Source organism: Xiphophorus hellerii, chromosome 12, assembly GCF_003331165.1.
Source record: "Xiphophorus hellerii strain 12219 chromosome 12, Xiphophorus_hellerii-4.1, whole genome shotgun sequence".
Taxonomy (NCBI): domain Eukaryota; kingdom Metazoa; phylum Chordata; class Actinopteri; order Cyprinodontiformes; family Poeciliidae; genus Xiphophorus; species Xiphophorus hellerii.
The window spans coordinates 29,217,650-29,337,234 of record NC_045683.1 but is presented as its reverse complement, the minus strand read 5'-3'; the positions used below and the strand labels follow the sequence as shown (position 1 = coordinate 29,337,234).

The window sequence follows — 119,585 nt, the reverse complement described above, 5'->3', positions numbered from 1 at the left end:
AACTCTATTCTGTGTAGGTATCAGAGTGTGTGTGTGTGTGTGTGTGTGTGTGTTTTAGGCAGCTCTGGAGAAAGCCCCTTCCTGTGTGGCGCTGGAGGCTCCTTATAGGGCTGGGTGGCCGGCGGCCCTGCAGACTTTCTGTCTCTCTCCAGTTCCACCAGTGGGCCTTACCATTGTTCTCCTCCCCGCTCCCTTTTGTCCTGTCCGGCCTGCCAACCCCTGTGTCTGTTCTCCAACACCTCCACCCTCTTCTCATGTCTCTTGCTGTGCAGGTGCAGCTGATCTGGGGCCAGCAGAAAGAGGAAGTGCAGCTCCAGAAACAATGGCGTCCCCCAGCTCCTATTTATATGTTAAATCTTTGGCTGTTATGCATTTGACTGTCCGTTTTAGTGCTTTGACATTAGTTTTGTAGGATTGTTTAAGTGTGATGGAAAGGAGGAGCGACCCAAGTGGTTGAAAAAATAAGCTCAGATTAAAATTAGTTGAAGCTTGTATAATTTCACCTGATGCCCCCCCAGACCACACAGCAATGCTGCTTAAATAAGGTCAGAACTAAATTGGGAGAAACCATTACAGAGAATACACAACTGCAAAAATGATGAGGAAGACAAGAAGATTTACATGAAATTAGCAGCTAACGGAACAATGCACTTACAAATCAGCACAAGATATACTGTATATATATATATATAATTTTTTTAAGTAATTAAAGTTTTAACCATCATTTGATTAAGCCAAAAATCTAAATTATAATTTCCCTTTTTTTTTTTTTTACAGAAAATGCTAAAATGAAGCCCGTTAAAGACGACACACACACAAGCAGAACTCCTGAATTCAAAACAACCAAAATAAACCGAATTGTAAACCCAGATGATTTGTTTATCTGTGCTGTCTTCCTGAAATCATTAAATATAAATCTAACAATGACTCATTGCTATAATCATCCACTTTTTTTTTGTGGATTTGTTGAGGTTTGCGTGACAAAAGAAGAAAAGTCAGAAGGAAAAAAAAGACTTTTTCTCTGCACTGGATCTTTAGGTTAGCTACAGAAGAATCACTGTAATCATTCGTAAGAACCAGCACAAACTGGAGGAAATGCAGGGAACACCGACCACAGGCAGCTGTTCACAGGACGTCCAACACATCTGCACTATGATCTAATGAAGTGGCAACGTTGCACTCATGTCATCTCCCCCGGTGAAATCCAACGAGCCGATGATATCAGCCGTGTGAAAGTCCTGGGAGTGTTAGCGAGATAGCGTGGGTTAGCCGTAGCAGCAGAATGCAGATGGAAGTGCATGGTCAATATGGCAGACAGATAACATGCAGCAGGGCATTGAGTTCATTGCCTGCATGCTGGCTGCACAGCAGAAAACTGAGCAGAAACTACAAGTCACACCAGTACAGTCAAAACCCCACACAGCAGACTATCACATTCATTTTAGATTTTTTAAATTTTATTTTGTCCTGATATATATATTTTTTGTTTTATTTAATAAATTCTGTATCTATGGCTTTAGTGTTGTGAAAGGCTTACCTCCTAAATGAATTAAAAATGCAGCTGAAGTAAACATGAGCTCATGCAAACAGTAGAAGACAAGCGGATGCAACGTGAACGCATCGCGCCAGGGTTTTTTAAAGTGTGCAAAACAAATCATTATCAGGATCGATACAGTCTTCCTCTCATCGGTTTCATGCCCGAGTGGTTGGACCAGAGAGAGTTTGAAACACAATCAGAGGTCACAAGGTCTCTTCTCCAGTTATCTAACACCAGACGGTGAACTGAGCAACATGGCGGCCTGCTGGGGAACGCGGCACATGATCCAAACAGCCAGCCGATGCCGAAGCACATTATGTTCTGCAGGGTGGCACGGTGCCTTGCAAAGTTATTGATACATCTTGAACATTTTCCAACGCAACCTCATACTTCAATGTTTTTTTAAAATTTTTTTTTCATTTGTTCTTGGGAGGAGAGACGAGGGAGAGCAAGATAGGATTTAATAAGATAGATCAACACAAAGTTGTTCAAAGTTGCAACGTTGAAGCAAGAGGATCCATAATTTTCAACATTTTTAGTGCGGTGCGCCTGTGAAGGCCTCGGAGATTTGTCAGAGCACTGTTTTACAAGGTGGAGGCCACCGGGGTGCGCTAGAGGGACTTCAGAGGGTTGTAGGGAAGAGGAGAAAAAAAAAAATAACAATGGAAAAATGTAATCTAGCATATTTTTAAATCATAAAATTCTATCTGTTTTTCCAATCATAATTATAAAATATATGTGAAAATATAGTTGAAATGTTATTTTTGATGCTCACTTTTCTTATTTGGAAATTTATCAAGGCGCTAGCTTAGCGAACGCAAAAAAAAAAGGTTTCTGTCAAGAAAAAGACCAAAGGAGCCGTCCAGCAGCCCTGCTCAGAAAAAGACCCTGAAATCAGAAGGTATTAGCTTTATGCTTGTGATGGAGACCAGGGACTCCATCCCTATTGAGTATTGATGTTTATTTACAGAACAAGTACTTTTAGTTTCATTTCTTTATTTCAGTTTGTTTGCGTTGGGCTAATTGGGTTTTACCTTTCTGGTGTGTCTCCTTAGGAGGGTGGAGCATACCATGTGAACTAAGAAGGGCAATGCTCTGAAAGTTATGTCAAGTTTGATTTAACTTCTTGATTGACTTTAGGATTAGTTTGTTTCTAATTTGCATGCATGTAAATATTTATTCGTACCATTTATTTTGTGTTGGGTTTGTAAATTATTCATGGTTGTTTGTCACCCCTTCACCTGGTGTGGGTGGAAGTGGCCCAGGGATAAAGTCGGCTGCTGCAGTCAAAATGGGTGTCGGTTTACTGGTGACCTGCAGCACCAATAAAGCTCTTTCCACCATATCTTGTTGCCTTGCCTCCCCTCCTTTCAACGCAGTGCCGCCGTTGGGAAGTGACAATGCTAAACAAATGTAACAATTATTGAACAGTGAAGAAAAGTTAGACAAAACTTGCTAAAAGTCAATGTTTTCCACTAATCTCGTTGAAGAAGGAGCTCTGAGCCGATCAGGCCAAACTGAATGTTCTGGCTTGAAGTAAAAACTGGAGTTAGAGTATAACCACCACCATCATCATCCCACCGTAAAACATGGTGGTGGCAGCATCATGCTGTTGAGACTGCCTCTTGTGTGTTTTATTTTGTGATGTTTGCGACGTTTAGAGCAGTCAGCTCTTTACGAGTCGATGAAAACTTGAGCTGTCGGCTTGGAGGAATCCTTGCTCTTCTGCTACAGCTGCTTTTATTGTCATGCGGGAAGATTCATTTCCCAAAAGAAAGCAGAACACAAAACTTCAACGGAATGGATCTAAAGGGAGTCAGAGCATTTTTCCAAGAAATTCGTGTGAATTATCGTGCATCCTTTTCTTTGCTGGGAACTCCTCCCTGACATTTGTTCAGATTCACAGTTACCGTGGGTTGAGCCCAACAACACCCCGATTTCCAAAGCGCAGACTGGCCCGGCAGCTCAGACAGGATCTTGATGAAGCCCAAGGGAAACAGATAAGGCTGAATTGCTCTGTAGCTGATCTGTATCTGAGCAGCGCGAACGTCAAGCGTTGCGCTCCGAACAGAGCGGAAACGCCGTCTGCCAGCCGCTGTCACGCTCCGGCCCTGCTGGGTGTTTTACGACTCTGGTCTCTATTAGATATTGTGTTGAGCAGCTGCTGAAGTGAGTTAATTACAGACAGAAACAATGCCCTTTGTTCACAGGTTAAACACTGTGCATCACCTACCACCTCAATGTTATCTTACATTTACATCTAATATACGACTTCTATGGTAGACCTTTGTTGGATAACTTTACACACACACACACGCCAACACACACAACGGCTCTCTCTCTGGGGAAACGGCTCTTTCGTTTTAAACTCTGTGACACTCATTAAAACTACCAACGTCTGATTGTGGGAGACATTTGAGCAAAAGCCCCTCTCTCTGCTGAAATTGCACATTTAATGAAAAAAACTAAAAAAAAAATCTTTGCAAACAAACAAGGGAATGACGGAAATCATTTCAAGATTTCCACACCACATTTCCCACTGTGGTGTGTAATGAAGAGTTCAGTCTGTTTAGCTGTCAACAAGACGATGAGTCTGTAGTCGTGTTGGTGACGCCTGGAGGTGGTAATTATTGTCAGAGGAAACTTCCAGGATTGCATCAAGATCAACGACGATATCCACTTACATGTTTGCAAACTCTGTAGTTTTACTGTCATCTTAGAATACGGACTCTGGGGTCAGGTTTATGTGACCGTCCTCCACTGACCCATGATGTGGGAGTCCAGGAAGCTCTGCTTGTGCCTTCACTTTCTTCATGCTGGTTTATTGAAGCTGTTAGGATGCGGGGTGGAGGGGGATGCTGCTGCTGCTGCTGCTGCTGCAGCACCGGTGTCCACTCTCTCACCTCCCTCCTGTAAAACGAAGGAGACGAAGCAGCTGAGAAGCACAGCAGGTCATTAGCCCGCTGGACGTCACCTGGGCTCCGACCGGGCCGTCCGAGCACGGATCATTTACGCGCAGAGCAAACATCGACCCAGCAGCTCGGGACACAAGGAGCAGCAAAATCGAGTCAGAGCCAGTTTCTGCAGATTCACGTGAACACTGGCAGTAATCCCATCCATCTGACCTCAGCGCTCATCCCTTCCCGGTAGTGAAAAGGCCTCAGTTAATACGAAGGAGCTGAACTGCCTGCACCAGTCGCCTCCCATCTGTCCGGCACTGGACAGATGGGAGGCTCACTCTCTCCCTCCTCGGGTCACACCTCGGTTAACGCCACAGAGCGTCAGAGCGCTCTGCGGATCAGCAGGCCTCATTAAATCAGTATAACTGCACAGCAAAAACGCTAAAACTCATACAAAAATAAGCATGGAGGTTCCTAAAGTGCCTCAATCTAACAAGTAACTCAGTATGCATAGAAATGCTTTGGTTTATTATTAAAAATGCTAAATTATTAACAAATAAATTGAATTAATTAAAAACAGCAAAAAAGATCATTTCAGTATTTATTTAATATTTCCTGTGCTACAGCCTGTCAGGAAATAGTTCAAAAAGCATACATATTTACGTTAGCGTGAATTTGCCTAAAATTTCTGAAACTGTCAAAGAAAAAAATAAAAAATCGGTGCATGTATGTGGACACAAGAATTCATGTTACAACAGACAATCCACTGGTTACTTTTGTTCTGTGTCTGAGCCAAATGGCTCATCGTGCAAAAGTCTTAGTGCACTTGAAAAAAGTCAAAACTATTTCGCAAGTAACTTTTCTTAAAGATATAGGAGCTTGTTTTAAAAACCAGTTCTACTGGCAAATTATTTCACTTATAACATTTTGCTCAAGTTATAAGTGAAATATTGTACCAAATATTTGTTCATCAATATTAAGGAACTATTGACTGAACACAAGCTCTTACAGCACTAGAAACTAGACCAAAAACACATGGCGAGATTTATTGTTTTTTTTCACTGCGACTGTTTAGTCATAAATCCAGTAAATAAATGACTGCTGTTGGTGGAAATAATGTTTAGTGTTTCCAACTTCTCCTGGCGTCGGTGCAATTTTAACATGCATAACTCGGATTACGAATATCGGTTTTAAACCTCAAAATCTCTCGTGGAGGGTCTTTCTCTTTTGTTTCTCTCATTCTGAGCTCGTTGCCTTTGGATTCATCGTTTTCCTTTTCTCCCCCCGGGGTCGGGTTCGGCAGTATTAGCAGATCCTTAGCAGAAACCAGAACCCAGCCGGAGCTTGCTGACGTCCTGCACGTCTTGTTGTGCGTCTCCGCCGGTGAGTTGACAGCTGATCTGCTAATAGGCTTTGCTGTAGGTGCCAGGCTGCCTGGATAAAGCAGCGGCTCTCTCTCTCTCTCTGACTCTCTCCCAGCCTGTGTTGAGGTGACCTGCAGGGTTAATCTGAACAGGTTTGAGACCGGTTTCTGAGCAGCCTTCTCTCAGCACATGCAGACGGACGCCGATCTGCACATCTTAATCACTGATGTCGTCGTCGTTGTTGTTGTTGTCGAGAAATCAGCCGAATAACCTCCCGCGTGACCTCTGCTTGACCTACAACTGTCACTCTTCAGAGGAAACCCTCCCCTCTCAAGATGACCACAGCAGTTTTGTTGTCATCCTTCAACAAAAAAAAAGCTCCTTTTAAGAGTTAAACCCTTTTAACCACTTTTAAAAGGGTTTAACACACCAGGACATTAATCTTAACTTAGATAAATCTAAATAACTCTAAGAATCAGTTTACCAACCTTTACAGCTGCAGCAGGTCGAAATGATGAATCCATCCCTGCTAGCATCTCAGCTCCCATCAATAAGCGCGTTTAATCTCAAATATCCTACTTCCTGTACAGACCGGAGCTGTTCGCTTTCAGGGTGTCCTGAGTGTGAAGTTCTCGCTGCTGTATATAAAGCAATAAAATGTCTAACAACAAAACATTTGTTTGCTTGTCGAGCACTTATTCAGATCTGAGCATGGATTCAACAACATGTAAAAGTTCATATAACTCAATGGCTGTAAAGACAAATGCAATGGATGCATTAAGCTAAATTATTCTAAAGTAGCCGCAAGCAAAATTTTGAACACCTAGTATTACCAAAAGTGGAACATTTTGTTGTATTTTCACTATATTAAAGGGTAGTTTAGATAAAATTGACTTTTTGAGTCATACTTTTATTCCTTCATGAAAAACATACCTGAAGTGTTGCCTGGATGTTTGAGAGATCTTTTAATCTCCCGTGGCAACCATTCAGTACGAAAACAACGATGTAATCAAGCGCTGCCCTTTCCACGAAGCTCCTCCTCAGAGCTGCAGTCCCCAAGCCGAGCGTCCGCCTCACAGAGAAGTCCTCCACTACCACTTCCCCACTCAGCTCCTTCAGACTAGCCAGCAGCAATTAGCAAACACCTGGTGGAACTGGACATCAGCTGAGCTCATTATAGGAGCTACTGCTCAGTGAAATGCTGGTAAAAATGTTGCTGAGCTCTTGGTGGAGGAATATTGTGACAACTTTCTGAAGGCGGATGTTGGAAAGAACAGGAGCTTCTTAAAGAGACAGAGGCCCAATTTCAAGGTGTTAAATTGCACCTCAAACTTTGTTTGAGTCATATTTGACTTATGTAGCTTTTTAAAAAAAATAACAACTGAAAGTAACATAGTTACTTCATTGTGTTATAAATTGTACTACGCCTTGAACATAACGCTGCCCCTTTAATGAAATGAAGAAGGAAAAACATGTTGTGAACGCCGTGTAACAAGGCAAAGTGGCTATTTTATTTAAACCCCTTTTTTACACCTTCAGATTTTACTGCTGTAAATTTGAGCTTTTGAGGAAGATTCAAATTTCCCCAGTACATTAAAACAAATTTCATTCATTCGGTCCATGTTGCTCATCTGCATTTGCTGTAATGAGGAGCGGGGAGCTCACTGGAAATGTCAGGTGATTTTTTTGCTGTTATGTCCTTGTTTTTTTCTCGGGTCTAATTGACCTCATAGTGACGTGGTAAATGACGTGCATCAGGTGCTTGGGGAGAGTTTTACCTGCTGGGACTAATCAGCGAATAAACAGGGGAAGAAAAGGCTAAACGCCAATATGAATGAAATGCAGACAGTGCCATCTGGTGGCAAAGGTTTACCCAAGATGATTTGAATTTTCTAAACATACAAGAATACAGTCTCAATATAATGGATTCCATATGAGAAATGAAAAATAAAACTCCTTTTGGTAAGCCACTGATAATGAATAATGACATTTATCATTAGATACTGATAATTGCCAGTAGTTAGATAGACTCATTTGGTCATGATCATAATGAACTCGTGCAAAACTAATCAATATAATTTGATATTATTAAAAGATGAAGCATCCCACGATCAACACTGAAGACAGTACATTTTTACTTTGCAGATTCTCTTAGTGGGGAAATGTTGTTTTGGAACACTTTTGTTGCTGCATTCATATTCTGAAGGCCACGCTGACTGTTCAAGCAAATGAATGTATCCGTAGGCACAGGCCTACTGTTGTGTTTCACCGGTTTCCATAATGTATAAGAGCAAATTGTCCTTTTTGTTGCCTTTGTTTTACGGGAGATGCGAGTAGTTCTTGTGAATCAGCGCTCCACCTAGTGGACAAAATGTGATAGCACAATTTTCTGCTTCTACAATCTTTGAATTGACATTTTCTAGTAAATTCCCTGGTGAGGGCAGTCAGTGACCATAAACAGGCATTTTTGCAGCATGCCTCCTTAGCCAGTTACATGTGGAACAATATCCATCCATCCATCCATCCATCCATCCATCCATCCATCCATCCATCCATCCATCCATCCATCCATCCATCCATCCATCAAAGAAAAAAAAAAAGTTGATTATAGTGTCACTTCCCTCTGTGTGTTTGCATCCAGCAGCTGGATCTATTTTCTGTCCTTTTTCTGGTTGATTCTTTACATTGTGTTTTGTTCACAGCCCACTGGTTGTTGTTTTTTGGCTGTTAATTCCTCCGTTTGTCATATGATAAACAGACTGGCGCATGAGGAAACAGAAGCCCAGAACAAACCAGAGGCTTATGAATCACAGTGTGTGAAGCCCATCAGAGAGATAGAAAAAAAAAAAGACGCTTTAATGACTTTGCCTAAGTGAGACTCACATCGGGCCTTTTTTCTGTTCTTCTCTGTTACATCCAAGCAGACGGTCTATCTACGGTAGAGAAATCAAGTGTAGAGCTGGAGACGTCTACCTGGACACAACCAATCCCATTATTTCACACCGACCACACAGATAACATGCGGTTACCCTCTGCAGACTGAGGGATCGTATACCAGATGGTTAGGCGCTAACGTCTCAAAGTCATTTTCCATTAATGAGATGCTGAAGAGGTTCCTGACAATAAAACCCACCAGGCCTCATTTAGTCAAACTCTACACACCAACCATTTGTCTAACTTCCTGTGCCGTATTTGATGTTGAACAAGAGGCCTTTAGCTAGAACCACCTAGACACTATTTAGGTCTTTTTCTCTCTCTCCACATTTAAAAAAGAACAAATTGCTCTGTTCCCGTTGAGATCAGGCCTCTTGGATGTTAGAACAAACAACGTGATAATGATTCCTAATTTACACAAGAATCTGTTAAAAGTTGCTTCACTACAACATTAATTTCCCATCAAAGCTGATAACCTCGACCTAAGCTGCGTATGACCTGCTGGAGCAAAACCCAATCCAACATGCGGAGAGCAGGCAGAACTTTAAAAAATTTTTACTCGCTTTTTGGTGCACTAACGCCGCACACCCAAAATCCTGTAGAGAAATGTTTTCATTCCATTCACTCAGTAATAAATATGGATAGTTCATGTAACAACTAATAGAAATCGTGAATGGAAAGAAGCAAAAATAAATAAAATCTTATAATATCTGTTCCCTCATTCACATAAAGAGAAAATTAGCTATTTATCTCAGGAAATACACAACAATACATTATTCAATGCCATATTGCTTGATCATCATGATCACCACATTACCAACATTGTTTTTAATATTGTTCTGCAGGTTGTGGTGGAACAGACAGATGGCTAAGTATCTTTAATGAAACACATGAATAAATGTATTTTTGCTCTTGTCATTTTGAAGCAGTTCACATTTTTCTGATTCATTTCACTGTTGGTGTGTTTTCAGGACGCTGAGAAACACAAATCAGTGCCTGTGTTGAGATAAGATTCATTTTGGGTCACATCCCTGTTAAACACAGCTGCAACCTCTATCTAATGTTTTTGTTTTTCCTTTACAGATATGTTATTTGAATCGGAAGCTCTTCCACTGTTTACTGATTGTAAATGTTAAACCTGTCTCTGGTAATCCTCCCCATTAGGACAGCAAAGGCGTCTGCCTGCGCCAACATTTGTATCCCTGTTAGCTCCACACCCACATCCTTCCCTGATCCTGCGTTTTTCTTTTTTCCCCCCCAAGTGCAGGTTCAGCAGAGATTTGGAACACGTTCTCATAAATAATACACGTCGCTTTGGCTATTCTTAGCCAACTGATTCATGCATCTTGTGCGGCAGATAGCCTTCCCAGCTGCGTTTAATGGATTATTGTTTGTCCCGAGGCTTAAGACGGAGAACAGACACCGAGGGAGAAAGCTTTGATATTCTTAGAAAATGACTGACAACGCTCTTACAAGTAGAGGTCATCCCAAACTTAAAGGCTCATGAGGAAATTATTATCAGTGAGAATACTTCCATTAACCTGAAGACCTTTCTACCTGTTGGATTATTCTGTGATTTAAAGGGCCAATATGATGTAAAATCTGTTTTTTTTAGGTTTACATCATGCTTTAATGTTACTCCCTCACTAAAAACATACATAGAGTGTTGCTTTGATTCTTTCATGCATGTTTGAACATTTTTTTTATCTCCATGGCAACCATTCAGCTGTGCAAAATGCCTGGATGGACCTAGCCCCGCCTTCAAGGGCGAAGCTCCTCCTGCCCTGCGCCTCCCCAACTCAGATCCTTCAGACTAGCCAGCAGCAATCAGCAAACACCTGGTGGAACTGAGCATCTGCTGAGCTCAGTTTGCACTGGTGAAAACGTCGTTAAAGGGTTAATAGAGGTGCCATGTTGAGATGACTTCCTGAAGGAGAGTAAGAAAGAGCAGGAGACAAAGGCCCAATTACAAAGTAACATTTATTTTAAGTTATACTTGATATATATAGTATTTCTTAACAACTAAGGTCAACATACTTACTTGATTGTGCTATAAAATGGCATCATGTGCCTGGAAAACGCATAATTCTGCCCCGTTTTACCAAACTCCCACTGAAACTGGGATGATCATGTAGGTTCAGCTCATCGAAGCCACTCAGTCTTTGCATCCTGATTAACAGGCATCAACCGTACGACTGAAGCCTCAGCAGCAGGAACATTCCTGCTGTGTTTCCCCAGTGAAAAGTCTGTCAGAGAGGATAAAAATACACCATGATCCATGTCAGACACTTTTCAAAGCTCCCCATCCACACAGAGTTACTACAGCCAACAAATCGTCCTGAGGCTCAGCCCTCCCTGCTCACAGGTACTCTGGCTGTCTGGACTCTGTGGCTATAAATAAATGTTCTTTAATTTCTAATTTATCAGCCAGTCCAAGTTTAACTTGTCCTCTGAAGAACTGCACAAATAACACGCATCAGACGTCTGAGCAGTAATAAACGAAGAGCGTTGGTGCTTCAGGCTAAGCTACTCATCAAGCAGAAACTGAAACCAGCAGCAGTGAAGCTGATTAAATATATTCATCCAAGAAAACACATTTTACCCAGATGCTCATCTGCAGACGCATCGTTAATTTCCTAATTAGGAGTCCATATCAGGTGAATGTGTCCGTCTCAGATAAAGAGACTAACGGAGAAGGCAGATCTGTTTTTCCCTTCAGACTCATCGCTTCTCTGTCTTTGCCCATATTTGGAGATTTGTTTTATCCTTTAGGAAGGTTTGATTTGAAGGAGATTTCTTCTCCCCAGGTATGCTGAAGAAGAACCAGGCTTTTATTGTTTCCTTTCAAACACATTAAACATGCTGTAGTGATTTAAAAATGTCATGTCCTTGGTGCTTTGGTATTTTAACTACCTGTTGTATTTGTTAATTTTAGGGAGAATTAAAGAATACAGCGTTGGTGGAGTATACATTTCCAACAAGGTTTCAAATAATTAAGCAAATTTTAATAAGAGACGAGGATTAAACCTGCATAAATACTAAATGCTATTTTAAATGATTATTTGATTATTTAGAAAAATCACAATTTTACACGTCACATATGATATTATTTATGTGATATTATTTATCGTTATCAATCAAGTGTTTCAGAGACTCGCTTTGAAAGATGCAAACGCACATTTCTGTAGAGTTTAGACTATTTAAAACAACATTAAAGTGGCAATGTTATGTATTTTTCAGGCAGATAAAACCATTTTACAGCACAATCAAGTAACTATGTTTCCTTCAATTGTCATAAAATGTTGTAACATGACTCAAAAGACATTTGACTTTGCGATTTGAAATTGGGCCTCTGTGTCTTTAAGAAGCTCTTTCTGACAACCTTCAGTACATCATCACAACAACGTTTCTCCATTAAAGCGTAAAAAAAAAAAAAAAAAAAAATCCTCATTGGGACTTTGGAAAAGATCTTTAAAAAGCTTTTTTAGGTACTTTGATCAAAGGTTCCAGCTGAAATGCAACATTTATTCAGCAATAAAACTGATAATCCACAAATTAGAACTTTACACATGAATACAATTACTGTAATATCTGGACATATTTAATAATGATTAAACCTTTCATGCCACAAATGAGTGCAAAGTCTGAACCGGCTACCGTCGCTCCAGCTGACTGGACTCAGGGAGGGAAAGTCATCGTTCATGCTTCATCATGCATTTATGCATTATGTTAAGGTTATAGGCATTTTTCATTGAAGGGTTCATCTTAGTCCCTCTGTCAATCACTGGTGTGAGTCAGCACCGTCTCGCTCAGCGCCGTCCTTGTGCTCTACCCTTGGCCTCATGCATCATGCATTAAGCACAATCAAATTTGACATTTCAACTTGAATGCATTGTATGGCGCTTTTCTTCCACCCCATCCGAAGGTGACTATATCAAGCATTCATGAAGTTCAAAGGTAGGGAGTATCCAGAGCGATGTCTTATGGGAGGCTTAAAGGGCCCAGTTCAGACAGAAGAAGTTCCGTCTGACAACCTTTGCATAGACCTTTAGGTTTACGCATTTACCGAGTCGGTCCAGCTCCCTGCAGCGCTGCTGAAGCTCACCACTTCACGCTGCAGGGTCGTCAAAAAGGTGCAATGAGCGAGTCCTTCCGCCGTTCTGTCCAAAACAACTCCAGCAGTGTCTGACAGGCCAGCGGTGTTCTTGTTTCTGACTGCAATCGCAATTTAAGGGGCAAACTGGCGAATCCTCTCTGTGCCGACCTGATGGTAATGTGAGGGTGGAAGAGTCAAAGTGAATGTTTGTTATGGTCTTTAACTTTGTCCAACACGTCAGGTCATCGCATGAGGATGTGGTCACATGTTATTAGATACTGGCATGCCTAATAGGAACCTGTGTGTGTGTGTGTGTGTGTGTGTGTGTGTACCTCTTCTTTTGCAAATCTTTCTAATGACAGTCATTCTTAATTTCAAAGGTCACCCCCCGGATAAGCGGAAGAAAATGGATGGATGAAATGGATGGACAGTTGTAATTACAACTCCCTTACACTTTACGCAAGTTTTTTTTACTGTTCATTAACATATCTATCCATATCCATATCCCTGTCTCCATGTTTGTTCTTTGGGAATATTGGAAGAATCATTACCTGGGACAGTGGTCTCTTCTGGGGTACTGTCTCCTAATGCTAACTAGGAGCGTGACAGATGTAACATGCTATCAGTCAAAATAAGGTACAACAAGAATTTTTAGCGTGACGTCTGCGGGAACGTTTGCTCATTTCAGAGCGACATCTTTGCTCTTCATTGCAAATGTTGCAGCCGGGTAAGATTGGTGATCTTTGGACCTTGGGAGATTCGCGACGTTTGGTGAAATCGTCCCCTCTGACAGATCTGTCTTGATGGGTCCGGTCTTCTAATGCCGCTTTCGTCAGAGCAGAAGTTGAGTTTTTAGACTCAACTGTCTTCTTTTCAGAGCAAACGTTGGGAGCTGGGGACGTTTGCTCTTTTGGAAGATTGGTGAAATCGTCCCCTAGGACAAATCTGTCTTGATGGGTCCGGTCTTCTAATTTCGCTTTTGTCAGAGGAGAAGTTGAGTTTTTAGACTCAACTGTCTAAAATGAAGCTTACTGAAAATTTCAAAATAAAAGCCTCAATATGCCTCAGGTTAGTGCACCGACAGGCGGTGCAATAATATTAGCCTGTATTATCTTTTCCTCTCAGGTTAGTGCACTGCCTTGCAAAGCAAGGCAATGTATTAGCATTAGCACAAATATTAGCATTTCACTGCCCCCCACTAGGAGCCTTTTCCCTGACATAAGCATTTTAGCTGTTTCTTATACATTAACTACAGTATAACTGCAGTATTAACTACAGTATACTCAATGGAGGAAGTGAATGTAAGACAACATGCTAGTGATGCCCCACAAGCTACTCACAGCATTCATGCTAACATTAGCATTTTTGACTAATTTTAGCTTATGCATTAATTTAAACATACTGAATGTTGCAGGTCCATGTTAGTCAACATTCTGGTGTTTCTCCACATGCTACTTTGTAATCTTTTAGCTAAGCTTAGCATTGATGCTAATTTTTAGCACCAGAACGCTGTGTCCAAACCGACCGGCACACTTTGGCAGGCCCCGGTTAAATTTCTAGTTCAGGAATTTTCTAGTTATTATTATTCTCCGGTAAATTGTCCAGAAGATGCTGGAAAAATTCAGATACTGTAGTCTGGTAGAAAACTCTTATCAGTTCAGATATAAAAAGAAAAAATCAGATTCTGCAAAAGTCATGGGGAGATAAAGCAATGAAAATGCGTTTTGGCTAATAACTCCCAAACCATAAGCTCCATCCTGAAAAACCTTGTCAGCTTAATTCTTGCATAATTCTGGGCCATGTGACACAAGCCACCCACATTTCCACTTCACTAGATTTTTTTCGGCTCACTTCTCCTGCATTGTAAACTGGATCGACACGAAACTTGGTATACGACATCTATTGACTGAGCTGACCATATGCCAAAAAAGTTGGAACAGTTTTGAAAATGTTGCAAGCAACGCAACGCCAAACATTTCAGCACAGGCTAGTCCAAAAGCTGAGAAGCTAAGTTGAGTAAAGCAAATGATCTGATTATCGGTCAGTCGATCAACGGGTAATGAGCATGTTTTTAATTACTGGTTGATTGACTGTACTTTATGCGGGTCAGTAGTGCAGCATCCAGCATGTCTGTGGGCAAAGTTACAGTAAGAGTCAAATCTTTATCAAAAGAAGCAGATAAAACGCCGCACCATTAGCATAGCTGCAGTGAACCATGTTCAGAAATGATCTGAATGATTACAGAAGTCGTTTTGGTAACACTTTATCTGACAAGGTGTTCAATAATGACATTTTTAATGCTAAATTGCTCTAAAAGTTGCCATGAAAGTCCATCAAAAGTGACAACGTTGCATTAAAGTGTCATTATTTACAAAACAATGAATGTTGGCACTTTTAATGGCACTTAATGCAACTTTTAAAGCAACTTTACATGAAAAGTGTAATTATTTACTGCATGACACTTCATGACAAGTCATAGACATTCATAAAGACTCAGTGATGTTCATGACAGGTGTTATGTCGGTCCTACACACACCCCGTCAAAGAAAGTGTTACCGTCGTTTTTGCTTTTCTTTTTGTCCTAACATCAACCCAGAGTGGAAATGTTCTCCAGCTCAGCTCAGTCTGACAGCACAGCTACAATGTCAGAGCGAAGCTTTCATTCAGCCACAAAGAGCTTTCAAAAGGGCTGATAGATGATGTGACAGGAGATGACAATGTGCCGACAGACTTTTGTGGTGCGTGGCGATTACAGATAATGTGACTCTCCTGCCTTTCAAGAGTGATTACGTCCACCATGTGAACTGCAGAGAACACATAGTGGGAACGACACCAAGCCCTCCACCTTGTCCTGGTCCGGGAACGCGTTGCGTCCCGCAGATAGTTGGTGGCAACTGTTTGCCTGCTGAGAGGCCTGTCCTTATTCTGAGAATAAATGAAGACGCTTTCAAACGCCTCGAGAGCAACTTTACTTTACTGTTTCTTAGATGCAATCCACACTTCCTGTTTGATTCCATGTTCCTGCTGCTGAGCTTGGAACATATTGTGGAAATAAAAGTGCAAAGAGTAGAACATAGAAAATGTTCTTCATAAAATAAAGCATCCTCTTCATCAAAGTGTTATACAACAACAGAGTGTCTCAAGTCAGAGGCTTCAGATCTGCTCTAATACAGACTTCCTGCCAACAGCATCGACAACACCTCTTAAAAATCTTCAGAGAGATAAAGGAAACAAATTAACATCACCAACCAGCTCAAAACTGTAGCATAGTTGATTGGCATCAATTTTTAGTCAATCAATCAAGTTTATTTCTATAGTACACTTCAGCAACAAGGCAGTTCAAAATGCTTTACATCATAAACACATCATACAGTCACCAACTGTGAAACCAGAGTAACCGGTACTGTATTTTGTCAAATCATTAAAATCATCAATACACATCAAATATTTTTTCCAATGTTCCAGTTATTATGACTCAAAGGCAGCTCTGAACAGCTGGGGTTTTAGCCTCGATGTAAGGGAACTCAGTGTTACGACTGTTTTTCAGTTTTCTGGAAGTTTGTTTCCAGATTTGTGGTGCATAGAAGCGGAATCCTGCTTCTCCTCGTTTGGTTCTGGTTCTGGGGATGCAGAGCAAACCAGAAGACGTGAGAGGTTCTGGAAGATTGATACAACAACAACAACAGAAGGTCTTTAATGTACTTTGTTGCTCATGTTTGCCAAATTAAACTAAAATATGAGGCTACAGATGGTAAAACATTTAGAGCTGTCTGGGAGCCAAAAGTGCCGGCTGGATTTTGGGAAGCTGTACCAACAGCGCTGACTCTGAAAAGAGCCAAATGTCCCATCACTGTAAGACATAAGTACGCTTTTGTTTTTTGTCTCAATAGCAACATCTTTAAATCCAGCTAGCAGCTTACTTCCTTCTGTCCAGATGTCAAAGATGAAAGTCTACTGGAAAATATCTGGATGCAGTGGTATATGTCAGAGTGTATTACCATGGAGACTGAACAAAGGCTGATCATAAGTCATTTTGCTTCTTCTTGGAAGTGCAAAATTCTCTGTTTTGTTAATATTCTCCCGAAAAAACAGATACGCGTGCTTTTGTTTCATGGAATAATTTCATACACACTGCTGCTGGCGGATCATAGACATATCTTAAGTAGAACTTCAAAATGCCTAAAGAAGAAACATGAGCAAGAGACAGAAAAAGTAAGAACATTTTCTGAAAGCAACACTTAAAACAAAAGTTTAAATCTATATCCATAAAAAGGCTAAATATGGACTAAACCCTGGATTTCATGTTATTTTCTGTCAGGCTTTCACACTGGCTATGTTTCCACTACAAATGTGTACAAAACTTTGTTATTATCCTGATAATGTCCAAAAAACACAAATTCGCAATTGTGGGGTTTCCTTTAAGTAAAATAAATAAATAAATAAATAAAATCACACTTGATTAAATTTGTTCATGTGATAAGTCATTAAAAACACGCCGTGGTATCATCCTCCAACTACTTCCTGTTGTCTTCTTCGTGGTTTGTGTCAGTGGCAACATCCGGTTGCTGATCATGTGACTCGTATGATGCAATAAAGTGTTTGGTAAAATTGGTTTCAATTTTGATATGACTGGAAAAATACCACCTCCTCAAAGCGCTTTAATGAAAAAGAGGATTTTTCTGAAATTGCTGTGTTTCCATTAAGCAATTTTTTTTTTTTCAAAATGTCAAATTGTACAATTTTAGAATCAATGAAAACTAAGCTGTCATGGTCCACTGGTGGCAAAGCAAAAAAAGACTCTGTGGTTTTGCGCTGTTCTAGCCAATGGGATCCAGTGTTTGTGTTTGAACATCAGGAGCATCAAACTAACCTCCTGTAATTTAACGACGTTCATGTTACAGTAAGGAAAACGCTGCTTTAGTGAGGAGAGAAGAGCATGCAGACGGCCTTAGGGGAGTTTAATGAGGCTGTGCTTCACCGTGAGGAAATTCTGAATAAAAAAAAAAAAGTATTTTATTAATGTAGCATTAAAAATTGATAAATGTTCATCAGCTTCTCTGATAACTTTTATCCACTTTGTATGCAGCGAGCGGATTTCATTTCCTCCAAGAAGATGAATTAACGGTTTGATGCAACGAGGGCTTAATTTGCATTCGCAGATGGCTGAATTAGGGCCAGCATTAAGAATCTGCAGATCGGGACAAAGGGATAATCAGAACCGGCCACGGAGGGCTCGGTGAGGCGTTCCAAAAGATCTGTGCTCCGTTTTCACAATTTACATATAGGGGAGTGAGCAATAAACGGCTCCACATTTATTCAGCTTCTTCAAACGATAGACTTCACCGATCAAAAAGCTTTGATCACAAAGACCAGCTTTCACCGCGTCATAACTGGAAATTATGCCTGAAAATTGCATTGCAGCAGTTTATAATTCCCTGCGGCTTTAGCTGCCGTTCCTGAAAATTGGACATTTTTAATGCTGGTTTTCAAAGAAAACCCTCTCAGGTTCTAATATTGGGCTTTTTGCGTGACTTTATTTCGTGTCTCTTATACAGATAATGGGGGTCAGTGGGGAGGCTACCCTGGCCCTGAACGTGACCCTTTGGCGACCCGCCTCCTCAGACTGTGAAACATGGATCAGAAACACAGTGGAGCGCTCTGTTCTAGTCCGAGGGTGAAAGTGATGCACATGTTTCAATTGATCAAATATTCATACTTTGTTTTGTTTTTTTTATCAGTCTAACAATATGAAATATGCATGTGCTACTCTGAAGGGTTCCCCTAGTTGTTGTTTGGAGTAAACCTCAACATGTAGCCACAGTTAGAGTGTGACCTTAAAAAAAAAAGTATACATAAATGAAAATGTTTACGTAAGTATTTTTGCTTACTTATATAAAAGCAGCATTATTATAATAATGACACTGATTCCTTACTTAAGATATATTAAAGATGACCTATTATGCTTCCTTGAACAGGTCAGGAATGGTCTTCCGACTTCACAAACCATGTAGTTTTTGTGCAAAGTCATTGTTGGATAATGAGATTTCAGTCGGGTCATTTCTGTCTATTTTCAGCTCCTGTCAGAATGAGCTGTTTTATGGCTTCCTGTCTCTTTAAATCCAAAAGAGCTGCTGCTGGCCACGCCCCCCTCCCCCCAACTCACAATGTTTACACTCACCTGAGAAAACAGCTGCAACCAAATGTGCAATTATACAACTGTATGTCTTTGAAAAGCACAAGTGGAGCCTCCTGCCAACAAGAATGCAGCAAGTGAATCATTTTGTAACAGGTCCCCGTTCTTGGTTACGTATAAACAGAATTAGTGTATAAATTAGTTGTGATTATAACAGTGATTTTGAAGCGAATATAAACTTTGTAATGTGTGATTGTTACCGATGTAAATGAAGTATAACTGTTGCAATAGCATTAAATTCTAAAAAAAACTTTTTGCTTTTCTTGATATTCTGAAAAAAAATCCCAATTTTTTTTTTCGTTGCCATATGCTTCATCAAAAAACAGCAGCTTCACAAAATAACTGCAAATTACTCAGAATGAATGTTGTTGCAGGTGTTTTTTATTCTTTTCTCAGACAAAAACAAAACACAAACTCGGCGCACAAAGGGAGGCGGGGCTTATGATTCCTGGGCGACCTGTGAAAAACACAACATGGCTGATCAACAGAGTTATCATTGCTAGATGAGCAAAGCAGATCATTCACCCCCCTCTACCTCGCAAGAACAAATTACACGTGCAAATCTTGATGGTCGTATTAAAATCAGTCCTAAAGTCGCCGCCGTTTGGATCTCTTGCAGCGGCTGTGACATCAGCCAGCAGTTCCTCAGCCGTTCGCTCCGAGTCCCGCGCTCCACAAAAACAGTCCAGCTCTGTGTTCAAGTGATTCCAGACGTCAGAACTCAGAGGTCTGTTCAGAAAAAGCACTTTGTATGACAACAGTCGAAGCTACGCTTTGATCAGCACTGAAACTGACAGTGAATAAAATGACTTCTACTGTAAACAGATAGCAATAATATCCTAAATTGACCCAAGACATCAGTGTATTTACCATTTATAGTTCTCTTAAAACCCTCATTATTCAAATACTGGCTTTAATATGTCTATTAAAGATGTCATGAGACATCTTTCTCAGATGTCTCATGACATCTGAGAAAGAAAAGTGCTACATAAGCTTAGGATTTTATATATATATATGTATATATTTGTGTGTGCGTGTTTTATGACTGAATTTTCCATACAGGAATCCACAACAATATTATTTTACACAGCCATGACAGTTATGGTTCAGTCCTTGCCATATACACATTCTGAAAAGCTTTAAAGGGGAGAGGTTTCAGTACAAATGACTTTTTCCCCGTCTCTCTCTCTGTCTGCAGCGTTTATGAGCCTAAAGCAAACGGGTGCCCCTCCCTGAGACGAACACTATTCAGACGTCCAAATGGGACTTTCCCAAACCTGCAGCCCTGACAGCGTTTCACCAGCATTATGCAATTTGCTTTAAAAAGCAAAACAAATCCCCCCAGAGCAGAACACGTGGTAGACATCATATGAAATACTTTGCGAGAATTAAAAGGACTTAAAGCGACCAAGTTCATCATTTATCTTGGTTTAGATACACCAGTCTGATATTGATCATGACCAGGCTTTGGGTGTGAGCCGAAAGGAAAATTAAACCGAAAAGCCAACAGCAGAGTCCGTTACTGCCACCAAGGTTTCAAAACACCAGATGCTCATAACATAACATTTCATCGGACAGATAATTGTTCTGTGGTTTTAAGTCTATATAACAAGATAATACAGGAAACGCTCAGCTGAGGCACTTCCTGTTTTTCTCAGACAGATTTAATGCAAGGCGTCAAATATTGGATTGTTACATCTTTACTGTAACAAAAATCTCAGTGTCACCAGAGGCTTTAAAGGGGCAGTGTTATGTAATAGCAACTTTTGTGAGCTTTACATCATGTTAATGTTATTTTCTCGCAAAAACACACCTGGAGTGTTGCCTTTATTCTTTCATGCATGTTTGAGAAATCCTTTAATCTCCCGTGGCAACCATTCAGCTGTGCAAAACGCCTGGGTGGACCTAGCTCCGCCTTAGAGATGAAGCTCCTCCTCCCAGCTTCCAAGGGATGTCGGTTGGGATTTGGGCAAAACTTTGGGTAAATATTGAGCGCATCAAATGAGGCGTCCCCAAATGGTTGCCACGGGAGATTGGAAGATTTCTCAAACATGCATGAACGAGTCAAAGCAACACTCCAGGTATGTTTTTGATGAAAGAATGACATTAAAACATGTTATAAAGCTAAAAAAGTGTAAATATTTCATAATCCCCCACATTTAAATGAATATTTCAATCCATTTCTTACTCCATTTGTTTTGGTCTATTGATCATTTTTCTCCTTTTTTGCATTTCAAAGCTCTGCTTGCAACCAGCAAAAATGGAGACGCTCGCTTCTCTTCCCCAGTGTTAGGATTCTGATCAAGTGGTTAATTTTCTCACGTTGTTCACCTTGGTGTGAAGGTTGTTGTAAATCTAGAATTGTCCCTCAAAGCTCCAACATTTGTGGATCCTTCGTTTAGCAGATTGATCCACCAACAAACAAAAGCAGCAAAAAACAAAAGAACAGACGCCGGGATTTAGAATCATACTAATCGTCTTGCAAAGAAAAGCTATTTTCGCTTAGCATAGTAAACAGACAGATACACTTTACAAAATAGGAAGAGTTCGAGCAGTGTTATTATTGCTATCAACCTATCTCAAGCTGCAAAAGGGTTTAGGGCTACGACAAGAAAGCACTGTATCCAGTAAAAGCTTTTCTGTGTGGGGAGTAAAAAAAAAAAAAAGACAGTGGAGAAGCCATATTTAATATCGAATGTATAATTAAAAATGTTTCATTTCTTTCAAGTAGTAGCAAACAAACCCTCATTTCCTCAGTTCAAAGCTCAGCATAAAGTTTCCGATGTTCTACTGAAAAAAAGTAGAGCTTTGTCCATGCATTTTTGGAGAAGCTGTTGAGCATAAGATCCACCCGGATGCTTTCTGTCAGACTGAGAGATGGAAAAGTAAACAAACGAACAGAGTTTCCAACGGAGCGTCAGAGCTCAGCGGTCAGAGCAGCCTGGTGATGCGGACGGAGGGCGAAGCGCTTCCTCTTGTTTTGATAGTGGAGATGGTCATGCGAAAGTTGTTCCAAATAACAATAATAATAATAATAATTAAAAAAAAAACACTCCTTTATAACTCCTCTTGGTCTGGGCAGCCGAAATACTCAGAGCAAGAAGAAAGAGAAAGAGAGAGAAAAGTAAAATAAAATAAAAAAACAACCTGAAATGATGATAAGGCGGCTGAATGAGCAGGACAGAGGCAGAGAAAGCAGGGCAAGCTGACCACAGCTTGTCTGACATCAATCCAGGAGTTGGTGTTTTCGTCAGCGTCCCACGCTCACTGGACACATATCTGATTCTTCAGACTGTCGGAGAAAAGCAGACAGAGACGAAGCCTCATTATCATCACAGCGGCCGCACAGAAACAGTTTGATACGTTTGCACTTTGCAGAAGATATGAACAGGAAAGCTTCAGTTCAACTGATTGTTGCAATATCTTAATGAGCAACAGATGCAAAGCATTCTGGGAGACATGTCCTCTGTCCACCTGGATCGTCTTTGCAGCTGCTGTATTTCACAGTAAAGCTCTGTGTATGTTTGAATCTGAGTCGCTCAGATCTGATGACATTAGGTTTGCAGTAAATCTGCAATTTCTGTTGTTTTTTTTCCTTCCCTTGCAGAAAAAGTAAAGCTTCTTTGCTGTTGTTATTTGTCTGATCATTAGTCTGAATTTTGCCAGTCTTTCCCACTTCTACCCAAAATATCTATGTGACCCTAAATTAATCAGAACAGTAAGTATTAGTAAAAAAAAAAAAAAAAAAAAAGGGAAAAATAATAACTGATTTTAAATGAATGTGGATCGGACTGATTTCGATCCACATTCGAAATTGGTCCGTTTTTGAATCGGAGCTTGGTTCTGGTTGTCATGGAATTTGCTAAACTGAAATAAAATAACCAACAAAAAAAGCTTCCTTATTTCTGCTTTGTAGCAACACAAATTCGAGATGTAAGATAATAACTGGAGATGCACCAATATGATATTAATACCTGCATCGGTCCTGATATTGAAAAAAAAAAAAATCTAGATCAGGTATCAGTGACAATGTGCTGAATCGATAAGGGCAGATCTATAGAGCTTTATTATATATTTTACATCATATTTAGAATTCCTAATTGCACTTTGTGAACCATCTGAAAGGTTTGTAGCAATTTATTTTGGACATGTTACACCAAAGCAGTCAACCTATTGGTTTTGTCAGTTTCAGTTGATTTTTTTTCACATTGGCTGATCTTCTCCTAATTGCACTGAGGGAACAAAATCAAATTGTTTTCACATGATTGACCAAGCCTGTGAAGCCGTTGGTGTATTTCAGTGTGCTGTGCTGGTGCGGAGTTATCAGATAAATGTGTCATTCAGAACAAAAGCAGAAACATTTTAAGTCAATGCAGCTGGTCTTCTGTTCGGGTCGGTACCGGCCGATGCCAAACCTCAGACATCGGTACCGTACTCCGAAGTGAAAAAGGTGCATCAGTGCTCTCCTAACAATAACCAGAGCTTGATAAGAGAAACAAATATTCCCACATATTATTCATAAGCATTAATAAAACACTCAATAACATTAAATAATAATGCAACACATCAAAGCCTGAATTGACATGAGCAACTTCACATGTATGGAGAGGTTCTTCCAGGTTTTATGGGTTAAAGAATTCGTTACACTTGCAAAAGCTTTTTTTTTTTTTTTTTTTTAAATGTTGGGAGTCTAAAAATCCTTGCTGCTGTTTGTTTTCTGCTCCATTAAACTGTCAGCTCTCAAATGTGCGTCCTCCCCACGCCCACAGCAGGGCAGGCTTTTAAAGGCGCACGGGGACGACACACACCTCACATCCAGCGTCGAAGCACTTCAGGACTACACAGATAAAAAAAAAAAAAAGCACATTTTATAAACTAATGTATCAAAAAAAAAGAAGCTCCAATTTGTTGTACGAAAACGAGAAAATGTCTCTAAACTTATTCTCATGGTGTAGATTACACAGCAGTTCAACTACCACTGGCCCAGAGCGACGATGCAACTTGACTGCCTCCGTCCCCCCCGGCCTGCTTCCCCCTTAACTCTGCGACTTATGCATTCTTGTGGTGTGTGACAAATTGTGTCAGCATATTATTCTGGCGAGGCGTTTTCATGCATAATTCATCCTGGAGCCTTCATTCTACACGGACGTCTTCAAATCCCTTTGAAGTTAATTCCCTCTTCTTGATAAATGGCCGCGCCCGCTCCAGCTGCGCTCCAGCTGATTGTCGGTGTTGGAAAAGTCACCTGTCCTAAACAATTTCGCCGTACAGTGTGGGAGTGGAGGAAAGATTCACATTAAAAGATCCACTGTGCAAAAGTATTAAACCAAGGAGAAGAAAACAAGCGGTCCCGCCCAGCTTTATGGCTGCTCATAAACAACTTAGGAAACGTTTAGGCACTACAGAACATTTTTTATTTTAAAAGATGATTTTGGTGGTGGAGGAGCAGCATTATGTGTTTTCCAGGCAGATAGAACCATTTTATAGCACAATCAAGTAACTATGTTACCTTCAGTTGATATAACAATCAAATATGACTTAAAAGAAATTTGCCTTTGTAACGTAACATCTTGCAATTGGATCTCTGTCTCTTTAAAAAGCGCTGCCCTTTCTGAAACTCCGCCTTCAGGAAGTTATCACAGCATGGCTCCTCTATTAACCCTTTAAAAGTGTTTTTTTTTACAGCGTTTCACTGAGCAGTAGCTCTTATAACGAGCCTGGGCCTTGAATTTATCACGTGGCTTAAGGAATATATCCTGAAAATCTGAGCTTCATAGGACGAACCTTTGTACTTTGATAGTTTTGTTTTTTCAAAATGTTGGTTTTATTCATAAGCCCCACCTACTTCCATCCAAAATTACCAGATTCAATTTTATTTTCTACACCACCTCTGACCAGGTTTATCTCTTTAAACTGTACAGCCGTTAACTGCTCATGGTGTGTGTGTGTGTGTGTGTGTATAATGCTGATAATCACCACAGCTTGGGAAGGACAGAGAACACTGGAGGTAGTATGCAGACAGGTTGTCATGATTTTTATTATTCTGCCTCACTTCCCTCAGTCATCAAGCCTCTAATTAATTCACCTGTGCTCAGAAAGATAAGTCAGAAACACAGCTGACCATGGAGCTGACCATGGAGCAACCCACTGTCAACATCCAAGTGGGGCAAGTCCCTGTAAGTTCACCTCCTTTGCATCTTTTTTTCCCGCCTCTCATTCTTCTGCTGAACGTCTCCCTGAGGCCTGCTGCTAGATGAGAGAGCAGCTCTCATTCATTTCATTCTCTCTATTCTTCCCTGGAGGGCAATCGAATATTCACTTTGTTCTCGCTCCCTTCCGGCTGGATATCATCTATCACCTGTGGACGGGGTCAGAACCCCCTCACAGGCCTGTCACAATAACAGTTGTACTGGATGATCAATTGTCCCAGACGTTATGGTGATAAACGATAATATTGTTATTTTGAGACCATTTTCAAGTAATATCATTGCAGTGGCATAATAAGGCGAGAACACATTCGCAAAGATAAATTAATTTTAATTTCCAATAACTATTTAACACTGGAAGTGAAAGACATTTTAAATATCTAAAACAAAAAAACTAAACAACAGAAACAACAAAGAAGATGAATTATGAAGTCTCTGTAAACAAAATTATCATTCAATAAAAAGGACACCAAAGAACCAGACTGAAGACTTTTGTCATCCAGGCTTTGGTAGGAACAGAAAGGGACAAGAGAAAAATGATAACTCATGCAAATGGAAATTATTGAGCTTGTTTTAATTAATTATACGATTAACTGAATTGTTGCTTGAATTGTTGCACCAGGCCCCCTTCCACCTTATAAGGGCATAGACAGGATGGATGGGTATTACTCAGTAGTTTTTGGTTAATCTTTGTAACTGATTTTTTAACATTTTTTTTATTGAGGTCTCTGGATCTAAGATTTCTGATCTGGTTTTTCTTTGCAATATTTTGGCACTTTTGGAAAGTCTTGTTAAATACTTCCTGTGGAGTTTGCCAGCACAAATTACAGTTGTTTTCATAGACAAAAGGTAATACAATCCTTCAATGCATTTCACTGCAAAAACACAAAATCTTACCAAGTATCTTAGTACACCTGAAATAAGACAAAGCTTGTCTTAAGTCAATATATTTTTTAATATTGATAAAAAAGTACTGGCAGATTATTTCATTTATAACAAGCCGTTTTGCCGATGAAATTATTTGCCAGTGGAACTAGCACCTTTTCATCAATTTTATGGAATCATTGACTTAAAACAAGCTCCTAAATCTGACTGAAAAGTTTCTTGTAAGTTAGTTTTGTCTTATTTCAGATGTACTAAGATATTTGCATTAGAAACTAACCAAAAATACTAGAGAAGATTTTTGTGTCTTTACATTGTTTCTAATAGTTACGTTGTTAAGGAACATTATTGCACTTTGTCCCTAATATCACAAAGTCCTCTTTTTAAAACAATGTGGCGCATTATGCAATATGCGATCACTAACCAGCTCCTGGGTTCATCCTAATCAATATGCTTCTAATAAACGCTGTAGGTCTTACATATAGACATTTTTGAAACTTTGGTCAATAAACGTCAGATATTTTGGTCATTTATTTGCCTATTCATCTTCACTGTCCTGATCCCCGCTACATAGATCATTCCACTTTATAGCCAACTCCCAGAAGATATCTAAGAGTTTACTTTACTGAAATATGAATATAGCTACAGGCTAGCACCTCTGACAGGACATCTGTCTGTGGTAAGGAACATTTACAGTGCAGGAGACATATCTCTCACTATGAAAAAGAGACAAAAAATATTAATTCCGACCACGGGATGGGCGACTGTGGCTCTTAGGGAAGAGAAAAAACGTCTTGTGATCGGAAGGTTGTGGGCTCAACTCCAGCTTCATGTCAATGTTGCCCTTGGCTCCTCAAAACCCAAGTTGTCTACTGAACTACTTAAGCTGTATTAATGTACAGGTTTGTAAGTGTGGTTAGGTGAATGTGGTGCTAGTGTAATGTGCTTTGAATAGTCCATATGACTGAAAAAGCTCTATATAAGTTCAATCCATTTACCATGAACTGTGTGGATAGGAATGGAAGCAGAAAGTCTTTAACGGCAAACCTAACTCAGTTCAGTCTGAAGGAATGGGCCAGAACGCCAACAAACTTTTGTGAGAGACCTGAAGAGAGGAAACCCAAAACGTCTGAATTTTTATTTTGTTTTTTTAAGTGGGCCTAATTCTCCTCCACAGAGACGAGCTGCTTATCGGTCTGCTAAGCCACGATCACTGCTCCAGAACTTGATGTGTGTGTGTTCCCGGCTCTGCTCCTGCAGACTGAGCAGCTCTCTGACAGCAGACAACATGTTCGCTGGTCCACTGCTAAACTACATGAGAAAGGTTGTTTGGAGTTTTCCATGATGCAAATTACGGGGCAGTCAGTGAATGCGGTCAGCTGTCAATCACACAACACTAGCGCGGATAGTGCTACTACAAACGCTGTGGCGGCTCTGAACCAGGTAGAGGCGCTGTAGTGGAGAGGCATTCGGATTTTCTCCCTTTCTCAGTAAAAATGTCTTATATGGAGCTTTTGCACAAAAGCAGCATAAATGCTATTTTTCATTTTGGGCCAGAGTGTTGGGCTGACTAACCAACCCTTCCATCTGTTTTACCTCCGCATGGCTAAATATACCCCATAAGACAGCGTGTCTGAGTTCCATTGCCTTTTTAATTCAATATGATGGTGTGACTCAGTAGATGACATGCCTCCATGCAGGTTGCTGTGCTCTGACTCACGCTGTCCTCCGCTCCGCCAGGAGAACATGGTATCAATGTGAAATAGACGCAGGCAGGTTAAATCTGTCCCGTTACGCGGCCTGACAGCCGCAGCAGCATTCTCACTGCTTCCCCATGTCATGTGCTGCGGTTACCCAACCAGAGATACTACGGCGCTATGCACTTTCTGCCCACTACGTGTTGTTTCTGTTTACCTCTGAACATGTCCAGCCAGCGCCTGTTACAGTCAGCCAGCTCAGAGGAATCAGCATTTCAAAGCAACTCTATCTGCATCATGAACGTTTGGTTTCTTTTTTAAAGATCATTGAGCCTTTTTCGAGATTATTTTTGGAATTTTGCCTAAATATCAAGACGAACATAATTTTGCTAAATAAACGCACAGATTTTAACAAGTGTCAGGGTAGAAACAGATATTTGCAAGGCCGCAGTTTGAACTACATTTTTGCCTACATTTGTTCTGCTAACAATGGAGCTTGGTTTGGTTGACCGTTTTAATCAAGTCTTATTGGCCATTTTCAATTATTTCTTCTCTAGACAGTGTAATTAATTAAGTGATCACTGCTAAAATAAGTGCTCCTCTTCTGATAATAAACCCCCGATGAGGTAATTTGAAAATAATTGTCTCCAGATAAACAACAAGACTGTAAACCAATTCTTATTCTTAATTAAGTCTTGAGCTAATCTAATTAGCTTAGAGCTAATTTGGCCCCAAACCAAATTCTTCAACACAAACCTTGGTTTTAAACAAACATATTCACATTGAGCTGTTATATTGCATCTAAATAATTACTTATGTTTTGTCTGGTGTTACGCAATTATAATTAGTTGACAGTTATTTTGGCCTCATTCTAATTTCCTCAAAATGAAACATTCACAGTTCATGCTGACCTGACATCATTGCATCATTTTATTGGTAACTGGATTTATTCTTATTTATTCCTTAAGGTATTTTGTTTTTGGTTTTCATTGCTCTGTCATTTTTACTCTTCAGTTTAGTTGAGTGTAACTAGCTTAGGTAGTTAATTGAAATGTTTTAGCTGTAAGGTTGAACATATTTTTGTTAAATTGTTACATTTGAGGTTAGTTGTCTGTGGTTATCTCTGTGCAGAGACGTGTAGGTTTGGTTATCAACAGAAAAAGTGAAGATTTTGTCAGCAAAGGTGAATTATTTTTTCCTCTTTGTTCTTAAAGGGACAGTATCATGTGTTTTCCAGGCACATAGCGCCAGCTTATAACACAATCAAGTAAATATGATATGTTCAGTTGTTATAAAATGCTATATAGATCAAACATGACGAAGAAATGTGACCTTTTAAATTAACATCTTGAAATTGGGCCTCAGTCTCTTTAAAAACTCCTGATCTTTCTAAAACTCCGCCTTCAGGAAATCATCACAACATGGCTTCTCCATGGTTGCCATGGGAGATCAAAGGATTTCTCAAACATGCATGAAAGAGTCAAGGCAACACTCCATGAGGGAATCACATTATAACATGATGTAACGCTCAAAAAGTTGATTTTACATAATGCTGCCCCTTTAAAGATAAATGTCACAAATTCAATCATTAGCTCTTCACCATGAAAAAAAATATTTTCCACAGCTACTTTTTTATTTTTATTTCAGTTGCTAAGAGAAATATACATTTGAATGTACATTTTAACGGCCTCAGCAGATGAGCAATTAAATTGTGGAAAATGTTTATGAAATCCAACCAGTCAGGATTCATGTGGCAGCACGATGTAGAGCAGAGGTATTCAATCAAAAACTCTGAGCACTAACAATGTGGTGTGTGAGGGCATGAAAGTTAACCACAGTGACCCTGGATAGAGATCCAATGACTCTTACAAAGTGCAGCAGACACCCGTGGCTAAACCATGGAGCCTGTTAAGTGACTGTCACATCTCCCGATGCCGGCATTTCATTGGAGGGTAGCAGCCAGAAAACAGCCGGGAGAATTAAATCCTGGACATTCACACCTGCTGCCCTGGACCAACTCAACGTCCCCCTGCAAAGTTCTCCTACTGAAGCTGCTTAAGGCCAAGTGGCCGCTGCAGAGGATAATTAAGACTAAAAACCAGGCTAATGTTTTCTGTGTGAATTCTACGGTGGTCGACAGCAAATTACAAAACCTGCTGCAAAAACACAAGAATGATGCAAACTCCAAAACACACACACACACACACAAAAAAAAACAAATGCAATGGAGAAATGCTGCAACCACAGGAAATAATAGAAGCAAAACGAAAAAATAACAAAACAACAGCAATTTGGTTGATGGCCAAATCATAGGGCCAGATTCACACAGGATATCATGATTTAACTGGATGAACACGACAAACAATAAAGAAATGGTGAATAATATGTTGTTGTTTTTTTCTCAAATGCGCAGCTTTTTACAATAATTTCAAACAGAATATTTACATCGATAATGTTACCTACTTCAGACTCCCCCTAGCCTGGCCATTCCCTTCCTTCAGCTCAATCTCACTCAATTCTCATCACCCTTCAGACCTCACTCTAAAATTTCTCCCATTTACGTAGATTCTCTCCAGCAGAATTTCTACAGAATGTTCTCTTATGCAGGAGAACAGAAGAAGTTGCACTGTTTGTTGTTGTGAGTTGTAGACGACCTGTAGTTTTAGCAAGGAAGTGAACGGAGCCATTCAGTGTTGGTCACTCTTCCACATATTGATCTAACATCAACAGCCGACTCATTCGACTCTGCGCTTCTCTCTTTGCAGTGGAGGATGGTTGTTTACGGAGGGTAACTTCCGGTAAGCTTCATACCGTCAAACTGGCACATTAACAATTGGGTAAAATGTAAAACTTTGACAGAGTGCATGTCTGCAGGAAGCTATCATTTCTCCATAACAGTGGGCTGGTTTTTACCAGGATAGACGCCCCCTAGCGGTCTGGAGCACTTCTGTTTTGTGAAGCATTTGATACTTGCTGTTATGAAGCTCAGGTTATTTTTTTTGTTTTTAGTAGAATATACCAGGGTTTCCTTCAGTCTGTTCACAAGAAAACTACGAGATTGCTTAACACTGTATTATTTATTGGACGGACAAGCTGGGATGCAGATCTTTGCCAGGCTTTTTTATTTATATATATATATATATATTAGCATATGTCTTGACAGCAGTCTAGCAGAAACCGAGATCCAGTGAAGAGCTCGCTTGCTGTGACCGGACTCTCGGCCGGAGCTCGTCTCCTGCGGGTGCCACGGCCACCAGTTAGTTCCAGCACGAGAAAGAAAAACGCGCTCAATTAAAGCAAAACGAGTCCATCTGAAATTCCTGTGGCAGCTGTGCAGCTCGTTACAATATTCTCATCATGTATGCATGCGCCGTTTGAAACGCCAGATGAAAGCAAAGACAACACATGCTGGTGTGGACGGAGCGCGGAGGCTTTTAGCTCTTCACGGCGTGGCGGCCGTGCGGCTGCGTGACGCACTCACTTGTTTTGGTGCTTGGAGCCCTGCAGGTGCGAGTGGTACTGCGCCACCGAGTTGAGCGTGACGCCGCAAACTTCGCAGGTGTAGCTCCGCTTCAGGCCTGCAAGCAAGCACAAACACACGGAACGAATCAATTCAGGAAACACACACCGGCTGCTTCTCAGCCTTCATTACGCCGGACTGACGCGTCTTAAATCATGATGTGGGAATGTGACTTTCACTCTATTGCGCAGTCGGTACATGGACAAGCCATCCAAACCAGAGAAGCAATTTTGCAAGGGGAAAAAAAAAAATTGAAACGGATGATTGATTTATGCAAAAGGATTTTCATCTCGCAGGTGGACTTGCAGTGTCTTTTTCATGATCGCAGGCGGCTGGTGATGGAGTGGAAAAAAATCTATTAGACTTGCACCTACAGCAAGGATGGAAGACTCCCGGAAATTGCATTTCACAGTTTCATCTCAGAGCATTTGGTTTTGTTTCTCAGCACAGAAATATTTGGATGTGGACTTTTAGGTTGCCACGTTTAAACCACTTTAATTGAACTCTGGCTTGTTTGCCGACGAAGTCCGACTCGTTTGCGGAGGTGTGCCTTTTTGTTCAAACTCTGACCAGAAAAGCAAACTCTGTTCCTGCTTCCTGTCGTCTTCGTTGTCGTTTTGACAAGAAGTAACATCCGGCTGTTGATCACATGACTCATGACGTGAAAAGAGTGTTTCCTTTGCAGGTTTGCGATATACATCTATTTTAGTACGGCTGAAAAAAAAAAAACCCACCTAATCCTAGTGCAGAAGCTTTTATCGAAAGTTTTTTTTTTTGCTGTGTTTTCATTCAGTAAATTATCTTTGTAATTTCCATTTGTGAAATTTTATGGGAAACGTATTTACAAAATTTATAGGCATTATGCTGGGTAAAGGGCAAAATGCCCTACGACAAAAAAAACCTACGTTAAAATGGAGGCAGTTTTTTTTTCTAAAGTCAAACCTCTGCTAGTTTCCCCACTTTTTAACTCCTCCAACAAATGAAAATTGCACTCAGAGTTTCTGCTGTGCCTCAAATGTTTTCTCTGTAGGTTCTTTTCTCAGCATGTGTTTCATACAGGAAGATGTTTGGTGGCACACAACCCCCTTCCTCTATTTCCTGCATAGCTAGCCACTCGACAAAAGCAAGACAACAGCTAAACGGTTAATAAAATATTAAACTTTGACCTCCAGCTGAAGCTGTTTTAAAATGGTAAAAGTCCTCTGGGGACATTGACTCCTCACAAGCTTGGACAAGAACGTAACAATGAAAAACCTTGGTTGACTTTACCTTTACTAAATTTGGTTTATTTGCGCAAAACAAACAAAAAAATAATAATCTGTGATTGAGCTTTATCTGAGCAGCAACAAGAACTCCATGTCTGAACACAATTCAAACGAACCCGGATCTGTCAGCATTATTTGGCGTCCAGAAATGCTAATAAGTTGCTAATTTCCTTTTAATTTAATCACACACCAGCAGCCTTTTCACTGAGATTACAGATGCGTCGAGTGTTGCTGCGAATTGTGAGCAGCCCGCGTAATCGCTGTCGTGTCGCACTAATCTTATTGCGGCATGAATAATGGTCCACTTGATTGCCTTGCTCTCAAAATTAAGTTAGCTTCCCCATTCGCGGGGCTCGCAGCGAAAGGCCCGAGAGAAAATAAATGTCACTGTGCTCTCATTGAGTCACATTTCCATATCCTCCTGCATCTGATAAAACGTTTACAGAATCATGTGTCACCGTAGATTGAGCTGCTGAAATTTAGAAAGGAGAGGTTTTATTTCCCCCCTCTTCTTTCTTCTTTCAACGTGTTGACAGGAGGGGATGGAAATCTGCAATTTCGTAGCGGTTTTCTTCTGAGACGGCGGTGTCAGCTGTTTTCCCTCTAACATTTTGACAGAGAGCAATATTTCCCCCGGAGAGAGCAGCAGCAAATCCCCCCCTTCTGCCCCCCGCCGATAAGCTTTCACCGTCGGCGCCACACGCAGTCGGCAGATGACACAAACGTTTTGCAGCAGGTAGCTCTTCGAGCCGCTTTTCAGACTCTTTTCCAAAGGCTGAGATGTGACGCAGCGGCTCCAGGAATCAGTCAGTGCCGTCCACCTGTAGCCGCTGCCTTGTGACGACGAGCTGCATGAGCAGTGGAGCGCCGGCGGCCCCGGGGCCTCGGCAGGCTCTCCCCTCCATCACCTTTACTTCCTGCCCTCGGGGACGCCGCCGATGAGTCACTGGAAACTCGTCTGTGGAGTTGTGAAATGGAGATGCGGCTCAGGAGGGGAAGAAAAATGGGCTCCCGGTGTCATTTATATGGATAAGGACGGAATTTCTCTTCTTTTTTTTCTCTATATGAATACTGGAACAGATTGTGGAGCTGATGAATGTGGAAACAAATTTCCTCTGATGTGTTCCATCTTTATTTAATCTTCAGCTAAAGTTTGGAAAGAAAGTAGCCCGACTATAAACTGCAAAAACAAAACAAAAGCATGTTAAAACTGTATAAAATCACAATATATCTTGAAGTCAGCCCTCCTGTTGGGGTTATTTCAGCTTACGCACACACACACACGTTTGTTTTTCTAATCATTTAAGACATTTTCTTTATTGACTTCCATTCATTTTAGTAACAGTATTATTGCGTAACCCTAACCAGGCCTGACCTCTAAATGACCCCACCTATGTCGCATCGGGTGTCACAGTTGCGTTCAGAAACGTCGCAGACTTTCAGACAACATTCACAGATACAGGCTTTCTGAAGACAAAAACAGAGATCTTGTTCAAAGTATCGGCCACCATACAGGTTTTAAAGATATTGAAATTGATGAACTAAAATTCCAGCAAAAAATTAATTTTCCCATAATGAGCGAATGTTCGGAGTGAACGTTCGACAACGTTTGGCGAACGCAAAGTCAGAAATGTTTGACATTCGACTCTTAAACTACCTTCGGCGGATGTAGACTGAACGTTTGCTCGTTAGCTGGTTGTCATCTTGAAGTGAAAGTGAACGTTAAAGAATCACTGATAGAGATGCTCTATTTGGTTATCTATCAATGATTAATCATTCATTTCAGCAAAGCAATTATTCACTTATATTATAATGGCAATCTGAAATCTGAAAGGGCGCGCGCTAAATCCCAGTGTGGACCAACCTATTTGTTTGGCTGAATCACAAGAGCGACATGTTTTAAAGTAGACCGCAGCATGAAATGGACTTCCATGGTGAAATCATCTCTCAAAAGTGTTTTCATCTCCTTGAAGAAATAAAACGGTCGCACTCGCCAAATCCCAGATAAGACCGGTCTCTGAATTTGTGCAGAAAGCAAAGATTAAATATCCTGAAGCGGTCGCGCATTAGCCGGGAGCATCTCTGAATCGAACGTCAGATTGAAAAGCCGTCGTCCTTTCTTCCTTTCCTAAGAGGACCTTGATAAGCTCAGTCTCTGAGTCTGCCACCGAGGCTGCTTTAGGTCTATGTTTATTGCCACAGGGAGCGCTGAATGCAAAGCATGGCCATGAGCAACAGCTTGATAACTGCAACTTGTGAGCTTCGACAGCGGCTCTGAGAAGGTGAAGAACAGAGCGCTAAATCATGTCTGCCACGGCCGCGTCTCCAATTAACAGCTGTGATGGGCTCAGAAGAAACCCGGTACGTCTGCCGGGATGTTTGGCAGAGTGAGGACTGACCTCCGCTGTCTGAGGAGAGAGAACGGACAAAATGAGGAAACACTCTTCAGTTCACAGTCACCCGAGAAACGACAAAACACCGAGGGACGGTGTAGTTGCTAGGACGCTGATCCATGACGACACGGCTGATTGGGTTCAGACAATGTGTAATGACTCTGGTCTTTAATGTTGTCAAGAGGCCAGTTTAGATTTGTGAGTCAGGCTGAGTTATGGTAAATGTCCTGTACTTGTAAAGCTTCAGTCACTCACCTATTCACACACATCCACACACTGATTTTCAGCGCTGCTGCTGCGAGGCGTGGTAGAAAATGCCGGAATTTCTTTGACTTCTGTGCACTTTGAAGCAATTTGTCAGAAATCCGTGAGGCCTGAAGTAAACCCGAGCAGGCTCTGTGAAAGCAGACCCTCGTGGCTACAACCTGACCGAAATCCAGGACGGCAGAGCCGAATCTGCGGTTATGAGGACGAGGTGAAAAAAAAAACTGAACAAATGACGCCTTCTTACACTTCTGAACAGAACTCAGATTTTTCTGCAAACTAAAAAGTTAAGATGTGTTTTTAGGTACATGTGCAAAGCCTGAAAAGTAGTCAATTTTGTCGTCATGGTAACTCGAAACTCCAGCAGATGTAATAGCACACATCTGAAGTCTAAACAGAAGTAGAATCACTAAGAAGGAGCTGAAGTAAAAGTTGAGAAAAGGAAATAAAGAAACGCACACGATTCTGCATTGCAAAAGAAAATACTTTAGGAGAAAGTCTGCGTTCAAAGTAGAAAAGACAATATATGAATATCCAGACCAGACTCAGAGCGATGTCAAACGGGATTACAATCGTGTGTAAGACAAAGACACTTGGTAAGATGTGTTTCTGCAGTGCGCTGATTAGGACTGAAGAGGCAAATCATCCCAACAGGAAAAATCAGCAGTGCCTGCATGTGGAGAGGAGAATTAGCTGCAGACAGGCGGACAGCACCGAGAAGGGACGAAGGAGGGAATGTTGGATGAAGAAAATCTCTTTCCCACCTCTCGGCATCATTCTTCCCTTCCGTCTCTAACTATTTTTCTCTTCTCTCGTTGGCGTTTCTGTTCAGCCACACACTTTCTCCGACACCCCGCTGCTGTCCTCGCACACCTCTCAGATAGCAGAGCAGACGTGCAATCAGACACTGAATGTTGCCATAGGATGAAATATGCATCAGCTTCCATAAAGACGGAGTTTAACGCGGTGCTGCCGAGCAGAAAGTTGATGGCAGGAGAAACAGGAGCTGGAGAAGAAAGACAAAGACGGGAAGGTGGCGGCGGGGCCGAGGGCTCCATGAAAAGGCCTTCTGGGGGTTCAGCTTCTAGCTCAGATAACCAAACGATTGAACGACAAACTTTTATTCGTTACAAAGGAGCCGGTTTACTGTGCAGGTTTCTGACGAGTGCACCGTACAGCACTGACCCTTCGCAAATACGTAACCTCATGTTGTTGGTTTTGTCAAGTTGCCTTTGCCAGCGTCGTCGTGGCTTCCGACTTGTTCGCGTCGCGACAACTTGTCTGTAGAAGTCGCACACTTAGTTGAGGCTGTTAAGACAGCTGTATGTACAAAACTTGGAATTAATGCCATATAATCCCGTCTCCTCCCTGACATGTTTGTTGATTTGATCAAGTCGGAGGATTCAGGCCATTTGATTTATATGACTATGTCATAAACGGCGCGCAAACCGATGTGCAGCACCTTATGACCATTTTTTACAGCGATATCAACTAAATACAGCAAAATTAGGCTACCTCTATGAGTTTATTTATTCATTTATTTTTTACTTGTTCAAGGGTCAACAGAGAACATCGAAGGAAGGAAGGTAGGAATGAAAGTAGATAGGTGGTAGAAGAATTGTTTTTTTTTAACATTTTGGACGCTGTAGTCTTTTTTCTCGTGTCCCATCAGATGATTTATTGAAGCAAAAATATAACCCAAGTGGGCCAAGAGAAGCACGTTGCTCCTCTATTGCTGCTAGCCGATTTTGCTCATGCATCAGATTTACAGGCATGTCGGAAACACGTGAACTCAACGCTCTGACTCTGGACTTTTTGCGTGCACAAAAATTGAGAGAGTGTTAAAATGATTAACAAATTCAAATGTATGTTAATTGATCAAATTAAGGTAATGTGGGCCCTCTGGAAAAGAAACTGCCCACACCTGGTGTAGATGGTCCAGGAGGACGACCATACGGCGCAAGGCAGGGAGAAGTGAGAAGAACCGATGCAGGTGTCTCAGTTTTTAGAAATTAAATTAACGTCCCGTGAATACGCCTGTTCGCGTGACGAGTCATTAAAAATCACGGCAGCGATGGATGCAAACAAATACATGAAGAATATTCATAATGCCGCCACGGCTTTAGTGCTGATCATCTATCGGCCAATCAGAGGAAACATTATTCAGTTGCCTGATACTGGTGAGTGGCTGCATATGCAGCGATTTGGGGAAATTGCAGCGTGATTTAACAGAAGAGCTGTGGATTCAACACGTTCAAACGACTCAACTTTTTATGTACTGTGACGCCTGGAGGAGCCAGCTGCACACTGACTGAAAAACACAAAAGCTAACCGTCATCCTCCGACCACTTCCTGTCATATTCTTCTTCTTCGTTTTCATCAGTAGTAACATCCGGCTGTTGATCATGTGACTGGTGTGACGCGCAAAATGTTTCCTTGCAGTTTTGTGAATTACATCTATTTTGATACAGCTGAAAAAAACCACCTCATCCTGATTCAAAAAAGTTTTTTGTTTTGTTTTTTTTAAACTGTCCACGTTTTCACCAAGCAAATTTGTTTTCAGAATTTCAATTTTGAAACGCAGCTATTGTTTGTAGATGAGACCAACTACAGTGGTGTCTTCTGTACGGCAGGAGTTTCAAAGGAGGTTTACCTGAGCTGCAGTCATTTACGAGCAGAGAGAAAAGGAGAAAAGGGGAGAAAACAGGCCCCTGGGGGACTGCGGTGCTCGTGGTTCCAGGACAGGAAGGAAGATCCGTCACCTGTCACTGCCAGTTAGTCAGGAAGCGGAAGATTCCCAGACAGGATGCTGTACAAACTACTAACCAGGTCTTAACTAATGAGCGAGAGCCTGATCAGTTTAGAGAAGTTCCTGCTCTCCTCTCAGCCTTCGCTGGCTTAAATGATTTTGTGAAACTCTTATTGACGCACAGTGACAGGGAGACAGGCAACCAAGGCAATTCTGTTCCTCTCTTGTAAAACAGTAGCAGCCTGTCAGGCTGGGGGAAGTAAACAAAGTCCCACTGACAGTCGCAGCACAAGTCAAGAGTTCAGATTTACAGTGAGACGGGCTTCAGGTTTATGGGCCCGTCTGGATCACACACCCAACATGTTTTCAGTGGAGGAAATGATTTGATGGTAATTTATTACCATCAAATCAGCTTGAAGCACAACTTGATGAGCCACATGCGACGCATTAACACTGGTTAGCTTTCTATATGGCGTCTGATTAGATGGATCATTAATATTTATAAAAGCACTTTCCTTAACAGCGAAATGGAAAACAGATGAGGTGGAAATTAGCCGGGCACAAACTATGCGCATCTGCATATTTGAAGCAAACGTTTGGCCAGTCAGTAAGATTTGAAACAGTTACAGGTTCTCAGATACAATTTAGTTTTTAGTCATTTTAAGAAAAGAACAGCCGTTGCTGTATTTTAGAAACTGCAGGACTCCAGAGAGCCTGAAGATTTTCTGCTAGAGAGCAGAATCCGTATGGGACAGGATTTTAAAACAATAATCTACGGGTTTATTGTTTTACAACCATTGCAGCAACCAAAAATGTAATAAGGGTTGAGAAGGTAAAACCTACGAATGAAATAACTATGGATTTTTTTTATTTTTAGTATGATGAAGCCTATGCAGTTTTTTATATTTACGAGACTATGGGCAAAGCATAAAAAAAAAAAATCATTTGAAAATGTAATAACCTCAGAGTACGATGGTAATAACATTGCTTTTCTTTGGGAAGACGATGTCCTGAAAACAATGTGGGTTACATTGATAATATGAGACAGATTCCAGTTTGTTCATATAAATAATAAATCTTCTTCACACTCCAGGGTTACTTGTTAAGGACCACAGGACTCTATGCTTGGACCAATCCTTTATTTATATTTCCAATAGGAAAAACCGTCAGACAACATGGGATAAATTTCCACTGCTATGCTGATGGTTCTCCACCACATCCATCCACAAAATCTGATAAATCGATTTATCTTGAAGATATAAAAACCTGAATGACACTAAACTTTCTTTGTGTAAATTCTGACGGGACAGAAGTTGCCATCTTTGGAGCAGAACCTCAGAAAAAAGAACCTGGTTACTCTGTCACTCCATCTGGACGGCGTTAAAACTGGCCTCCGGTAATAAAGCAGAGAATCTCAGTTTGACATGGGATCTGAATGAAATGTCCTGGTCCAAAATAACAGATTTCCTTCTTTTATCTCCAGAATGTTGCCCAAATTAGAATCGTCCTGTCCAGGAGTTATTCCTCATGGAGAAGCACTATTATATTTTGTGACTTGCAAAACTAAAATCGGCATACGTGCACTGAGAGGAAAAGATGGACAAAGAATTATACATCCTTTTTTTTCCACACACAAGTATGTAGATTTGTTTGGCAGCATTTCTGTTGGATCATGGACCTTAAATGTAAGTTTTCCTTGTGTCTGACTCTGAACCGTTTTTGTACTCGTACTTAAGAATTTGGAGAGGTGTCCGTACCTTTCATTTCCCCCATGTCCAGGGTCTGGCCCAGCTGCTCCAGCAGATCAGCTCTGGTGGCGTTCTTCTTGTGCTTCTTCCCGTCGTAATGCTGCTGAGCCATGCCGGGGTTGTTGAACCAGGCGTTGCACAACTGGCAGTAGCGATCTGAGTCGCGGCGCTGTCGCGGTGACATCATGGGAGACGTTTCTGGGGAGTTCTTCACATCGCTGTGGGACGCCTCTGATAGGAAAACCAGGGGAAAAAAACCCAAAAGTGATCATAAACTCTCCTCAGAAAGTCTTCAATTTGGTCAGCAAGTTTAAAGAAATGGTTTACCTGCAGTGAAGCTACAGGTAAATCTTATTTGTCGATGCATCAATGTCAGGCTGATTTAGGTCTGTATGTTATGTCTACCGCTTCCTATTTTGCCGTGCATGCTGGTGTTTTGTAGAACGCTTGCTGCAGAGGTTTCACCGAAAGAAAACAAAGTTGAATTTCATCGAACATCGAAGTCCTTTCATGGATCCCGTTCTGAAAAGTCGCTGTGCATTAATGGTGTGGAATTCACAGTGTTCTGCTGCAACACGACCAGGGACGTTACTTTTATGTAATGATCGTGTGACCATTCGGTCTTTCCAATCCTCTACGAGGCGGTCAGATAATTCTTAGCCAAATTACTCAGACAGCCAGAAAAACCCAAGATGAGCTTCGTCCTTCATGTATCCCTTGGTAAGTGAAGCATAATATGAGATAAAGTTATATAATTGTGTCATTTCTGTGTTGTTTGTGATATAAGAGCATTGATTTTTTTTTTCCACAAAAAATGAAAGCCAGATGCAAAATAATCTGACAAGTAATCAAATCTGAGACGTAAAATGAAAAAAATAAAAAAAATAAAAATTATAGGGGCTGGAAAAAATGCCAACAACTAAATTCAGTTCAGTCTGAATGTCTTTCATACTTTTTCTATTGTGATTTCACTAAAATAATAATTTTCAGAACAAAACTCTATTTTATGGCCAAAAACAGAGAATAGCATGAAATACATTCATGCGTTTATGACAAACAGACACTGACCTTGTTTTAGTAACAAAGGTTCTTACTACAAACCGGCCCATTCCACTGGTTCTATCCATCTTGATGGATAAAATAATGTAAAGAAAAAACAACACCATCCTGTTTACACCATGTACCAGTTTAAACTCAGACATCCACGGACCATTCACACACTGCTTACTGGGACGCAAAGTGGTTTGTGTCCTCTGTGCTCCTGGAGATCTGGATTTGTGGATCCCACTGCTCTAAAATATCTACCAAAACATCAACGCACTAAATAAGAAGCTAAGCTACGAGCTGCCTTACAGCGACTTACCCCACCGAGTTCTCTAAAAATAAAAGGATACAGCCAGTCGTCAGGGGTGAAACCATAAGTTTGTCTTAGCAAGCAGAAAGGGAACAAGGCAAAGGATTTAACGAGCTCTGATCTGCAACGCTGGAACAGCGGCCGCGGCCCCTGTGATTGGAGCCCTCAGAATAACAAGCTGTTATCTTCATTAAACGCCTGAAGAGGAGAAGCTAAATTCTCCTTGGCAAACGGAGGAAATGGCCCGTTCTTCTCAAGGCGGGGGCCGTTTGTGCTTCCACGCATGGATGACGCCGTTAACCCCAAACACCGCCCTGGGCCCCCCGATACAAAACCGCACCATCAGCTCAATCAGTTTTAACACTCCAGCGCTCAGCTTACCCTAAGTCAACATTTAGTGCTGTCCCATTACGTACCATTACACCAGTCAACATTTCAAAATGGCAAATCCGGTGAAAAAAAAAGAAGAAAAAAAAAAAAGCAACGGGAGGCAGACTGTGAGGAACCTTTGCTGTCAGCTTCTGGCTGAAGCTTCCCTCAGCAGCAGCGGGCGCTCGGCTCTGCACAGCTCTCATCTGAGGCTCGGTGGCTGTAGGGCGACCTCTTCAACTAACTAATGCAACGTCAGACCACAGTTAGACGCTGCAGTCGGTTCGGCGAGCAGCTTTAATGCCTTGTTCAGAAAGAATGGCAATTTAGCTCAGGTATTATGAAATCTGCAGTCTTTAAACTAGATGAGACGCATCGTGACCAGCAACGCGCTGGCAGTTACCTGGCAGCCCGGGATGACAGATGAAAACAATACAGACGCTCTTCTGAACTCACAGGGAGGGAAATATTTACTAAATCCATCACAGAACATAGACAGTTATTGCAGTCAGCAGCGTGATGTGTGAGCATGCATGTCTCATATTTATAGCATCTCGTTTTGTAAGCGGAATTTGAATGATGCTGCACATCATCATCATCATCATCATCATCATCAACTAATTTCAGTTCGGTGGATGTAAAACAATGCACGTATTTTGCAAGGCGGTTGTTGGTAATTGCCATGAAATGATTTGATTTGCATTCGTACAGAAGGTTATTAACCATGAATTCTGCAGTCTTGAGACATTTCTGTAACTACAGGGTGTATTATATTTAATACGCAGGGGGAGATGTGTTATGATTCTGGCAGACAGCCAGGCTTTAACTAATGCTATTTTAAGGTAGATTTACAGTTGAAGCTTTAAACTGGGTGTGAGGGCGTGCGCACTAATAGCACCTTTGTGCCTTGACCTCACTTCCTGTTGCAGCGCCTGGATGTTCACCTCCAAACCTTTGTAACTTGGCCTGAATGTCAAGCGCTGCTCTCACTCAAAATGGACGATTTGGAAGTTGTTCATGTAAAACAGGTTTGCCTGCACCAGCATTGATATGATCCCTCTATGACGGCTCATTTGTGGAGAATGAGTATAAAATGAGACAGGTAAGCTGTTAGAAAAAATAATAATTTATTCCTCTAGCTCCCCCCAGTGATCCAACTGCAATTTGCAGAAATACATCAGTCCCGATCAAAAACAACAAATCAGAGGCAGAAGGAATGTCTTAGCAGTGTCAATCAGGCTTGTGCACGCACTGCTCACACCCTTTCCCCACACAGCGTGTACCGCTGCTCGAGCTCGAGGTCGCCGGTGTGCTGCAGCTGTGCTGATGGCGGGAGAAACAACCTGATGTTCCAGGAAAACTGCGTATTTATGGCGTTCTGGACTGGCTCCGCTGTGAGGGAGGGGCCGTCAGGCGTGCTTGTTCAAACTTACAGTCCACAGTTTTCTCAGAACGTCCTACTATATCTTTAAAAGCTGACGCGTGGAACTGAATCATCCTGTCTGGTTGCCTGCGCCTGGTTGCACACTGAGGGGCTTTCATGTGATCCAACCCAGGATAATAACAATTACATTAGAGGTTAGTTTTTCAAATAACTGATATGTCCATTCAACCTTTTCCCAGCACCGGCTCCAACACACCCACCCATCCGTCTTAAAGAGTCAGTGACTGACAGTTTTGTAGGTCTCTACCTCCACTATTACATCATTACTCATATTTAATAGGTAAGGTGAAGTAAAGGTGAATCTGTCTAAGCATAGAAATGTGATATTGGCCTAAAAGTGTTGAAAGTCCCGGCACAAAGCCAGCAAATTTAGGGGTTCTGTCTTCTAGCGTTAAAGTGGAATATAACAGTCATCCTTTTCATCACTTGTGGATGGCAACTCTCTCTTGTGGTGCCTTCTGTCTCAATACTCCTGTAAGCAGCTGAAAGGATTGTTCATATTTCAAGTGCTTTTGCAATGGAACTTCAATTCAGCATCTCTGTTTTACAGGATAATGGTGAAAACACCGAAGTCTGCTACCAAAGAGGTGTGCTTTCCAAAAGTTGAGTTTAGCTTATAGTGTGTAGCAGAAGATTGTAGTTATTTTCCCCCCAAAATAACTACGACGGACTATTAGCTGAAGAGGATCCAGCCTCCTCTGCACAGCAGCTTTCCTCTGTAAGGAGTGAGAGGGAACTCTTTCTGCTTTTTGTCAAAGACAAAACATAAAATGTAGTTTTTAAATGAAGGTGTTTATTATTAAGGGAGAATTCCTGTGTGAAAAGAAAGCGATCCCCTCTCCTCCATTAGTTATCGCTCTAAAAAGGTCCATCTGAGGTCATTTGGTTAATTTGACATTACAGCCATCCTGATCCAGCCCTGAGTAAAACAGACATAAACAAAAAAAAAAGAATAAATACAGAGATGCCCACTACAATTTAAAAGTTCAGGTGGAATTAAGTCACACAAATAATAATTGACATAAACTTGGACCTAAATCACGGCAAACATGACTTGGAAGAAATTACTTGTGCAAATCTCTAAGTAAGTAACAGATTCCCAGTCTACTCTACTTGTCTATTGCAACAGTTTGGTTTTAACCTGCAGTTTCTCACATTTGGTGTGAAGATGACGGCTCTTAATTAATACGAAATGCGTCTGGAAGATGACTGTTTAGTGTCATAGGTAAAACCTGACAGCCCATCAAGACATGGAGGAAATGAAAAAGTGATGCTCGTCATTAGAGCCGTGCTGTTTTAGCGACCCGCCGAGCCTTCGGGGAGGGTTCAGCTCCATTCAGAGTGCAGGACTACTCCTCACCCCAGAAGCAGATGGTTTTAGCTCAACACTGCACCGGCTGCGTTAAACACTCTGGATGAGAAGTCCCTTACCACTTTATATTACATGTTTAAACATCAGCAAGGGGAAGCTGCAGTTTACTATGCTACCACACGGAGGGGCAACCCAGAGGAACACAGCCTAACATGGTTCTTTATAGTTTAACATCCATTCATCCATCCATCTGGGGATGCACGATATTATTGGCATGTATCGGTATCGGACGGTATCAGCCGTAAACTTTAATGTTGGACATCGGCCATTCCGTCGACATAATTCTCTGATATAAAAGGCGTTTTTATATGACAAGCCAGGGACAATGAGTCCTGCAGCTCAGCACAACGTCATAAGAAACTGTAATGTATTGATACACGACTGACGTGCTTTTCACTTGTTGAGTTTAGTTTTGTGAAGATTTCCAAATTTGCACTATTTGAGTGGGACCATTATCTTAGAGAGAGCTGATGTCATGAATAAACTTGACATTAAACATGATGCAAGTTGAAAGTGTTACATGAAATTATAGTTTCAGTAAGTATGTATAGTAAAATAAATATCGGTCATATATCAGTTATTGGCCAAATGAGTTTTAGTATATCAGCATGTGGTATATCGACCAAAAATCCAATATTGTGCATCCCTATATCCATCCATGTCCGTACCTTCAGAGGGTGTTTGCCAATTTAATTCTAGACTATGACGGTACACAAATACCATTAAAAAAATCCAAAACAAACAACAACAACAAAAAACGCAATATAGCAAAGTCTGGAATTACTGAGGTCCAGTTTGGCCTCATCAACATTGAGTGATCGGCTTTCAAGCCCCCACCATGCATACGTAAATGTTCTATAAATCTAAAAAAACCCAGACTAATCAATCTGATAAAACTACAGCAACGCCCAAAATAAATCCAGTTTAATTGTTTCATTAGCTGCAGACAAGACTTTCAACAAGGTTTACTGGAAATCTCTATTTGCTACATTACATAAATTTGGATTTGGACATAGTCTTTCGTCATGGATAAGATTACAAATGGCTCTCCTGATGTCTGTATGAAAACAAAAAACTGATATTGTTAGAGCTTCAGCCCTCAAAGAAGCACCCAACAACCACACCTCCCTAATTTGATGACAAATTGAAAAGAGCAACACGAATGGCAACAAGAGGCAGAAATTTAAGGTGAACTCCGAGGCACATCAGTGCACCATTCGTTGTTTGTCTGAGGTAAAGCAGTACACTGCTGTTGAAAGCAAATCATAAAAAAAGTGAGACTGGAATTTGCCACTGTGCATACTGACAAGCTGCAAAGCTTCTAGGAGAATGTCCTTTGAGAGATGAGACTTTTTAGTAAGTCACATCAGCTCAATGTTCACAGATTCAAAAATGTAGCATACCAAGAAAAAAAGAAACAGACACACACACACACACCCACGCACGCACACACACACACACACACCCCATCCCTGTTGTGAAACATATTTTCATTCTGGGGCTGCTTTGCTTCATCTGGCACAGGATGTCTTAAATCTGTCCAGGGTACCGTGAAATCTCAAGACTATCAAGGCATTCTGGAGAGAAATGTGTCGTTAGAAACTCGTCTCACTTGCGTCTTCTAACAGGATAATGACCCAACATACGGCCAGAAACAAACAACAATGGCTAAGAGCAAAAGATCGGACAGGTCTGAACCGGCCTGCTATGAGTCTTGATCTAAGTCCTACTGAGCATCTGCTCAGCATCAGAAAGTGGGATTGTTATGGTTTAAGGAAGTTTGAATTGTCTTTGAATCTAATAGAACATGGTGCATATTTTGAATTAAAGAGTTTATTTGTCAATGAGAATCAATCATGGAATCGGTATCGATAAACTCATCAATTCCCATCCCTACACTCAACACAACAGTGGCTGTGTAAAAGGGAGCAATTCACATAAATTCATGTGGCTGATGTTATGTAGAATAATCTAAGTTCTGGAGCTGCTTTTATCTCACTGGCATCCAGCAAGGCTTTAACTAAACCACCTGTGTTGGATTGGATTGGTAGTGTCCATTATATGTGGGATTGTGTTTTTGGTGCCAGCTGGCAGGAAGAGTTAGACCCAAAAGACCAGATCAACAGGACTATCTGCTGACATTGCTTATGTAGTAATCAATATCCCAGAGCTCCAGGTGCGTTGGATTTATCCACCAGGATGTGTCTGGGGGCCTGAACAACAGCGGAGCTTTGATTAAGTTTCAGAGCATAAAACCAGCTCTGTCCAAGAGGCTGCGCTTGTTTTATTTCCCATTAGCAAAGAGCAACACACTTAACATTTTACTAATAAAACCTTAAAGCCTTTTGTTTCTGATCGTAAAAGTTAACTGTGCATACGGCTTCGTAATGGAGTAAAATAATTCAATAGATGCTAAACTTTGGTGACGGTGGACACTGCAGATGTCACAATCAAGGCCGTAGAAACCCCGGAGAGAAAAAAGTGAAAAACATTTGCAAACGTGAAAGTTTTCCCCTCATCTTTCATATTTGTTTGTTAGTGGGGAGAGACCCAGGTAGCAGGGTGTCAGCTCAATTGATGGCTGAACCAACCCCCTTTTTTTGTTTTTGGCTGAGCTGGTGCTTCTCCTGTTCTGAACCATTGACCACAGATGGCATCCTTAATGACTGCGTCTGTCACTGACACATGGCAGGGAGAGCAAAGAGCATAGTGTGCTGTCAGAGCACTACATCATCACACAGCCTTCGGAGCCAGTCTGACTCTAGGAAACACAACAATGTGCTGCATATCTGAACATTTGCAATGCTAAAATGAGAGAATCCTAGTGTGTTTCTGGCGTATTTCATCAATGAGAACAGGGAAACTTAACGTTGACGTTTGCCTTAGGCTCTATAGCAGGTCATCAAACCCACGCCTCGACTTTATGATGTGTCCCTACACACCTGAATCAAATGATTTAATTACCTTCTCAGTATGTAGTCACGTTCTCCAGAGTCCTGCTGGTGACCTCACTATTTGACTCATGTGCTGAAACGGAGATGCATCTAAAAGTTGCAATCCTTCCCTTGAGGCCTGGATTGGAGAACCCCTGCTCTACAACATCTCTGTTACTAAATATGTCTCAGCTGGCATTTTTTTGCTTTCTCTAAATATATGCATTACAGCAGACCTCTGCATATGGGTCACAGAATACTGGCCTATTCTGGGGGATTTTTTTTTTCAATAGAGTATATCTGAAATATCTTGGTTATGCATTTCAGGTTGACGTGTACACAGGCAGCACATTATCCTCATTTGCTTTCTAACAGATATAGCCTGAGAGGAGGAGCTGTGTCTGGAAGGCGGAGCTATGTCCACTTGGGAGCGTAAAGGATTTCTCAAACAGGCATTAAAGAATCGAGGCAGTAAAAGTACGTTTCCGATGAAGAAATATCACAACATGATGCAAAGCTAAAAAAAAAAAAATTGATTTTAGATAATACTGCCCCTTCAAATTTGATCAGTTTCTTTGACACTCATGTATCCTACCGTTGTCTGATAAGTATTTGTCGACTCTGTTGACAAATACTCATCAGAAAGAGTATTTGTCTGTCGATGAGTACTACTCGTCTTATGTCGTCATAGATGAAATAAGAGAAATGAAACACTGACCAACACTTTGATGCACTTGACAAAATGTAATGTTTCCTGGTTTGCTGTCTTTTGTGACTTTGTATGCTTTTTTTTAAAGGTTTTGTCGGCTCTAGAGGCCTTTATTTGAGAGTGATCAGACAGGAAAGTGGGCAACGAGAGAGCGAGAAGACATGCGGCAAAGGTCATCAAACCGGGAATTGAACCTGCAACGGTCGCACCGAGGACTCAGGCTCTACCAATGCGCCACAGCAGCGCCTCGCATGCTTTGTGTTTTTAATTCTCTTTTAAGCACTTTGAACTGCCTTGTTTCTGAAATGTGCTATACAAATAAACTATTGATTGATTGATAAGACTCACAAACAGATGCAGTTTTACTGAAAGGGATCGTGCTACTAACTTAACAGTAACTCCTGAAGCAAACATCATCTTGACAAGAACTATCATAGTGGTTGTATCACTGCATCTGCTTATACTAATAAAACTCCATTTGCCTCTCTTTCAGCTTTTAGCTGTGAAACATTTACAGGCATAATGTCAGGTTCTTAATATTTTAGCTGTGCAGGACGCCACGGTTACACACTTCTCTCACGGCAAAGAAGTGTGAAAGGATAAATCAAAGTTTCAAACTGTGGTTTCGCTCCATTTTTCTCAATCCCCTCAATATGCATAGGAATGTGCAAAATAGGGGACAGTTTGGCCCTAAAGTACCGAATAAATTAATTCAACACAAACTCTGCAACGAGAACAAACAGCAAACGCTGTTTTTCTGCATCAACTTCTGGTTCAATCACTGCCTGAGAGCATAAATATTTCAAGCTGCCGAGTAGATTTAAAGAGAAGCAGAGAGATCGATGCAGAGCCCCGGGATAAAAATGAACAGAGCCCAAAGGTGAACGAACGGCAGGCTGTGAACGCAGCACAGCGAACCGGCGCAGAGGTGACCCGAGAAAACACCGGCTAGGGATTTCTGCATGGTTTCATTTAGGAATGCATCTTTTAAAGTGATTTTTTTTCTTTACAAGAAAAAAAAGCAAGCATACTGTAGACCTCTGCTGGTCTGAAGATGCAGCGTTTTTGTTTTTTTGTTGTTTTTCTTTTCTATCTTGTGCTTCACTTTGAAGTGAAAATTCTTCGGTGGTTGTGCAGCAAGAGGAAAAAAATTCGGCTCCTCCTTTTTGACCAAGACGTTGGTGCTCCATTAAGTAGATTCGGTCTCACCACAGCAATAAATGAATACATTTAGGACGGCTGAACAATGCACGAGCTCAGACAAACACCACCATCAACGCGCAGCGCCTCAGCTGCGCCGAGAGCAAAAAGTAAAAACACGGAGCTGTGAAGTGCATATAAATGACCCGGTCAAGCAGAGAGCCAAGAAGCGCTCGTAAACAAACAAAGCTCACGGCCAAACTCTGCACATACACACTGCTGTGTGTGTGTGTGTGTGTATGTGTGTGTGTGTGTGTGTTCTCAGTGACTGCCTTTCACACCAATTTGACAGTAAAATGTTTGCAGAGTTTCTGGCTTCGTGTTAAAGCCCTCACACCCCGTGACCTTTGCTCATTATTTCCACAGCTGCCGATTTGTAAGAAGATTAAAGGTGAGCAGCTGCTGGTGGATCACAATTACGCCAGCCTTCAGTCACCCCGAGGTAAGAACAGAATATCCCTACAACCTTTGTGCTCCTCAGTGGGCAAGCGACGGGCAAGTTGTAGCATGTGAATTTACACAGAAAGCAAGAAAACAAAATATAAAAGCAGAACTAAGAGAAACATAACAGACAGTAAAAAAAAACACATTTACAACGTCAGAAAACCCTGTTCAGGGGCAGTGTGTGATTAAAATGGAGTAATTCACTCAGTGATTGGAGAAAAGCAGATCCTTAGCCAGATGTTAGGCAGTAATGAAAGTTTCCCCATCATTTCAGGAGTAAAGTGGTGAACTAATAGACTGACAACATGAGTACGTTCCAACAGCACCAGCAACAATTTGGCCTGTAATTGTCACAGTTCGTGGATGTTTCGCATTTTGGGGCTGCAGCTGTGTGCGTCATGTTTAGTGATAAAAAGACCGAGCCGGTACGCAAACAGGTACTGATGAGAAATTTAAGAAATTTCTTTTTTTGAAATTATAAAACTCAAGAAGAAGTTCAAGAAGAACTGGGACTTGGAACGGGGCAAGGAACTAGACGTGAACCAAGGTGTTAAAACAGAGAGTCTGGCGCTGAAGAGAGAAAAATCAAGAGCTTGTGTGAGCGGCAGGACAAGTGAAGCACATGAGGAGGATTACTGGAGAGATTGTTCTCCATAAACCCACAGCAGCCACTGTTCCTCTGTTCCACTGGTTTCTTTGCTGCAGCATTTTATGTTGGTGGATCTTCCAGATCAAACAACTTTATACAAGCAGCCAATCACAGTGAATTACTGACTGCTGAGCGTCCACATTAATATCAAACAGATGATGTAGTGAAGTGACTGGCATTGCAAAAAGCCGTGACAAAACACAACAAGACAATAATTAAACATGTTGATGCTGTGTGATAATATATTCAACTATAAATAGCTTCTTCATCATGACACTTTTTAATCCAGTCTAGACTGTATGATGCATTAATCAACTAAAGGATATTTGTTTTAAATTATTATTTTGCTTTGTATTTACACCAATCTCAGTCCCACCTAGCAATGGGGTCAACCACACCTATCAATCAATCAATCAAATTTTATTTGTATAGCACATTTCAGCAGCAAGGCATTTCAAAGTGCTTTACATCATATCAAACACAGAAACACAATACAACATAGAATCAACCACACCTAGCAACGGGGTCAACCACGCCTAGCAACAGGGTCAATTACACCTCCTAAGAGAGACATTTCTGTTGACTCCTCTCTCAGCAGTTAGTTGATTCACACATAAACTAGGATTATTTGGCAGGAAGCTTTAAGATGACATAGAAGCCCAGATTAATAGTAATATATGCAATCATAATACCAGACAGGTATTATGTTAAACCTTTCACTGGTTTATGACACATGGACATTGTCCATTTTTTATGTAAATAGAGAACATGGAACAGCTACATTAAAATTGCACGGATGGATGGATGAACGTTTGGACAACACAGCTCCTCCATGATTTATACTCGGAGCATTTTTACCATAGAATATACCTTTGGTTGTGATGGCAGGCTGTTCTCCCAGCAGCAGTTTGAGCCTCTTAGCGTGGATTTTACCCTGGTAGTGAGACTGTGCCACCACTGCTGAGGTGAAGGACATGTTGCACAACGTGCAGCACTTGTTCTTGTCCACGTCGCTCTCATCGCTGCCCTGCAAAGGAAAAGAAAGGAGCCAAAATTATCTGATGGGTGAGGCATGAACCCAAACTTCAAACAAACCAGGTAGCAGTTTTGAGAGGTAGACGTTGCCATGGAGCCCGTTTCCCACCCATAATCAGACTGAGACCGTCTTTACAGGAGAGGCAATGAGTGCAATCTGCTTTGCTTCGTCACCTCATTATTTTTTGTGGGTTTAATGTCCTCTGAAAAATGTTATTCTGTTTTATATGAAATAGGAAAATTCTTATAGGTCATAAAATAAAGTATAAAGTAAAGAAAAATGAAGGTCATAACAAATCAGAATATTGACCACCTCTTAACCAATTCATTTCTCCAACATTTTGTTGAAACTTTTTTAACATAGCGCATTGAGCAGTCGGAAAAAATAAACTCCACATGCATGCAGCTAGAATTAATACGGGGAACTGTAGATTTATTTATTTTGCAAAATGTATTCATTAAGCTTTTTATAATTAATTGTTAACACATGCATCTATCATCGTTACAGTCATTATTAACACATCTATCCACACCGCCTGCCAATTTAGACAGTATTCAAATTAATTAAAAAAGCAAATGTGAACAGAGACTTTTTTTTGTTGTTGTTCTTTATTGTTTCACATTTTCATTAAGAATGCTGGAAAAGAGCCAGAATGCAAATGCTGCCAGCTGGCACCGACTCTGCAGAGCCGTTAAACACTTCAGTCTTTCCTCTCTTCTCTCAAAGGATCCAATCTGGGATTTCAGCAGTACTCAATTACTTTCAGCAGCACTCCATCACCTTCCCCCGGCCAGCAGAAAGACTCTTGTGATCTCGGCTTTAGTCGATTAGTGGAACTTTTCCCTCTCTGTTCTTCAGAGACACAAAAAGCGAAAACGAAGGGATTGGTCATCACTCACCAGGCTGTTCAGGGGGGAGAAATTTACCGTTTAATCTGATATTTTCTGTCAGTTTTTGAGACGACTCAAAAACTGATTACATTTTCTGTTCAGTAGAGATGCACCGATCCCATATTAATATCTGCAATGGTCCCAATATATATATTTTTTTAATTCTAGGATCAGGTATCGGTTCCAATGTGCCTAACCCGTAAGGGCAGATCTATTCAGTCTAATTCTATGATTTGTGTCTGAGCGACATCTTGCGTTAATATTTATTTTACATTTTATTTTGAATTCCTAATTGCACTTTCTGAACCATTTGAAAGGCTTTTTGTAGTTTATTTTTACATGTTTAGCCAAAGTGGTCAACCTGTTGTTTCTCCCAGTTTCTTTATCATTTCTTTCACATTGGCTGTTTTACTCCTAATTGCACTGATTGAACAGATTACAGTTGTGTTGTTTTTACCTGCTTGACCAAGTTTGTGAAACTATTGATGTATTTAAGTCTGCTGTACAGGTGCAAAGTTATCAAATGCATTCATATTTTAGTACAACAATGTCTGTGTTTAAAAAAAAAAAGAACCATTAAAAAAAATAAAAAAATCAGGACTATTTTTCTGTATTGGATTGGTATTGCCCGACACTAATCAGATATCTGAATCCAAGTAAAAAATGTGGATCAGTGCATCTGTCAAGAAGTGCGGTGTGGAAGGCGGTGAGGCAAACGCTGTAGACCCAGGTTCAAATGAAAATGAAGGTTTATTGTAGAGAATAGGCCACAAAAAGTCCAGCAGCACGGCAGAGCAGAAAGCCAGGGCTCAGCACCGGTAGCAACTGGAGGCAACGGATGGACAAACAACACTGACCAGATGCATTGACAAGGACCCGACGAGGAACGAGGGCTAAATACACAGAGGGTAATCAAGGAAACGAGACACACCAGGGAACAATCAAGGGGTAAGACAGGAAAACAGGGAGACTCGGAGACAGAAACTCAAAATAAATACACAGAAGAACTCAAATCAACACAGATCACAACAGCGTCCCCATAAACATTATTGTGAAGTAACTGCATGCAAAAATAAGCAGAGATCAAAAAACAAACTGTTGATCAAAAAAACACAGAGCTGAAGTTCCTAGTACACCAAAAAGGACACCGCTGTCATTTTTCAGAGAAAAGCTCAATTATATATTTTTGTGTTTAAGACTTATTAAAAAAAGAGGTAATTTAATGCTAGCTTTGGATAAAACGTTTGGCTCCTTCTTCCTCTTTTAATTTTGCCCGGGACCGGCGAGTGACGTTCTCCGTGGGCGACGTGCAGCGACGGCGTGCTGCTAAAACGAAACAACAACAAAGCGTGTTGACGTCACAGATCACAGAGTTTAATCTCATACAAAGCAATGAACAACAAAGCTGCAGAGGAACAGAGATATGCATTTTCTCATAAAAAATAAAGACACACAAGGGGGAAGACAGACAAACACAAAACAAATACAAAAAGGCAAAAAATAGCGGCCGCTCTCTCTCTCTGTTGGCTTGCTGACCTGTACTTTTAAAATGAAAGAGGTGTTTCCCTATTTAATGTATGCAAAGAAGGCGTTCCTCGTGCTGACCTATTAGAAACTCCCTCAGCACTCAGAAAAACTTGGAAACTCCCCTCATTATGGCAAAGGTGTCTGCTTTTTATCTAAGTCAAAGGGCGGACCACTTCGCGCTCATCTCCGCCTGATACGGGCCGAGGCGCCAAGAAGTCTCTAACCCCTATCGGCCTGTAAATTTTATTGCTCTGTGTGTCAGCGGGGGAGGAAAAAGGCCCTGCTTCCCCATGCTCAACAGAAAACTGTTCCAAACAAGAGCGTTGGCCATCCCTTTACACATGTCGCAAGACCAACTGTATTAAGCATTAAAATCAATCACTTTTTCTTAACAGACTCTATTTTTATCACAATGGTTACTTGTCATGTTCCTCATGACAAGTAACAAATTTCTTTATGCATGGATGGAGCAGCCTTCCGTGTCTCGTCTCGCACACGAAGCTTCACTGATGATTAAATCAACATTAAACCAGGAAGCCAGAGCTTGTGGTGGTTCCTTCCATTCCCTGAAATTTCCATAAAGTCTTCAGAACATTTATTTTTTTAAACTTGTTTTCTTCCCTCTGCTACTATTTGCATATTTGACAAGAAATAACAGCAACCCAACAACCGTCGTAGGGGGAAAAATGGTCCTGAAGAGACTCGGTGTTGACGGATGTGTCGGAACAACGGCGGCGACTGAAACTCAGAGCGTTCGAGAACGAGGAGAGTTTCTTCTTGTGATATGCTGGTGCCCGGAGTAACCGAAACCGCAGAGACAAAAAAAAAAAAAACACACACACACGAAAAACAGTCAGACCAACAAACCAACCATGTAAATGTGGAGAGAATCATTGAATCATTTATAATGGTAACTGGGTTGCGTTTGCTTCGACAACAAAACAAAAACACGGATTGAGACATGAATCATTTTAACTCCTCTGCTCCTATGAAAGCTCTCCTGTGTGACCAGGTTAACCCAGGTAACACTTTGAGGTTGTTCATGGCAGCAGACAAAGTCCCTGCTCTCCACACCGTTAGGAATAGCGGCCGAAGGTCATGTGACCCATTGATCAACGTCTAATTTTATGCGACGTGAAAGCATCTATTTTGCCTCACACTCAAGTTGGAGGGTAATTACGCTAATTAATGATTTAGGTAATGATACACTCGCTTAGAGAGGCAGGTGAAATAACTTTAAGTGTCCTCTTTTCTTAAAAAAAAAAAGAGGTAGAGGGCACTTCACAGTGGAGCAGTTTTATGTGATAGAAGAGAAGTGTTTGGTTCAAACACAAAAGGTTCCCCTCAGAGGAATCTAGATTCATTGTGTGGGAGGTTCTGGACTGAAGAGAGCAAACGTCCAGCTGGTAGATGAGCTGGATAAATAAGCTGTTATTTAGGTGATTCAATAAAGAAAACCTAACATTATTTACATTATTTCAAATGTAGCTATTTTTTTTTTATCCCACAGAACAGAAATGTTAAGAAACTCCAACGCTACCAGACTTAAAGCTGCAGGACATAATTGTTACAAAAACATATTTGGTTTGTTGAAACTGTCACTATGTCATGATAGTATAAGAGACAGATGAAGGTGGGAAAAAAGACCAGTGCTAACTAGGAACAACCAATCAGAGCCAGAAGGCAGGTCTTAGAGCTGTCAATCACTCACATGTGCGCGCCACTCCCCCCTTTGCTCTCCGCTACGATACAGTTTTTCCCCTATTAGCTTAGCCTGTCATGAATGCTAAGGTTAGTTAACATAGCCACTGGTGAAACTGGTTTCCTGTAACGGTGGGTTGCTTTGCCTCCATTAGAGGAGGCTTCCTCCACCTAGTGCGTAATCAATCACGAGGTTGATTACGCAACTGTTATATTATAGCCAATGAGAGCTTTCACACTTCTTCTGCAAAGTATCTCCGCACTAAAATCTGGCAATTAACGGAAGTCATTCTCATGCTAAAAACGTGACTTGTTGCAAATATATATTTGTACCAACCATGTGAATGTGGAGAGAATCTCTCCACAATTTTCCTTTGACGAAGGAAAATGTCATCGTTCCTTCTTGACATTGTGCTAATATTTGATTATTTGATTAGCAGCTCCTGGTTACGTCTTTCCCTCTGAATTGCTGTGGAAGGAACAAGCAACACTTTAAATCGGTTTTCCAGTGTCAGTCATGGAAAAGTCTTTCCATCATGACTCAAGACATAAAGAATCTAGTGGCGGACAAATAGACTATCCAGTAGCTAAAGTTATTTTAGTTTCTTTTTCTGAACTTTCACTCTCAATGTTTTACTGAAACGCTGCGTGTTGTGAGCTGCAACACTGCAAACAACTCCAATGTCCACAGGGAGAAAACCGCAGCTATTCCCCCAAACAGAGTGTGATAACAGAGAAGCTCTTCTGTGCTGTGAGTCATTCTGATACACACACACACACCCACACCCACCCCCACACACACACACACACAACCCCTCCTCCTGCCCTTGGTCTTGTCCTTTACTAATTCTCATGTAGAAACTCTCTGGAGCCTCCGTTTCTTCAGCCACCAGGGATGCATCAGGCGCAGAACTCCATTTCATATGAAGGATTTCACAGTAGCATTCGCAACAGGAGATGAGATGCTAGCCTCAAACAGGCGGGATCCATAATTTCATGCTTAATTAAAGCTGTATAAACGAGGGGCTAATTGCAGAGGAATGTAATTAATGGAGCGGTGTAGGTGTGTGTTCCCAGCCTGACAGTCGCAGCATCACAGGCAGACAAGAGTCTCAGCTGCATTGGACTTTTGAGCAGAAGGCGTCGCAGGACAAAAAAAAAAAAAAAAAAAAAAAAAAAAAAAAAGATCTTGCTTCTCCATTTGTTTCCCCAGAACCTCATGAGTCATCACAAAACCAAACACACGCTCTGCCTCGGCTGCCGTTTGTAGCGTAATCTCCGCTCAGCAATGAGAAATAACAGAATTCTGCACTGGTACAATGTAGGTCTCTGCCACACTTCATAGAATATGTAACTAATGGAGACAGGAAGGGAGAAGGTGGAGGGGAGGGGATGGGGTGGAGGCTGAGGGGAGTTGGGCTTGTTTCTATTCACATGAGGCTTAATAAAATAATCTTTTTGATTTGCAGGCAGTAGATTCTCTTTGCTGTCAGCGCTGTGCAGCACATTCTCTTCTGGGCGGAAGTAGAACCTCGTGTCCCTCGCCTCGCTCTGTTTGCGCCATAGTAAAGACGTGTGACGTCTCACTGCGTCGGGCTGGTGCCGTTTGTTTTTGCAGCCCGGTTCACAAATGGTGGTGAACCCACACCCTCCCTCCTTCCCCACCGCTGGGAGATTCCAGCGTTTTATTCCTCGTCGCTAATCCGAGCGCCGCACCGGCCCCCCCAGGGTGACGGCCAGTCAGAATCTGGCCGGGCCCAACCTGGCTCGGCACAGGATAATGTCTGGGCTAAATCAGGAGGCCGGGAAGCTCCAGCTACTCGTGTGCATGTCCCCTGAGGTGCACAGAGAAGAAATAGGACAGGACAAGATTTTAAAAAAATAAATAAATAAATAAAGACTGGCTCCCAACATAGCTGTGGACAATCCGGTGTTTTCCTGCCAAGCGAAGCATGCAGGCAACACTAAGCAGACACTATACCCTACAGCTGCTGCAGCGCACACACAGTGAAGTGACCTTCATATTAAACCTGCAGGCCAAACCAACAGCAGGGGGGAATACATCCTGGTTGGTCTCTTTGGATTAATGTGCAATCGTTCAAAAAGCTGTGGGAAAATGTTAATGTACGTTTTTAAATTTTAATAGAAACATGCCAGGCCACCAATGAATGACATTTTTCCTCTTTAGCTTAAGTGTGATGGATGGCTTGTATTTTGTCAGCCTTTTGGCAGTGGCTGCTTTGCCTTGCCAAGACAGTTTTTTGTTTTTTTTTTACATTTTTTCTTATTTGCAATCAACTTTACGCCAAAGATTTGTTTATGTATTCAAAAGTATACAAGTAGCCTGGACCTTACTGAGACTCAGACCTGTGGATGCTTTCAAGACACCAAAGCAAACAAACAAAAAAAACCCATGAAGTGGAGTCTAACTGATCATCACTGCTGGTCTGCTCCTGGGCGGACTGGCCATCAGGCATACCGGGCATTTTCCCAGTGGGTCGACAGGTTTGGGACCAACAACCCTAACATTTTATTTGCTCAAAACCAATAGATCGGCAGCCCACTAACACCGGCCAATCACATTTAACACCAGCCCTTCTCCTCATGTAAGGAGGGATGGATGCATTTGAGTGAAAAACAGTGATCATAAACTACTGTTAATATTGTTCAGTCCCTCCAGCTCCTCAGAATTCTGTGATTACTCTCTCCTTCAGGTATTTCATACTTCAACATCCTCTCTGACCTGGACTAAGTCCGTCTCCCAGTCCATGGGCTGTCAGTGCATTGCAGAGTTATGGCCAGGAGAACCAGCGGAGCAGAAGAAGGGCAATCTGCTGGATTTCCTCCCGTTTAAGTGAGGATCAGGTAACCCCTTGTCCAGAGAGCCTTTTATTATTATTAATAATTCTTTATTTATGCAGAAAAATCCCTTGAGATTCATAATCATATATGTGCCAACCGTTGCAGAAATGTTTCCTGAATTTAAAACTTTGGCCAAGGTGGCACTCATGCTTCAACGTCAAAGCCCTGATTCAAGATTCTGCACAAGCAGGTCAGGAGGAAGTTATGCCGCCAAAGTTAATTAATCACTGAAGTGCAATCATTTAATTTAATAGTTTATATGCAGTTAATGGGGCAAGAATAGAGGAGACTGGGGATCCCTGTAAATCTGTTTTGATTCACCAGGATAAAAGCTCCTTCAGGTTAAGGATCGCTTTCATAAAAGTGTTCTGGCAAATGGCACTGCTTGAAAACGCCAAGTGTATCTCAGACTTCACGAGTTAGTGTCAAAGACACAGACGTCCTCACTGGGGTAGTTTGTAAACTACCACTTTACTTTTCACAGTTCTGACCCACGGTGTTGGCTTACCTCGTTACTGTAACGCAACAAAATGTGGAACTATGCAAACAGTTTTGCAAGCAACATAACATAAATGTAACCCTCCATGAATAATGTTTCAGAGTCAAAGGAGGACGTTACATTCTTGTCTTGTTCAAGAGGCAGTTCTTGGTAAGCCAGCTACTGATGACCCATTTTTCAAGGTGCTTTGATATTTCTAAATGAACTCATTCCGGTATCAATTTTTTTCTTTCTGAGAAAACTGCACTGCGGCTCCCAGGGAGTGTACGTTTCTATGATTTTCAATTATTCAACATTTACGCTGTGTGATCTCACACACTTCCAGTTTCCGGCTGCATATGGCAACACTTTTCACTATGAACTGCTCCACTTCCCTCAGATATGCACGCCTGGGGTCCTTCTTTGTGCTGACCTCTGCTCTCAGAGAGAGGCTTTAGCCAAATCACGGCCCTTTAATAGATACTAAGAGCAACAATTCACATGAAACCGCTCTGCAATGAAAAGTGGAGGCACTTAGGGAAGACAAATGGAAGAGTGAGGATTATGTTTCAAAGAGACAGGAGCTGAAATGTGACGTTATGAAGGTGAAACCGTATTCCACTTTCCTAAGTCTATTTTTTAGTTCGTTCCAGCTGAGGAAACATATTCAATACAAAACCAGCAGGACTGAGGAGGTGTCTTGCTTTTTCAGAGCCACGAGAAAGGTCTTAGAGCTGTCAATCAGTCTTGTGTATGTGCTACTCAGTGTGCCAATATCGGAGGAACAACGTACCGTTCCAGGAAAACTGTTTATCTGCCGTCATTGGTGGCCATGCTAACTATCCTTAGCATTCATGGCAATACGAGAGTGATTAACAGCGCTAAGACCCTCCTCCTGGCCCTGATTGGTTGTTTCTGACCAAGTGGTGTGTTTCTGTAGGTGGTTGTAGAACCACAGGAAGCTGGAGTTATTTACAGATCATGTGTGTCACACAAAATATCAGGTCACAGTGACGGATTAAAGAAATATGTAAAATCCTTGTTTTTGTAAAAGTTGCAAACTGCAGCATTAAAATTTAAACTCATGACTGTAAGAATTACTTAAAAAGAAAACATTTGTCGACTGTGACGAAATAAAACATGGGAGACAATAAGCTATACATTGTCTACAATTCTCTCCGGCTGTTTAAATTATGTAAGCAAACAGCACAAATGTGCAAATAACAATCTGCACCAGCATTATAGACGTGTGTTGCATCTGTATGCAGTTTATTCTTAGGCTGGCCATCTGTAGCTCATTTCGTACCCTTTAATTATATTATAATTAAACAGAAATCCTTATGTTTGAACACTTTGGAGACAAAATTAAGTTTTCATCATACTTTGCTGAATTTATTTCTCCCACCGTGAATATTGTTGAATTCATGGATTATGTCAAAACCACATCCTTATTGCTGGATTTATTATTTCACAGATCTGGTCCTGGAGAAGAAGAGGAAGGATGCTTCGGCCTTCTGGACGAGAGAGAACTTAAATCTAGACAGGTCTTCTTTCTTTGTTTTTTTTTAAAAATGCGTTTAGGTCATGCCTTTGATTTAATGTGTTACATGAAATATGCCGTGTGTGTGCGCGCGTGTGCGTGGGAGTGCAATCTGCTGGATATTGCTCAAGGTGGGATTGAGGCAATGAAGCGCAGGACCACAATCACTTCTTGTTCAGCGGAGCCGGGGCAGACAACTGTGCCATCTCGAGTGCGATAGCTCCGTCAGGATCCTGCAGTGACGCTGACGGCCTGATTTAATCAGAACTGGCAGCTGAATAAACTGGCAGGCAAACACCAGAACCACCAGATCAACTACACAAGTCTGCACACATGAATATGCATATGGGATTTACTGCTGCTAGCTGAACCGTGCCAATAAAATGCAACACACACGCTATTTATATTTGACAAGTTAAAAGTTCAGTTAATGTGGAATGCCACACATCTTTTTAGTAACACTCGTGTACCTTTGAATAATTGAGTTCAAGAAACGTCTCGGCATGAATCGAGCTTTTTTTATGGCTGTATAGAGATTTATGTAGTCCAGAGCGCTTTACAAAGCATTCAGTCACTCGCACACTGATGTGTGTTTACATGTGTATTCCACCGAGATTTAGAAAGCACTGTAAATCCTGGAGTTTTTTAAATCCAATTTCTGTTTGATTTTCACTTTTGGACTTCTTTTCTTCTGCGGAGCGGGGAGGAGAAGTGAAGCTGAAAGGAGATAAATAACTCTTTACCAGACAAAAGTATGAGCTGATGATGTCACAAAAATGTCATTGATTTAGTCAGGAGATCAGACTTCTCTAAATCAAATCAGAATAAAAACCTGACCTGATTGAGAAAAATGGATGTCGTTTTTGGATTGAGTGGTGGAAAATAGTCCTAATTCAGTTGAAAAAACACAAACAATTTCCCCCCAATTTTTTTTGTAACCCAGTGTTATTTGAAGCATTAAAGTGTAATATTTAACAAAAAAACATTGGAAAAAATCTGTAAGTAATCTCTAATATATGTCTATGGCAGTGTGACAAACTCTATCAAACAAGCTGTAAGCAACATAACTGCTCTGTCTAGTATCTGACAACTGAATTGGCAAAGCTGTCAACAACATATTGATTTCCTGCAATAAATTTAAACCCCTAATTTAATTGGCAATCTAATTAAATTAGGGGTGGCTGGACGTGTTCTAAATCTACAACTGCAATTATCATCCCTCAGGGCTTGCATGCTTTATGAATCACATCAGAACGGCATTTCTAAATCTTTTATGAAAATCTTATCGCCTTGTACAACCTCAGAGCTTTCTTTTTCTTTTTCTTTTTTTTTTGCAGTGTCAAGGAAAATAAAGTTGTAGTGCAATTCTTATGCAACCATCCATATCTGTCTGAACTTCATTACTCTGCAGAAGATTAAGTAGGATGTGAACACAGACACCACAGTGTCAAAATAAAGCGACACAACCGGGGTTTGCAGTTAAAAGCTCCATATTTGATACTGTTGATCTTATTGGCGAGTTTTAAGTTTCCTAGAGCTAGCGAAACTAGCTCTAGTTTCGCTAGCAGTAACAGAGCGAAACTTTTATTCTATCTAGCCAAAACTAATCACTTTGGTAGAAAACACGATGAACCAGAACCCTATACTAGAACACGTCCAGCTACTTTTCTCTAATCAAGAACATGCTACCCAACTTCCACCCATCCCCCACCTCAACATGAGAGCAGGTTATCAAAGCGACTAGCATAACCGGCAGCGTGTCCAGTTGTCAGATGCCATTAGACCAATGGGTCCATATGTAGGGCTGTGCCAGGTCAGACACACTCCCAGTGTCTGGAGGCAGAGCTGCTGAGTATATTTTTAGATTGTGCCACCTTTTAAGCACAGCCTGGTCGCATCACATCTGTGTAGTTTAAGTGTAGCTCTCTTCCATCATGACAATGTGCCCTTTTACGAAGGGCCTAAGGTCGGCCCATAGACCCAACAGTGATTTACTGTGACACTTAAAAAAAACACAAACACACAAAAAAAACGAAACAAGGAGAGAACCAACGTGCAAGTCTCACACTGGTTTGGTCAAAACTTTTCCTCGTTCTGCCAAATCCAAATGAGATGGGGACATTTTTAATTGGGTTATTTTTCATCTCAATCTGCCTGTGGTAACAGGAATCAGGTTGCTCTGACTCGTGTAGGGCCTAACCTGCTGCTGGAAATTAAAATATTGAAATGAAATGACACCTTTTAAAGTTGCTCCACTGAAGGTGATCTCTGAACGTGTCATTGCTGCAAGGAGATTCTTCCACACCTGTATTGCGCATTTAAAACATCTATTAATGTGTTTAGAGCTCATTGGCGCTCCGGCTTCCTGCCACAGTCTAAAATATAGTAAATAAAGTATATAATACTATATAGTTTAGTGTAGTATAATATAGTAAATAAAGTATATATATACAGTATATATATATATATAAATTACGCTACAGATCTATATATATTCATATATAGATATATTGTTCATCTTTACATGTTAAATAAATAAATACAAGTATTTCAATATTTAGTCATTATTTTGTGTGTAGTTTGAGTCATGCAGAACTGATCTGACAGTTTCCATAGCAACGATCAGAAGCACCCCCCTGCGCAACTGGCTGCTAGACTTCCTCACCGACAGACCTCAGTCAGTCCGGATTGGACAACACACCTCCGATGTCATCACCCTCAGCACAGGCTCCCCTCAGGGCTGCGTCCTGAGCCCTCTGCTGTTCACTCTGATGACACACGACTGTGCCCCCAGGTTCGCCACCAATCACATCGTGAAGTTCGCGGACGACACAACGGTGGTGGGCCTCATCAGAGACGACAACGACCTGGACTACAGAGAGGAGGTGGAGCAGCTGGTGGACTGGTGCAGAGACAACAGCCTGATCCTGAACGTTGACAAGATGAAGGAGATGATCGTCGACTTCAGGAAGAACCGGCCCAGCCACGCTCCACTGCTCATCAACAGCTCGGCTGTGGAGGTGGTCAGCAGCACCAAATTCCTGGGGGTGCACATCACAAACGACCTCACCTGGACTGTGAACACCACGTCTCTGGTCAAGAGGTCACAGAAACGCTTGTATTTCCTGCGGAGGATGAGAAGAGCACACCTGCCCCCGCCCATCCTCAAGACGTTCTACAGAAGCACCATAGAGAGCATTCTGACCAGCTGCCTCTCTGTGTGGTGTGGAGGCTGCAGCGCCTCTGACTGGAAGAACGTGAGGAGGGTGGTGCGGACAGCAGAGAGGATCATCGGGGCCCCCCTTCCCTCCATTCAGGACATTTCATCCCAGCGCTGCGTGTCCCGAGGCCGAAACATCGTCAGTGACCCCTCACACCCCCACCATGGACTGTTCTCCCTGCTGCCCTCTGGAAAGAGGTTCCGCAGCATCCGGTGCAGGTTCACCTGGTTCCGAAACAGCTTTTTCCCACTTGCCATCAGACTGCTGAACTCTTAACTGGACCGCACTCAAAAACTGGTCTCCACTTCATACCTTGCACATGTACAGAGCTAAATAACTTCTATTTTACTGTCAGTCCTGCACTTTATATTTTATATTCATATTTATATTCATATTTTATACTGTATTTTATTTTATTCTGGAGTAACCTCACAACATTGGAACCTCAAAACATTGTCCTGAGCCGTATGCAACGAAATTTCGTTCTGTATACACCCTGTGCATGCAAAATGACAATAAAGTCAGTCTAAGGACCCTGCCATAGAACTACAGTGAGTGAGTGATGAGGTCATAAATGACCTCGTGTATATCACAATAGATCGAAGAAGTTCTGAGGCTTTGAATGCTAGAATCTCAATGCACTGAAGCATTTAGGATCCAGACGGGTCGTCGAGAATTGACTTTGTGTTTCTTAAGGATATTTAGTGTGGTAAGTATCGAGGTCCGATGCTGTTGTTTGGGGGGGGAGTGGTGCGCCGCAGTACTCCGATGTTGTTTTGTTACTCATTCTGCTGCAAGTTGGCTCAATTTTGAGCCGGTACGCGCAAGACGTAACCGGTAAAATCCGGTTTAGGATTTTCAAAATAAAAGATCCGGAAGTAGTTCATTATTTCTTGAGCGGCCCGGTACCAATTGGTCCGCGGACCGGTGGTTGGGGACCACTGGTCTAAGGGATCCATCCTTCTTCCCTACGAAGAAAAACCCAGCACCCAGAGGAGAGGAGGAAGGACGAATTATGCCAGCGGCCAGTGAGTCTTTGATATATTTTTCCATGGTTTCATGTTCAGGACGTGAAATATTGTACAGGCGGCTAGTGGGTAGTGGTGCTCCGGGGAGAAGATCTATAGCACAGTCATAAGGACGATGGGGTGGAAGAGAAAGAGCTTTAGTTTTACTGAAAACCGGTGTTAAATCATGGTATTCGGCTGGGATGGAAGACAAGTCGGGGGAATCTACTTCCTGTACTTCTGACAGTGTCGGGCCCAGAGGAACTGCTGAACGGAGACAGGTGGAGTGACAATTAGCTGACCAGGATTCTATATGCATTTTGGACCAGTTGATGTGTGGAATGTGTCGTTGTAGCCATTCAAAACCTAAAATTATGGAGGAGTTAACAGTGGGAAAAACAAAAAATGAAATGTATTCGCTATGGTTACCGGAAATGATTAAGTGCAGTGGCTTAGTTCTGTGGGTGATCTGAGGAAGGGCTTTGCCATCTAAGGCCCTCATGCGCAGTAGAGGACGCAATCCTTACTGTGGTCCACCATGATTGTTGTTTTCATTCCCACATCTGCGTAACAAGACACAAAATACAAAATAGTGGCATTTGTCGTATATCAATGACGTTGGGGTCGGGTGAATGCGACCTGCCTATAAAACCACAGGTTATTTAGAAGTTTACTTTAATAACTACCCAGATCATGAATCCATTCATTCTGGAAAAGTCCCAGGTCCATCATAACCTTGTATTTCTTCATCTCTCATGTTCTTGTACTTTGGTGCATGAGTATTGTCTTTATGGATTAAATTGTCAGCGCTGCCTTTGTGGCTTCAGTCTGGGCCAAACACTATCCGCAGGCATGTAAAGTACAATAGATCAATCGTGCATTTGTAGTCTAACCTCTGCAATAAAATACATCCTCAGGTACAAACAAGACACATTTGAATGTCAGGGACTAAATCCTATTAGCTGAGTTTTCCGTTGCACTTTAATTTATTTGTCAAGAACATTTACACTAAGTCCTTCCACAGGATATTGTTCACAGAGGCCCCTGCAAAACATAAACAGTCCGGCTTATAACACAGTGAATCCAAAGCTGCTATAAGTTTAGTTTATAAGGCTTAAACTAAAGGCTTAAATATATTTTCATTAATTTCTCCACTGCACACAGTTTGATGAAACAAGATATTGATAGTGTAAATATTAAACTGCAATTATAAATGTGAACTTTGGTCTTTACATATGACATGGGTTTGTGTGTCACATAATATTGACACACAAACCCTTTTAGTCATAACTATGTTTGATTTGTTATAAACAAAAAGGGACAAGACTTTTATATAATTATGGAATTTCTATCAAACCTTATGAAATGGTCCATTTTACATTATGCATGTTCCTAAGATTGAACAATCAATCCATCCATCCATCCATCCATCCATCCATCCATCCATCCATCCATCCATCCATTTTCTAACACCCTTGTCCTTAATGGGGTTGGGAGGTGCTGGTGTCTGTCTCCAGCTAACATCTCCAGCCTTCCGGGCGAGAGGCGGGGTCACCCTGGACAGGTCGCCAGTCTGTCGCAGGGAAACACAGAGACAGACAGGACAAACAACCATGCACACACACACACACACACACTCATAAGGAGCTGTTTCCTTCATCAACATGTCCATTCAGATCTGCTCTCATCACCACTTTCTACTCCATCAAGATCCTTCCAGAATCTCTTTCTGTATTACAGCCAGCCCGTAAATTGACCCAAATTTCCTTGATTTAGGGAGAACAATGATTGGCGGATACTTCCATGTGAAGCAGATATTATCAATTGGTCTCATCAACCTCGAAAAAGGTGTAAAAATCAACGACTGTCTGCTCTCCTGTGAGAGAGGTTTGACTGTTGGCCCCGCCCACCAGGTCATGCCGTCAACAATAGTCATCCCACTGTTGCCAACTCAGCGACTTTATAACTACATTCAGCAATGTTTCAGAAAACAATGATTGGCGGATACTTCCATGTGAAGCAGATATTATCAATTGGTCTCATCAACCTCGAAAAAGGTGTAAAAATCAACGACTGTCTGCTCTCCTGTGAGAGAGGTTTGACTGTTGGCCCCGCCCACCAGGTCATGCCGTCAACAATAGTCATCCCACTGTTGCCAACTCAGCGACTTTATAACTACATTCAGCAATGTTTCAGAAAACAAAAATCCGTATTGACCAAAATTGGGATTGGCAGGTCAGACTTCTTAAAGATAGGTAATCAGTAATCGGACAGATTATTGATCCACACTATAATAAAACAGCTTAAACCTCGCTGCCATTCAATCAATCAACCAATCAAATTTTATTTGTGTAGCACATTTCAGCAGCAAGGCATTTCAAAGTGCTTTACATCATTACAAACACAGAAACACAATGCAATATAGAATCAATAATCAAAACACGACATTAAGTCAAGTTCCATCAATAAATTTGTAATTGATTACATTTCAAATACAATCCTAAACAGGTGGGTTTTTAGTTGAGATTTAAAAGAAGTCAGTGTTTCAGCTGTTTTACAGTTTTCTGGAAGTTTGTTCCAAATTTGTGGTGCATAGAAGCTGAAAGCTGCTTCTCCTCGTTTGGTTCTGGTTCTGGGGATGCAGAGCAGAACCAGAACCGGAAGACCTGAGAGGTCTGGAGGGTTGATACAACAACAGCAGATCTTTAATGTATTGTGATGCTAAGCCGTTCAGTGATTTATAAACTAACAACAGTATTTTAAAGTCTATTCTTTGAGCCACAGGGAGCCAGTGGAGGGACTTTAAAACTGGTGTTATGTGCTCTATCTTCCTGGTTTTAGTGAGAACGCGAGCAGCAGCATTCTGGATCAGCTGCAGCTGTTTGATTGATTTGTTGGACAGACCTGTGAAGACGCTGTTGCAATAATCAATACGACTGAAGATGAACACATGAATTAGTTTCTCTAGATCTGGCTGGGACATTAGTCCTTTAATCCTGGAAATGTTCTTCAGGTGATAGAAGGCCGACTTTGTAACTGTCTTTATGTGGCTCTGGAGGTTCAGGTCAGAGTCCATCACTACTCCCAGGTTTCGGGCCTGATTGCTGGTTTTCAGTTGTAATAACTGAAGCTGTGCATTGGATCTAGATCTATAACTCTAGATCTATAACTCTAGATCGTTCCCCTTTAGGTCCAAAAATAATAACTTCAGTTTTGTTTCTGTTCAGCTGGAGAAAGTTTTGGCACATCCACACATTTATCTGCTCTAAGCATCTGTTCAGTGATTGGATGGGGTCAAAGGTCAACTGGTGACATCGTAATGTAGAGCTGTGTGTCATCTGCATAGTTATGGTAGCTAATATTATTTCCTGTTATAACCTGAGCTAGTGGGAGCATTCCTCACATAAAACATCTACCGTTCTCCTCTGCATCATATCAGCCAGCTTTGTACCTGGAGCTAATCATTAAATATGAAGAGAATAGCAAACTGTCCATATAAGAAAGGGATAGAGATGAAATAAAAATAAAACATAAACATCGGCATAAAAGGGAGAGATGGAAAATAAAAGAAGTGAAAAGAGAGGGGGGAAAAAGCCAAGGGTGTAAGCAAAAAAGAATAAAGATTTACTGGAAACTCAACAAGGTGATAAAAGTAATTGCAAAAAAATGAAAAAGAAAAATACATGAAGCTGAAGAAAAAATGACACAGCATAACTCACAGTATAAAAAGAAACAGCATAAGAGAGAAACACAGTAGATGAAAAAAAATTGGAGAAACAAATGTAACTGACTTAGAAATGAAACCTAAAAAGGAAAGAATGGGAAGCAAAAATGGCTAACAAAAGAAATGACACAAACAGGAGAGGGAAATAGATGACAAAATGTCAGATAAAGACTTATGACAGTGATCATTAATTGATTAAAACTAGGGTTGAAAAAAAAAAATAAAGCTGATGAAGGAAAACTACCCAGAGGTGGAAGGATGAAGGGGGGAGAAAAGATGTGATTGTAGGAGTGTGACAGAGGGAAGAGAGGGCAGGAGAGGAAATTAGAACGAAGGAAGACAGACAGGCGGAGAAGAGCGGAGCGGAGTGAAGGGATGAATGGAGAGGCGAACAGAAACAACAGCAGAACTGGATGATGAGCAGAGGCAGCAGGAGAGTCAGGAGAGAGCATTAGTGTCCCTTGATGCATCCTTATCTGGATCACAAACTCTGATTTCTCCACTGATAGCTGGCAGCGTCCCGATCACTGCAGCACAAACCTCCGTCTCTTCCCCTGAGCATCATCACTCCGACACTTAGAGTGAAACCCAGAGAGTGCCTTCCATCGTCACGCCAACGTGGAATCTTATCACAGTGACTCTCCATTTTCCCCTAACTGGGACAAACTTGTTCACCAGCAGAACTTTTGTGCTTGCGGACGGTTTGCGGGCCGAATCCCAAACAACGTGTCGGGTTTAAATGAAAGGTTGGCGTCCTCTGCCACCCGTTGCTCACCGGGGTAGAAACCGTTGTCGTTTTTCTGTCTGCTGTTCTGACACATGAGGTGGATAATCAGCGATCACAATGAATGTTTCCCACAGCCCTGACTCCATGTGTGCATGTTGCAAGTGATTACGGAGGCTATGGGGGAAACACAGCTGAAGAAGAAAATAGAGATTTAACAGTAAGGACTCACATTGTCTGTTCTGAGCTTCTTGGCCGGGCAGCCTCCATCCACAGGATGTAGCATGTAATACAGCCGCACTTTGTTGGCGTGTTTCCGACTCTGAAAGGCAGGAAAAATTCTAATTAATATCAGTTAAGTTCAATGTGTGTTACCTTTGCAAGATCACACAAAATGCTGGACTGTCTGATGTCATCACGGGTCAACCCTGAGACATGAAGCGGCCACATCGATGGCAGACACACACCGACACACACCGACAGGCGCAGACTTTCACTTCAACCACGGCCTGAGCTATGAACTAGAGATGCACCGATTCAATATTAATACCTGTATTGGTCCCAATATCGGAAAACATTTTTGGATCGGATATTGGTGACAATGTGCCCATTCCATAAGGGCAGATCTATTCAGTCTAATTCTATGTCTTGTGCTCTAAGCAGTGTCATGCTGTATTACTATAATATTACATTATGTTTGGAAATCCTAATTGCACTTTCTGAACTTCACACTAATGCAGAAAACACCCACACTTCAGTAAAAAACTGAACAGTAGTGTACAGAAAAAAAAAGCTTCTTTCAGTTTGTGCAAAAAGAAAAAAAGTTACTGTAATGAACTTTAAAGGAAACTATTCCACTGCTTCTTTTTAACTCGATAAAAATGTGCATATGGAAAGCTGACACCGTCACTGTGGGAGTTTTGACTCGGCTCTTGTGCCATGGGCGTATTGCCTCCTCCCACTGCGTCATAAAATGCTAAATATCCGCAGTATTATGGCATAATTCTCTGAAAACTAAAAACCAAAACAAAGCCAAGGATCTGCTTTTTTTATTTTTACCTCAGTTTAAATGTTTAAAGATGCTTAGCTATGAAGGCAGCTTGAGCAATACGTAGTGAGATAGTAAACAATTAAAGGAGGCTTTTGTTACTTAAACAGAAAACTTCACAATGTTGACGGCTAGATTATGACTCAAATGATCTGTTCTCATCTAAACGCAATTAAAACTGAAGAAAATACCACATTGCTCTTTTTGCCCTCACAGACAAAAATCTTTCATTTAAAAGGAAACGTCTTTAGTTGTAAGCTTTACTCATTCAGTGTTACAGCTACTCTACCAATTTATATAAAACAAAGATTATTCATTTTTGGGCACTGTAAGAAAATTGCTTAGGTATGACCTGTGTCATATGAAGCAACTTGACTTTTTTTCTGTGATTATCTCCAAATGTCACATCGGCAGTCTAGACAGCAAGCGATTACCACTGCGGCTTTTGAAGAACTGAACTGCACCTGCAAGAAATTTTGTTGTTTTTGGTCAAAGTTGTGCTCAAATAAGAAAAAAAAAAGAAAATCCCAGTCAACCTTTAATATTTTAAAAACAAACTTTAGTCCCATTAATTCCCACAAATCCGTGTTAATTCCTATGGCATGTTTCCTGGAATTTTACCACAAAGATTTTGGCTAGCGTTAGCCCGGTGTGAGCCTAGTAAAGGTCAGCCTGGTTCTTTGTTTTGCTTCGTCCAGAGGATTTAGGCTCTCGTCTACTGAGAGATGATTGCTTCCTGTAGGTGTAAACTCGCTCAAAATTTTTTATCTTACCCAATCGCTCATGTTTGCTCATGACATATGTAAGGCACCAGTTCGACACTATGAAGCTTACCAGAAATCGCCTGCATTGTAAACAACCATCCTCCACTGTGAAGAGACAAGCGCAGAGTTGAACAAGACTGTTGCTTAATTTAATATTTGGAAACACAGACTGAACGGCTTCGTTCACTTCCTCTGCTGACGTCGCTAAAACTACAGGCAGACTACAATTCCCCCCCCAAAAAAGCGACATCATCCTTCACAACTTCCCTTTCCGTTTGCTGATTTGCCCGGTTGAAATTCCACCGGAGGAATTCACTTCAGTGGGAAAAAACCCAGACTGTGGTGTAAGCAAGATCTGAATAGAGCGAAGTGTTTTACGAAGACAATGACCTGGCTAGCGATGTCTCTTATATCAGTTGACACAACCATAGACTGCTGAGAAAAACAAAGAAAACGTGCCCTTATTATTAGGAGTCAAGGTTTATGAAAAGGTCTCTGCATGCGTTCCAGTGATCTGTCCATAATACTGTGCTCATCTGGTTGTACTCCCACCAGTTAATGGCGTAAACATCTGTAAACATGAGACAGATACAGGCTATAATTACGGATAAGAAGTCTGAAAAGTTTTGGAGCAGTTCCTCTTCAGGATTGCTTGAATGTGAGGGTAGTTATTGTGCACGGTGAAGATTATCAGGACCGAAGAAAAAATCCATATCGCATTACTACCACATCAGTGAGCAGATCACAGATAATGTGATTCCAGACAACCCCCTGCTAAGGGGCCGGGCTGTTCGATGCCAAACGACCTGGGCTTGTTTTTTAAACAGACTCATCCCAGTCGGATGTAAAATCCGCTCCTCAGGAGAGCAAATAATCTTTAAAAGCTGCTAAGAGGAGCTCCTGGTCCAAGAACTCAACCCTTGCTGGACATTTCTTCCTGTTCAGTAGCCGCCTGCGCCAATTCCCAGCTGTGAATCTATTCATATAAATCTGAAACCAGATCTATGAAATTTAGAATTTGATTGCTACAACACTGCATCATGACCTAAACTAGATTTAATTTTTGAGGATTAAAGATGTTACTTGTTACCTGTTGAGTCTTTGTACTAGCTTAGCTTACTAAGCTGCTCCTGATTTTACTATCACCTACCAGCTGAGATCATCCTGTGACTGAAACACGTTCAGTCAGATCACATGGAGACCGTTTGTGAAGAACAGTTTTTAGAACTTGCTGCGGATTCTGGATTGGGTTTGGGTCAGGAGTTTGACTGGGCCGTTCCAACACATGAACATGTTTAGCTCTAAGTTGTTCCATTGTAGCCATGGCTTTATGTTTAGGGTGGTTGCCCTGCTGGAAGCCGAGCCTCTGCCTCAGTCTCAAGTCTTTTGCACTCGAACAGGTTTTCTCCAACATTGTTCTGTATTTGACTCTCGTAATGTTCCATTAACTCTGACCATCTTCTTTGTCCCTGTTGAAGAGAAGAACCCCCAGAGAATGATGCTGCCACCACCACATTCGACAGCGGGGATGGTGTGTTCAGCGTTAAATGGGTTTTGCATTTTGCCCAAAAAGTTCAGGTTTGGTCTGGTCTGACCAAATCTCCTTCCACATGTTTGCAGTTAGCCAGAAGCCATGTTGGACTTCTTATGGTTTTCTTTTAACAGTGGCTTTCTTCTGCCCCACCCTTTACAGACCCGGGGGCCATGAAAGTCATCATCAACATCTCTTCCTCATGTGAAAGGGCTCTGAAGCTATAGGATCCAGGGGTTATGATTCTAATCCTGATTCTTTTTTTTCCTTTTCCTGCATGTGTTATTTTTGTTTTTTATTTTGTGCGTAAAGGTACGTGTATTCTTGTTCGACGCGTTCGCTTCTGTAAGGCAGCGTTTCCCAACCCTGGTCCTCCAGGCACACCGCCCTGCACGTTTTAAATGTCTCCCTGCTTTTCTCCGTCTGATTCAGCTGACAAACACTAGTCAATTGAAATCACCTGGGCTGAAGCGAGGAAACACCTGAAGCATGCAGGGCAGTAAGCCTTAAAGACCAGGGCTGGGAAACACTGCTGTGGGGTAAATATGAGTATCTGTACTGAAATACAAAGGATAATAAAAAAAATGTTATCACAAAGAGAAAATAATTCTTCCTTATAACTGACTCTACAGAGTCCGACCAGCAGTGCAAGTAGAAAGTTGCAGCAATAAATCCCAGTAAGGACGTTCATTGTTATTCGATGAGCTCATTTAATGGTGACACTTAGAATGATTCAATGTCCCAGAGGCGGATACATTCCTGTGCGTTAGCTGGACAACATCCAGAGAGTTTTACTGTTATAGTTTTCCTAAATCTCTCTGTATGAGAGATCAGTCTGTTGACAAACTGGGACGGTAGTTTCTAATGTCATTAAAAACAACCATTTACTTTAAAATGCTCTTCCAGCCCAGAACTTGAAGTAATGCAAATTATAAAGACATATTAGAGACCTGGTTAACGTGAACTTAACTTAAACATAGTTGTTATACAGTAATGCCTGATAACTTGTTTATTTCCTGAAACCATCAGTTCCTCTGTATGTTTACCATGTTCCACGGTATTTCCCCCCCCCCCCCCCCCCCCCCCCTGTGTTACAGCACAGCAACAGTTTTCACATGATCCCAAAGTTTTAACGTGACGCTCACAGGAACTGGCTTGTGGGTTTAAATTTGTGCCTCACGTGGCTGGAAGCACATTTGGTGAAGCCGAGGGAGGAGGATTCCTGTATTCACATTAAAGTCCTGTCCGAGATCATAGAAACCTAAGCGTGAGTGGAATGTGAATGTCGAACTCCTTTAATATGACTAGCTTCACGGACGAATTGTCGCTCTTTCACAAAGATTTTTTGGCTGTTTTCCGTCTGCTTACTCATATTTCAAGAGGACAGTACATTTTCACCCTTCTTTCTCCCTTGGTTTTTTTTTTCTTCCCTCAAAAGGCCACCTACCAGCTGATCTCTCAGGTCTCTTCCTGTTAATAACCTCTCCTTCTCTCCAGTGTTTGCACTGTAAGTGCCACTGAATTAGGGTGAACCATACAAAGAGGACCAAGCAGCTCAGCAGTGCTGTTTCTGCTTAAACAGGAAGTGTCAGGCCACTTTTCATTCCAGGCAAAAGGTTCTGGGCCAACTTTATCACCTTCTACTTGTGCTTTTTATCGCTTAGCACACAGACCAATTCCTGAGGAAACCAAGTAAAACCAAAGCAGAATAGCTGAGCGTGTCCTCCACAGATTACTCCTAACAGACCTTCTCTTTGATTTTCGATCGGCACCGTTACGGTTCTGCCTCATTTTGCTCCAGCAGAACTTTTTTTTTCCATCAGCGCTACAAATAGCTAATATTTCCATCCCATTGCCTCTAAAGCAGGGGTCTCAAACTCCAGTCCTCGAGGGCCGCAGTCCTGCAACTTTTAGATGTGCCTCTGCTGCACCACCTGAATAGAATAATTAGGTCATTAAGGCTCTGGAGAACTGATCTACACAAGGAGGAGGTCATTAAGTCATTTCATTCCAGCGTTTTGTACCTGTGGCACATCTAAAAACTGCAGGACTGCGGCCCTCGAGGCCTGGAGTTTGAGACCCCTGCTGTAAAGCAAGTAAAAAATAATAGGAGCAGTTTAAGCATCTGAGTATGCGTATTTTTTATATATTTTAATGAGAGCTTAATGCCGACAGCGTTTCGGAATCACTTGAATCACTTGAACGTGCAGGTTTAAAAATCAGTGGAGACAGAACCGCTTTAGGATGCATCGCCGCCGAGGTTGTCAAAAAGATCCACGTCAACTGTCAGGATCTGTGTTTTTCTGTGTTCATTTAGAGTTTTTTGTGTCCTTAAGTCTCTTCGTTGTCCTGTCCTCCCCTTGATTGTTCCCAGGTGTGTCTCGTTTCTGTGATTACCCTCCCGTGTATTTAACTCCACCTGTGTTCCTTGTTCCTCGTCGGGTCCTCGTCAATTTTTCGTCAATGTTAGCTTCTTCGTCGTTCTGTGTTTCCTTGTGCCTGCTGCTTGTTCCCGGACTTATTTATCATTAAACATCCCTTATTCATCTCATCTGGGTCTACAGCGTCTGCCTCACCACCTCACCCGCACCACTTCATGACAGTAGGACCCGACCATACCGAACGGTGAGGCTCGCTTGGTAATGGACGCAGCTGGAGTGAGGTTCCCTCCCAAAAGGCGGAGCGGACCGAGGCGGAGATCCGGCAGGGAGGAGAGGGAGCTGACTGAAGCCCTCGCCGACCTGCAGCGGGAGCTATTCCGGGGGACAAGACTGGTGTTAGCACCCCCCGGATACGGCCCCCGTAGATTCCTTCGTCCGGGAAGCCAGCGACGTGAGCCGCCGGTGGAGCCGGCCCCTCGTCGCTTTCCGGAGCCGCCACCTCCGCTGCCCGCTCGGAGACAGCGACGTGAGCCGCCGGTGCACCCGGCCCCTCGTCGCTTTCCGGACCCGCAGCCGTTTCCCAGGCTTCGCTGCGGCTCGCCCCCGCAGCCGTTTCCAAGGCTTCGCTGCGGCTCGCCCCCGCAGCCGTTTCCAAGGCTTCGCTGCGGCTCGCCCCCGCAGCCGTTTCCCAGGCTTCGCTGCGGCTCGCCCCCGCAGCCGGTTCCCAGGCTCCGCTCCGGCTCGCCCCCGCAACCGGCCCCGAGGCTCCGCTCCGGCTCGCCCCCGCAACCGGCCCCGAGGCTCCGCTCCGGCTCGCCCCCGCAACCGGCCCCGAGGCTCCGCTCCGGCTCGCCCCCGCAACCGGCCCCGAGGCTCCGCTCCGGCTCACCTCCAGCCGGCGCACCCGAGGCCGAATCAGCCGGCGTTCCAGCCGGCGCACCCGAGGCCGAATCAGCCGGCGTTCCAGCCGGCGCACCCGAGGCCGAATCAGCCGGCGTTCCAGCCGGCGCACCTTCCGAGACTCCCAGTGTTCCTTCCGAGACTCCCAGTGTTCCTTCCGAGACCCAGACCCCCAGCGTTCCTTCCGAGACTCCCTGCGTTCCGACTCAGACTCCCTGCGTTCCTCCAGAGACTCTCTGCGTTCCACCCGAGACCGAGACCCCCAGTGTTCCACCCGAGACCCTGACCTTCTGCGTTCCTCCAGAGACCCTGACCTTCTGCGTTCCTCCAGAGACCCTGACCTTCTGCGTTCCTCCAGAGACCCCCAGTGTTCCTCCAGAGACTCTGACCCCCAGCGTTCCTCCAGAGACCGAGACCCCCAGTGTTCCGACCGAGACCCAGTCCCTATCCGTTCTGACCGAGACCCCCAGTGTTCCACCCGAGACCCCCAGTGTTCCACCCGAGACCGAGACCCCCAGTGTTCCACCTGAGACCGAGACCCCCTGTGCTCCGACCGAGACCCTGCCTCGGGGGGCTCGTCGTCGCCGTCTGTGGGCGGCCCCCGGGACTCATCATCGCCGCCTCCAGCGCCGCGGACGGCCGCCGGACCGCCTCTGTGGTTCCCGCCTCCAGCGCCGCGGACGGCCGCCGGACCGCCTCCGTGGTTCCCGCCTCCAGCGCCGCGGACGGCCGCCGGACCGCCTCTGTGGTTCCCGCCTCCAGCGCCGCGGACGGCCGCCGGACCGCCTCTGTGGTTCCCGCCTCCAGCGCCGCGGTCGACCGCCGGACCACCTCCGTGGTTCCCGCCGCCGCGGACGACCGCCGGACCACCTCCGTGGTTCCCGCCTCCTTTGCCTCCGCCCACCCTGTGGGTAGTTTTTTGTTTCTTTTTGGACTCTTGGCCCTTCCCGTGTTTCCGCCCGCAATGGTGGGTTGTTTTTTGTTATTTTGGACTCTGGCCCGCCGTCCAGCGCCCCTCCGCCCACCCTTGTTGTGTTTTTGTTTTTTGGGCGTCTAGTAGCCGCCCTTGAGGGGGGGGTACTGTCAGGATCTGTGTTTTTCTGTGTTCATTTAGAGTTTTTTGTGTCCTTAAGTCTCTTCGTTGTCCTGTCCTCCCCTTGATTGTTCCCAGGTGTGTCTCGTTTCTGTGATTACCCTCCCGTGTATTTAACTCCACCTGTGTTCCTTGTTCCTCGTCGGGTCCTCGTCAATTTTTCGTCAATGTTAGCTTCTTCGTCGTTCTGTGTTTCCTTGTGCCTGCTGCTTGTTCCCGGACTTATTTATCATTAAACATCCCTTATTCATCTCATCTGGGTCTACAGCGTCTGCCTCACCACCTCACCCGCACCACTTCATGACATCAACATAACCGACCGCTAACAGAGACTCTTAGCTCCTCCCCTCTGCTGGTGCAGGTTTACCTGATGGCTGAGAATCAGAAACGGGAGCTGCTGCTAGTTGTTTAAAACTCTTGCAACATGGCAGTGTTGCCATTGACTACCCCTTGTGACAATCAGAGGTATTTCTAAAAGTGTTTTTTTCCAGGGTGTGGATGAACACGAACAGCTGAAGGAAGGCAATAAGCAGCTAGCTACGCCACGCAACTCTGTGTTTCCATTAGACATAAAACGGCAAAAATTTAAACTACGACAATAAATTGCATGTGGATTCTGAGCTTCCTGACCAACCGACAGCAGAGAGTTAGGGTGGGAAAACATACATCCACTGCCCTCAGCCTTAGTACTGGCTCTCCACAGGGCTGTGTGCTGAGCCCCCTGCTCTATTGTCTGTACACATACGACTGCACCTCTGCCCACCACAGCAACACCATCATCAAGTTTGCTGATGACACCACAGTGGTGGGGCTCATCTCAGGAGGCGACGAGTCCGCCTACAGGGGTGAGGTGGAGCGGCTGTTGCAGTGGTGCAGGGAGAACAATCTGCTCCTCAACAACTCAAAGACAAAAGAACTCATAATAGATTACAGGAGGAATAAAACGGACATTACACCACTAACCATTGGGGGTAAATGTGTGGAGAGGGTAGCTGATTTCCGTTTCCTGGGGGTCCACATTGAGCAGGGCCTCACATGGAACATGAACACCTTCGAGCTGATAAAAAAGGCCCAGCAAAGACTGTACTTCCTGAGGGTTCTCAGGAGGAACAACATCAAGGAGAAGCTGCTGGTGTCCTTCTACAAGTGCTCCATAGAGAGCATACTGACCTACTGTATCTGGGTATGGTTTAACAGCAGCACTACGGCTCAAAGGAAAGCTCTCCAAAGGGTTGTGAATACAGCCCAAAAAATCACTGGCTGCCCTCTCCCCTCACTGGAGGACCTGCACAGCGACCGCTGTCTAAGAAAAGCACAACACATCACAAAGGACACTTCTCACCCCGGACATTCTCTGTTCACACTGCTGCCTTCAGGCAGAAGATACAGAGCAACCAGAACAAGAACCAACCGTCTCAGAGACAGTTTTTACCCGATAGCAATAACAAAACTAAATGCAATCAAAAACAACCATTAATCATCATAAATGATGTATGTGAGAATGTGGCTGTTCTTATTTATTAGTTTTTGGGGTTTTTTGTTTATTTTTTTTTGCCAGCTGTTTGTTGATTCTTGCGTTGTGTGTGAATTGTGAGACAGTTATTTTTTGTTTTTAAGCATATGCACTGACTGATGGCACCTTTTGAATTTCGTTGTCCTTGTGACAATGACAATAAAGATTTATCTTATCTTAAATTCACTTAATGGAAATGCTATCATATCATCTATCATTTATTGTGAAAAATTAAAGTTCATAATAAGAATTTTGATTTATCGTCACAAATTTCACTTAATGTAAAAATAAACTGACTAAAATTGTTTTCACTATTCCTCATTTTTCCCCATGAGAGCATCAAAAAAATAACAGTAAATCCAAACATATGAATAATGTCTCTACGTGCAGCTTAGTGATACCACACTTCTGTAAGTATGTGGCGTTACAGAAGGATCACAAACTTGGCACCTTTAAATGCTGAGCCATAAAAAAAGAAGTAATCATTAGCATTAGCATTAGCATAATTTTTATCGTTATCAGAAGAGCAGTACAAAATATTGGGATAATCCCAGTCCTTATCGTCCACTCCTATGTGGAGCAAAGGACAAATTCAAAATTAAGTTTTGTATGAAAACAATATTATAAGTACTCAAACACAATAATGTTAGTTATTCTTTTAATTGGCAGCGTATGACAGTGTAACTGCTGCGGTTATAAAGTCATCCTTACGATTTTTTAGCCAACTTGCTGACCTCCAGACTTCCTAAATGCCATGCTGTTAAGTGAATACTATATTTTAAACCGATGCCATTTCTATAAATGCTCGGCTCATCTGTGCCATTTAAATTTGACCTTTCTCAAACTTACTCTCTGGTGAACTGTCTTTGGCACCACAGCTCTATATTCAGCTGAGCCAGTCAAATTAGAACTTTTCAAAATAATGCAGCAAAACCCCAGCGAATCAAGCCTCGCAGCTTTGGCATCGCTGAGGCCTCAAGGGAACCATATGCCCGTTTTCCATAAGATGAAAGACCTACTGGAATCCCAGTAGGTTCATGTTGTAGCGCTAGCTCATATTATGTGACACACTGAGGTCTCACAGTAATCAAAAGCAGCCGCAGCTGCTGGAGTCGGGGGAACAGGTGAGTGATGAGACGCCCACCAGGGTATCAAAACTATATTAGCCGAAACAGACAGATATTATCTCCTTCGCTCTTCTTCTGATCCCATTTTTCTGGAATATTTCTACTGAATGTAAAAGCAACAACATTCCGGTACAGGGTTCAGCAATGGCTTCCGTAGAGACGGAGAGAAGAGACGTTGTTCATGACACCAAGCATAATCATGGAGTTTAGGGTTTATTTTACCAGGGTTTTAGCACTTTATTCAAAATACAATTTCTTCTGGATGTAAGAACAAATTGTGTTGCCAGTCTTACTGTTACCCTGGAAAGGTACTGGAGAGGTTTCACAATGAGGTTCACAGATGGCCACTAACCTCTCTTCTTCTACTGCTGCTTTCAGTATGTTTAAACACACATTGCTGTCAAACTGGATTTTAAAGTTTAGCTGATGAGAACTGCCTTAATTTTGACTTCAGGGATCTTCCTGTTAATTACTGCAACTAGGAATTTTGAGACTTTTTTTTTTTTTTACTTCAAACATACAGTAGAAACCTATAAGAATGCTTTTGCTTGTTTCCACCCTGTTTACAGTGACAAATCTTAAACAGAAGCAGTCCAACTCCCTACGCTGTGCTATTTTACGAGATCCTGTGGCAACACTGTGGCACTAGGAAAATCAGCTAGTTGGTGCTGATTTAAAAATACATATTGCTCTTTCCCCTTTAACAAAACAAGCCAGAAATTAAACCCACTCTTCATGTTGTCCTAAATGGACTGAAGTACAAAGGTGTGTTGAAGTTGACTTCTCAAAGTCAGGCCTCTGAACTGCCAAGCGGGGAAACGGCGTCTCCACAATGGTCAACTTATGTGAAAGTGAAACCGTTTTACTGTTTAAGGGATCTGATGAAACAGTGATAAATGGGCTCTGCGACCAGGCAACCAGTTTAGGGAGAAAACCCATCATGAATGCTGCGAGGCAACATTTAATGCACATCAATTCTCGTCAATAACACACATTGGATGCATCCGAATTAGCTGAGACAGAATTGATTTTTGGCTTTGGAAAGTCATGGAATGGTTAGTGGGCAGAGACTCATCACCACTTGTTTTTTCTACTCTGTACCCAAAATGCAGCTGGATATACAAATGGTAGAGGATTCTGCTGAAAGTAATATTAACATTAAGTCTGACAACCTGACTTAAACAGGTCTCAAACATAAATAGAACATGCAGACCTTCAGTCACTGCTGTTATCCCACAGCTGTTTCACCAGATGCAGGACAAAAAGCCAGATTTCCAAGCCTGTGAATATCGACAAATCCCAGCAGTTAAAAGCTGTAACAGGCAGTGGTGATCACGTTTCTGTGTCAGAAACTGCTGTTAGCAAATCATTTAGGGTAGGGGGTTTGGTGGTGGGAACAATTTGGGTGGCAATGATTTCAATTGGAACTTGAATTGCACAAGCGTGACGTCACACCTTTACAAGAAAAGACAGTGATTGACTCAATCTGTATCCATATAAAAAAGCATACACGGTGCAAAGGTACATTTTTTTCACCATTGGTCACTCTGGCTCGTTATTATGCAGGTTTGTGTAACCCTAAATCTGGCTACAGAGTTACAAAAGTTCCACTTTTCATGCAATGAATTGAGCTAAACAAACTTCCCTCTGCCAAGAGCTATTGTAGAATTGTAATATTACACAATTGTTCTACCATTTAATGTTCTGTCAGTCACCTGACAGATTAAATTCATGGCTCAGGCCTCTTCAAACATCTTTATTCTGACACAACGCAACCTATGCTGCAGCAAAACAACTTCTTTTTTTCTTTTACTATGAATCCAACATCACATTTCAACAATACAGCAGCTCAATCAAGCAATTTTTGTGTGAACGTGTATCAGCACAAGCATTCAACCCCTAAAAACCTCAGTCCGGGCACTGGTGGAGTAAATACAAAAGTCAAATATATTGCAGCCCACTTTTTCATCTGCCAATTAACTGAGACAAGAGCTCTACAGTGAGCAGCACAGAGGAAAAAACACAACAAATGGTTAGAAGGAAAGTTCTTTTCAAATGCTTTCAAGATAATGGAAACCCATTAGTGAAGATACAAAGTGGACAAAGGGCAAAGAAAATCAAATGGATGATGTTCTCCACAATGCCAAAAATGTTTAAGAACTTAGTCAGACAGAATAAATAAAGATATTATAGATTTGTATTGTAGTCAAGACCACTGAGTCCAAGTCTAAGTCAAGACCAGAGTGTTTCAAGCTAGATTATCCATAGCGGAAAAAACTCTTCACATTATTTCTTAACCCACCCGCAGTCTTAGTGCGACGCTCAGGAGGAGCGTGGCAGATGTCACGGTTGGACAGAGGGAAAGCCAGAAGCGCACAAGGGGTCAGTGCGACCCTGCCTGACAAGGCGCCCAAACGATACCATCTCTTAAGGCAGGGGAAGGGTTACCATTTATCCATTTAAAAATGTATACTTACTTTAAAAAGACTTCAAAAGCCACCTAAAAAAAGCCTGGTAGTGTTACATGTACGTAGACTGTCAGCATACTAGCAATGCCTGGACAGGAAACATTCTCTGCTGGCTTACCACTCCAGTTTTCCTTCAGACGAGGACGCCATAGTGAGAAAGAAAAGAAAAGCTCCCTTGCTAGCACCCATGAGCCAGTGCAGTGCTCATCCTGTCCGATCCACACGCAAAGAGACGGATGCATAACTTGCCATCCTTTGAACTGTGAGGCAGAATCTGCTCTGATCACCTCAACACGGGGAATTTCAGCTCTGATGTGGTTGAGAGGGTTCAAGATCAATTACTTTTTCCAGTTGATTGTCAAATGCTGCTTTGAGTTTAAAATTCAAAGATATTCTGACTATATCTTCACAGCAGCATGTGTCTGTAAAGAATATTTCATCTGAAGAGCAGAGAGCAACACCCGAGGCGACCAAACTGTTGATTGAAAGGCATTCTTGGCATTTATCCAGATTTTCCACAACGTCATGACCTGAACGTCCTCTGGAGAGAAAGCTGCCTCATCTCACCTGCGTCTTGGCAGCTCTTTGATATAAATTTTTGTTGTCGAAGGAGATAAAGGCTGCGTGCAAGATCAGACGGTCCATTTAAATCTGCGATCACACTGAAACATCTAGACATGCCACTCTGAACAGGGTTTCAGCTACACAGACTGGAAAACTACAAAGAAGACTGGCACTATAGGGACAGAGGTATGCTTCATCCATCGCCTTTACTCTTGACTATCACTGATGAAACGAGAGACAAACTCAACACATATTTTACCAAAACTCTTCTCAGTATGTTCTCTAAAACATAAAAAATGGTTTTGAAATTATTTAGCGCTATGCATCGTAATCGTGCTCTGAAAATAAAAAAACTCACCCATTAGAACCTGAAAAGTATTCCTGCAGACTTCAATGCCTCCAATTATACAACTAGTCCAGGCGTGTTTTCTTTTCACCAGAATATTTCTTCAACGTAAGGACGATACATCTGTTAGCCACAAGATGTCCAAACATTCTCATGTCCTGCCAATTTCTTTCTGATTCATCTGAACGTTGCAAATAAACTCCGGCGAAAGTTTGCGGCTGAACGACAGCGTCCCGAATCTTCTTCAAATGTTGCTGCGGCCACAGCGTCTGACATGTTGCGTTCCAGCTTTTCCACTTTTGAGTCCAAAGCATTCGTCATCATCTTCAGCTTCAGCTCACTTCTAAATGGAAACTCAGAATAAAGTAACCATGCGTTCCTTTTAAATGTATTGGCTGAAATCAATAAGAAAAGTGTGTGACTGGCCAATAAAAGCTGGTATGTTAATCAGCTGCGGGCCCAAAGAATAGAAACTCAATTGGCTGCTGGCTCCAGTTTACTGTGTGAACAAGCTGAATTCAAGCACAAAGTTGACCATTTTAAAACTTTTCAAACGGCTATTTAAAGCAAAGGGCAGATTGTTCATGACTAGTTTATTTTGTAAAAAAACAACAGAAATGGCTATTTTCTCAGAATTTGGTGGTTTCTATATTTTTTCTCTGCGTTTTGATGACTTGTTCCTGGTTCTGTTCTAGCATGTCACAAATGTGCACACATTCACACATTGACGTGTAGTAAGGAAAGCTGGAACGAAGCCTGCAACTTTTCGGATTGTAAGACAGTTATCCCTGTGAGCAACTGAGGCTCAGAAAATGGAGTAGCTTTCACAGTCGGTCCTGTTTTGTAAATGGGGTTTTATAATTTGGTTCTCCTGTCGTCACTATGACGCATCAGACCCTTACTGCTCTAAAAGAACAACCAAAACACGTTGCATCTCCAGGAGGCTACAGCCTCAGTGCTGTACTCAGCATTCATCACACAAGAACAAAATTAATATTTGATTTGCATCGGTGCGGCCAAGTTTTTGTGCCTCGTAGCAATGTTCTGAGGAAATGAAAAGCCTTCCACACACACAAGGTTTGCCCTGTTAGGACTTTTAGAATAAAATTTAAAAAGAAAAAGTTAACTCACAAAGTTGTGCAAACTTTTGAAATGCCCAAAAAAGGCCATGGCTCTCTATTTAGCAAGAACCAGCATAACATTATCGGACAGACAGGAAGTTTTCAAACAGTTTTCTTCCTGCCAGGTCAGTTCTGTTCGCGTGGCTCTTTCCACGTCGTGCTAGCGCAGCTGTCCAGCTGCTGCAGGCCTGCAGTCACACCCGCAGCTCTCCTGGCCTGCCGTGATGGTCGGCGAGAGGCAACATCTGCACTACTGCAGCGGTTCGCATTCCGACAAGAAACACGCAGAGAGGAAGCAACCAAAGCAGCAGCTTTACTGCACAGTCAGAGGCTGTGCAGGAAAGAGACTCGTTCCATGCCAGGGTTGATGACAGATGCAAAAATGTGGTTCATGCAATTAAAAGGATTTTTTAAATAGAATTTTGTGGGACTGTTAGGTTTTATTTATTGCTAGGAGCTTGACAAGAAGAACAGAAGAGAGAGAAGAAGAAGACATGCAGTAAATAGCCCAGGATCGGGAATCGTACCCAGGATAGCTGCACTGAGCGCTATATCCTAAAATATGGTGCGCCTGCTCTACCACTGAGCCTTGTGGTGCACGCAGTTTACTAATAATGTTGCTTTTAATGTTGTTTTCTATGGAACACGCTTATTATGTAAATTACTCATACAGCTTAATGGTAGAAAAGCCATTATGAAGGGACATACAGGTAGACATAAAACCACTGTAATGGGTCAGACAGGAATAAAACTAATTTTATGGCAGCAACACCATAAATGTTGACAATTAATGTCACCAAAAGTTCTGAAAGCACAAGCATCTCACTTTTTAGGACTTTAAATGCTTATTTTAGATTGTTTTGTGCTCTAGTGACATTTTAATGAATAATATGTAGACAGGGAATAAATAGGAGAGAGAAGGTGATTTTATAAGATTTTCTATAGCATAATATCTTAGTACACTTGACATGAGACCAAACTAACTTACAAATAATTTTTCAGCAAGATATTGGCAGTTGCTTTAAGTCAATAATTCCTTAATGTTGATTAAAATACATGTTCTTTTGGAAGACTATTTAACTTAGAACATGGGAAAATGTCTTGTAATATGTGAAATAATCTTTTTTACCAATATTAACAAATTATTTACTTAAAACAAGCTCTTATATCTTGCTGGAAAGTTACCTGTAGGTTAGTTTTGACTTATTTCAAGTGAACTAAGATAGTTGCACTAGAAACAAAACCAAAAACACTTGGTAAGATTTAGGGCTTTTGCAGTGAATTCAAAGTCCAAATAAGCAGAAGCTGTAAAATATGGCTGTCTCACAAAACGGTGGACCTTGGCTGTGCTAACTTCACTCTGAGCTACAGAAACACAAGGAGTGCATTGGTAAAAAAAAGTAAATAAATAAATAAACCTTCAACAACCAGAAACGTGACTGATCAATACAATCGATTTATCACCCAGCCCTACAATGTAGCGTAAAAAACTTTTAAGAATTTCAGACCCTTATGTGCAGCAGTTACTACTTAGTAACAAAATTGGCATCAAAGAGGGAGCTAAAAAGTCAAAGGTGGGTGTGTTTCCTGCCAGCTGCAGGGTTCAGGTGGATAGATCAGCCCGGTCTCTCTGGAGGCAGGAGCACAACAACATGATCCTGAGAATTAATTATCCCCACAACAGCAGTGAAGTGTAACAGACTGGGATGATGTAATCTTGGAGGCCATCTTCACCTCATAATGGGCCACCCTCTGGGACTCGGAGATGAGCTGAGCGCTGCACACTTTGCAGTAGCTGTCTGTGAATAGCCCTTGGTCCACCTCTGTAGACTTCATCTGGAAAGAAAGACAAACGCAGGAATGGAGATCAGAACCACAGTTAACATATTAATTCCTCTGCAGTGTACAGTCAAGAGTTTCAATCTCACTTCAGTAGTTATGGAAGTCAAATAAGAAAAGTTGATCTCTCTAAATCACAAAGCTTCATGGCATTATGTGTTTGCTGTTCCAGGTATGTTTTTCCTTAAACTTTTGGAAGTGCATTCACCAAACTACTTGAGGAGATTTTCTGCAGATGCTTGAATCGGTCATGAAGATGACAGGACACACCAGTGTCATCTTCATGACCAGTGGCAGAATGAATGTTTTTATAGTATCAAATTCTGCTATGGCATCAAAGTGTTTTGCTAGATAAAATTTGTCTTGTTTTGCTTTGACTTATTTTTTTTTCCTACCTGTGTTTCAGGAAGATTTTGTTTAGCCAATTAAGGATCATTCTCAGACGTCTAACAGCACAGAAGTACTTTTTTTCATATAGGTATACCACTTCATACCAAATACTGAGCATGTTTCAAGAAAAGCCATTTGATTGTGTCATCACAGTAATGAGGCCTTCAGTTTTAATCCTTAAGGAACTGAGACAAACAAAGTGAGAAGCAATGCAACATAAAAACAGTGATTGTATCTCATACTTTTGTTGTCCCTCATTAAAATCTGATTACCTCAACCATTTCAGTTCAGTTCAGTTCAAAACCACTTTTATTAACCCCAAGAAGGAAGTTAAATGCTGAATCCTTCTTTGCATCGTCACCTCCAGAGGTTCACCAGTCGTCCTCAGAACAGACCCGACTTTCTTTATCAGGTTGAGTCTTTTTACGTTCATTTCCGATGCCGCTGCTCCAAAACAATGACCTCTCCACAGCAGACTTGCATTTTGCTGTCCGGTCTGTTGTCCATGTGAACAACAAAATATTTAAATACCTCCACTACTTCTTCCATAATGGAAAAAATGTTTTACCTCAGGTTGTTTTTCTTAAAATTTGGAATCGTCTCTTTTGTTTTGATGACAACAGTCTGTTTTGTGCTAGAAGTCTGAAGTGTACAGAGTGAAAAGCAATAGTGAGAGTACAGAGCCCTGTGGTGCTCACCACCTGGTTAGACGCACAGTCCTTCAGGCTCACAAACCGTGGGCTGTTCATGTGGAAGTCATAGATCCAGGTGAGTGCTGAGGCCTCCGCCTGTGTCTACTGGAGTTTCCCACAAAGCAAATCAGGCTGAATTTCATTAAATGCACTGGAGAAATCAAAGAACATTATCCTCACAGGGCTGCCTGCTTTGTCCAGATGACAGTGGGTTTGTTGAAGCAGGTGTATGATGGCGTCTTCAATCCCAACTCCACAGTGCTAAGCAGACTGCAGGGGGTCCTGATATGCGTTTGTTTGCCTTCTCAGGTAAACCGACGCCATCACATCTCATACTTCCATTGTCCCTAATCAATATTTTATCACCTGAAGCATTTAGCGTCAGGACTAGATGCTGAGCAGCCTTGGAAAGCACTCGGCCAGAAAAACCATCCTGTGCCAAACATCCTATTTCGGACTCAACACTTAACATCTATTTCACAATGATAAATAAATTACTACAGCAGATCGGGCTGGCAGGTTTTCCTGGAAATCCATTAAAATATACGATGGAACTTTGGTCTAAGCGTTACACATAAATATAAGGGGCACCACAGAGCGTTCAGCTTTACAGCTGGGCCCTCTCTTATTGCAATTACTAATTCAGTCCGGCTTCTATCAGGGGCTCACATTTCATATTTGGATGCAGTCAGGCTGAACCCAATCACCATCTCTGTGCATGTCTTCATTATGAGAAGCAGGAGACATGAGAACTGACTATATGTATTTTGAAGCAAACTTTCATTGACTTCTTTGAATGCAAATAAGACCAGCAAGCAAATTGTGTTCTTTGTGTTAAGTTGTCCTCCAGTTTCTATAAAGGGTGTAACAAATTTAGGATGGAAAAATAAATTCTTGTAAAAACCCAGGCTAAGCCTGCTCCCCCACCAGGCTTAGCATTGTTTGTTCATTATAAGTGTTTTTTATGCACCAGTAACAATGTTGGGGGTTAAAGAGTCTCTTCAGTAAAACGGTTGACCCTTTGGTCTTTCTAATGTAAAAGTCAAAACTTGTTGCTGTCCAGCAATTAGTTATTTATGGCTAAATAAATGTAAGATATTAATATGAGCTCTGCGCATGAAGGTGTGTCCTTTGCTTACACCCCATTGCTGCTTGAGTCTCTTATTTTGAAATAAGACATCAGGTTCCCCCAGTACTTTCTAAGCCTGGTGGGCCGCCAGGTTTTTCCTGCTCCCCCACCAGGCTTAGTGTTGTTTGTTTACTATATGTTTTTTTATGTCTTTTTTTATTCACTGAAACTCTGTAACCACGACAAGTAAAGATGGCTTGTCTTTACCGGTCTACACACTAACAACTTCAGTAAACAGTGACAAGACACGTATAAAGAATCAAAAAGTTTTAATTCATACTTTAATTAGTATGAAACAACTGAAGTGCAAAAAATTTATGTTTTATGCTTGCCTTTTTTAGTTCCTTGTAGTTGGTGTTGTATTGTTAATAATGTCTTCCGAAAACACATAATTACCTAGTCAAATTAAAAAAATTCCTGTCAACTTTAAGCATTTTTTAACTCAGAAACACAGCGGGCCTCTGGATGACTGACCCAGCTCCCCTTTCACCAGGCTTAGCAAAACGTCTGGAGGAAACCTTGAGAAAGGAAGGAGTCATTTATTTACCCTGTTGTGTTGACAGAGGCAATTAATAAAAGCTGTTCCTCAGGCTGGCTGACAATTACTCACAGAAATATGAAACATTTTAAAAACGTGTTCATTTTTAATTATAGGTACTTGGTTGGAAAAGAAACAGTGACAGAGTGACAAATTATTTGTAAGCACTATGAGAACTGCTAATTGTGAGCTACCAACCACATCAAAATTAGCATCTGCTTCAGTGCTTCTTAAACTGGTTTAGGATATTCTCAATTTTCACAGTGAGAACCTATAAAATGCCTTGCTACTATCAAAGTATTGCCAAGATTGGCGTGATTGGTAAAAGCAAAAGGAACCTTCACAAAAATTGTATTGTTGCAAAACATACTGTACTTCAAAACCGCTGAATGTTCCAGTTAGTGTTATTAGAGACTTATTTAGCTATAACTGGCAAGGTCAGGGCCACAAATCCATATAGGATTTCTGAAAAAGGAGTCATGACAATGATCAATACAGTTGAGTACCAAAAATATATGGAAATACCAAACAGTTTTTCCCATTCAAACAAGCTACTGCTCAGTAGCAATGGCTTCCCTGCACTAGACTCCACTGCTGAAGAAAAAGCACATTGAGCCTTATTTAAAGTTGACTGCAAACATTTTGGACTATCCTGTCTAAATGTTGGGAACATACAATTTGGTAAGCCAATCCCAAATCAGGACTCTTTGGGTGTCATTGGACACATCATGTTTGGAGGAAAAATGGAAGCCGAATAAACCTGGAGGAAGGATGAAGGGGGAGATGTGCTTTCTTCACGAGAGTCTGAACAAATGTGGAAATCCAAGCAAGATAATAGTTAACAGCAAAGAAACTCTTAATTGGTTTTCAGAGTGCATAGAATGAAACCCCAGAACCTTTGAAGATAGCTTGGAAGAATGGGTCAAAATTACATCTGACTAGTTTCTCTTTGATGATTTTCTTACAAATAAAGCAGTTTCCACAAAGTCTTTACTACATTTCCTTTGGTATGTTCAATACTTATTCCTGTTCCATTCCACTTCTGTACCAATAACTACATTAGTGAACTAATTTGCTTTGAATTCTTTGTATCTGTGGAGTTGTTGTTGACATGTCGTGTAAATCATTGGGTCCTGTAGGACATACTAAAACTGAGAAAACTGTTGACATATTCAATGCTCATTTTACAAGCTGTAGGTCATTAGGAATATTACAAAGTGTCAAAACCAGGAGCCAGTCATCATATGCAGAATTAGTCTGATAGAAAATTAAAAAAGAAAATCCCAAAACTTAAACTTTGGTTGTGATGATATATCAACATGCCATTGCAGGCATGTAAAGCCCATGATGAGTTTTGTGACCCTTTGGTTTTTCTAATGTAAAGTATGACTGTTCTATTAAGTTACACAAAGGGTCTGGATTATCTCACTTTTTGCCAAATCCCCTACGGGACAATGAGGAAAATATTTGCAATTTTTTTTGCAACTGAGGGTTGTTAACTTTTTCTGTCACCCAGTTCTTTTGTTTCCAGCCCAAGAAAAGGAGCTGGAGTCAGTTTTAGTTTTCACAAGCCGAAGTCTAATTGATTTTTGACGACATATAGAGTTGTACAGCGCTGGACTCCTTCATGCAGTATGAATGAACACCACAGAAAGAACAAAGTAATCAGAGTACATTACATATTTATCTTCTTGGGCACGCACGCCCCGGACAATAGGCTGGGCTTTGGCACGCACCGCAGTCTACTTGGTCATATGCTGATACCGTGGGCAGGCCAGCATCTGCACATGCCAAGTCGTTGGAATGTGATGCAAGTGTGTGTGTGTGTGTGTGTTTAAGGAAGTGTGTTGTTGTTTCAGGTGTGCAGCTAAAAGCAACAAACCTACTGATAAAGACCTTGAAAGTTCAACAGTGCTCTGTTTCTTAGCTTAAAGTAGTGGTTCCCAAAGATTTTCTACTGCCCCCCCGAATGGTTCCCAAAGAAGTTCTGGGCCTCCCTATGGATTACAATAAAATCCCCCCCAAAAAAGAAAAAAAAAATCAACTGGGCACACACATCGTTCAACCAGACATAAACCTACACACATATTTTGTTTTCAAACTCCACTTAAGTTAATTTCACACTTTAAGTTGCAACAAAACACACTGAGAACCATCTTTACAGTGAAACACTTTTGTGTAACTGTTTTTTTTTATTATTCATCCATCCACTGGCTTAAAGCATTATGTTGATATGAACACAAGCCGCCTGGAGTTCCATAAAGCTTACAAAGAGAAGTTGAGAAATTTCATAAAAATGTTACCATAGAAACCAACTCGCATTTGGTTAGTATCATTTCACAAATGGTAACCAGTGAATGATTAATATAAGTTTACAGCCGAGGCATCCTAGTTGCCAGCATATCCAATGCTAGAATTAGCCTATCTATGCTAATGGTAGAAGTAAATTTTCATGTTGACATCGACATGAACTCTAACTATTTTTGTCAAAAAACAAATTTTGTTGATCACGACTGATTTGTAAGTGCAATAAAAAGGGAAAAACATCCAAAGGCTTATATACTTTTCAAGGCATGAGACTCAGCATTAACGTACAGCAGCAGTCTGTCCCTCAGTTGGTGCCGCATGTTCTGAGTGTCCTGTAGCTCAGAGGAAACAACCAAACTGACAGGACCGGACTAAAGCCTTTCAGAAACCCAGGCTGCAACAGAGCCATCGCTCAAAAAGAAGAAATAAATACCTAAATCAGTAATGCTGTTTTTCTCTTCAATCATGCAATCAGTTGATAGTGGTGTAGATTCCTCTTTTACTCTCAGTAGACAAACCGCACAAATTAGAGCCTTAAGAAGCCTAGTCAGCTCATGCCAGCAGCGGACCTGCTGCCTGTTTTTGCACGGGCACACAGATGCTCAAAATGAATGATTAATCACCCGAAACTCCATGGCATCAGAGGCAAAATCCGCAGCAGCATATAAACAACAACAACACTCTTCTCTCAATTTATTTTCCACAGCTAATCTAAGGTCTTAAAGCAGCATATTTGCCCTGTAAATCTTAGGTTTATTTACTAGGTTTTGAACTGATTCAATTTTCATACCTTTACTAGGATAACATTCAAATAAAGCAAAGAATGTCAATCAGCAGAACAACGTTTTCTGTTAAGTTTGTCTGCAAACGACGAGTCAACAAGTAATATCAAAACACTGATAATATGTTACCTAGCATTAGCCTAACATTCAGCAAATTGGTCGACATAAAAACAAAGGCACATATGATGAAAATTTACTCTTTTTTTTTTTTAGCTCTACATCATGTTATGTTATTACCTCATCAAAAACATACCTAGTGTTCTCTTGATTTTTTCATGCATGTCTGAGAAATCCTTTAATCTCCCGTGGCAACCGTTCTATGCTTGCTCACAGAATGTGCCGCCTATTGATCCAATGCTCCGCTTTGAAGCTGCAGTCTCCAGGCGAGCTCCAAACCCCCGTGATTCCCCCACTCAGCTCCTCCAGACTAGCAGCAGCAATTTACAAACACCTGGTGGAACTGCACATCTGCTGAACTTAACATTGAAGCGTTTGATACTGATCAAACGAACTTCTTCTCAGTCTAACGCTCCTAAAAACAGCTGCAAACGGCATCATGGAGGAGCAGTGATGTGATGATGTGATCAAAGTGGAGAATAGGAGCTTCTTAAAGAGACAAAAGCCAATTTTAAGGCGTCGAGTTGTGGTCAAATTTCTTTCAATACATACATATAATATAGTATAAGAAACACTTTGATATTTACAGTAGTTTTATAACAACTGAACTTAACGTAGTTAGTTGAATGTGCTATAAAATGACACTGTGTTTGGAAAACACATAGTACCGCCCCTTTAATAACGTCTAACAGCAGAGGGTGTCCAGGATTGTGTGGTTCTATCAATACTATCACAGAATTTGCAGTGTGAGTTCAAGTAAGTGGGAAGTACAACGCTCTAAAGACCAGATTCTGCTCAGTAAATTAACACATCCCTCTCCTTGGCGATCAATCCATTAAGCTAATGGATTTCTGTTTCAAAACCACCGTTGTAATTACAAAAGGCTGACTCTCTCTGAAATGAAAAAAATATTCATTTTCACTGAGTGTAATCGGATAAGGGGAAGCAATCACAATCACAAGCCCACAGAGGGGTGGGTTGCACAATCTGATCATCAATATGTGATCAGAGCAGCTGTTGTCAGCAGAAATCCAGTCAGGCAATCTCAGCGAAGCGCCATGAGGTCATTACAGAAGTCATGTCGCCGCTCGAAGGAGAAACAACACGTAGCTAATGGAGGGCGGGGTGGGGGGCGGGGGACGCTGACGCTGAAGCCCACCTTGATTTGATGCTGGAATTGGCAGAAGGCTAACTTGTTTAACATCCATCTGCGACGATGACGACAAACGAGCAAACGAGCGGAGGCTGCTGGAACCGCAGGGAGTAGAGAGATGAGAGGGAGGTTGCAGCGGCCACTGCCCAGCAGATGTTACAGTGAAAGGTCAGCTGCAATTCATCAGGGAGAGAGTTGAGCCTCCAAGCTGGACTGGTGCCCATGCAGACAAGCTGGACTCACACCAGCCTGCCCAATATTTACTTTCTTAACCTGATTGCAAGTCTAGAGACAAAATAGAAGAAATATAAATCATGCAAATGGAAATTATTGAGATCTTTTTAAATTTATGATGCCATTAATTGATTCATTATTTATTGCGACAGGTCTAGTCCTTAGTGAAACACCTGAAACTGGTCCAGATCACTAAAGAAAACAAGAACATTGTCCAGTAATATCCTGACTATAACATCTGGATTACTGTTAGAAACACCTGACCTGGTGTGCATCAGACTGTCACTGCTGGTGAGTAGTTTCTCATGTGTAAGTGCTGGAACTTCAGAAAATATGAACAAATTCATTTCAGAGCTCAACAATGGAACGTCTCCCTTTTAAACAAGATTAGCCGCTGACATGCGATGGAGAACGTTGAAGTTGCAGACGGCGTAGACAGATGGGAGCAGCTGTGTGACCTCGGATGTGCTCTCTGTGACCCGTACGGCTCACCGTACCTCTGACGTCTATCATTATCAGCATTTTGTGCAGCTGGTGCTCTGGGGCCGGAGAGTCAGTCAAATATTGCTCCCGGGGGAGGGAAATTAAGCAAACCGGGTGAGTGTGGCAGCTCGATAACACAGCAGAGAGATTGCACTTTACACCCCCCGTTGTCCTGGTCTGAGCTTTGCGTAGGCCGCGGCAAGTCGAGCTGGAATGACATGCCCCGAGGTCAGAGCACTGAGCAGTTACCATGCGGTAGACGCTAAATGGCCCGTTCACATGGAGTGTGACTTGACCTGCATCTACACATCTGCTGACGAAACAAATTCACACTTTCATTCTACAAACTTCTACTTCAACTTAGTTTAATTAAGCTTAAGCCGGGGCACAGTTAAAGGAAATAGTAAAAAGAAAAAAAAATGTCACAATTTATTACAAACTTAAATTTATTAAGTTAGGATTTGGTATTGCAGAGCAATATATACATATATATTTTTATATTCTCAAACAGAAATCTGTGCATTGACATTCAGCTAAGAATTAAATACTTCAAACTGTTTTTCATTACAGTAACAGCTGAATGTCTTTTCAGGTACGTCCACACCAGCTGTTCACATCCACTGTTTTTTACAGATTCTCCACCAGACCTAGGCGTGAGCTTTGATTAGGCCACACTTAACACATAAATCTAAACCTTGTTACGGAGCACAGAGAGTAACACACATTTGCGACTGTGCCTTATTTTGTCAGAGCTAATCAGATTTCAGTGACAAGCTGAAATGGTTCACCATATCTTGCAAAATTCTTGGAAAGTTGAAACTGAAATCCTTGAACACCACTCAATGTTCTTCACACAGTAAGCACAGAGCTTTGTGGTCTATTTCAGCAAAGATATATTTAGAACTCCATGCCTTATTAAACCTCTGAATTCTGCGTCAATGTTTTTTTAATTTTATGTTTGCTGACATTTCTAAGTGCAAAGAGCTAATTTCCTGAAAGCCGTTCAACACATTTCCTGAGGCACAAAACCGCACCAGCGATGTTGTGAAAGAAATAAAGTAGTGGCCTTCAAAATAAAAGCTGTGTCGTTGTATTTCATGCACCTATAACAAAGTAAAGGAATTTGCTCTTTTACTCCAAACTCACGGTCCTTAGGTCCAGTGTTGTATAAAGTACTGAAATCTCAGAGTCAAGTAAAAGTATAGGTACCTCTCCAAAATATGACTTTGGTAAAAGTCAAAGTCACTGACTGAAATGTTACTTGAGTAAAAGTCTTAAAGTATTTGAAACTTCTTGTACTTAAGTATGGAAATTACTGTAAAAATGGATGTACTCAAGTAATGTAATGAAAAGTACAAGTAAAAAGTAAAACAAAGCAAATGCAGTTTGAATGACATTTTTTATATTTTGGTAAACTTGTCAAATACACTTAAAATAATGTACACAACCAAGTGCAGGCAAAATTAAACCTGCTAATAGATATACCTGCAGGCATCATTTAGTTAAGAAAATTAGGTGCTTTACCTATAGCACAAGGTTAACTTAACCTGCTTTACAACTGAACCAGCTTCTTAGTATACCCTCCAGGACAGAAAATACAAAGTTTTTGTAAGCCTTAAGTTTTCCCTTCAAGTAAGGTCAGTGCTGAAAATGAGAAAAATAAATAGTACAGAAAATGCGGCCAACATGAAGAAAAAGAGCTGTTACGATTACTCTACTTCACAAATCAGTGAATCAGTCAATGCTACAGTCAGTAGGTGGTGCACACAACTGGTCATTATGCAAAAGAAAAAAAGAATTGGGAGGGAAATGCAGCTTATTGGCATCTGTAAACCTGGTTTTGAACTTGCATGCCTTTCCTATATTCGCTAAATTTAGTCTAAATTGCTATCGCTATGGCTTCTGACCCCCTTGAACAGAGGAGTCTAGGTAGCCTGCTACAGTCAACATTAGGCCTAAGCTAAATACACCACGTATGGAACTGAAACAATGCCAAACAAAGTTCATTTATGGTCAAGATTTCACAGTAGTGTCTAGTGACCAAGCTATAGTTACTGAAACAGGAGGATTATAACCATTTCATAAGAAGTTACCTCGATGTGTTTCTTCAAGTTGGACGGGGAGTTTTTGTAAGATAGAATTTCCATGTGGCTGCTACTGATTGCGAGACTTGCTTTGTGTTTAATGGGAGAAGCGAAACAGGTGTATCCTAATTAAAAGTAAAGAAATCAAGAAATGGCAAAAAATGTGGAATGAAGATAAGAAAGGAAGAAGATTATATGAAGTACAAAAGTCAGTTTGAATTCGAAGCATTAATGAACGAAACAGAAGAGAAGAAATAATAATTAGTAGATTAAGAGTAGGTCATACCTACTTAAATGACATGCTTTATAAAATAGGGAGGAAAAATAATGATAAATGTGAGAGATGTGGAGAGAAAGAAAATGTAGAACACATATTGATGAACTGTAAGTCAAATGAACTCGAAAGGGAAGAATTAAAGAGAATAGTTAGAAATATGGGGCATGAATGGAATCTTAAAGGTATATTAGGAAATGAAGGAAACATAACAGATATTCACAAATTAAGGAAAGCATTGTTTATTTATCTTAAGAATACAAAATTAAAAAGTAGAATTTAATAGATATGAAGTAATGCTTCTACACACTCATGTACAGTAGGTGGCGGTATGCACCTTAAAGTTGCTTGTGATCCGCCATAATAGAAAAGAAGAAGAAGAAGAAGTATCCTATTGGTGGTGATGATGAACAAGCCCAGGCAAGCAGGCTACAGACTTTGTTCGGTAGCCTACTTGCTACTTGCTAATCAGTAGGTGGGGTCAAAACACTTGCGTTTCTCTCTCTCGCTTTTTTGTAACGAGTAACTAAACCACACATTGAAAATGTATCGGAGTAAAAGTACGCAATTAAGTTCGGAAATATAGTGAAGTAAAAGTGAAAGTCATCAAAAATTTTCATACTCCAGGAAAGTATGAAGTACTCCAAAATATACTTAAGTAAAGTAGTGAAGTATTTTTACTTCGTTACTATACAACACTGCTTAGGTCATTAGCGGCCCAGATGTGGCCCATTGGTCTGATCCAGACTCTTCAGTTGCAGCTTTGGGTGAATGTTCCAGGCTTTACTCCCACCAGAAAGTGAACATTGATCCCAGTCTGTTTTCTTCCAGGATTGTGCTGCAGTTAGCTCCATCCATATTCTCAAATTGTGAAAAACGTTTCCTGGAAGAGACGCATTTCCATCCCATGATGCTACCAGCTCTATGCTTCACAATCATGGAGGAGCAGGAGCGCGTTGTGCTACTCTTCTCACTCACACAGAGGGTTCTATCGGAGCACATTCCTTCACAAGTGTATTGTTAATTTATTTTTTTAATAACAAATTAAAGTAATAATGAAAAGCTGTTGTCATTTAAAACCATGTACAGACAGTACTCACAAAGGCATTTTTCTGTGCACTGTCACAAACTTCATCCCTCAGCTCTCTGCCTGTGTAGGCTGCTGCTTCTACTAGCTTGAACAGGCCGTCTGTTGATTAATTTTAACTCTGCTGCCCCCTAGTGGCCGGAGGCTTGTTTAGCAGTCAAGTATGAATCAGGAAAATAATAAAGTTCTGCTTCTCGCACCTCCACACACTCCGCCATGCCTCTATTGGAAAAGTACTGACCAGGGCCGGATTTACAAGGATGTTGGCCCGTGGGGTGGAGCCATTTTTGGTGCCCTATCCACTACAGAAAAATTATTTTGTTAATGCAAAAACAGGGGTGGGCGATATGGACTTTTGTGGAGATACTGTGATATCAATAAACATTATGATTAAACAAGCATTTATTACTTGTTTATTGAAGTAAACTGTATGGCTGTGACTATATGGCACGTTAATCTTAGCACCACAAACACAAATATTGTTCTTAAAAAACATCTCCATTTACAACAGGCTTCTTTAAGACAGCACCTACTTAGAGAAGGGTGATTTATATCACTGCTGCACTAAGTAACTGCATTAAATCATATTTACCGAATGTATGCGTTTGTGAAACTAGCAGTGGAGAAAATATCAACAGCGTTGTTGAAGATATTATCTTCAACAACGCTGTCAATTTTGTATTTTTATTTACCATCAAACACTGAAATTTGGCAAGACAACAATAAATCAAAGATCCTTATTATGATCAGAGATTTTTTCCACAATAATTGATAAACAATGTAAAAAATGCCCACCCTCCCATCTCTAATAAAATATGGGTCACTCAGTTGGGATGATTTACCAGCCGCAGGGTTGACTCTATTGTGATCCAAAGCCGCCTTTACTTCTTTTTTTCCCCACACCGCTGTCAGTGAGAATATAGCTCTCATTTTGGAGCCGTGATACTTTCTTCTGTATAAAGCAGTAATTTAGCAGATCTGAGACAAGTTTGGTATTTCTGAAGAGTATTTGACATTCTGCTGCTGTGACAGACTCAACGACCTTTCATGAGCCCAACAAAGCTCCTGCTTTGTTTAAATGTTATATTTAGAGCAAACTGTGGGCTCTTTGAAAATAAAATATGCTCAAGTAAAATTACTGGAGCCCTTTGTCACAGACTGCGCTATTTATATAAACCCAAAGACCTGTCACAGCCGACTCCGTACGAGAGGAAGAGACTGAAACAAGTGCAGCAATAAGAAAATGCAAGCAACAACAATGAAGGGCGACTTCAACACAACAAAAGCAAACAATTATTGATGACATAGAAGCGCTGGGCTTTAAAGACTTATTTATAGGCGTTCCAAATTAGAGACAACCCAGTGAAAGCGCTTAGCCCCGCGTTTGGAGGATTTCAGAAATAGAGACGGATGACTTCAGCTTTCAAACAAATCCAAGACAATGAAGGAACGAGTCGATGAAGAAGCTTTTTTTTTCCCCCCCAAGGCTGTTTATTTGGTATTTTGTTTGTCTCAAACTTTCCTGCTGAGTGTTGATAGAAAGTGAAAGTATCTAAGCACAAGTCAGTGTCACATAAAACTGTCCACCGATGTGAAAACATGCGACATTCTCTAGTGAAGCAACTTTTAGCCATTGAGCTTTGGAACCACCATCACTGCGTATAACGTTTACGTCTCACGCAGTTGCTTGGCGCCGTCTTTAAAGGCCACAGACCAAAACAAACTTTATTCCGGCGTTTTCATTGTGTTACCGATTGCAGTGAAGTTTTTTTCAAGTTGGATATTGGATATCCGCGCTCCGTGGAGTAAGGAGAGTTTAGCTCAAGGTTGATTTGATTTATGAACGCTGATTCCGGCCAGCTGTTCTCTATCACTCCCTCCTCAAGCGCTCAGAGGTTCACATAGGGGCCGTCAATTTCCGAACCAAACACTCCTGTAAATAAATGCCTTGTGACCAACTGATACAAAAAGTGGTAATTCATGCCATTACACAAGGCATACTATCCTCTATTAAAATTTTAAATCATATTCAATATTTTAAATAATTTTAATATTAAATAATGTTTTCTTCAATAGCTTCCAAATCGTTGCCCCATTAACTCAAAATCAGTGTGAAATTGTTTTTCTAGACTGTATAGATGAGGCACACGCATCTTTATTACATTTTGACCCCTTTTTTATTTTTTAACTAATTGTATATTTAAAAAATATTTTTTTTAAATTTCATAAACTGTATTACATCAGATGATCATCACATTTGTTACCTGTAATGTTCAATTACATAAAATTCTAGGACAGGATCTATTTCATTATATGTTCACTTCTTACCTGAAATATGTTAAATGCAACAAATATTTCCTTAAAGTGAGATTTATTTCATAACTTTTACCTTTATTGTTTACTCTGGCCTGTTTAATTACACATTAAATGTTTAAAGATGGGCTCTTTCATCTGGTTTGATTGTTTACATTAAATGTTTACTGCAAAATGTCTGATTATATAATTGTTTACTTTAATCACATAAAATGTTTGTTTAAAAATATAATCTTTCATTACATGTATGTTTATTACCTGAAACATTTTAAATATCAAATTTTTACTTGAAATGTGATTCATTTCATCACCTGTGTACGTGCAACTTGAAGAGCTTGAGTCAAACGTTTCATGAATGTTTTACCACATTAAATTATGAAATGAGAGAAAACAGACACTTCTAACTGAACACATAATTCAACACAAATGGTTCATGTTCCTCTTCAGTCTGCAGCCTTGCTGAGCTTCTCTCCTGAGATTTCCTCCTCAGCCTCTCCAACTCGCTCCTCTTCTACAGCCTCCGCTGCTGTGTTTTCATTATTTACCTCTTCTGGGGTAAATAATGAAAACAGTCTCTGTAACTTGTTGATCCACCATGGTCTTGCTGTATCGCCTCTTTAATTGACGCGCATGTTGGTCCGATGTTGTGGCGTTTACCTCGCAGTGACCCAGATTCAGTCTGGATTGAGATGATCCATTTCATACGTCGGTTTGCCTTGAAGAGGAAATATCAGAACACACGTCAGTATTAATACTGTAAATTTGATAACACTAGTAAAATAGTTTACTTCGCAATAATGGAATAACCTCGATGTCCACTGACAAAACTTGGACTATGCTACATACAAAATATAAGCCCGACCTAAACAAGGTGGACCCACTTAAATGAACTCAACGTAACTGAACCCGAGTAAACTGGGACAAAATCATAGCAAAACATTATGACAACACCAACAAAGCGAATTTAGACACTCACCAGAATGGACATGTCTGGAGCAAACTTGTAGATATCTTGGGATGTTGGAGGACGTGATATCAGGACGTCTCACCACTGATATCCAGGACATTCGTCTCCTTTTCGTTAGCTCCGATAGCTTAGCTCCGATAGCTTAGCTCCGATAGCTTAGCTCCGACAGCTTAGCCTCCTCGCGTTGTTTACAGGCAGGAAACAGTGAAATGAAAGTCCGTTTTCCATCTTTTTACCGTTTCGGTCGTGTCATCGGACATTACATCCAATAATGCAGCAAGTTCGTACCATTGCTAAATAATTTTAAGTAACTTAGGTTCAAAATATCTGTGAGAAAGTTGTTTTGGTTGGTTATGCTTATGGCCCCTGAAGATGGCGCTCATCTCCCTACGTCTAGCGCAGTGACGTCACGTTCCAAAGCTCTATTGTTATTATATTGTGTCTTAAAAACTATTCAACGCTTCTGGTGTTTGACCATTTACAAATCAATCATGATCAAAATAACTTGACTCTTGACAAAAAAAATATTTAATGTCAAGATAAAATGGGGTGAATATTTATGCCCTCATTTTGTGTATGTATTTTTAATTAATTTTAAATTAATTAAGGGTAGATATTATTAAATGATTTAGCTTTAAAGTAGACTTGGGAGATTTCATTGTCTTAAACACACTTTTTTCTGTAAACTGGACGTTAACAGTTCTGTGACTTGGTGAATTCATGACGCTTTCAAGAGGAATTGTAAAGTGTCATTTTCCGCAAATGTTTGGATGTTTTTCCTTTCCGTTTTGTGTATTTCTGTTCTCAGTTCTCCTTTGACAATCAAGAATCTGTCAGAGTCCTTGTAACAACCTTTCAAAATGAAAAAGAGACTTCCAAAATAATTATTAATGTTTCAATTACCAAGAATCTCACTGAACAGATTCTTGCCCAGCATTCTGGCTGTTTCCTGGGCAGGCTATTGAAGCATAATTATGATTTTTCAGAGTACATTGATGTTGAAACCAATGTGGAAATTAAGGACTTAGATAGATTCCATGTATTCCTGTCAACTGCAGGGCCACTGGTGGAAGAGTCTCTCGAAGAGCCGAATCAAAAAAAAAAAACCACGTTGATTCTCATGTTGATTTAAAATCAGCATTGATCATTTTTAAAGTAGCTCATTTACAGAGGGAATCAGTGTCACTGCCATTTATTTGTAATTTTACTGGTTGAAAAGTTTAATAGTTTAATCATAATCTTCATTCACTTTTTCTAAACAGTTTTTAGGTTCTTTAAGATTATTGTGATGATATTGAACCTACTGCAGCAATAACTATTTATCCTCTACAGCCCACACTAATAGGGTAGAGGACAGTCAGCCTTTAAAATCACTTCTCATGAAGAAAGCACCACAGATCACCAGGGAGTATGAAATCACAGGTTTTAACACATAATGTAGTTAGTGTGGGGGTCACTGAAAAAATCTGAGTGTCTCTGGTTGAGACACCTGAGATTAGCTCTAGAAACTAATGTAAAGAAAATAATTATTGTTTGGTGCTTAATATAGCTAATCCACGACATGTGTAAAGGTATAGCCAACACTTTAATTTGGAATAGTTTCTGTTGAGCAGTTGGGAATTCAGCAGACAAAGCAGGGCCTTTTTTCCTCCCCCTTTTGACAGACACAGCAATAAAATTTACAATTCCGAGAGAGCAGAAGAGACTTCTTGGCGCCTCTCCCCGTACCTGGCACGGCCCAAGACGGAGTGGTCCCCCCTTTTCGCCTAGACAAAAACCAGACATCGGGGCTGTGATGAGGGGAGTTTCTAAGTTTCTAATTGGTCAAAGAACGGAACGCCTTGACTGCATATATTAAATAGGGAAACACCCTTTTGGTTTATAGTTTCGGGTCATCACCGGAGAGGGAGAGTTTTTTTCCATCTTTTTACTCCACGTTGGGCGCCTTTGTCTGTCTTATGTGTTTTGTGTTTGTCTGTCTTCCCCTTGTGTGTTTTTATTTTCATGAGAAAATGCATATCTCTGTATCTCTGCAACTTTGTTGTCGATGGCTTTGTATGAGATTAAAACTCCGTGATCTGTGACGTCAACGCGCAGTGTCGTAGTTTCACTTCCTCCAGCCGCAGCCCGCCTGCCAGAGATTCCGGGACTCTAAGGAAGGAGAGGCCAAACTTTTTGTCCAAAGTTAAAGTTAAATTATTCTTCCTTAATACTAACATCTCTTTAACAACTTCAATATATTTGTCTCGGAGTGTTGATGTGTACAGCCAAGTCTACACAACTGGTTCCATACTGCCATTGAGAACAGATCACAGAAATGAGCCTTCATCTGGTGAAGTTATTCATATAAATGCACCGTACTTTGATGATAAATATAATGCTTATGCAGTAAACAAAACAAGTGACTATGAGTTGATCCACTTTAGCAGAAGTTTCTGATTTTCATCCTTTAGATCTGGATGATCTAAAGGATAAAAAAAAAGTGGCCCTTTTTTCACTGAGGGCCACATACATAAAAATATAGGAGGGGCTGGGCCACTTACTAGAAATCAGATATATTGCCTTAACTTCGGTGTATTAAAGTTAGAAAAAAATCACTTAAAAGTGGTCAATATTTTATATTGCTGAATTTAATTCCATAAATGGATCTTTATTGATTTATTCAGAAAAAACTTTTGTAGCTATTTCTCAGAACAGCAGCCTCAGATTTCTTCTTAGAAGATTTACAGTACAGAGAAAAAACAATAAAGGGGAAAATGGGACAGGTAAATTTTAAGCTTGTTATTTAAGTTATTAATGTTCGCTTGAAACGGTTATGAACATTAACAGACTGAACCGGACTTAATAACAGGAGTGCGTATAATTTTAGTAAATAATTCTGGTGAGTATCATCTCCGCTAGGTATGTAAATCGGGCCATCCAGTTGCGGTGCTGATTCAACGCCACTTGTGCCAAAAATCCGGACAGATGTCACTTGATCAAGTTGCACATCTGCATCACGAGATCAGCTGACTTTGTATTCTGTGGGTTAACAAGAAAAACGCGTATAAGAAAATGGTGCACAAAAGCAGGATAGTGACAGAATTGATGCGCATTATTGATATTTGAATCATGTGTACTTGCACATACATTAACTCACGGGTACTGTGGAATATATTTTTTACTCACCTAAAGTAGGAACAACATTGCACTCAGTGGGAGCAGTGCTGCTGCGCTTTGGATTGGCAGGTCTGGAGCAAACTTAGTGGTTGAGATGCGAAGGACATTATGAAGATGGCAGTCGGTCATTTTGGTTCTCATTCTGCTTCTGTTCAGTGTTAACAGCAAAAATGCTTGCTCACATATGTATGTTGAGCCAAATAGTCTGATAATTTTTTTTCACGTGGCGTCTCATCAGAGGAAACTTGTCCTTTTCCAAGCCCCGGTAGAACTCGGGGAGGGAAAGCTGCTGATGTTGATTCTTCAGAGAATCATCGCACTGGGTTTTGATGAGTTCTAATTGCAGATTCTCTTCCACTTCTTCGGGATCCACCAAGAAAGGAGTCGCGAACAGCTTGATTTCTTTTTCAATGACAGGAACTACTGGAAGCGCTGTCTGAATTCCGTTTCGAGACATGTAATCAGACACATATTTCCCTTTTTTAGCAGAAAGGTTGGCCTGTGGATAAGCAGCTTTATTCACTCTCCCACTGTTTCTGAAATTTCCTGCACTCACTTTCTACCTTTCGCTTCTTTGGTTCTGCCATGTTTAGTAACTTGAGGTAAATGTCTTCTGTGATTGTCCTTTTTGGTGGAGCAACTGCCTTGATCAACAGTAGCTCCCCCTGGTGTTAAAACTAAGAAGTGCAATACACTCAAGCAAAAGTTGAAGTGTGGGCCATATTCTACTCTATTTATGAAGTTTCTTGTTGTCCAATTAAAAATGGACCATGGGCCGTAGTTTGGACACCCCTGCTTTAGATGTTCTGGGAAGTTTCGGCACCATAGATATATTGCATTTGTTTTGTATCATGTATCTCCATGCATCACGTATTATGTATTGTGTATCTTGCGGGACCAAAATACAAAATATTGCACCTTGGTTTATGACTGTGCTGTGTTGTAAATAGATGTTGCAATTGGAGTGCAATTTTCATTATCTTTACTGAATGTTGCAACAAATATTATACAGGTATGTTGTTTTATTTATATAAAGGTTTTGTGTTGAATTACATTAGAAAAACTGGTATTTTGTTAGCTTGAGTTGGTGATTTGAATTTCTATTTAAACTTTTTAACGTTTGAGGTATATACTGAAGCTGCATCAGCTTTATTCTTGTATTGTACCTTTTTTTATATAATAAAAGTACCTCTAATGTCCTCAAATGAAAGTGTCAATTTTTATTTAACTTAATCTATGAAAATTAATTTTATGTTTGTCAAAATGATGCACATTTGCGTTGATTTGAGTGAAACAGTAGCTGTGTTAAAACATTAGTTGTGTCATAAATAACACATCGTGCGAGTTGATTAGGCACGTGTTAAAATTAGACACATCATGTTGTTTTTGACACATCTGTTTTATGAGAGAAGCAATAGTAAGGGTCTCTCTCTACATAGTCTACATGATGAAAATTGTCTCATTTTATTCCCAGGCTCTTGTCACAGGAGTGGAGTGGAATTCAAAACTATATTTTTCTACCTAAATCTGCTACACTTTGGAAGTGCCACAAAAGACAAAAATGACCTGATCAGGCGTAACGTTCAGTGATGTTCGGTATTTGAGTGAAAGAAACACTGCAGTAAATACAAGCTATAGTTGCTTGGTTTAATCCAGCGCCTCTAGTGGCTGTCAACAGGAAGACTCAATAACTACTTTCTTTCTTACTTTAAAATCAAACATCTCAAACATAAAAATATTAGTTCTACTGCGGTGTGAATAGTGTTTTTCCTTTGTCGCTCTGTGCTTCACGCTGTCATGATTGCCAAGAAACGTAACGCCGAGGCGGAGGCTAGGCAGTTAGCTGAAGGCTACAGCTTCTCTCTTCCAGTCGTTGATATTCGTGGCCTTCGATTGACCCGTCTTCCTTAGACTGGGCTGTTTCTCAAGGCCCTTGAAAGGATGCAGACCCTAAATTCGGACACTGCTGTGTTTTGTTTGACTCCTAAGTCTGGAGCACTTCCGTTTTCAGCTATTTTTTTGTTTGCTGCATTTTATTTGTGGTTGTAGTTTTTTTTGTTTGTCTCTTCTCTGTTGCATAGAACTAATGTATTCATGTTTAAGACACTTATTTTAATGTAAGAAAGAAAGTAGTTATTGAGTTTTCCCGTTGGCAGCCACTAGAGGCGCTGGATTAAGCCAAACAACATCTATAGCCTGGTCAGGTCATGTTTGTCTTTTGTGGCACTTCCAAACTGTAGCAGATTTCAATAGAAAAATATATTTTTGAATTCCACCCCAAAAGTGGCTGTTTAGTCAAGAAAATAACATCTTAACTGTTTGGGTTGCTACCACACACTGGCAGCAGAAAGCTGTGCATTTAAAAGAAAAACACAACAGCCTGAATTTAGCTTCAAAGAGGAGTGAGCTCCGCACTAAACGTGTTCTACATTTTAATGTTGCTGTGAGAGAGAAAAATGATCCAAACGGCAACTGCAAATGGAAATTAGCAGATGTTATATGTCTGAAATGCAAACTAATGACCTTTATCTGTTCTGCTATTGTTGGTTTTTAAACTGAATAAACCGACGGACAGGTCTGTCCGTTGAGGAATCGACGGACAGACCTGCACGGAGGAACCGACAGGTGACCTGACTGAGCAGACTTTTCCCTGTGAACGCAGTGTTTCCCCCGGGGATTTGGTCTGGGGGGAACGGCTGTAGCAAAGACGAACAATTTAATTCAGTTGAACAGCAATCACGCCGTGCAATTGAATTGATTGCCATTAGCACAGACAAAATATATCTAACAGTTATTGAAGAAGTAGCTGAACGTGTCTTGAATACATTATTGACAAAACATTACCAAGGAAGAAAGAAGACTGAAAATGTTATTTATTCATCTTTTATATACTGCATTTATGTATCCCTCCTCCCTAATATATCTTTTTTTATCGGTCTCTCTCCATCTTTCTGTCTCGCTCTTTAACTATCTTTTATCTGTTTGTCTCTCTCCATCTTTCAATCTTTATCTGCTGCATCTTTCTCTCTAGCTATTATTTATGTATTTACAAGGGATGAACCTTTTTCACTCCTGATACCGATATCTGAAGTTTGGTATAGACTGATACCAATGCGATACAGAAAAAGAATACTGAATTGACTTAAAACCTTTTTTTTGCTGTTGTTGTTGGGGATTTTAAACACAGACATAAAGGTACTGAATTACAAATATATTTGATAACTCTGCACCAGTACAGCACACTTAAACTACACCAATACTAAACAAGCTTGGTCAAACATGGAAAAACAATGTAACTAGGCCTGTCACGATAGCAAATTTTGCTGAGCGATTAATTGTCTCAAAAAATTATTGCGATAAACAATAATATTGTCTGAAGACCTTTTTACACTGATTTAATGGAAATGACGTAATAATGCATGTGATTTCCTGCCAAAAATAGATACACTTTATTTTCAAAAGAATATTTAACACTGGAGCTGATAAACAAAATAAACAAAACAACCAAAAACAAAATGGATTCTCAGTCTCCATTAACAAAAAATGTACTTGATAAAAACTAAACAACATAAAGCCAAAGTGGAAATAAATACTGCATTCAACCAAAAGAGTGCAGATTATGAAGTCTGTATATTATGTTGCCCTTCAGTAATAATTAGATTTAAATAGAGAAGATGGGCACATCGACTACCTGATGCAATAGTTCACACTACATGATTTTTTGCTCCTATTTTTCCCCTTAGACAATCTTAGAACGTTGGTCTTTCTAAGATTGTGTGGTGTGTTACGGTAGATCGTCGTTGCCGCTCCGATCTAAATCAGGGGTTTTCCCCGACTGGGAGCTTTAACTCAGCATGTTGAATGTGACAGGTAGCCAATCAGAAAGCGTGGATTCTCCTCTGTGTTTTTTGAGGGGAAATTACGTCGGGGAATCCCAAACAGCTGACACGGCGCAACCCGAAGTCCAGCCGACGTGGAAACAACATTAATGTTTATTCAACATGCAAAGAATATAGAAATGACAAGGGGAGGAGTTGGAGCGAAATTGCTACCGCAGTTGATAAACCCGGTAACTTTTCAGCTGTTCTTCGTTAACGTGACGTAAATAGGTTATAATGATTTTCATTCGGTCAGGACTTTACGCTGACACTAGTTACATGCATTGCAGGTAGATTGTAGTAAAGCACTGATTAATGTCTGGTTTTAAAATTAGTTCACTGGACTTGTAGCCATTATTTTGTGCCCATTGTTGGACACCACACGGCTAATGTGTGGTCTGTCAGGTTTTAAAAATGGGCCGACAATCGGCCGCCAGCTCTAAGACCGTGTCGTGTGCGCTGGGCTTTACACTAAGGAAATGAGAAAGGGAGGAGTCAGTGGAGAGCACCGCAGTTGAGCCTTTTTTCATTCAGTGTCATCAACAGAAAGAGAAAAAGGCCGGAAGAGACGATAATGCCGATAATTGAAATGACGTCGATAGTTTTAATTTATCGTACGATTAATCGATTTATCGTTTATCGCGACAGGCCTAAATGTAACGTTAATTTGTTCAGCTAGTGCAATTAGTAAGTCTAAATATAATGTAAATTAAATAGTAAAGCATATCGTGCAAAGCACAAAGCATACAATTAGACTTAGTAGATCTGTCCCTATGAATCAGGCACATTGTCACAGATACCCTATCTAGAATTTTCTCTTCCAATATCAGATTTGTGCAGCTCTAGTATTGACCTACCGAGCCCAGTCTTATACAACCAGAGAGAGACATTTTTGGTGATGACAGAAGCACTTGGGCTATTTTGTCGTTCTTTTGCCATTTGTACCGCGAGTAAGTTATCAGTTTCAAGGTATACAAAGGTCACGGTTTCAGAACCACTAAAATTCTCCATCATGCTGTTTCTGCCGCAGTACAAGTGTTTTGTTTTCTTTTATTTTGTCTGGTCAGATATAAAAGTACAGGTTAAATCCCATCAGTCACATGGAGCTGCAGTATCTCAACCCCTCAAAGAATACAGTTTGTATATTTGTACTGAAGACTTTGAAGTGGTGTAACTATTGCTTTGCATTTCTAAAAGATTTTCAATAACCTACAATTACAAAATTCCTATGTAGGTTTTTTCCTTTCTGACTTAATGATAGGTATTTATCATATTATCATTTATCAGGCTATAGTTCTTATAATGATAATAATTTTGACTTACCCTTATCATGACAAATTCCAATTAAGGATGCTTAAAAAACTGCCCTTATTGTTAGTTTTGTTATTTTTACTACTTTCTCCACTGAATGAAAGCAGCAATATATATCTATACAGTTGAAAATATGATTAGATGCTGTTACTATGTGCAGTTTAATAGTATAAACCACCTTTCTTTATGAGACTGGTGTCCTAAAGAAGCATATTGCAAATGGGAATGTTTTTCAAAAGTAGTATTTGTGTTTGAGAGACTATGATGTGCCAGCTATAAAAAGAAGCAATACATAGTTTTTATCATCACCACTATCACAATAGTACCACAAAATATTGTGATAAAACTTATCCATATCACCCACTCCTATTCTAACTTCAAGGCACCAGAAACACATTCATACTGTAATCATAATACCGTAATACTGCGAAACCGTGAAATTTTTACATAACGTTATCCCATTATAATGTCATCTACCAAATTGGCAGATCAAAGCTTTACAAAATTGGTCATCAGAAATTGACCAAAAGATCTATTAATCGCTGCATTTCTGATACATTAGTTAGAAATGTGCCAGTTTGGCTTAATTTACATACACTGCTGTTGTCTGTAGAGAACTTAACATTATCTCAAACTAAATCAGTTTAAAGAACACTGGAGGTAAAAAAAAAAAAAGAAGTACCCTCTGACCTCCTGCAGGTGGAGCAGAAAAACCGGAAAAAAAAAACCATTCATCATGTCTCAATAAGCCTGACATCGTAATCCATTCAGTCTATTCTGAGGTTTTAAATGAAATCGTGACACAGGAGGTTCGCCCACTCCCCTTCTCCCTCTGCCTTAAATGTCACCTTCAGAGAAGAGTGGGGCCATTCTGCAGCATGCAGAGCAACCTGGGGAAGCACGCGCAGGATGGGGAGTTGATGCTCACGTTCTTGCTTTATTATTATTTTTCTGACAAGGCAATGGGGGTTTTCCCCGGGGAGCGAAATTAACATTACTTTGATAGACTGTCGCGGGAATTCTGACTTGAAGGTTTAAAAGAGAGCGGGTGAACACAGACCGCCTCTGTCCTGTCCGCAGCAGAGAACCCGTTCAAAGGGGGCATCCCCCGGACCCTACCGGGGGGGGGGGGTTAGCTTACTTTTTAACTGCCCCTCACCATTAGATCCGCGGGGCTCCGCGCGCCGCTTCGTTTCGGCTCCTAGAGGAAGCGCGCGCGGCAACAATCCGGGGATGCTCACAAAATCAGCATGCAGCACCAACATCTGTGCCTTTCATCCTCGGCAAGACAGCATCTTCAAACTCACACTCGTTTACCCTCCATCCCCCCCTCGTGTCAGGGAAAAGAAGGCAGGCGCGAGCGGGTGCAGAATGAAGGTACCTGTAACTCCACGCTGTAGCCCTCGTAGTAGTGCGTCGGGAAGACCCCCAGCAGTTGTTGCACTTGGATGGAAAGTGTACACTCCATGAACCAGAGGATCCTGAGGTGCGGCAGACTGAGTTGGAGACTCGTCTGCTGCTGGCCGCGATACTACGCTGGAGTATCTATAATGTGCCGACTGTCTCCGCCCCCGCTGCGCCGCCATTGGCCGTGACAGTTCAGCTCGGGCCAGGCGGCAGGAAGTGCCTGCTGCTCCCCACATTACTGAAATATCACCTGCACACACCTTTCACACAGAATGCTAATTTGTTGCAGGTCAAACATCACAGGTTATCTGCTGAGTTCATATACAAATATCATTTAACATGAATGGCAGAATATGTGAGGTAATATATATACATATAAATAAATAAATAAACATACACATACTTCGAGCTGCTAAAAAACCTTCAAAATTAGTGTGACCAATTATCAGTATTTTTACAGCTTTTCATTTTGAATTAATTTCAGGTTTGTCTTTAGACTAATTATATCTGTATTTATTGACCAAACTAATAAATACATTTATAAAATAGACTCAAAGAACAAATGAGCGCAAGGGAACCAAGAAGTTGCCAAAGTTACAGAGAAATGAACAAGTCATGTTTGTATTGATTTTGATCTGTACTGTACGTCCTTGTCCCTAGCGGGGTCCGGAGGGGTGCTGGAGCCTATCTCCAGGGAACGTTTCGGGCGAGAGGTAGGGCACACCCTGGACAGGTCGCTGTAGCAGGGCAACACAGAGACAGACAGGACAAACAACCATGCACACACACACATGCCCACACACACACACCTAGGGAGAATTTAGAGAGACCTGGATCTGGACATAACAGAAGGAAAAAAGCCATGGTGACAGTTTCCAACTCTTATTTCAAGTAGTTTACTTTATGACCCATCTTCAGGTCATTACAGTGCTGACTGCATGCTTAGAAAAACGTCATCTATGTGCTTTTGACCAAGTGTGACATCAGATATTAAATGGTTTTGTACCTTGTGCCATACATGTGAAGCTTGAAAACTTGTTCCTCAGAGCAGAACCCTCTTCCAGTCCATAGAGGCACACAGACCTTTCCACTTTGCATGTGCAGATATCACTGAACTGCCCTCACCTCAAAAGGGAACAGTAGTGCGGGATCATTTTACGAAGAATGTGAATCCATTTACAATGTATGATCAAAGGACATCAATTATTGCAGGGATACCCTGTGAGCGTTTCATTCCTGAGTTCCAGAAGACAGGCATGTGTACAAATCCTTTAAAAGTCTTGAAAAGGCTTTAAATCTAAAATTAAGGATTCAAAAGGTCTTTAATTTAACAAAATACTCTAAATTGGCCTTAAGTATATCAGTCATCCATCCACCCATCCATTATCCAACACACGGTCACCAACAGCCCTGACGACCTCACAGGGGATCTCAGCATGTTGGATAACGGATGGGTGGATCTCAGCGGGCGAGAGGCGTTAACTGCTGTTTGTGTATGTTATGTGTTTTACTAAGTGTTTCATTCAGTGATAATTAATTGCAAAGAAATAAATGCTAAGGAAAAGTGCAAAGCATTTTCATTTGTCTAAGGTTAATTATTTAAGTTAAGGTTTACAGAGCATTACAGGATTGAAACTTAATAAAAAAAAAACACCCTTATAAGTGACCGCTGTTACTGAAATTTATCTGTAAAACTCACTAACTTCATCCATCCATCCATCTTCTAACACTCTTGTCCCTAATGGGGTCAGGAAAGGGTGCTGATGCCTATACCTCCAGCCAACGTTCTGGGCGAAAGGCCGGGGTCACCCTGGACAGGTCGCCAGTCTGTCGCCGGGCAACACAGACACAGACAGGACAAACAACCATTCACACACACTCACACCTAGGGGGTGTGTGTGTGGGGGTGTGCGTGTGTATCTGTGAGAATTTAGAGAGACCAATTAACCTGACAGTCATGTTTTTGGACTGTGGGAGGAAGCCTGAGTACCCAGAGAGAACCCACGCATGCACAGGGAGAACATGCAAACTCCATGCAGAAAGGCTGGGAATCAAACCCTGGACCTTCTTGCTGCAAGGCAACAGTGCCACTCGCTAACTTATCTAGGTATTAAAATCTTTAAAGAACATAACAACATAGGTTATAATTTTACACCTGTTTGTGAATCTATTAAAAAGACATTTAAGAGATGGTTAGCCAGGAACTTAACTATTTATGGTAGAGTTCTGCTAAGCAGGACTGTTAAGAGTGTCATATGTTCTTTCATCACTAGAGGTCAGCAAAGCGCTATGTTCTGATCTGGATGAGATTCTCTTCAAGTTTGTATGGAAAAAATAAAGCACATAAAATAAAATAAAAATATTCTGTCAAATTTATTAGGTGAATGAGTTTTAAAAGTTTTGACATTTAATGTCTTTTTGTCATATATTCAAAATTATTTACATTAAGAAATTTCAAATAAGAAAAAAAAAAAATCTAAATTTTATGTGAAATATTTTCCCAAAACATCTGTTTAGAAAACTAGGGGTTGAACATTTTTGGTTGCATTGTTCTTTCTCAGTTGGACAACTTACAGCCAAATTACCTTAGTTCCACCAGCAGGTTCTGTTATGCCATGCTCTTCTGTATAAACACTGCATCTTCTGTATCATAACTGCATCATACACACATAGAGATGAAAGAAAAAACACACAATGGTCACAGAAATAACTTGAATCTGACAAAGATAATGAATAAAAATTCTATGGAAATGAACAAATGAAAGTCAGACGTTGCGTCTCAAACATGCTTCAACAGAATTATTCTAAAAAATAAACTCATGAAACAGGCCTGGACAAAAATGATGGTACCTCTGAAAAATAATGGGACAAAAGAGACATGTTAAATCAAGATGTGACTATTAATTAGCATCACTGGTGTCTACGTTCTTGTAATCAGTCAGTGCGCCTAGACATAAGGCTACAGGTGCTGTTTGGTGACTTTGCTACAATCCTAGCAAAATATTATATAAGATGAAATGGAGTGATAAAAAAACCCCCTCATGCAATAATTTTGAAGAAACTAACTTACAGATATGTTGCTTCTATTGAAAAATTCAAAACTTGTAAAAACAATAACTCTTCTTAAAAACGTTGTCTCACAAGCAGGCACCTTTGTTTTATCATGAACTTTTATTTTTCTCGCAGTCGTTGTAAATGAACTTGAATGCACTTTTGCAAATCTGAAAAAGCACCAGCAAAAATGGAGCAAACCACATGAAATTCCTCTTGAAAGACCCAGCAGAAATGATTATTTACAACCATTAGCTACAAACCTTGAATGTTATATTAAATATACCTGACTTTTTTTTTTTTTTGGACCAACTTAACAAAAGAAAACATATTTGCACTGCAAAACCCAAAATCTTACCAAGTATTTTTATCTGGTTTTTAGTGCAAATATCTTAGTTCACTTGAAATAAGACAAAGCTAAAATTTTGTTTAATTTAAAAACAAGACACAGAAGACATTTTCCCATGTTATAAGTGAAATTATCTGCCAGTGAAACTTTTTCAAGGCTTTTTGAGTTGAATAGTGAACTGAAGCGACCGTGTGAGATCCATGTGAACGTGAGCCAAATTTTAACGTCAGTAAAGAAAAATGACAGTGCTGATTGTGCAAAAGTAGATCATCTTTGTATTACTCCCCATCCCCTGGTGCATAAAAGCTATGTGTTTAAAAAACAATGGTTTGGACCCTAATGTTTCATCATTGGAGCAGTTTATGTTGAAATTAGAAATGGGATTAAGTCTAGGAATCTGGTGAATGTTTTGACAACTAGAGTTTATTTAAAGTTGGCTACGTGCTTCTGGCGATGTTTTAATTAAGATAAACATTCACCAAAGTCCACAAGCTGCTCATGTGGAAAAAAGCGTCTGAGCATAACGTTGGAGTTAAAATCACATCACCAGCGTTCAAAAACACCCGTCCGTCTCAGATCTTTGCTTTTATTGAGTTGCCAAGTTTCACGTTTCCTAACATCTCCTTAATATAGTCATTTGTTAGAATATGGCGCACAGCCAGAATTTTTTTTTTTTTTTTAGAGTTTAAAACAAACTCGTCCTCATGATGTGTAGAGAAAAGCCAAACAAAAGAGTCAGAAGGGATTTAAGTTCTCCTCGATTATGCTGTTTTTAACTGTCGGTACCATCACTTGGATATAAAACATGAAGGTGAGGTCAAGCCTCTGCATTACAGAACCCTCCTTTCTATTGTAGAAACTTTAAAACTTATTGCAATTTAAAAATTGTCCAGAGTGAATTTGTTATTTTTCAGTATTTGATTCTGTTTGATCTGAGTAGATGCCAGCAGTGTTATGAAGTTATCAATACATCTTCACAGTAAGAGGGTCTTCTGTTTGAATCCTGACAGGGACTTTGCCTGTTGAGTTTTCATGTTCCACCATTTAATTATAAACTTCCTCCAGGATCTGCAACTTTCTACTGCAACAAAGATGTTCACAGTAGGGCCGTAACGACTAATTAGAGTACCCTGTTATCAAAATGTCTTTTTGCAAATCATACCTTCAGGGTTTATTAAATTATATTTCATTATTTAGCGCATTGTGTTCTGCCGGGATAATTATTTGTGTTGCGCAGTGCTCTCAGTTCCGCCAATGAGCTGTCGATGAATGCTAAGCGCTATTAGCAGAGCGATAAAATGTCTTCTTATTGAAAAAAAGAACTGAAATGGCTTTTTATGAACATTTTCTCTTTTGCGTAGTAACTTACGTAGTTAGTACTGAACTAGACCACTTTTTATTTGATTACTCGATTAATCTTAAGGATTATTGATAGGTCACTCCATTACTGAAATAGTTGTTTCCAACAGCCCTAGGTCACAAGTCATTTACAAAAACCAATTAGTCTCAACTGAACAAAAAAACATGTTATTTTGGATTTCAGACCTGCACTGTTTGTCATTAGAACAGGCATCAATGTTTAACCTACATCTTTAATCAAATGGGCATTTTTGTATTTTGACTGTGCATACAATGGGTAAAATTAGTGTAAAACATGCTCAATTACACACATGTAATTACATACAAACAGCTGGTCCTGATGGTCCTTATATAGTGCTAGTCCCAAGATGACTGCCTTATCTGCCAACATGTAAGCAACGTGAAGAGGCCTTTGCTTTCCTCCATAAGTGGCTCAACAGCAGAACGTTGAGGAACACCCCAATATGATCTATGTTTGATGGAGTAGTTCCAACCTGCCAAGATAGGATAAGTAAATCAGTTTAGCACAGCACCACACAATTACCGTCATTTTTCCTGTTCATCATTCAGCATGTTACAATCAAATGTGTGCAACATGCCACTGCGATCCAGTAATGGAACAAACCCGTAGTGTACCGAAGAGGAATGTGGATGAATTTGTCTCAAAAAATGTTCCTGGGATTCTTATTTCTTGTCTGATTTCTTTTAAATGTGGCTGTAATTAAAGGTGAGAGAATTGCCAATGTTTTCAGGTGAATGAACAAACAGGGCAATTAGTCAAGTTTATATTGTTTATTGTTACTTTCAGAAATGACAGCGGCTGCAGTGCGCCACAGCAAAGTGAAAATAACGCCGAAAAATGGGTGAAGTACAACTCAAAGCCACTCAGATTCTGCCGTTTTGTTCCCCTGCTCTCCTGTCAGGGTCACTCCACATGCACACCTTTTGCCATGGCAACCGGTTGACAAAGGCTCATCTAGCAAACAGAGCAGTTGAAGTGTATCACAAACATCACACAAACAGAACATTCTGCAGAAACATAAATCACCGCCCCTGTTGTGAACCTTCCAGAAGATGTCATTTTTATTTTTGGGAACCTTTTGTCATTCTCATTTTCAGAGTTTTTCAGTAATGTGCTGCCGCTGCCATAATTACCAGTATCCAATCAGTGGCGATAAACAAACTGGTCATATACAGGAACTGAAGAAAGCCAGCATCCAGAGTCAAGCAGAGGACAATTACTGACTTTCAGGTGGGCCTCATGTAACAGAAACTTGCTGATGACAGAGTGCTAATATTAGTAGTTTTCCAAAGTACACGAAGTGCTGTCCCTGCTTTTGATTACTGCCATGCAGACAACAGTTTGAGAAACGCAGTACAACACCATGACTGTTAGACCACACAGTGCACTTAGAGGTAAGTGCAAAGAAGAGTAGCCGAGGCACGGTTTCCACTTAATAAGTGTGTAAGCGTGTGCTCACATGAAAACGACGCCCGCAGGGGATCTTCCTCACTTAAGAGAGCCGTATAAACAGAGCTGGAAAAATCCTTCTAGTGAAATATTGTTCTTACATCTAAATTTATGTGTTTCCCCAGGAGCTTGTGATTTCAAAGTTTACTTAATCAAAGCAATCTCAAAGGCCCAAGTCACCAGACATGTTGCGAACAAACCAGTGTCAACAGCTGTGCCCGGGCTTGATAGGTTTATCAGGAGGTGCCAACAGCCCCAGGTTCTCTTCCATGGGCTGGGAGAGTCAGCGGCGGTGATGAGCAAACAGAACGGATTAAGATGGAAGAGATCCAGATTTTTTGTAACGCTAGGTGCGCACACGATATGTATTCTGTCTAATAGGGTGTTTTCACGGGGGTTATTCAGAAAAGCGTGTTGATATAGCTTAATCTCTACCATGATATTTTGAAATTAGAGTTGGGTGTGCTCACACTTGTTAGGTTTTCTGGACCAAAACAGAAATGTAATCATGAATACCTTTGACGTTTAGAATTTCTTTTTTTGATGCCTAAAGATTAGCCCAACAAAAACATGTCGACGATTCTGCGCTCTGATAGATTTCTCAAGCAATTTTTCCTCCACTGGACCAGAAAACTCCTGTTCTGCTCAAGGGCAGTGTGGGATAGTTACTAATCTCAAGGTTTAAAAAGTTATCATACCACTCCTACAAGTTAAAGTTGTAGGACAGGATATATTTAGTAAGATACCTGCCGTATAGCAAGCCTGGTAAATAATAATAATAATAATAATAATAATAATAATTTAATATAATTTGATTTCTCTGAACAGTTCAGGGATTTTGAGATATCTCACATGTTTCTATTGCCACTAGTAATAATGTGATTACTGTTTGTAGTAATGTAGTTATTATTTAAGCTGCAGTAACTTTTAGAAATAATAATTTCTTTCATATTTGTTGAAACTGTCACTATGTCATGAAGATACAGTATGAGACGGATCATCTGTGGAAAAAATCAAGCTCCCCCATCTTCTCTCAGTGCTAACTAGAAACAACCAATCAAAGCCGGGAAGCGGGCCTTGGCGCTGTCAATCATGCTATGTGTGCCGCTGCTCATCCCCCTTCATCATCCCCTCACCTTACTCTCTGCTAATCTGCAGCTAACGCCCAGTTCACACTACACGATTTTAGAGTTGTCGGCCGATTTTCAAAACCTGAGAGGCCACACACTAGCCAACCAAAACCGTTCGATCGGGCCGATCGTGCAGTGTGTGATGTACAGCCAGCCTCACAGCAAGAGCAACACACCACACACAAACTGATTTCTCACCGACATTCAGATTCCAGACCGAAAATACAGGAAAAGCACATGTAACACATGTGAATTTAGAGTAAACAAACATGGCCGACAACGTAGAAGCAATAGCAACAGTTTATTTTAAACATAAAAGATGTAACAAAAAGAAAAGGCGTTTGATAAAAGCGTGGAGAAGGGGCACGCGGCGGCTCTATTTCTTTTAAAAGTTACATTTTCTTCTTCTATACCATCTGTGTCTTTAGATTATTTTCTGTTCTGTCGTTTCTTTAAGCTTCATCGGTTAATTAGCATTTGCTGTTTTAATGTTTACAATTACATTGAGAACAATATGCACAAAATAATGGCTACAAGTCCAGTTAACTAATTTTAAAACCAGACACTAGTCGATGTTTTACGGGTGACAATTACATTCTGTAAGCGTCAAGCCCTGACTGAATGAATAACCTTATCGTTATAACCTATTTATGTCACGTTAACAATGAACAACTGAAAAATTACCGGAATCAACTGTGGTAGTAATTTCGCTCCAAATTCTCTCCTTGTCATTTCTGTGGGTATTCTTTGCACGAAATGTTGAATAAACATTAATGTTGTTTCCACATATCATCTCTGATGTCCGCTGGACTCCTGGTTGCGCCACGTTAGCTGTTTGGGTTCCTCTCAGTGCTTTCTGAGGGGAAAGTACGGAGGGGAATCCGTGGCTACCTGTCACATTCAACAAGCTGCGTTCTCACTACCAGTCAGGGAAAATCCTACACGCTGCGATAATCCAACATGTTGAATATGTCTGATTTCAGATGGGAGCGGTCCCGACGTTCTACCGACCGGACCCGATCGGTCGTAACACACCACACACTGCAGGATGATCGGTTATGATTATCGCAAGCGACAATCTTGGAAAGAAGAACGTTCCAAGATTGTCGTAAGGGGGAAATCGGGGCAGAAAATCATGTAGTGTGAACTGGGCTTAACATAGTCAGTTGTGAATTCTCAGGCTAGTTAGCATGTAACAGTACGTCGTTTTTCTGCCACAGGCACATTGAACAGTACATGAGGTTGATTAGCAGCACTAAGACCCTCCTGCTGACTCTGATTGGTTGTTTTTGGTCTGGAGCAGGTCATTTCTTCAGACATTAATAGTAGCTCAGGGTGGAGGTGGAGGAGATGGATGGATCTTTTCACAGATTATGTGTCTCATAGCAAACTCACAACATGGTGACAGTTTTTAACAAATATGTAAAAAAAAAAACATTCTTTGTCAAAGTTACACACTGTATTTTTAACTCAAGTTAACTGGTTTTATTGCATTTATTTGCCGCAGCTGTGTATAGACAGCCGTACACAAACTCTTCAAAGGTCTTTCAAGTGGTATTTTTAGCCAACACTTACTTTAATTTGTCCCACAGGTTGGGCCTAGATTTTATCCTTAGATTTTTCTAAATATTTTTTGCTGTCATCTTGCTTTAATCATTGACAGCTATCACAGTCATCCCCCACTCGTGGCATTTGTTGAAGTAAAAAAAAGGAAAACAAGCATCAATAAAATTTGTTAATATCATTACAATAATCATATTTGATCTCCAGTGCTCTAGAAATTCTTCCAATTCGCCTTTAAAAAGAGACTCTGTTCATATCGGTGGTTTGTTGTCTTTTATATCAGTCAATCATAATGTGTGAAAATGCAAAAAGAAGTTTTCAAATGATGAGTTAATTTACCCTACCCTACCCCCTAACCCTTGGAACGGCGTTAAGAATCTGGGATGCTTAAAAAAAGTGACAAGTGCAAATTTAACTGCACTGAAACTTTCAGAGCCAATGTTTGGCTAAAGAGTGCATTTTTAATGAGTGAGGAGACATCAAGCCTTTTCAGATAACATAGGAAGCTTTTGTAAATCTGATTTTTCCAACGGGAACAGAGCCAGGAAAACTAAAGAGGCACCATATTGTCATTTCAGATGGAAAATTCCTATGAAGCTGTAATTTTGCCCTCTGTCATTATTATTTTAAAACAACATAATGACTAGGGAGTACTCATTAGACAGTAAACCTCAAAAGTGAAAACTTACAGAAAGTATTATCAGAACACAGAAATGACTGCATCTCAGGA

The 119,585-nt window shown here is 41.1% G+C and overlaps 1 protein-coding gene and 2 long non-coding RNA genes across 3 annotated transcripts; 1 reads left to right on the top strand and 2 right to left on the bottom strand.

Moving 5' to 3' along the window:
• Positions 1-21,667: 21,667 nt before the first annotated feature.
• On the bottom strand, positions 21,668-110,267 carry zmat4a (zinc finger, matrin-type 4a). The gene is made up of 7 exons (XM_032579172.1): positions 109,907-110,267; positions 85,523-85,624; positions 69,165-69,254; positions 51,093-51,249; positions 39,758-39,979; positions 31,291-31,387; positions 21,668-22,316 (listed from the first exon to the last, which is right to left on the bottom strand). Exons 1-7 carry the CDS (start codon positions 109,991-109,993, stop codon positions 22,289-22,291), a joined length of 783 nt encoding a protein of 260 aa, XP_032435063.1. The 5' UTR covers positions 109,994-110,267; the 3' UTR covers positions 21,668-22,288.
• On the top strand, positions 52,624-66,739 carry LOC116730151 (uncharacterized). Its single transcript, XR_004341268.1, has 3 exons — positions 52,624-52,635; positions 54,728-54,732; positions 66,681-66,739. It is a non-coding gene; the product is annotated as an uncharacterized LOC116730151 (long non-coding RNA).
• Positions 110,268-110,566: 299 nt separating the features above from the next.
• Positions 110,567-115,181, bottom strand: LOC116729263 (uncharacterized). The gene is made up of 2 exons (XR_004341121.1): positions 112,518-115,181; positions 110,567-111,057 (listed from the first exon to the last, which is right to left on the bottom strand). It is a non-coding gene; the product is annotated as an uncharacterized LOC116729263 (long non-coding RNA).
• Positions 115,182-119,585: the final 4,404 nt, after the last annotated feature.

What these genes read in the sequence shown, in the direction of transcription:
- zmat4a (XM_032579172.1), bottom strand. Translation starts at nt 109,993, where the DNA reads ATGGAGTGTACACTTTCCATCCAAGTGCAACAACTGCTGGGGGTCTTC. An exon ending in GCTACAGCGTGGAGTTACAG is followed by an intron (nt 85,625 to 109,906) that starts GTACCTTCATTC and finishes CTTTCTTTCCAG; the next exon opens with ATGAAGTCTACAGAGGTGGA. An exon ending in AGAGGGTGGCCCATTATGAG is followed by an intron (nt 69,255 to 85,522) that starts GTGAAGATGGCC and finishes CCTGCCTTTCAG; the next exon opens with AGTCGGAAACACGCCAACAA.